Here is a 144,179-nt window from a genome sequence, read left to right as displayed (position 1 = left end):
GTGAGCTGGCATTACTGGCAAGAGCAGGTGTGATCAGCTCTGACCACGAGCCAAACACCATTCTGCCCACTTTCTCTGTATCCTTGTCTTTAACCCTCAGGGCGACCCCCAGAGGTGGGAACTGTTCTTATTACCTTTTCACCAGGAGAAAACTGAAGCCCAGAGAATGCAATTGCTGTTAAGACCCCAGGCCGTCTGGCTCCCAGCCCTCTACTGAACCCTCTTGTCACTCTGCCTCTCCAGCCGGAAGCTGTGGAACCGTAATAGGTTCATTGCCTGACATGGGCAGGAAGTCAACACGCGAGATGCCGCATTGCAACAGAGACAGGTTTAATCAGTGTAGGGCCACCAAGTGAGGAGATGGGAGGAAACCCCCAATCCATCATCTGCCCAAGCAGTTCGGGGCTCGAATTTTTAAGGGTTTTGAAGTGGGTCAAAGTGTGGAGGTTCTTGATTGGTGGAAGAGTGCAGTTACAGGACAGGGAGATGAAGAAACCGTACTCTCACGCGGATTCCGTTCCTCCGTGGGGGTCTTCAGGCTGGTTGGCATCGGCTATTCTGATGGAATTCAGGATCTGCTTAAGCAACTCTTAAACAAAATTCCTATGATTCTAAGGTCAGAGATCCTATCAATTGGAACCATGGGGATGTGAACTGTCCGTACCTAGGGCTACGTGACTTTAGGTTACAAGGAAGTAGGTCAAAGCACAGCCCGATGAACGCTTAATTATAGCTACATGACTGTCCACAATTCTTGTTAACCCTGTGAGAATGGCTTCAGCTGGGGCTGCACTAGGTTAAAGAGAGAAGAAGGGTGGGGACCTCAGCCCTTCCTTCCTGCCCAGACCACAGCCTGCAAACCTCCTCGGGTCCCCTCTGTCCAGGGCTCTGGCTGCAGACAGATCAGAAAGGACCCGGGGTCTGTCCCACCCCAGCCAGGCAGCCTAGAGCCCTCAGAGCAGGTGCTGCCCAAATGTTCCTGGACGTGGTGGGACCTTCTGCTAGGCAGGCTCTTACTCATAGATTTGGGGGCTGCTTGTTTTAAAACACCCTGTTAGGTTTAAAACAACCTGAGCTTCCCCCAGCCAGGTCCCTATCTCATTGTGTTGTCTGTTTCCTTGTCTGTCTTGTCCTCTAAACTTTGCACTCTCAGAAACGGCGCGGTGTTCCCTCCTCCCTAGGTCTCCAGCTCAGCGTCCGGCACACAGTGGGTACTGAACTGACTTGCTCCTAGTTTCCCCTTTAGAAGTGCTGGGATGCAGTGACAACGCGCTTCCGGATTTTGCCACCAGAGGGCAGGCGCGCACAGCAGCCGAGTGTGAGCAGCGCGGAAGAGGGCAGGTGGGGCTGGGAGGGTCCCTGGACATCCAGCAGGCAGGGCAGGGAAGGGCCAGGCGCAGAGGGTAAATGAGGACAGGGCCTTAGGGGAGTCTCTTCAATTCTCGTGCCGATTCCAGAGACTCCTTTTCTCTTCCTTCCCCTCCATTCCCCTGCCATCTCTTTTCCACTCCCTCCCTCCCCTTCAATGTTGACCAGGGTCCAGTTTTGACTTTGTGTGACTCTGGGCCAGAAATCTCTGCTAAGTTGTAGTTTCCTCATCTATAAAATGAGGAAGTAGTGCTAATACCCAATTCGGTGCATTTCCCTATCTTTCCTTCCTCGGGCTTTGGGACCCTTTGTAGGGCCACGTTTCTCAGCTCTCCGTGGGGAGCTCCAAGACTGTGACCCAGGCAAAGCCAGGGGCCCTTTGGAGTGAGCTGCCTCCTCCTTAAGTCTCCTCTGCCCCCCACCTGGGAGAGGACACCTGCAGGCCCGCCCGGTGGGGCTGAGTGGGGCTGGCAGGGTGGATGGGCTGGGAGCTGTGACAGCCATGCTGGGTACACGCAGGACATCAGCTGGGCCTGTTCCACTCAAGCATAAATGAGCAGGCAGGCATGAATGAATGAATGAATGAGAATGAGAGAAACTCTGGCTTCAGAGTACTTGTAGCAAAGGGATTTTCATACCCACTGCCAGTGGAACCCGGAAACCTCCTAAGCCTCTTGGAGCTCAGCTCGAGTGGAGTCCACTGAGGGCTTGTCCTCTTTTTGAAGCCTCGTGTCCCTTTTGGACTCCTCACCGGCAAAGGCCTGAGAGGACCCTTGGTCTAAGCTTTCTGGGGGTGAGGGGAGGAGTCTGCTAACTGGGAGGGTTTACCCAACGTCATGTATTTATTCCTCATCAAACACACAACCTAGCCACCCCTCCGGGACTGTGCTGTGTCTGGGCTGTGAGCATCCCGAGGGACTGTGCAGCGGGAGGGGGTGGAGGAGCCGGAGTGCTCTGAGGGGAGCCGGGGAAGGCCTCTCCGAGGAGGGGGCTTTTGAGCAGGAGGCCTGTGCTTTGAGCAGAGATCCCACAGAGGGTCCCAGGTCAGCTGGACCGGCACTTCGGAGAAGTCACTGACCAAGGAATCAGAGGCAGGGGGCCTCATGAGCTGAGCCAGTCCCGGCCCTAGGGAATGAGGGCAAAGCGGCAGCCTGTGGTCGGACAGCAGTGCTGGGTCCAGGGGCTTCTAGCTCCCACGCCCACTCACAGCGCACTGTCTCCAGGGGAAGGGTTTCTGGGCGGGCCCAGGAAATGGGGATGTGTCATCGAGTGGGTGCTCAGTCCCCAGCAGAGCTCACGGCTGACAGCCAGGCCCAGTCTCTCCTGTCACTGGATCCCACCTGCAGGGACTTGCCCGGAGCTGACCTAAATTTCCTGGCCACTCTGTCGACACCTCCAGGGCGGGGCAAGGCATGGCTTCGCAGAAGCTCAAACAGAATTCGTGACCAACAGCGCAGAGACTCAACCACCACCTGGCCTGGGGAGCCCAGCTCCACCTGGGGCTCAAAGGGCTGCTGCGGTGGCTTCCTGGGCCCTGCCTGACCCTGACCTCCCCCGGAAGCTGGCCTCGCAGTGGGTGGGGGCAGACGGCACCGGGGAGGATTTAGAAACATGGCGGGCGTGGGGATCCAGGGCAGGGGGCACCGTGTGTGTTCCAGGCTCGCTTCCTCTTTGTGAGTCTTCCAGTTTGCTTTTCAGGGAAGTAGACTCATTTCAGACCCAGGAGAAACGGTGGGCTTCGGCAGGGCCGCCCCGGGCCCACCTCCCAGAGTCTCGCTCCCTGCTCCATCCAGGCTCCCGGCTCTCCGGCTGCTCTGGGGAAGTCAGAGCCTCCCATCTTGGCAGCAGCGCCCACCCCCAACCTCCGCACACTCAGTTCTCTTGCCACACAGCCTAGAAAATTCTCCCTCTGGCTTGGGGCTCCATTTGCTGAGCCAAGATGAGGCATGAATCACAGGGTTGCGAACTGCCTGAGGCTGTCTGGAACCTGCAGACCTCAGAGCCTGCAGAACTGCAGCCCCTTCCCCCACCGCGTCCCTGGGCCCTGTCGTCGCTGGCTTCTCAGCTCTTCTCTCACTGAGCCTGCCGTAGTTAAAACAGTTCCAACCTCGAGGCAGGTCAGGTCTTGGGAGCCCAGACGGCTCCTGGGCACAGGGGTTTGTCGGCCTGATCAGAATAAGCAAATAGTATTCTTTTTAGATTCTTTTTTCTTGGATTACAAACTCACAATTAAGTCTTTCTAGGCTGGGCGCGGTGACTCATGCCTGTAATCCCAGCACTTTGGGAGGCCAAGGCGGGCGGATCACTTGGGGTCAGGAGTTGGAAAGCAGCCTGGCCAACATAGTGAAACCCTGTCTCACTGAAAATACAAAAATTAGCTGGGTATGGTGGTACATGCCTCTAATCCCAGCTACTCGGGAGGCTGAGGCAGGAGAATTACATGAATCCAGGAGGCAGAGGTTGCAGTGAGCCGAGATCACACCACTGCACTCCAGGCTGGGTGACAGAGCGACTTCGTCTCAAAAAAAAAAAAAAAAAAAAGGCTTTCTAAATAATTCTGGACTCCCAAATGCCCCCCAAACAGATCCAGGGCGACTCCAGTTTGAGCCCTGTTGAGAGAACAGGGAGTTGGTGTGGGATCAGCCTGGGGCTGGCTGTGCAACATTTGAGGGGCCACCTTCTCTGAGCCAGCTATCTGAGGAGCTGCCTTCTCTGAGCCTTGGTTCTGAATCCAAGGCTCCTCATGCTCTGGCATCCTTGCCTCTGATTTCTCGGAAATGCCCCGGGCCCTGTGGCTGGTCAGACGCTGGGCTCCAGGCAAGGCTCGTGGCTGAGTCCAGAGGGGCTGTGGCCTCTTGGCATTGGTAGGTCAGCAGCCCAGGAAAGCTCCGTGTTGCCCATCAAGGAGGGGACAGGGGTCTGGGCAGCACAGGGTGCTGTCCCTAGGAGGAATGCCAGCCACCTCCTCTAGGGCCCTGGGAGAGAAATCCTGAGAGCCCAGTACTTCCTCCTCCATGGCCCACCTGAAACCTGGCCTCAGTTCTTCTCCTGAAGCTAGGAAAGGGTGCTGCCTTAGTTTCTTACAAGAGGATTGGGAAAAAGAAATGTGAGAGCTGGAGAAACGGCTCCAGGGACCAAGCCCAGAGCTTTCTCTGCACACATAGCCACTGTAGACATTTGGACCGGAAGGTCTTCAGCGCACACTTGGCCGATTGCTCCACATAAGAGGGCGGGCCCAGGTTCAAGGTGCACTGTCAGGGACACCTGGGCTTCTTGGCTCCCAGCCAGACGTTGGGCAACAGCTCCAATACCTGTGTGCCTCAGCATCCACATCTGCCGGTGGATGAATTAGGAGAATTAGGCCATGGAATCAACACCTAAGCATCCAGGCAGAGGTGGGAGAGTCGCTTGAGAAGCAGGGCTGGCCACATTGGCTACCTGCCTCCATTTCCTCTTCCTAACAGTATCCCAGGGTGCAAAATTGGAATGACCTCTTCCACACAGGAGAACATCTGGTGGGACCAGCATTCAAGGCCCTCCGTCCCCACCTGCCCACTGCCCCTGCCGCCCTCTTGCAGGTAAGGGACAGGCTCCTGCACAGCCTGGTCAGTCACTGCTCCCTTCTGCAGTCTGGCTCTTGAAAAGAGGGACAAAGAAACTGGCTGGGGTGCCTCACTCCTCTTGAGGGGCTAAGAGATAGCTGCCTGCCCTGATTGCTGGGCTCTGAGTCAGAGGTGGTGATTCCTGCTCCAAAGCCTCTGGAAATGTCCTGGGTGTTGGCCATGCCCAAGCCTGAGTTCCACCCTCCTCTGAACTTGGTTTCTGTTATTATTTGAATTATGTTCCGTTATGGTTTTTTGTTTTTTGTTTTTTGTTTTGAGATGGAGTTTCGCTCTTTTTGTCCAGGCTGGAGTGCAATGGCGTGATCTCAGCTCACTGCAAACTCTGCCTCCTGGGTTCAAGTGATTCTTCTGCCTCAGCCTTCTGAGTAGCTGGGATTACAGGTGCGCACCACCACACCCAGCTAATTTTTTTTTTTTTTTAGATGGAGTTTCGCTCTTGTCATCCAGGCTGGAGTGCAATGGTGCGATCTCGGCTCACTGCAACCTCCACCTCCCGAGTTCAAGCAATTCTCCTGTCTCAGCCTCCCAAGTAGCTGGGATGACAGGCGCCTGCCACTATGCCCAGATACTTTTTGTATTTTTAGTAGAGACAGAGTTTCACCATATTGGCCCGGCTGGTCCCGAACTCCTGATCTCTGATGATCTGCCTGCCTTGGTCTCCCAAAGTGCAGGGTTACAGGCGTGAACCACCACACCTGGGCCCCTTATGGTTTAATTTGTCTTGCTGTGCTCTGAATGTTTATGTCCCCCCAAAATTAATATGTTGAAATCTTATCCTCCAATGTGATGGTATTAGGGGGTGGGGCCTTCAGGAGGTGATTAGGTCAAGAGGGTGGAGCCCTTGTGAATGGGGTTAGTGCCCTTATCAAAGAGGGCCAAGGGAGCTCCTCCATGCCCCCTTCCGCTAAGTGTGGACACAGGTAGAAGGTGCCACGTATGAGCCAGAAAGCAGACCCTCACCAGCCATATCCGCCAGCACCTTGTTCTTGGACTTCCCAGCCTCCGGAACTGCAAGAAATAATTGTCTGCTATTTATAAGCTACTCAATTTATGATGTCTTATTATAGCAGCCTGAACAAACTAAGATGGTTCCCTCGAAACTCATATGTGGAAGTTCTAACCCCAGTACCTCAGAATGTGACCTTGTTTAGAACTAGGATCATTGCAGATGTAATTAGTTAACAGTAAGTGGGCTCCTGATCCAATATGGCCAGTGTTCTTATAGAAAGGGGAAATGTGGACACACGCACATATACAGGGAAAATGCCACATAAAGGTGAAGATTGCCGTCTGCAAGCCAAGGAGAGGGGGCCTGGAACAGACCCTTCCCTCAGAGCCCTTGGAAGGAACCAACCCTGTTGACACCTTGATTTCAGACTTCCAGCCTCCAGGACTTAAATTGGAGAGGAAATAGATAAATCGAAGAAGGAATTCTTGAAACTGCAACACAGAAGTCCTGCCTGAGTTTCCAACCTGCCGTCCTGTGGAGTTTGGACTCAAGCTGCAACATCAGCTCGCCTGAATGTTCAGCCTGCTGGCCAAATTTCAGACTTGCCAGCCCCCACAATTGTGTGAGATCATTGTTAAAGTTGGTCTCTCTCTCTGCCTCAGTCTCTGTTTCTCTTGAGAACCCTAGTACAATCTCCCACATATCCTTCCAATAAATTATTTTTTGCTTAAGTTCATTTAAGTTTTATTGGTTTGCAATTAAAAAAAACCCCGATATGACAGAATGAGAGATTCTTCTATTTTAATTGAACTTATTAACACAGCTTTTAAAAATGCTAATCAGAACAGCCAAGTGCTTATTTAAGCTTGGAAATAGAAAAAGGAGACCCACAAGGCTGGAGCTGGCAAGCTCCCTCCCACACAGAGCAAGGAGCTCGGTCAGCAACACTTCACACATCTGTCCAGTTGGCAGAGCCCCTCTGTCCAGGAGTATCAGCTACACCGGTCTGACGCCATTGAATATCCCAGTGGCCCAATTCCCAGGTTCCGATTCCAAGTTTACCAAGCAAACTTCTGCTTCCTAGAAAGAAAAATGCTCTGGTCACGCCTATGCAAAAAGTCAGTTATTCTAACATTCATGCCCAGCATAAATTGTCTACGTTACTCACAAACGCTTATTCTGTGTGGGTCCTCTCCCAAGAGACAGACAGATTCATCTTGGCAAGCTGACAATTCTGGTTCTGAGCCTGAAAGACTCTGAGCATCTGGAGGCTGTGTTGGGTAAACCTTTTAAGGTTCAGAGTGCTGAGCCCTGCAGCAGCCTTTCTGGGAGGGAGCGTGCCATCCGTTCCCCGCTGGGCATAGCCCCTCCCTGACCTGCCTGTGTTGGCCCCAAGCTGGGCGCTCCTTCCCACCATAGGCTATGGTTAAGAATGGCCACGCAATTAGGCGGGCGCGGTGGTGGGCGCTGGTAATCCCAGCTACTCTGGAGGCTGAGGCAGAAGAATCACTTGAATTCGGGAGGTGGAGGTTGCAGTGAGCTGAGATCGCACTACTGCGCTCCAGCCTGAGCGACAGAGTGAGACCCTGTCTCAAAAATAAAAAAAATAAAGAACGGGGCATGATATGTTTGAATGGCTCCCCTCCGACATTCAGGTGTGGCCAATGTGATGGCTTGAAGAGCATGGCCTCTAACAGGTGATTAGGCCAAAAGGGTCTCTCCCTTGTTAATGAGATCAATCAAGGCCCTAGTAGAAGTGACTTCACATGGCCTCTGGCTCATTTGCCTCCCAGCCTCCCACTCTCCACCAAATGAGGACACAGTGCTCCTCCACTCTGGAGGGTGCAGCCCTCTCTGGATGACTGAGCCTACTGGAGCCTTGATTTTGGACTTCCCAACCCCCAGCACTGTGAGAAGTAAATTTCTCTTCTTTATAAGTCACCCAGCATCAGGTATTCTAAATGGCAGCATGAAACAGACTAAGGCCATGATGTTGCCCTTGAGTGCTTTGTAAAGGGTAAAGCATCATCCAGGCACGGGCTGTGCCTTCACCCCCGTGGGGCAGTCACAGGTGAATTTTTATTTTTAATTTTTTTTTTTTTAGACAGAGTCTTGCCCTGTTGCCCAGGCTGGAGAGTAATGGCACGATCTCGGCTCACTGCAACCTCCACCTCCTCGATTCAAGCGATTCTCCTGCCTCAGCCTCCCGAGTAGCTGGGATTACAGGCACGTGCTACCACACCCAGCTAACTTTTTGTATCTTTAGCAGAAACAGGGTTTCACCATGTTGGCCAGGCTGGTCTCAAACTCCTGACCTTGTGATCAGCCCGTCTCGGGCTCCAAAGTGCTGAGATTACAGGCATGAGCCACTGCACCCGGCCCAGAGATGATATTAATGGAAGTCTGAATACATCAGCTCTCCTCCTCTGAGAGCCTCCCACAAGTGGCAGAGCCCCCTTGTCTCTGGGCTTCCCCAGGAAAGGCTACCATGTTATTACTCCATTTACCATTGAGTGGCTTCCTTCAGAGTGACACTCAAGTCCTTGCAGTGTCTGTCTTCGTTTTTCTCCCATTCTGTGACTCTGCCCACAGGCCTTGCCTCCCCACAGGCCTCAGTGCTAATGGCCCACCTTGACCTGGTGCCATGATGGAAGGCCCAGGACAAACCAGCTCTGCTTGAAAGCAGAGTTCACCCTCAGCCCCAATCACAGGAGGTGCTGCTTCTAAACACCTGCTCACTGGCCTTCCCTGACCACCAGGTCCTGCACACCTCCCTCTCCTATCTTCTCTGCCTCCCAGCATTTAGCTCCTGGGCTGCTGGCTCTTCACAGTTTACCATCTCCCTCAGCCTCCTTAGGGCCCACCCACCTCGGACACCTGCTGGCGCTGCAGTCAAGTTCTTGCCTTTGAGGCCAGCCTGGACTGGTCACCCTGCCCTTGTCAAAGCCCCAGCCTCTGTGCACTCCACTCTGGACAGCCTGACACACCTACTTCTGAGGTGAGCCTGGCAGAGACCTGGAGCCTCTGCCCTCCACCTTGACTTATTCTCCCAAGCCCTGTCTCTGCGTGAGTCAGAACCCAACTCCAGTCCTGCCTCTGACCCCGGAGCTGACCTCAGTCCTAGGCAGGCAGATGGGAAAACAGAAAGAGCATTGGTTTCAGTGGAGATGGCAGACTGGCTTATGTGTTTATTACCTATGGTTTCCCAAGCCCTGCAGGAGGACAGGGCACAGAGACGAGGAGACAAGAGCGGGTGAGAGTTCACCCACTCTGCAAGATGGGAAACCAAGGGAACCACGGCAGCCCATTCAGCAGCACATGGTCAGGGCCAGCTTTGCCCTGCAGAACCACTGAGATTCCCAAAGCACCTGCAGCAGAGGGGACCCCAGAAGCCTGGCATGGAAAAGAGAGGTGTGGTGACAAGTCTTTAAGAGAGAGCCCATCCCTCGGTCGGCATCCCATTCCATGCAGCAGGAAGGCTGTCCTGTCCCCACCCTATGGGAGGCCATCGGTAGTCTCTAGCGAAACTGAACCCAAAAGGCTTTAGGCATGGTGACAGGCTCAGAAATGGGATAAAGTCAGCGTGGGAGTAAGCCGAAGTCTCCACATCCACTGGAAGGCCCTCGGCGCCTGCCTCAGCTTTGCCCCCTGGAGTAGACGCTGTCCAGGCTCCACCCAGATGGCCTTGGATCCCTGGACTCTCTTGGGGTGCCCGTCCCTCAGCGTCTGCCTCTGGGGCTTCCCACGGCTTGCCCCTCAGCTCACCCTGGAAACTGGCCGTGGGCCCTGCATCCACTTGGCCTGCACTAGCTCCACCCCCCAGGGTGGTCCTCAGACAATGACTGGGGGTTGTGCCGCCTTCGTTATCCATCTAGAAGCTTCCATTTGAGCAACCTACCTGGAGCGAGTGCAGCGCTGTCACTGCAGCTTGGATCTCACCATGCTGGTGTGGCTGCCTTCTCCCCACTAGTTTAAGAGCTGTGGCCACCAAGGCCATTGTCCCTGCCCCCACATCCCTACCTCTTTATAAATGTCGTTTCCTTTTCTAAGAAGTTCACCTTCTTTTTAAAACTTTGGTTGTTTACAACTGCAGCCAGAGCCTAGCACCAGGTTATCTGTGCCCCCTGCCCCAGCAAAGCCGTCTCCACCCCTTCTGGTGCTGGGGACTCTTCTCATCTCCTCCCTCCGCATGTCCAGAGGGCACTTCTTCTTCGCTCTGCCTAGTCTGGAAAGCCCGGAGTGGATGCCCCTGTGCCTTCCTTTGCCCCAGCCTGGGCTCCCCAGCAAGAGGGGCCTAGAGACAAGCTGGTGGTGCTTGGCCAAGCAGCTGTTCCGGAAACGGGTGTCAGGTGCACAGATAGGTGGATGTCTGGAGGAAACGGGTGTCAGGTGCACAGATAGGTGGATGTCTGGAGGAAACGGGTGTCAGGTGCACAGATAGGTGGATGTCTGGAGATACATCTGAGGTTCTGTGAGAGCCACATCTTGTGCTCAGTGCCCTCACAGCCATTGCCCAGGTCAGGGCTGAGGTGGCACAGTCACTAAGGTCGCTCTGATGGCAAACCTCCCCAGGGCCACCCAAGGGACCACTAGGGTCCCTCTCTCCACGTGGGCCAGCTCCATGTACTCCTCTCCCCCCATAGCCCCTTCCTTCTCCTCTACTCTCACTCATAAGGGACGGCTCAGCCCCCTTTTGGGGTTTTGGTTGTGAGGACGGAGTGACTGGGGGAGTGGCAGCTCCATGCAAGGGGACCCACATCTATTTCTGGCCTGGCACTGCCACCCCTCACTGCTGCCTCCAGTACAACCTCCTCCCCATACAGATAATTGCATTTCAAAACACAAGTTTCCAATCACACAGCAACCTTCCTGACAGCCAGTGGTGCTACTGAAAAGCCTTGGAGCCCAGGAGGAAGGCTCTAGCTCTCCCCACCCACCCGGAACTCTCTGGGCCTCGGTTCCTGCATGCCCAGTGCTGGACACAGCCGCCGCATGAAGGGGTCCTTGGGAGTGGCCATGGGTATTCATGGTGCTACGTCTGCTTGCCATGAAGAGATGCCATGATCTTGCAGGGACCTTCCTGGATGTGGACAACCAACCCCAGGCTTGGCATGCCAGGGTATCTCCTTTTCTGCAGCCCTCTCATCACCCTGTGTCCACTTCAACATCACCTCTTTCCCTTCGGTGTGACCCTGGGCAATTCCGGGTGTCCTTGGGGCCTCGGTTTCTCCTCTGGAACATGGAGGATGTAGTAGTGAGGACACCAAGACGCCCTGAGACACTGTTTACACCCCGCACAGGCCTGGCCACCGTGGGGGTCTCTGTTCTGCTGGTGCTGGAGGGCAATGGGTAGGCTTCCCTAGGACACAGGCAGAGTGAGTGATGCAGCCCCCCTGTCCCCCACCGGGAAGACATCCAGGTCGAGCAGGTTCGGGCGCCCGGCAAGACAGCGGGAGAGTTTCAGGCCTGTGGCCCTCCAGTTTCCTCCTGGCCTTTCTCACCGACACAGCACTGGCTGATTCCAGGAGACCCCTCTGCCCTTCGTGCTGAGACCCTCTCCCAGACGGGGACTGAAAGGCCGAGATTGACGAGAGACCACTGGGTGCAGCCCGCAGCCCTGCTCCACTTCAGCCTGGCTGTGTGATGCTGGCCAAGAAACTCAACCTGTGCGCGAGAAAACAGGCAAACCCTGCCAGGCCCTTCCCGCTGAGAGGATGCACTCTCGTGTCTGTGATGAGCCCACACGGTGCTGAGCACAGAGATGCCCCGACAGAGTGGCCGACGTGCCCTCCCCCTCAGGGAGGGCCGAGCTGAATGCCTAAAGCCTCCCAAGCAGACCTGGGATTCACTCTCGTCCAACCAACATGGGTGTTAGGCGCCCTAATTGTCTCTTTCCTCTGCCTTGAGAACCCTTGGAATCTGTGGGTGAAAACCAGCGGGCCTCACATAGCCCCCAAGCGGGACGCACCCAGCCCCCAAGCGGGACGCACCCAGCCTCTGGAGCAAACAGAGATACAGGCTGCCTGGGCCCAGCCCAGCTAAGGGAGATGGGACTCGCTGCCCTGACCCCTGGGGCAGGGGCTAGGGGGTCTCGGGTGTCCCAATACGATGTTCCTGAGTCATGGCCTGGATTACCCCAGGGGGTGGGCTTGGAACATGCACAGGACACGGCGCAGCAACCAGGCAGGTGCTCGCAGCTGGCAACAGGTGTCCTGGCTTCACCCAGCCCGGGAGGGGGGTCACAGGGCGTGGCCAGGTGACAGGCGAAACTCTGAGCAGACAGGTGGGGCTGATGGGTGGGTGTGTGTGCTTACACCCGCTTGCACTCTCAGTCTCTGTCTCTCTCGCACACACACACACACGCTGCACACCCACACAAGCAAACACACACGCAAACACACAGACATGCACCCAAGAACATGCATGCACGCTGTGGACAGGGCGGTTTCCGCAGCCTTCCCTTGTTCTCCAAGTGTTCTCTAGGACCCAGGTCACCTGCTGTGGCCACTGCTTCTCCCTGTATGAGCTTCTGATGGGCAGTGACCGTCTCCTGGCACAGGTGCCCAGTAAGGTCTGCAGTAAGGATGGGTGGATGGGTGAAAAGATGATGTGGGGGTGGATGAAGGCAGTCATGGGTGCCCCTCTCCTTAGTCCTCATGATTTCATTTAGATGGGCTCATAGCAGTGGCTGGAAACAACTCTGTTAACAACAACAACAAAAAAACCCACTTAAATGACCTTTAAAATAACTTCCAAATAACAAGCAGAACTAAAATGTAAAAGTGCTTCCTTCCCTTCTGCATGGAAGCACCGAAGGGCATTTCTGACACGGGCGTGTGGGTAGACAGACAGCACTTGAGTATGGTTGGCCTGAGTGGGTTTACGTTACCACTCCGTGGGAAACTGTCCAACTGTGTTTTTATTTCAGAATTCCCATCCCTGCTTTTCACAACAGGCATACAAATCTCTCTCCCAGGCTAGGGGGTGGTCACAATACTCTCTCTCTCCCCCCGTTTTCTCATCTCCCTCATCATGCACTTAAGGTAAAAAACAAAACAGGCGGGGCGCGGTGGCTCACGCCTGTAATCCCAGCACTTTGGGAGGCCAAGGCGGGCAAATCACAAGGTCAGGAGACCATCCTGGCCAACATGATGAAACCCCGTCTCTACTAAAAATACAAAAATTAGCTGTGCGTGGTGGCGGGCGCCTGTAATCCCAGCTACTCGGGAGGCTGAGGCAGGAGAATCGCTTGAACCCAGAAGACGGGGGTTGCAGTGAGCTGAGATTGTGCCACTGCATTCCAGCCTCGGCGACAGAGCAAGACTCCGTCAAAAAATAATAAATAAATAAATAAATACCTAAACTGACCAAGAAGCCGAAAAAGAACTGAATTCTCACCTGGACCTCTCTACTATACCTATGAGGTATGACCTTAGCAGATTAACCCCTCAGTTTCCTCTTCTGTTAACTATGCATACCTCCCTGGGTTGTTCTGTTTGTGTTTGTTTGTTTGTTTTTATGAGATGGGGTCTCAGTCTGTTGCAGTGGTCTCCGCTGGGGTTTCACTGTGTTGACCAAGCTGCTCTGGAACTCCTGACCTCAGGTGATCCGCCCGCCTCAGCCTCCCAAAGTGCTAGGATTACAGGCCTGGCCTCCCTAATCCCATCCTGTCCAGGCTCTGCTAAGAGGCAGCCAGGGAGGCTCACGGGTGAATGTGCGGCTATGAGCAGGTGTTGTGCATGCAGACAGCCCTGCTTGGTGACGCTGAGCATTTTAACAGGAGCCCTTGGCAATCAATCTCTTAGTCAAGGGAGTGACCCCTAGTGACATTTCAAGCTTTGGGGGTGACCAAATCTGGAAGTCTTCTGAAGTCCCTGAAATCAGAGAAATGGGATCATTCTAATAACCAGAAAAATCAGCTTCCTTTGACCCTAGGCGTCTTCTCGGGTCCCCAAGGACCTCTCCTGCTTAATGCACATGACATCATGTTGACCCTCTGGCCCAGGGTTAGCCTTCAGCTCTGCCCCACCCTGGATCCCTACTGTAGCTGGAAGGTGGCAACCATTTGAACCTGGGGCAAGGGACCGTTTCTCCCCAGCAAGATGAAGTCACTTACTCAAGCCTTTGTGACAAGTCTGCATCAGAGCCAGCCCAGAGCTGCATCTCTTCCAGCGCTAACACTGATGAGATAGATAGAGAGATATTTGCCTTCAGAAAAGGAAGCCTTTTTGTTAATGACTTGCCATAATAGTTTCAGGGAGAGGAGCAGAGGAGCTCAGTCCAGTATGATTGGCATTTGGTGAAACCTAGTGGCGCAAGTGTTCTGACTGGGATGTAACTAACACTCAGCCATCTAACCCCTCTCATGTAATCCAGAGGCAATGCACCGTCTCGAGTCTCCCTCTGTCTTCAACACCCCACCTACCTCGCGTCAATATGGAAATACCTTCATTAAGGATAATTACCGAAGGAACAAGTGCCCTGAAGAGTACAACCATGAGGATAACATGCAAAAAGGGAAGCTTAAAACTCTCTATGAAAATTTACTAAGCTAAGGCAACAGAACCTTCTAACGGGTCCAGGTGCGGGCACCATGAGGTCTGTATGAGGAAGTCTGGTGACCCCTAAAAAGGGCAGCTGTGGAAGAGGCTCAGGCAGGAATGGCGGATCCACTCTCAGCCTTGCCCAGGAATCCGTTTTCATCTTGTCCCTTCTCATGAAGCTGTCTGTTGCCAGGCTGGCTGTGGGGCTGCCTTATCCACACAGGAAGCTCACTTTTTGAGAAGGCAACTGACCTCCTGAGCCACGTGATGTCAGACGCAGCAGGGACTTCTGTTTTTCAGTGTCAACCGCCTGGGAGCCAAAGCTGTTTCCACAACCACAAGAACCGGTTGCGATATTTAACTTGGATCTCCGGGCATTGCACACATCTGCGTTCCAGCAAGTGACCTCCATGCATGGAGGCAGCAGAGAGGGAGGGAGTCGGCTCCAGGAACCACAAAGCTCAGCACATTGACCACGACACAGCCAGCTAATGACTCTAACGCCAAGAAGGGAACTCTAGAAGGGAGGAGATCATGGTTTATGACTCTCTGTGTCCTCCACACAGACAGCAAAGCACCAACAAAGCCTAAAAAACAAAAACACCAAAGAGGCCGGGTGTGTAATACCAGCACTTTGGGAGGCCAAGGCTAACATGGTGAAACCCTGTCTCTACTAAAAATACCAAAAAAAATGAGCCAGGCGTGGTGGCGGGCACCTGTAGTCCCAGCTACTTGGGAGGCTGAGGCAGGAGAATGGCATGAATCCGGGAGGCGGAGCTTGCAGTGAGCCAAGATCGAGCCACTGCACTCCAGCCTGGGTGACAGAGTGAGACTCTGTCTCACAAAAAAAAAAAAAAAAGAAAGAAAGAAAAGAAAAATATAACATTGATGAATTACAACTCCTTAACATACTCTGTATCCTGTGAGAGAAGTTAGTATTCTCCCATTCTCACCGATGAAAATCAGAGGCAGGAAGAGGCCCGGAGGTTTAACCACCCTGGAATGTTTTTGTGTATGTGTATGTGTGTGAGACAGACTCTCGCTCTGTCACTCGGCTCACCGCAACCTCTGCCTCCTGGGTTCAAGCAATTCTCCTGCCTCAGCCTCTCAAGTACCTGGGATTACAGGCATATGCCACCATACCTGGCTATTTTTTTTTTTTTTTTTTTGCATTTTTAGTAGAGATGGGGTTTCACCATGTTGGCCAGGCTGGTCTCCAACTCCTGACCTCAAGTGATGTGCTTACCTCGGCCGCCCAAAGTGCTGGGATTACAGGCCTGAGTCACCGTGCCTGGCCAGATGTTTCTTAAGGACAGCTTGCTGATGTCCAATCTGCAGGGGCCTACAGTTCCGCACACTAGTCTGGACTATTCCGAAAATCCACCAGGCACTTTCTGGCCTGCAGATCTTGCCCGTGGACTCCCTCTCCCCGGCATTTCTTTTCCTTTTCTCCCCCAGTACAGTCCTGGTCCTGATCATTGTTTATAGGTTTTTATTTTTATTTTTGAAACGGGGTCTCACTCTGTTGCCCAGGCTGCAATGCAGTGGCGCAGTCACAACTCACTGTACCTCCTGGACTCAAGCAATCCTCCCACCTCAGCCTCCCAAGTAGCTAGGACTACAGGCACACGTCGTCGTGCCTGGCTAATTTTTAAATGTTTTATGTAGCTGGGGATCTCACTAGGTTGCCCAGGCTGGTCTTGAACTCCTGACCTGAAGTGATTCTCTTGCCTCGGCCTCCCAAAGTGCTGGGATTATAAGCATGAGCCACTGTGCCTGGCCTATGTATGGTCTTTTTAAGGGCACCTTCTCAAGAACCTTCTGTAATTCCTCTGGTCAGAGTTAAAAAAAATGATAGCCAAGCATGGTGGTTCACGCCTGTAATCCCAGCACTTCGGGAGGCCGAGGTAGGCAGATCACCTGAGGTCAGGAGTTCGAGACCAGCCTGGCCAACATGGTGAAACCCCATCTCTACTAAAAAATCAAAAAAATTAGCCAGGCATAGTGGTGGGCGCCTGTAATCCCAGCTACTCAGGAGGCTGAGAAAGGAGAATTGCTTGAACCTGGGAGGCAGAGGTTGCAGTGAGGCGAGATTGTGCCATTACACTCTAGCCTGGGCAACAAGATCAAAACTCCGTCTCAAAAAAAAAAAAAAAAAGATTGGCAGTGTCTACTAAATTGAATATCTGCATACCCTATGAGCCAGCAAGTCCAATTCTAGGTTTATAGCCAACAGAAATGCATGCAGATATGCCAAGAAACAAGTACAGTACTCAGCAGCCATTGCTCTTCCCATATGTCCATCAACAAGAGAATGGATAAATATATGTTTATAAAATGGAGTGCTATATGACCAGGAAGGGAAGCAAACTATTAATACCACTATGCACAATGACATGAACCTGGAGTCCAAGAAACCAGACCCGAATGTGCATAAACTATGACGACATTTATATAAAGTTCAAATGCAAACAAAACTAATGTATGGTAGTCAGGAGACTGGCTACCTTCGGCAGGTAAGGACTGGATGATGATAATATTATAATGTGCTGTTACTTAACATGGGTAGTGATTTACATGATGCATTCACTTTGTTCAAGTTTAACAAGTTATATACTTATGACTTGTGCACTTTTTTTATTTTTATTTTTATTTTTATTTTTCGAGACAGAGTCTGGCTCTGTCGCCCAGGCTGGAGTGCAGTGGTGCTATCTCGGCTCACTGCAAGCTCTGCCTCCGGGGTTTACGCCATTCTCCTGCCTCAGCCTCCCGAGTAGCTGGGACTACAGGCGCCCACCACATCACCCGGCTAGTTTTTTGTATTTTTTTTTAGTAGAGACGGGGTTTCAACGTGTTAGCCAGGATGGTCTCGATATCCTGACCTCGTGATCCGCCCATCTCGGCCTCCCAAAGTGCTGGGATTACAGGCTTGAGCCACCGCGCCCGGCCGACTTGTGCACTTTTTGTATATGATTTGTACACTTTGACTTTTTTAGCTAGAAAGTAAGGTGTGAGTGTGCTTTCTTCACAAACCCTCTTCTCCCAGCTGCTTGCAGATGATGATGAGACCATAGGGGATGGTGGAGCAAGAGGCTGGGAGAACTTCAATCCTTGAGTCACTCGGTGGAGGAAAGCTGCCCATACCCAGGAATAGCTACCTTGACCAAGACCTGGCAAGTAGTAGACTTCTACTATGTGTGTTTAAGCTAGAAAAAAAAAGGAAGGAAAGGAAAGGAAAGGAAGGGAAAGGAAGGGAAAGGAAGGGAAAGGAAGGGAAAGGAAGGGAAAGGAAAGGAAAGGAAAGGAAAGGAAAGGAAAGGAAAGGAAAGGAAAGGAAAGGAAAGGAAAGGAGGGAGGGAAAGAGACAGTGCTTAATATTTCAATAACAATGATTAGGAAAAGAAGAACATTAGGGTTTTGTTGTTACAAAGGTGGCAAACTCGCACTGACTTTCTGCCTCCATTACCCTAAAGCAACCCTAGTGAATTAAGAAGGCAGCTGAAAAAGGAATAAGAGCTCTATTAATTGTTATGGAATTATTTTCAGAATATGTTAGTAGGTAGAAAAAGTAAAATCCACATGTGGTACATTACTTTTTGTGTAAGAAAGAGAAATACACAAATCTGTTTATTTTTCAAAAACACAAGAAAGGTAAACTAGACACTAATGAAATTAATTAGTTTACAGAGGTGGGAAGGAATGGAGTAGAAAAGGGGAAAGAAGGATATTTCTCTCACTATACCTTTTTTGCATAGTTTCAACAAACTTTTGTAACATTGTTAACATGTTACATATTCAATAAATAAAATTCAGTCAGATGGTATGGGGAGGGGTGATCCCTAAAACAGAGTAAAACCAAAACAAAGAAACTGAACTAAACATCAACCATAGGGGAAAAAAGAAAGCATCCCCTGCATCTGTGTTTATCTTCACATGGCATTTTCCTGTGTGTTTCTATGTCCAAATTGCATGCCCCCCACCCCTGATTTTTTTTTTTTTTAAAGAGACAAGGTCTCACTCTGGTGCCAACCCAGGCTGGAGTGCAGTGGTGTGATTATAGCTCACTGCAGCCTCGATCTCCTGGGTTCAAGCTGTCTACCTGCCTTAGCCTCCCAAGTGTGAGAAATATTGAAAAGGGCTTCCTGGAGGTGGGGAAAGAGGATGTTTGCCTTTCAGGACCCGAGGCCCCTAGGTGGTTCCTGCCTTCAGAGAACTCCCTGCTCGGAGTCCCTGTTCCACAGGAACCATCCTGGGAGCTGCCATACTCGGCAATGTGTCATCCGTTGGGTGGCTGGGGCACAGAGCCAGGGAATTGAGTGATGTCAGAACCAGGCTTGACCATACCTCGGTGCAGCCATGGGTCCCCAGGCCTCCTCTGCAGCAACGCTGGGCCCACTAAAGATCCCAGGGTCCCTCCAGCGTTCTCGGCTCAAGCGTTTGGCATTCATGGTGAGGAGACATTAATGCTCTGCTGGTATGTGCGGATCTGGGGTTGTATATGCTTCTAGAACACAGGCCTGTGGGTTCCCAAGGGCCTGCTTGACACAGGGCCAACCTGGAGCCTGCTCTTCACACAGGGTTTGGTCTCAGGGAGACCCACAAACCCACACAGGAGCCCTGGATATCAACCTGCCAGGTGTCAGCAGCCATCGTGGGCCTCTCTTCTCCCTTCATACACCAGGAACCAACCCAGTGAGATTAAAGGACTTGCCCAAGGTCATGCAGAGGAGAGCCGGTTGGTGCCAAGTGGTTAGGAGAGAAAGGGTGAGATCATGAGAGCAAACCTAAGAGGGCTGCTACCGACTCCCAGGATGAAATCACAGATGAAGTCACAGAACAGGAATGCTGGCTTTGGGAGAGACCGCCCTGCTCCTTCAGGAAGCTGGGGGTGGAGGTGGGGGTGGGGAGCAGGTGCAGGGGAAGGGCTAAGAGCTCAGACTCTGGACTTAGAAGGATCCGATTAATGATTCCAGATCCCAGTGGCTTCATGAATATGGTTGAGTTACACAACTTCTCTGTCTCTTGGTTTTCTCCTTAGTAAAACAGCCCATGCCCCGTGGAGGTGCCGTAAAGACCGAATGACTCTGCAGACAGCGTTAAGCACGATGCCAGGCACCTTAGAGGTGCACAGTAAATACGGTTCATGGCATTTCAGGGAGAGGCCGGGCCAGTTGCTGCCACCCCGCCCGATGACTATGTCTGAGGTGGGATCTGGAAACCTCTCTGAGCCTCCATCTCCCCCACTGTCCCCTCGGGGTGGGGGAGCCCACTCTATAAGGAGACGATGCGTGTGGAAGCACCTTGGAAAGTGCGCATGGGCCGGGACCTAGGGCAGTGGCCCTCCTTATCCATGGATTCAACGAACTGCAGATGGAAAACATTTGAAAAAGATGTTTGAAAATAAAAAAATAACAATTTATTAACTTTTCTTTTTTCTTTTTTTTTTTTGAGATGGAGTTTCGCTCTTGTTGCCTAGGTTGGAGTGCAATGGTGCGATCTCGGCTCAGTGCAACCTCTGCCTCCCGGGTTCAAGGGATTCTCCTGCCTCAGCCTCCCGAGTAGCTGGGATTACAGGTGCCCCACCACCACGCCCGGCTAATTTTTTGTATTTTTAGTAGAGACAGGGTTTCACCATGTTGGCCATGCTGGTCTCAAACTCCTGACTTCAGGTAATCCACCTGCCTCAGCCTCCCAAAGGGCTAGGATTGCAGGTGTGAGCCACCGCACAATTTAACAATTAAAAAAAATATATAAATGGCTGAGCGCGGTGGCTCAGGCCTGTAATCCCAGCTTTTTGGGAGGCCGAGGTGGGCGGATCACTTGAGGCCAAGAGGATAGCACGAGACCAGCCTGGCCAACATGGCAAAACCCCATCTCTATTTAAAATACAAAAAATTAGCCAGAAGTGGGGCATGTGCCCATAATCCCAGCTGTTTGGGGTAAGGTCCAAGAATCGCTTGAACCCAGGAGGCAGAGGTTGCAGTGAGCCGAGATCAAGCCAATGCAATCCTGCCTGGGTGACAGAAGGAGACTCTATCTCAAAACGAACAAACAACCCAAAAAGACATGGATACAGGATAACAGCAATTTACACAGCGCTTACATTGTACTAGGTATCATAAGTCATCTTGAGAAGATTTAAAGTATACAGAAGACATGAGTAGGTTGTATGCAAATGCTACACCATTTCCTATCGGTGACTTGAGCATCCTTGGATGTTGGTATCCACAGAAGGTCCTGGGACCAATCCCCCGTGGACAGTGAGGAATGACTTTTCGGTGATTACTCCTATCGGTGATCTGGTTCTAAGTACAGACCTGCGTGGCTGTGATTTGTACGTTTGTCCCTTCTGAAACTCATGTTGAAACTTAATCCCCATTGTTAACGTATTAAGAGGTGGGGCCTTTAAGAGGTGATTGAGTGAGGGATCCGCCCTCCTGAGTGGGTGAAAGGATTAATGGATTATCCCGGGAGTGGGTTGGTTACCTGGAGAGCGAGCTCTCTCGTGCGTCCTTGCCCTGTGATGCCTCCTGCTGTGTTAGGAGGCAGCACGAGGCCCTCACCAGCAGCCCATCTGTCTGACTTTAATCTGAGAAGTCAATTCTAGCCCAAGGCAGCCCATGTCTGCACTGAGCCCCCACCCCAACTCCTTCAAAGAGTCCCATCACTGGGTCACCTGTGCTTGGGGACAAGGCAGAGGCCTTGGCTGTGATGTGACAGCACCAGCTCATGAGGGCCTGGCTGCCGTGCCAGCCGTCCGTGCAGGCAGAGCCCAGGGCAGGGCACAGGCCGGGCACTGTGAAGAAGCTGAGCTGGTGTGAGTCAGGGCGTGGAAGATTCCAGGCCTTCAGGTTCCTTTCTCTCCTGCCTGCCAGAAATGCCGGAATGGGACCCCGGAGGAGCCCATCTGCATCTGCTGCGTTGGCCCTTTTTAAACAGGGCTGACATGGAGGCTAACATCTGAGAACTTTGGAGCTGGAAGGAGGCTGGTTCAACCGTGTATATTCTTGATGAGAAACTGAGGCCCAGAGAGAGAAGAAAGAACTTACTCTGAGACACATGGCCCTGTGGTGGCAACACTGCGTTCTCTCTCTTCCACATGGTGTCCTTTGTATGAAAATTCTGATATGTGGAGACTGCAATGTGGATGTGGTTCATTCTGAACTCACAAATGCTTATCCCCCCAAAATAGTCTTGTTTTTGTTTTTGTTTTTGTTTTTTTGAGATGGAGTCTCTGGGCTCTGTCACCTAGGCTGGATGGAGTGCAGTGGCGCGATCTTGGTTCATTGCAAACTCCGCTTCCCGGGTTCAAGCGAGTCTCCTGCCTCAGCCTCTCGAGTAGCTGGGATTACAGGCACACGCCCCCATGCCAGGCTAATTTTTGTACTTTTAGTAGAGACAGGGTTTCACCATGTTGGCCAGGCTGGTCTTGAACTCCTGACCTCAAGTGATCCGCCCATCTCGGCCTCCGGAAGCTCTGGGATTATAGGCTTAAGCCACAGCACCCAGCCAGGGTTGTGGATCTTTTTTTTTTTTTTTTTTTTTTTTTTTTTTTTTTTTTGAGACGGAGTCTCGCTCTGTCGCCCAGGCTGGAGTACAGTGGCCGGATCTCAGCTCACTGCAAGCTCCGCCTCCCGGGTTCCTGCCATTCTCCTGCCTCAGCCTCCCGAGTAGCTGGGACTACAGGCGCCCGCCACCTCGCCTGGCTAGTTTTTTGTATTTTTTAGTAGAGACGGGGTTTCACCGTGTTAGCCAGGATGGTCTCGATCTCCTGACCTCGTGATCCACCCGTCTCGGCCTCCCAAAATGCTGGGATTACAGGCTTGAGCCACCGTGCCCGGCCTTTTTATTTATTTATTTATTTATTTATTTATTTATTTATTTTTGAGACAGAGTCTCGCTCTGTCACCCAGGCTGGAGTGCAGTGGCGTGATCTCGGCTCACTGCAAGCTCCGCCTCCCGGGTTCACGCCATTCTCCTGCCTCAGCCTCCTGAGTAGCTGGGACTACAGGCGCCCACCACCGCGCCTGGCTAATTTTTTGTATTTTTAGTAGAGACGGGGTTTCACCGTGGTCTCGATCTCCTGACCTTGTGATCCGCCCGCCTCGGCCTCCCAAAGTGCTGGGATTACAGGCGTGAGCCACCGCGCCCGGCCGGGTTGTGGATCTTAAACCCAGAATCATCTAAACTTAGTGGTTTAAAGATATTACATATTGACATTATTATTTGTATATTAATACTCGGTACATTATTTTACAGTTTCCCCTACATCACCTTGTTTAACCCTCCCAACAGCCCTATAGGGTAGATATTATGGTTTTTGTCTTGCAAATGAGGAGCCTGAGGCTTACGCAGATGAAGCGGGTCCCTCTGTCGGCAGCAATCATTCCCCCACACCCCAGAGGTTTTGCCTCAGTAGTTGGGTGTCAAGAGCCTAGACTCGGCTGCCATCAGTCAGACGGATGTCCATCCTGGAGGTGGCAGACTACTGGACACCATGGTCAGACTTATTTTATTTGGCCTCATACTGTTCTAAAGCATCCTGAAACAGCATGTAAAAGTCCAAGGATGGCTGGGTGCAGTGGCTCACACCTGTAATCCCAGAACCTTGGGAGGCCGAGGCAGGCGGATCACCTGAGGTCAGGAGTTCAAGAACAGCCTGGCCAATATGATGAAATCCTGTCTCTACTAAAAATACAAAAATTAGCCAGGCGTGGTGGTGGGTGCCTGTAATCCCAGCTATTCAGGAGGCTTAGGCAGGAGAATCACTTGAACCTGGGAGGCAAAGGTTGCAGTGAGCCGAGATTGTGCCGTTGCACTCCAGCCTGGGCAACAGAGTAAGACTCCTTCTCAAAAAAAAGAAGTCCAAGGATGTCTTCAAAAGTAAGGACTTCTGTCTTTAAAAGCCTACCCGGGGCCAGGTGGGGTGACTCACACCTGTAATCCCAACAAGGCAGGTGGATCACCTGAGGTCAGGAGTTTGAGAGCAACCTGGCTAATATGATGAAATCCTGTCTCTACTAAAAATACAAAAATTAGCCAGGTGTGGCGGTGGGCCCCTGTAATCCCAGCTACTCAGGAGGCTGAAGCAAGAGAATTGCTTGAACCCCAGAAGGGGAGGTTGCAGTGAGCCGAGATCGCGCCACTGCACTCCAGCCTGGGCGACAAGAGTGAAACTCCGTCTCAAAAAAGATAAGATAAAATAAAAACCAACCTGGGAGCTCCGGCCACGTGGAGTCCAGCCCGGGCTTTCCCTCCCTCTGCTGGGCAGAGTCGTCCTTGTCCTTCAGTCCATCTGCTTTGCTTGATCTCACCGTCGTGATTTTCACTGTTGCTTCTACCTGTAATAGACCATGGTGGCCAATGTTTGTAAATCACTTCATGGCTTACTGAGCCCCACTGCTGGATAGGCAGTGGGGTCTTTCTTAGCCTAGAAAGAATCTCTTCTGGGGGCAGTAGTTGGGTGTCAAGGAAAGTGACATGCTGATGTCTCCTCATGCACAGTTGTGTCCAGCAAAGATTCAGGGGGACCAGCTGTGGTGCTGAGGGTATCAAGCAGAATAGAATCCCTGCTTCCCTAAAGCAATCTCAGCTGAAATGAACAACACTTAGGTAGGCTCTAGTTCCAGTGCCAGTTAGCTGCACTAATTAGCATATGCATTTGGTAAGCTGCTTCCCCACTTGTGGCTTCAGTGCCCCCTCTGAGGAATGGGAGGTGGTGGCCGGCCATCCTCTCGGTGCTCCTGGAGTCTGTTCAGTTGATGAGGGTCATGGGCAGGTGGACTTGCACACAGGTTGTTCTGGGCATCATCTTGCTTAGAGAGGTGGGGAGTGAGTGACTCTGCCCAGGGCTCCGGAGCCATCTTCAGTATACGTGTTTCTCTGGCCTAGAGTTTTCTTTTTTTTTTTTTTTTTGAGACTGAGTCTGGCTCTGTCGCCCAGGCTGGAGTGCAGTGGCCGGATCTCAGCTCACTGCAAGCTCCGCCTCCCGGGTTTACGCCATTCTCCTGCCTCAGCCTCCCGAGTAGCTGGGACCACAGGCGCCCGCCACTTCGCCCGGCTAGTTAGAGTTTTCTATCTTTAATAAGACTGAAGTGCACCCCTGGGCTGTACCAGAGCCCATGGATTACTGGCCTGGGGACTGGATGGCTTATGAAGGCCACAAGTCCTGGGAACAGCAGAGGCAAATCCAATCTTGATGAAAATCCTAGGTCCTCTGGAACACAGACCTTTGTGAAATCCCAGGTCTACTGTGAACATTTCAGGAGGCAAAGGGATTTTTGCTCTATTTTCAGAATTGGTGTAAGATTTAAATCAGCAGCCATGGTTGAGTGGGGCATCGTAGACAATGTGGGGTGACAGAGCCTCAGCCTCAAAGGGGACAGCTTCACACAGCTCACATTTCAAATGTGCAGCTCACATTCCAACATCCTTTTACAGTTTACAGAGCACATTCATGTTCTCTCATTTAATCCTGCAAGGAATCAAAAACTCAGAGGGTAAAGTGATTTACCAAGCCAGATAAATAACCAGAAACCTTATAATCCCAGTATGCAGGGGCCACCACTATACATTATTTACAGCGCTCCTTCCAGTTTTCTCTTTGCATTTTTTTCTTTAACTGGTTAAAGCTATACTCTCTGTGTAGTATACTTGAATATTGTTTACTGCTTTAACTTATTTTATTATATATATTTTGAATGGTTGAATTCCTATAGGAAGTGGTAGTGCGTGATTAGGGAATTCTGGACTAAGAACACAGCCCTTGAAAAGGTGTGGACCAGGGAACACAGGGTGTATTCAGGAAACAGTGAGTAATTCTTTGAGGCCAGAACTCGTGACCCTGATGAATTGAGGCTTAGCAAACTACTCAGCTACTCAGGTCTAGAAAGTCTAGAAAGACATTTTATGTCAGATGATGGAGAGTTTGAGTAACATACTAAGGAATTTTAATTTATTCTGTTTTCATTAGAGAATAATAATACATGCTACATTATACATATTTGGAAAAATACAAATGAGGGCAAACATCTAGAAATAATCCATAAGCCAATTGCACAGAAATAATTGTTATAAATATTCTGATATATGTGTAGCCTTCTGATTGTTTTCTTTTCTTTTTCTTCCTTTTTTTTTTTATTTTTTATTTTTTTATTTGAGACGGAGTCTTGCTCTGTCACCCAGGCTGAAGTGCAGTGGCGCGATCTTGGCTCACTGCAACCTCCGCCTCCCAGATTCAAGTGATTCTCCTGCCTCAGCCTCCTGAGTAGCTGGGACTACAGGTACCCACCACCACGCCTGGCTAATTTTTGTATTTTTAGTAGAGATGAGGTTTCACCATATTGGCCAGGCTGGTCTCGAACTCCTGACCTCGTGATCCACCCGCCTCAGCCTCCCAAAGTGCTGGGATTACAGGCGTGAGCCACTGGGCCCAGCCCTGATTGTTTTCTGTACACATATTTCTTCTTTTTTTCCCCCAAAAGGGACATAAAACACATTCTTTTGTAATCTGCTTATAATTCTATTATCATCTTTCTCAGTCATTAAAAATTCTTTTTCAATAATGATCTTTAAAAATTTTCTTCATTGGCACTCTGTTTGAAATAACATTTTACTAGGGACCTCAAAAGCCAAAATGGGTAAAACTAGAGCTCCTGGGATCAGGGCAGATGCAGGAGCCGTGACGCCTGCCTGACCCGGTGAGACACCCTGACTCCATCTGAAAATCATTGTTGCATAACGTGATTTGTATGACTGCACTGCAAGAATAGAGCATTGCTTAGTTAATCAGCCCGTTCAGTTGTTTCCAATTAGTCCCTTTGTAAATTGATTTTTCCCATTAAAGGTTTTTGAACATGGGGTGTGATATAATTTGAAGGTATTATTGTGAGTACCAAATATGGTAAAATCTTACCTAACTGGAATTCAGCTAACAGCAATCCTTAATTAACCAATTTTCTTTTGCTCAACTTTCAGAACATAAAGGAACCTCTCTCTCTCTCTCTCTCTCTCTCTCTCACACACACACACAGAGTTATGAAATAGGAATAAATTTAACAAATATGTGTAATAGGTATACTCTGAAAACTATAAAACATTACTGAGAGAAATGAAGGAAGGTGAGTGTAAATGGTAAGATATATCACACTCATGGATTGAAAGACTCAATATTCTTTAAATGCCAGGTCTCCCTAAAATTGATTCTCTAGATTCAATACAATAGTATGCAAAATCATATCAGGTCTTTAAAAAAAAAAATTTAGTAAGCAGACCAGGTGTGGTGGCTCACACTTGTAATCCCAGCAACTTTAAGAGGCCAAGATGGAAGGTTGCTTGAGCCCAGAGGTTTGGGACCAGCCTGGCCAACGCAGCAAGACCCCATCTCAATTTTAATAAAAGAAAGAAAGAAATTTAATAAGCAATTTAAAAATTTTTATGCATAGAATAGGCCGGACTTGGTGGCTCACACCTGTAATCCCAGCACTTTGGGAGGCCGAGGTGGGCGGATCACGAGGTCAGGAGATTGAGACCATCCTGGCTAACAAGGTGAAACCCCAACTCTATTAAAAATACAAAAAATTAACCGGGTGTGGTGGCGGGCGCCTGTAGTTCCAGCTACTCTGGAGGCTGAGGTAGGAGAATGGCATGAACCCGGGAGGCGGCGGAGCTTGCAGCGAGCCAAAACTACGCCACTGCACTCCAGCCTGGGCAACAGAGCGAGACTCCGTCTCAAAAAAAAAAAAAAAATTTACACATAGAATAGCCAAAACAATTGTGAAGAGGAACAAAATTGGAAGACTTATGCTCTCTGGTTTCAAAACTTACTATGAAGCTAATAGTAATCAAGATAGTTTGGTATTCAAGTAAACTTTGACATACAGATCAATAAAACAGAATAGAAAGTTCAGAAATAGACCTACACATACGGTCAACTGATTTTCAGCAAAGGTGTCAAGACAATTAAATGGGGGGAAGGACAATCTTTTCAATAAAAGATAATGAAATAGTTGGTTGACTCCGTGTACAAAAATGAATCTTAACCTTACGTCATACCAATTCAAAAATTAACTTGAAGTGGATCATAAACTGTATGTAAGAGCTAAAAATTATAAATCTTCTTTAAAAGAAAAACAGAAGAAAATGTTAGTGATCCCGGGCAAGGCAAATATTTTAAAAATAGGCCACAAAAAGCAAAAACTACAAAAGAATACAAAACTACATCAAATTTGGACTTCATCAAAAATTAAAATGTCTGCTCTTTGAAAGCACCATTAGGAAAATGAAAAGGCGAGTCTCATTGGCTTGTACCAGACTATATACATGACTCGTACCAGAACATATAAAGAATTCTCATGGCTGGGCGCAGTGGCTCACACCCGTAATCCCAGCACTTTGGGAGGCTGAGGTGGGCAGATCACCTGCGGTTAGGAGTTTGAGACCAGCCTAGCCAACATGGTGAAACCCCGTCTCTACTAAAAATACAAAAATTAGCCGGGTGTGGTGGTGCGTGCCTGTAGTCCCAGCTATTTGAGAGGCTGAGGCGGGAGAATCACTTGAACCCAGGAGGCAGAGGTTGCAGTGAGCCAAGATCACACCACTGCACTCCAGCCTAGGCAACAAAGTGACACTGTCTCAAAAAAAAAAAAAAAAAAAAAAAAAAAGAATTCTCACAATGCAGTAATGATAAAAGACAATTAAAATTGTGTAGAAGATTTGAGCAGATATTTTATTTAAAAAACCACAGATGTCAAATAAGCACATGAAAAAGATGCTGAACATCATTAGTCATTAGGGAAATATAAATTTAAACCAAAAGGAGATACCACTACATACACACCGAAATGGATAAAATTTAAAAGATTGATAATGCCAAGCATTAGAATGGAACAACTTGAACTCTCATACACTGCTGAAGAAAACTACAATCATTTTAGAAAACAGTTTAGCCTAGGCTGGCACAAGGCTCACGCCTAAAATCTCAGCATTTGGGAGGCTGAGGCAGGAGGATCGCTTGAGCCCAGGAGTTCAAGACCAGCATAGGCAACATAGGGAGACCCTGTCTCTACAAAAAAAAGTTAAAAAATTAGCTGGGCATGATGGCACATGCCTGTAGTCTTAGCTACTCAGGAGGCTGAGGTAGGAGGATTGCTTGAGGCCAGGAGGCCTAGGCTGCAATGAGCCGTGATTGCACCACTGCACTCCAGCCTGGGTGGACAGAGTGAGACCCTGTCTCAAAAAAAAAAAAAAAAAAAAAGAAAGAAAAAAAAAGAAGAAAAAGAAAAGGAAAGGAGCGGAGGGGAGGGGAGGGGAAGGGAGAGGGGAGGTGAAGTGAGAGGGGAGGGGAGGGAGGAGGGGAAGAGAGGGGAGGGGAGGGGAAGGGAGGAGAGGAGAGAAGTTTAACATTCACTTATAAACTTAACTATTCACTTACCGTATGACTTAGAAATTCTATTCTTTTTTTTTTTTTTTTTTTTTTTTTTGAGATGGAGTCTTGCTCTGTCGCCCAGGCTGGAGTGCAGTGGCCAGATCTCAGCTCGCTGCAAGCTCCACCTCCCGGGTTCACTCCATTCTCCTGCCTCAGCCTCCCGAGTAGCTGGGACCACAGGTGCCGCCACCTCACCCGGCTAATTTTTTGTGTTTTTAGTAGAGACGGGGTTTCGCCGTGTTAGCCAGGATGGTCTCGATCTCCTGACCTTGTGATCCGCCCGTCTCGGCCTCCCAAAGTGCTGGGATTACAGGCTTGAGCCACCGCGCCCGGCCAGAAATTCTATTCTTAAATATTTGCTCAAGTGTAGTGAAAACATGTCTACACAAAGATTTGTGCCTGAGTTTTCACAGCAGCTTTGTTCAGAGTAGCCGCTGGAAGTGATCCAAATGTCCATCAGTTGGTAAATAGATAAAGAAAAGTTACTAAATGGAATACTACTCAGCAATTAATAAGTATGAGCTGACACATGCAGCAAAATAGATGAATTGCAAAGCATTACTAAGGCAAAAAAGGCAACTCCCTGTATGCACCCCTATATGAAGTTCTAGAAAAGGCAAACCTATAGTGATAGCAGATCAGTAATTGCTAGCAGTGAGGGGATTTGGGGATAGAATTTAAAATTACATTTTTGGTACTGGTTGCACTGCTGTATACAGATGTCAAAACTCATCATTGTACACTTAACATCGGTCAATGTTGTTGTGTATAAATTCTTCTGCTGACATTTGAATTCCTCTTTGTCTACTTTTTTGTCATTCTTCTAGCCACTTAGTCGCTTCACATTTAATGGTTCAGGACTGCCATGTCTGCTGTTTCAAGGATAGAGTTTGTGTTTCTGTTTAGCTACTTTTCTTATTTTGGGGTAATTTTTCAGAGAAAAAATAAGTGGGAAGTTTTTTCCCTCACCATCTCAAACTTGGAAGTCCTATAGATGTCAGTTAAAGTCATGGGGCTGGAGTTATCCCTATTCCTTTGTGTATTAATGTACATTTTGAGACACTACGAACGAGTTCCCAAAATGATGAATAAGGTCTCCAATCTCCCCTATCTCCCCACTTCCTCTGCACCATCCCCCCAATATAGTTACAAAACAGTGTTAGTTATATCAGTAGTTAGGATATACTTTATTATGACTGTGCAAATGTCATTCACTAGAAAACCAGTAACTTAATGCCCATGACACTTTTTTTTTCAGTTCTTCATTTTTACTAGAGTTGTTCATTCCCCACCTTTTTTTTCGTTTGTCTGATTTTCTACACACCCACCACTAATTTTTCCTAATGCCCCAACAAGTCAGCCTCAACTCCATCGGTAATGTTTTCCATAATCTCAAACATCGCATATTCCTCTAATTCCTGGAGACCTCTTTCTCAGAATCAGCCTTCCTTCCATGGATTCCGTTGAGACTGGATGCTGGGTGGATGTCATCCTGGTTTCTAGTCCCCATCATCCTGAGGGTTCACATTGCCTTGTACATTTTGGATCCCTTGCTTCCTGATATCTTGTTCCATGTGTTCTTTTCTTGGTTACTCCCTTGTTTTTGGTTTGTTTTTTGTTTCATTTGTTTGTTTGTTTGTTTGAGATGGAGTCGTGCTCTGTCACCAGACTGGAGTACAGAGGCGCGATCTTGGCTCACTGCACCCTCCGCCTCCTAGGTTCAAGCAATTCTCCTGCCTCAGCCTCCCGAGTAGCTGGGACTACAGGCATGCACCACCACGCCCAGCTAATTTTTTTGTATTTTTAGTAGAGATGGGGTTTCACCATGTTGGCCAGGATGATCTCGATCTCTTGACCTCATGATCCGCCCACCTCAGCCTCCCAAAGTGCTGTGATTACAGGCGTGAGCCACCACACCCTGCCAGTTACTCCCTTGTTTTGTTGGATCATTACCTCCAGTAGGTCACTAGGTAAGGGAACAAGAGAAGTAGATTATTTCAATTATTGCATGCCTGAAAATACCTTATGCTACCTGATTGGACTGATGGCTTGGCTAAATATAAAAGTGTAGGATGTAAATTAGAGTATTGAAGGAATTGGTCCCTTATCTACTAGATTCCAGGGTTGTTAAGAGGCCTGTTGACTTCTGATTTTCTTCTTTTATCTCTGCAAATTTATAGCCTCTTTTCTGTATCTTGGATATTTTAAAATTTCCCAGTGGTGTACCTGACACTGGATCTTTTTCATTCCCTGTGCTAACCCTTTTGATTTGGAAAATCATGCTTTAGTTCTGGGAAATTTCCTTTGCTCTCCTTCTAGCTTTTTAGTTGTTGGCTTTCAACTTTCCAGACTTACCCTCTTGCTTTACTTTATCTCTTTGCTGCTATTTTTCATCTTTTGGTCTTTTTGCTCTGTCTTCTGGAAGTTTCTCTGGATTAATTTTTTATACTAAGTTTTAATTTTGGTTCTTATATCTTTAACTGTGTAGAAATTTCCCTTGTTTTTAGGATTTTTTTTAAGCTTTCTGGTTCTTGTTTCATGGATACAATATCATCTCTACCCGTTTTGTGGAAATTATTAGTTTGAAGTCGTTTCCGGTTTCTCCTGATTATTTTCCGTATTCTTTTGTTTGTTGTGTTTTCTGTCTTTCAAGTCAGAAGCTCTTCCTGGGTATCTGCAGGTGCTCAGCCATCTGCTCTCATTTTTTACTTGAGCCTAGAAGCTCTTTGCACGTCGCCAGTCTTGGGCCCTAGTGGGCTTTAGCCTCATAGGAAGAAGGAGCTTCAAACAGGCTTGTCATTGTGAAGAATCCCAAATGGCAGTCTCTGCCATCTACTTTAGAGAAGAGTAACTTCCTGCCTGGGGGGATGTAAAACTTGCTACAGGGATTCTAGAAAGGTAGATGGGGCAGCATTCAGATTTCCACTCAATTCCCATTTTCAATCCGGGGTTTCTCCTTCGGCACCTGCCGCCACTGCAAACTCCTCTACAATGACCATGCCTCCTCTTCCATTGTTTTGGTCCTTGTGGACATAATCCTCCTTATTTTACTGCTATTTTAGTGGGGGTGGGGAGAAAAAAAGAAAGAATGCATCTATTCAGCCTGGCCTCCCCTGTTTCTGTCATAAGGAGCTTGAATGGGATTCAGAGAAGGTTGGCTTCTCCAGGACTCCCCCCCTACTCCTAAGTCACCACTTCAATCTGGGTCTCGATTTCCTCATCCATAAAATGGAAGAATAGTGCCGCAAACACACTTCAGAGATACTGCAGGTTCCTTTCCAGATCACCGCAATAAAATAAATAATGCAATAAATGCGAGTCACACAAATATTTTGGTTTCTCAGCACATATAAAAATTATCTTTACACTATGCTATCGTCTATTATTTGTGCGATAGCATTATGTCTAAAAAATACGTATCTTAATTTTAAAACACTGTACTACTAAACAATGCCAACGATCCAATCAACGATCCAACCAGCAGGCTCCAATCCTTTTGCTGGTGGAGGGTCTTGCCTCAGTTTTGATGGCTGCCAACTGGTCAGGGTGGTGGCTGCTGAAGGTTGCAGAGGCTGTGGCAATGTCATAAAATAAGACAACAATGAAGCTTGCTGCATTGACTGGTGCTTCCTTTCATGGAAGATTTCCCTGTAGTATACCATGCCGTTTGGTAGCATTTTACCCACAGTAGAACGCTTTCGAATTTAGAGTCACTCCTCTCAAACCCTGCCACTGCTTTATCAACTAAGCTTACGGAATATTCCAAATCCTTTGTTGTCATTTCAACAATGTTCACGGCATCTTCACTAGGAGCAGGCTCCATCTCAAGAAACCACTTTCTCTGCTCATCCATAAGAAGCAACGCCTCATCCATTTACCATGAGATTACAGCAAATCAGTCACATCTGCAGGCTCCACTTCTAATTCTAGTTCTCTTGTTGTTGCCATCACATCTGCAGTTACTTCCTCCACTGAGTCGCTGAGTCTTGAACCCCTCAAAGTCATCCATGGGAGGAGGAATCAGCTTCTTCCAAACTCCTGTTAAAATGGATGTTTTGTCCTCCTCCCATGAATCACAAATGTTCTTAATGGCATTTAGAATGGTGACACCCTTCCAGCAAGTTTTCCATTTACTTTGCCCAGATCCATCAGAGGAATCACTATCTATGGCAGCTATAGCTTTACAGAGTGAATTTCTTAAATAATAAGACTTGAAATTTGAAATTACTCCTTGATCCATGGGCTGCAGAATGGATGTTGTATTAATAGGTAGGAAAACAGCACTAATCTTGTACATCTCCATCAGAGCTCTCAGGTGACCAGGTGCTGCATTGTCAATGAGCAGTTATTGTTTGAAAGACATCTTTTTTTTTTTTTTTTCCTGAGCAGTAGATCTCAACAATAGGCCTTAAATATTCAGTAAATCATGGCATAAACAAAGGTGCTGTCATCCAGGCTTGGTCGTTCCATTTGGACAGCCCGGGCAGAATAGATTAAGCCTAATTCTTAAGGACCCTGGGATTTTCAAAATAGCAAATGAACATTGGCTTCAACTTAAAGTCACCAGCTTGTCTTAGCCTATAACAAGAGAGACAGTCTGTCCATTGAAGCTTTAAAACCAGACATTGACTTCTCTTTAGCTATGAGAGTCAGAGATGGCATCTTCTTCCAATATAAGGCTGTTTCATCTACATAGAAAATCTGCTGCTGTTTTGTTTTTGTTTTTGAGACAGGTCTCACTCTGTCACCTGGCTGGAGTGCAGTGGTGTGATCTCGGCTCACTGCAAACTCCACCTCCCAGATTCGAGCGATTCTCCCACCTCAGCCTCCCAAGTAGCTGGGACTATAGGTACTCACCACCACGCCCAGCTAATTTTGTGTGTGTGTGTGGTAGAGATGAGGTTTCACCCTGTTGGCCAGGCTCGTCTCAAACTCCTGACCTCAAACGATCCACTTGCCTTGACCTCCCAAAGTGCTGGGATTATAGGCGTGCGCCACCATGCCTGATCAACATAGAAAAACTGTTGTTTCGTGTAGCCACCTTCATCCATGATCTTAGCTGGATCTTCTAGACGACTTGCTGCAGCTTCTCCACCAGCACTTGCTGCTTCTCTTTGTACTTTATGTTCTGGAGGTGACTTCTTTCTTTCAACCTCATAAACCAACCTCTGCTAGCTTCAGGCTTTTCTTCTGCAGCTTCCTCACCTCTCTCAGCCTTCATAAAACTGAGAGTTAAAGCCCTGCTCTGGATGAGACTTTAGTTTAAGGGAATGTTGTGGCTGCTCCCATCTATCCAGACCACCAAAAGTTTTCTCCACATCAGCAATAAAACTGTTTTGTTTTCTTAAAATTTGTGTGTTCACTGAAGTAGTACTTTCAATTTCCTTCAAGAACTTTCTCTTTGCATTCATAACTTCTGTGTTTGATGCAAGAGGGCTAGCTTTTGGGTTAGCTCAGCTTTCAACATGCCCTTCTCACTAAGCTTGATCATTTCTAGCTTTTTATTTTATTTATTTTTTAATTTAATTTTTTTTCCTGAGGCGGGGTCTTGCTCTGTTGCCCAGGCTGGAGTGCAGTGGTGCAATCTCAGCTCAATGCCACCTCTGCCTCCCGGATTCAAGCAATTCTCCTGCCTCAGCCTCCCAAGTAGCTGGGATTACAGGTTTGTGCCACCACGCGCAGCTAATTTTTGTATTTTTATTAGAGATGGGGTTTCACCACGTTGGCCAGGCTGGTCTCAAACTTCTGTGATCCACCCACCTCCATCTCCCAAAGTGCTGGGATTACAGGTGTGAGATTTTTATGTTCTGGAGGTGGCGTCAGCCCTAGATTTTTATTTAAAATGAGAGACCTGCAACTCTTCCTTTCACTTGAACACTTAGAGGCCATTGTAGGGTTATTAATTGGCTTAATTTCAATATTCTTGTGTCTCAAGAGATAGGGAGGCCTGAGGAGAGGGAGAGACATAAGGGAATGGCCGGCTGGTGGAGCTGTCAGAACATGCATCACATTTATCCATGACGTTTGCCATCTTACATGGGTGGGGTTTGTGGCACCCTCAAAAGTTACAGCAGTGACATCAAAGATCACTGATCACCATAACAGATATAATAACAATGGAAATGGCTGAAATAGTGTGAGAATTATTAACATGTGACACAGACACGGAGCGAGCACGTGTTATCAGGAACGCGGCGCTGGAAAACCTGCTCAGCACGGTCGCCACAAACCTTCGAGTTTTGTTTTTTTTAATGTAGTATCTCTGAAGTTCAATAAAGTGAAGCACAATACGAGGTATGTCTATAGATAAATTTTATTTTATTTTATTTTACTATTGTTATTTTTTGACACGGAGTCTCACTCTGTCACCCAGGCTGGAGTGCAATGGCAAGATCTCATCTCACTGCAACCTCCGCCCCCAGGTTGAAGCAATTCTCCTGCCTCAGCCTCCTGAGTAGGTGGGACTGACTACAGGTGCCTGCCACCACACCTGGCTAATTTTTGTGTTTTTAGTAGAGATGGGGTTTTGCCATGTTGGCCAGGCTGGTCTCCAACTCCTAGCCTCAAGTTATCCGCCTGCCTCAGCCTCCCAAAGCACTGGGATTACAGGTGTGAGCCACCAGGCCTGGCCGATACATTTTATTTTATTTTATTTTTTAGAGATGAGGGAGGGGGTCTCACTATGCTTTCCAGGCTGGTCTTGAACTCCTGGCTCAAGCAATCTTCCCATCTCAGCCTACTAAATTGTTGGGATTATAGGCGAGAGCCACTGCACCCAGCCAAATTTCAGGAACTCTTTCTATTCTGAAATTGCATGTTTCAGGAAACCAGACCTGGTCTCCATGGGTATTTTATTTGTTTGTCATATTTTTGGTGTTCCCAAAATGTGCCGCCAGCCTCCTTTTCTGGATTTCTTCTACCTTTCTCCAGAATCAATGGATCCTTGAGCAGAGCTGGCTCCATGGGTTTTGTAAAGGCTACAGAGTCCCAGGACCTCGTATTCAGGAGGGCCTCGTGCTTGGTTTAATCTTCCGCTCTCACTGTCTTGAAATTCTTACTAACTTTTGAGCAACGGGCTACATATTTTCATCTTGTGTTGGTTCCCACAAATTAGGTAGCCAGTCCTGGCCATGGGACAGTCACAAGCCAGAAGTCACCTTTCAAAGATCTTAAGGCTCATGGCCAGAGACAGAACTTCTGTGGCTCTGTTACCCTGCTTCCTGGAAGGGAGGGAGGAGCAAGACCAGTTTGCCCCAAGCCTATAAATGGATAAACCAGTCCCCAACAGGTTCTGCAACTTGCCTGAGATCTTATCGCTCATGAGTTTGGGAAACTCTTGAGTTATTTAAGCCACACTCTTAGAAGGTTGTTTTGCTTCTGTTTAACTGGTGCTGTGCCTTCTGGCTATTGAGCTCCTATGACAAAGTGATTTTGCATCCAGAGTACTTTATTCATTCATCCATTCATTCACTAAAGAAACCTTTATTAAGCACTTGGTCTGTTAGCAGAAAAAGTAGGCTCTTTAACAGGCAGAATGGAGTTAAGTTCCCTCTTGGCCTCTTGCTGGTTGAGTGACCTGATTACACCTCCTGAGCCTCAGTTTCCTTTACTGTTTAATGACAACAGTTAAGAGATCATTTGGGTAATGGGCCTGGTACAATGCCTGACAGAGTCTGTGCCTAGCAAATACCCACTCCTTAGCCTTCCTCAGGGCTATGCAACCTGCAGGTGGTTGCAGTTTTAGTTATGGGCAGACCAGGCTACCAGCAGGCCTTGGAGCTCCTGGAGGAGCCATTCAGAGGGCAAGTGCTGGATACTCTCTTCTCTCTAGCAGGAACATGGAGGGTGGATGAGAAGCAGCAAGGATGATGTTTGCCTTCTGGATCATGCCTGTGTCTTGTGATTAGCATTTAATAGGCTCCCAGAAAGCTTTGAAGATAATCATATGTCTACCCCTCCCTTTTGACTGATGATCTTGACGTGATATACACTTATGTCAGTGAGGAAATTGGGACGCCCTTGCAATGAGCCAAGAGTTGCTCTTTAGCTTTCAAAAACTTAAAGTCTAGTGAAAATTCAGCCCACAATAGAGTGGCACAGGAATTTGTCTTCAGAAATGCCTCCTCCACAAAGCTGTTTTGTGGGATGAATGGGGGACGATATGGTAAAATAAGCTTAATGACAATTTATGGTATTCGTACCTCACTTTTCCGTGTACAAAGTTTTGACAAAGTCCTTGTATATCCATCATCCCATTCGTGCCTTCAAGCCCCATAAGGTGGTCTGATAAAGTTATCACTCCCAGACTGCAGATGAGAAAACTGAGACTCATTGAAGTGATTCGTCCAGGCCATATAGCTAGCAGGGAAGTAGCAGGGCCAGGACTTAAATCTACTACTCTCTTGAGTCCAGAGACCCTCCTCTGTTGCCTCAAGGTAGTATTTAGCGATTGCCACACCTCTTTAGCTAAACTTTTAGCTGACTTGTTCTGAGTTCTAAGCCCTGGGATGTTGGCAGTATCAGGGGGTGAGGAGGAGGCGGTGGGACCAGCTCCAATGGGGCCACACCCTGAATATCAGGGCTGCAGCCCAGTTGAGTTGTGGCCACATTCCTTGAATTCCCATGACCTGGTCACATAAGAATAATGCAGCCCCTGGGGTGGTCTCATCAGAGCCAGATCTGTCCCTCTCACCACTCAAGGGCTCACTCCTGTAATTCTGCCTCTCTCCTATGTAACCCACGCTTGATTTCCATTAGCATACAAAATGCTGCAGTCCTTCAAATTCTCTTCAACTCCCTTCAGCTCTTGCCCAAGTCTTGCTCCCCCTTTCAGGGAGTTGTCACCACTTGTGTCCCCTTTCCCTCCTCTCATTCTGCCTTAAACCTGCTCCAATTAAACTTTCATCCTTATCACTTTCCTGAAATCACCGTGTCAATGCTGTGTATCTTGCTAAGTCCTATGCTGAACTCACTCAAACTCTTAATAGCATTTGACATTTCTTTCTTCTTGAAACTTGCTTCATGTAGCTTACGGTCACCACACTCCTCTGGTTCTCCTCCTTCTCCATCATCTTTGCTGGATGTTTCTGCTGTCCCTGACTTCTAATGCTATGGTGTCCTGCGACTTAGCCCTGGGCTCCCCTCTCCCACCTGCCATCTACCCTCACTTCCTAGGTGTCTTCACTTTGTCCATGGCTTTATAGCCCCCATAGACACTGATGACTTCCAAATTCATATCTCCAGCCAGAATATCTCCTTGGAATTCCAAACTCATGTGTTGACTTCCTCCTCAATATTTTCTCTTGTATTACCGATAGACATGTCAAATTTTGTCCCAAATCTTGAGTTTTCACCCCAACATCTGCTCACAATCATCTCGTAGTCTCCTCCACTCACTACAGTATGGCATCCTTGATTCCTCTCTTTTGCTCACAACTACATCCAGTCCATTGTTGGCTCCACCTTCAAAACACATCTGTTTCTCATTGCCCTTCTCTAGTGCCCTACACCAGGCACCACATACATCTTTAGGCTGGATTCCTGGTACAGCCTCCCAATTAGTCATCTCCATTGTGCCCTTATCCTTTATAGTCAGCCTGAGTAAGACTTCAAGGCATAAATCAGACTGCATTTATTCCTCTGTTCAAAATCCTTCAATGACTTCTCCACTGACTTAGAATTAGATCAAAATACCTAACCATGGTCCCAGACAGAATATTCAAAATACCCATATTTAACATCTGGTAGAGGAATGCATAGTCATATATAAGTTTCTATATAAATCAAACATTTTAAATATATTATCTTCTATTTTCCAAATGAACCAAACTATATTTATCTATATAATAAAGCTGCTGGCTGGGTGTGGTGGCTCACACCTGTAATCCCAGCACTGTGGGAAGCCGAGGTGGGAGGATCACTTGAGGTCAGGAGATCAAGGCCAGCCTGGCCAACATGGGGAAACCCCATCTCTACCAAAAATACAAAAATTAACTGGGCATGGTGGCACAAACCTGTAATCCCAGCTACTTGGGAGGCTGAGGCAGAAGAATCGTTGGAACTCAGGAGGCAGAGGTTGCAGCAAGCCGAGATTGTGCCACTGCACTCTAGCATGGGCGACAGAGTGAGACTCCATCTCAAAAAAAAAAAAAAAAAAAAGCTTAAAAAATGATATTAATATAACACAGAGCATGCATCAAATCAGCCTAATACTCTAAGTCATTTATTGGTTTTCAGAAATAATTGGTGTGAACAGTGAACAATCTGAAAAAGAAATTAAAAAACTAATCCCATTTACAATAGCCAAAGAAAATGAAATACCTAGGAATTAACCAAAGAAGTAAAAGATCTCTATAATGTAAACTACAAAACAGTGATGAAAGGAATTGAAGAGGACACCAAAAAATGGAGAGATATTCTATGTCCATGGATTGGAATAATCAATGTTGTTAAAATGTCCATACTACCCAAAGCAATCTACAGATTCAATGGATTCCCTATCAAAATACCGATGACATTCTTCACAGAAAGGCAAATAACTGCCGTAAAATTTATGTGGAACCACAAAAGACCCCGAATGCCAAAGTTATCCTAAGCAAAAAGAACAAAGCTGGAGGTATCACATTAACTGACTTCAAATTATACTCAGAGCTATAGTAATCAAAATAGTATGCTATTAGCATAAAAACAGACACATAGCCCAACAGAACAGAATAGAGAACACAGAAACAAATCCACACACTTACAGTAAACTAATTTTTGACAAAGGGGCCAAGAACATACACTGAGGAAAAGAGTCTCTTCAATAAATGGTGCTGGGAAAACTAAATATCCATAAGCAAAATACAAAACTAGACCCCTATATCTCACCACATACAAAAATCAAATTGAAATGGATTAAAGACTTAAATCTAAGACCTCAAAATATGAAACTACTAAAAGAAAACATTGGGGAAATTCTCCAGGACATTGGTCTGGGCAAAAATTTCTTGATTAATACCCCACAAGCACAGGCAACCAAAGCAAAAATGGACAAATTAGATCACATCAAATTAAAAAGCTTCTGCACAGCAGAGGAAACAATCAACAAAGTGAAGAGACAACCCGCAGAATGGGAGAAAATATTTGCTAGCTATCCATCTGACAAGTGATTATTAGCCAGAATATATAAGGAGCTCAAACAAGTCTACAGGAAAAAAATTCTAATAATCCAATAAAGAAATCAGCAAAATATTTTAATAGACATTTCTCAAAAGAAGACATACAAATGGCAAACAGGTATATGAAAAGGTGCTCAACATCATCGATCATCAGAGAAATGAAAATCAAAACTACAATCTCGGCTGGGCATGGTGGCTCACGCCTGTAATCTCAGCACTTTGGTAGGCCGAGGCAGGTAAATCACGAGGTCAAGAGATAGAGACCATCTTGGCCAACATGGTGAAACCCCGTCTCTACTAAAAAAATACAAAAATTAGCTGGGTGTGGTGGCACGTGCCTATAGTCCCGGCTACTCGGGAGGCTGAGGCATGAGAATCGCTTGAACCTGGGGGGCGGAGGTTGTAGTGAGCTGAGATTGTGTCACTGCACTCCAGCCTGGGCAAGAGCAAGACTCTGTTTCAAAACAAACAAACAACAACAACAACAACAAAACCCTACAATCTCATCCCAGTTAAAATAGTTTATATCCAAAAGACAGGCAATAACAAACACTGGTGAGGATGTAGAGAAATCAGAACCCTCAAACACTGTTGGTGGGGATGCAAATTAGTACAAGCATTAGGGAGAACAGTTTGGAGGTTCCTCAAAAAACTAAAAATAGAGTTACCATATGATCCAGCAATCCCACTGCTGGATATATACTCAAAGGAAAGGAAATCAATATATTGAAGAGATACCTGCACTCCCATGTTTATTGCAGCACTGTTTACAATAGCCAAGGTTTAGAAGCCACCTAAGTGTCTGTCACAAGATGAATGGATAAAGAAAGTGTGGTACATATTCACAATGGAGTACTATTCAGCCATGCAAAAGAGTGAAATCCTGTCATTTGTAATAACATGAATGGAACTGGAAGTCATTATGTTAAGTGAAGTAAGCCAGGCACAGAAAGACAAACGTCACATGTTCTCACTTATTTGTGGGATCTAAAAATCAAAACAATTCACTTTATGGAGATAGAGAGTAGAAGATTGGTTATCAAGAGGCTGGGCCAGGTAGTTGGTCAGAGGCAGGGAATGGTGAAGAGGGAGGTGGGGATGGTTAATGAATACAAAAGTAATAGAAAGAATGAATAAGACCTAGTATTTGCTAGCACAACAGGGTGACTATAGTCAATAATAATTTACTTGTGCTTTTAAAAATAACTAAGAGCGTATATGGCCAGGCGCGGTGGCTCACACCTGTAATCTCAGCACTTTGGGAGGCCGAGGCGGGCAGATCATGAGGTCAGGAGATTGAGACCATCCTGGCTAACACGGTGAAACCCCATCTCTACTAAAAATACAAAAAAAGTTAGCCAGGCATGGTGGCGGGCGCCTGTAGTCCCAGCTACTTGGGAAGCTGAGGCAGGAGAATGGCATGAATCCAGGAGCAGAGGTTGCAGTGAGCCAAGATCTTGCCACTGCACTCCAGCCTCGATTACTGTATGATTTATTTTTTCTCTTTTATTTATTTTTTAAATCTTTATTCTTTTTTCTCTACTTTTTCTTTTAACATTTTTTAATTTTGAGAAAAGGTCTTGCTTTGTCACCTAGGCTAGAATGCAGTGGCATGACCACAGCTCACTGCAGCCTTAACCGATCCTCCCACCTCAGTCTCCCTAGTACCTGAGAGTATGGGACTGTGCCACCACACCCAGCTAATTTTTTTAATTTTTTGCAGAAATGAGGTCTCATTATATTGCCCAGGCTGATCTCAAACTCCTGGGCTTAAGTGTTCTGTCCACCATGGCCTCCCAAAATGCTGAGATTACAGGCTTGATGTTAAACTAACCTTGCATTCCTAGAATAAACCTAACTTGGCTATGATTTATTATCCTATTTATATATTGCTGAATACAACAGGATGTACATTCAATTTACTGATGTTTTGTTTGGAACTTTTGCATGTATGTTTATAAGAGGAATTGATCTTTAATTTTGACTTTTCTTGAAATATCCTTGTCAAGTTTTGGTGTCAACGTCATGCTTGTCTCCTAAAATGTGTTGGTAAATGCTCCTCTTTTTTCATTATTTGGAAGCATCTGTATAAGATGGGTGTTCTTTCTTTCTTTTTACAATTATTATTATTATTATTGAGACAGAGTCTCACTCTGTCAACCAGGCTGGAGTGCAATGGCACGATCTTGGCCCACTGCAACCTCCGCCTCCCAGGTTCAAGCAATTCTTGTGCCTCAGCCTCCCAAGTAGCTGGGATTACAGGCATGCAACACCACGCCCGGATAATTTTTGTACTTTTAATACAGATGAGGTTTTGTCATGTTGGTCAGGTTGGTCTCGAACTCCTGGCCTCAAATGTTCTCCTGCCCCAGCCTCCTAAAGTTCTAGATTACAGGCACGAGCCACCATGACTGGCCTATTTCTTTCTTAAAAATTTGGTAGAATTTGGCCAGGCGTGGTGGCTCATGCCTGCCAGTACTTTGGGAGGCCGAGGTGGGCAGATCACAAGGTCAGGAGTTCGAGATCAGCCTGGCCAGTATGGTGAAACTCCATCTCTACTAAAAATACAAAAATTAGCCAGGCATGGTGGCAGGTGCCTGTAGTCCCAGCTATTCAGGAGGCTGAGGCAGGAGAATTGCTTGAATCCGGGAAGCAGAGGTTGCAGTGAGCTGAGACTGCACCACTGCACTCCAGCCTGGGCAAATGAGCGAGACTCTGTCTTAAAAAAAAAAAAAAAAAAAAAAATTGGTTGAATTTTCACATTTATTGGCCTAGAGTTGTTCAGAATATCCCCTTATGATCTTTTTAATGTCTGTGGTATTTGTAGTGATGCCCCTACATATTGGTTAGTGATGCCACCGTTATCAGTTACTTTGATTTTCTTTGCTCCATTGCTCAGACTGAAGCACAGTGGCCTGATTATAGCTCACGGCAGCCTTGAGCTCCTGGGCTCAAGCAAACCTCCTGTCTCATCCTCCCAAGTAGCTAGGACTGCAGGTGTGCACCACCAAGCTGGGCTCTTCTTTTCTTTTCGATCAATCTTTCCAGAGTTTATCGAATGTATTAGTCTTTTCAAAGAGTTAATGTTAGTTTGTCGAGACTCTTTTCTTAAAAAATATCTTTTAAGCTGGGCGCGGTGGCTCACGCCTGTAATCCTAGCACTTTGGAAGGCCGAGGCGGGCAGATCACTTGAGGTGAGGAGTTCGATATCAGCCTGGACAACATGGTGAAACCCCGTCTCTACTAAAAATACAAAAATTAGCTGGGCGTGGTGGCACGTGCCTGTAATCCCAGGTACTTGGGATGCTGAGGCAGAAAAGAGAATTGCTTGAACCTGGGAGGTGGAGGTTGCAGTGAGCTGAGTTAGTGCCATTGAACTCCAGCCTATAGAGATGAGGACTCAATATGTTGGGCAGGCTGGTCTCCAACTCCTGCCCTCCAGCAATCCTCTGGCCTTCACCTCCCAAAGTGATGGGATTACAGGCACCAGCCACCACAGCCTCTGTGGAGCCTCTCTATCGAAGCTTGCTTTCTCTTTTTTAAACATTTCCTTCATCCCATTATTTTTCAGTTTAACCTTTTTTCTAACTTCTTGAGATATATGATTATATCAAAAGATCTTTCTTGAACATCCCATTTCAGACTGAAACCACTCTCCTCTTTTTCTCCTTGGCACTCACCACCATTTAACATACCACATATTTTCCTCATTTATTTTTGTCTCTCCCCATCAGAATGGAATCTCCACGAAGGCAAGGACTTTTGTTTACTGCTGAATCCCCCGGACCGAAACCAGTTCCTGTTTAATAAATAAAACAAGGAATGAATGTGTTAAATGAAGAAACAATAAGAGCTAAATTTATTGAGCAGTTACTGAGACTCAATTATATTCACTCATGCATTTATTTATTCAGTTATTTACTTATTTAGAGAAGGGGTCTCGCTTTGTTGCCCCGCAGGTCTCCAACTCCTGGCCTCAAGCAATCCTCCCAGCTCAGCCTCCCCAGGATTACAGGCGTGAACCACCACGCCTGGCGGAGACTCAATTATAAGGGGCTCACAGATAACATCTAATTCTTACAGAGGAGGAAACTGAGGCACAAGTAAGCAGGAGAGCCGTGATTGGAAACCTAGGTCTAACTCACGGCCCGTGAGCTTTCCTCCAAGTCCCGAGGCTTCCCCTTAAAAAAGCCAGCGAGGGATGAGACCCGGAGGGCAGAACCCACGGAGGGCGGAGCCCACGGAGGACAGAAACCGCGCTCGCGAGCTCGGCCTTGCGCGGCTCCTAGCAGCCAGACGAGCAAGCCGGCCTTGGAATGAATGACCTTCGGAACGGAGCTTGATCGAATCACTCAGCAGTAGGCGTCGCCCACTTTCTTATTGGTTGGTTTTGGTTCTCAAGAGTAGGAAACGAAGATAGTCCGCGAGGGGGCTGCGGGTTTCGCGGAGCCTCGCCCCCGGGCGCGCTGGTTCCCTGCCGCGCAGGCGCACGGAATCCTCGGCTCGGATCTCGCGTTTCCGGCCGTAGGGCTTCTCCCGCCTCTCCCGGAAGCTGCGCTCGCTACCCGGGTAACGGGTCCCGGCTGTGAAGCTTCCGCGACGCCCCGATGGACCTCGAGGAGGCGGTAAGGAGGCGGTGCGCCTGGCGGGCCCCTACTGCCGGGGCCGGAGGGGAGAAAAGCTGAGGAGGAGCGGCGGAGAACGCCTCGGGTTGGGGCGGCCACCGGTTGGAGGAAGGCGGGGCGGAGGGCTGCGGGGCGGGGTGACGACTGGGCGCTGGCCGGCCGCATGCGCGGGCGGCGTTGGTAAAGAGGTTGGAGTTTCTGGCTCGGCGAGGTTGTGGGCGGGGGAGGGTGTGGGGTTTGTCGTTATGGATGTTTGTGTTTAAGGATGAAGTTGTGGGTTTTGTGGGGTGGCCACCCACAGGGCTCATCCTCTAGACTGGACCACCCACAAGTTCCCTTTAATGCTGGGGTGGGTGAAGGGGGAGCAGGGTTTGGAACCTGAGATGCCCCCGGGTAACCCCTGTCGGTCTCTCCGGGAATCCTCGCCGCTGTCTCCTGCAGGGATTCTGAATTCGGGTTTGGGAACTCCCCAAATTTTCCAGCTGTCATTTATCGTAGTGTTAGTACGGGGTCATTGAACACTTTACCAAGTTGCCAAAATTAATTTGGCATGCATTTTTTTTTTGTTTTAGGTGCTACGTAAAATGGCACATTTTTGTTTTTTTCTTTTTGAGACAAGGTCTCACTTTGTCCCCCAGGCTGGAGTGCAGTGGCACATCACGATCACGGTTCACTGCAGCCTCGACCTCCTGGGCTCGAGAGATCCTCCCGCCTCAGCCTTCCAATTAGCTAGTACTGCAGACGTGCGCCACCACTCCCGGCTAAATTTTTTTTTTTTTGGTAGGGGCAGGGGTCTCGCTATGTTGTCCAGACTGGTATTGAACTCCTGGGCTCAGGCGATCTTCCTGCCTCAGCCTTTGCAAAGTGCTGGGATTACAGGGGTGAGCCCCCGCACCCGGCCAAATGGCAAATGGCACACACTTTGATGGTATTAAATGGTACTTGATAATTAGATCAACGCTAACAACAAGTCAAACTCCAAAGAGTTGGGAATCAGAGAATTAGGCCTGTATATACGGAAGCAGTACGGCCTTATAATACGGGCTTAAAAAATGTTTATTGAATGATGGTTGGCTAACTTCTGTAGATGCTAGGCTGATGAAATTAATCATTGTAACTCACCGTTAGCTAGTGTATCCCCAGACTAGGGACCATGTCTGGTCTGTTCTGCTCACCATTGAATCCCCAGCACTTAGTAAAAAGCCTAGTACACCCAGAGTTGATACTCTTTATGCTCCCGAGTGGATAAATCGAAACTGGAAACCAGTACAAATCTAGTTCCTCTGTGGTATGCGCTTTTAGTGTCCTGGAGGAGTTCCAAATGGTATTTGCATTTTTAAAGTCTTCTCTATACTTATTTGTCATCTTCTTTCTCACAGAATTTTCAAGGAGCTTTGTTTACTCATCTTTGGTTCCAGTTTACCCCTACTACCTCCTTTTCTTTATTTTTCCTCTCACATTGCATATTTCAATAAATTTTCTCCAGCAGTTTAATTCGATTTCATACCACTCCTCTCCTTGTTTGCAGATAATCTCTCTGATATATTTTCTATTGTGTATGATTTTTTGTTTATAAAGTTGCAAGGAACACACTAAGTAGAGCTGCAGGGTTTAGGTACGATGTATTGAATGTGGCTTGATGGGAACACCTTTTCTGTCCTCTTCTCCCATAGGAAGAGTTTAAAGAACGCTGCAGTCAGTGTGCTGCTGTCTCATGGGGCCTTACTGATGAAGGCAAATATTATTGCACTTCTTGCCACAATGTTACAGAGGTAAGTAACAAATACCATTTATGAGTTTGCTTATGTTTTAAATATTACTATTTCAGCCTGCTATGTAGTCTAAGTCCCAAAGAATTTGGTTAATTTTTGTCACTCATGCAATGCCAACATTCCAAGGATGTGAGTGGTCTTGGGTACTTACACATAGGTTAAGGGATTTGTGAATTAGATTGAGGATGAGTTTTTGAAATTATGTTGGGCCACATTTATAAATGATTTCTTATTCAGAGTATATGGTTGAGGGAAATAATTAAAATTGTACTTAGAAGATGATGCATTTCTTTTTATTAGTACTTATTTACATTTTTAAAATGTGTCATGGTGGCTTAGAGGTTTGGAAGATGGAATGTTAGAAAACTTGAGGACTGGGCTGGGCGCGGTGGCTTATGCCTATAATCCCAGCACTTTGGGAGGCTGAGGCAGGTGGATCACCTGAGGTCAGGAGTTGGAGACCAGCCTGGCCAACATGGGAAAACCCCGTCTCCACTAAAAATACAAAAATTAGTCGGGCGTGGTAGCATGCGCCTGTAGTCCCAGCTACTCAGGAGGCTGAGGCAGGAGAATTGCTTGAACCTGGGGGCAGAGGTTGCAGTGAGATGAGATCACGCCACTGTACTTCAGCCTGGGCAACAGAGCAAGACTCCATCTAAAAAAAAAAAAAAGCTTAAGGACTGTTGGGAATATTGGAACTACACTTCATTATCCTTTTATCTTTGTATAGTACCGTACAGATTACAAAGTGTTTTTGGATTCATTATCTCATTTCCTCCTCATCACCAATGTGAGAGCCTATTGATAGGGCTCACAATTTGAGTGAGTTTGCCAAAGTTACCCAAGTTCCAGGACTTGAATATGAGTCTTCTGACTTCAGCGTTCATTTTACCCATCTTGTCATACTGTCCTGTGTAACCTTGGTAAACGAGGCTACCTTCACGTTGTGAGGGCTAGGTCCTATTGTGGTGAACACACCTGCAGGCCAGCATCACCAAAATAATCAAGGGTGTAGAGAGTCTGCTAGTAGACGGGCTAAATGTGGCCAGGACTCTCCTCTGTGGAAAAGGATTTCCTCAAATCTACAGAGCCAGGAAGGGACAAATGTTACCTTCACCGTACGGGCTTAAGAAAGGCAAATTTGGGACGATAAAAGTAACTGTAGACTTCTGCTTCTGGCTGAGATGGAGTAGCAGAGACCAGACTTAACTTTGTCCGCTAAACAACGAAAAACCTGGACAAAATATATGAAACGAGTAAAAGGAAAAAAATTTTCCCTTGAAAAAACTGGTGAATTGAGCTTGCAAGTCTGTCACACAAGTGCTTTTCCTTGAGACAGTGTTCTTGAGTCTGCAGCTGGAATGCTTATCTCTGCTTCCTATTTAGTCACACAGAATATTAAAAAGATATGTGCTCACTTGATGAAATTGTTGGGGTGATGGAGATATTTATTATCTTGATTATAGTGATGGTTTCGTGGAGATATATTTTGTGTGTGTGTCTGTGTATGTCAGATTGTGCACCTGACAGATATGCACTTTGGTCCTCACCCTCAGTGTGTAGTAAGGAGCTAGCAGTTTTACTCACTGTTGCTTTTGTACTATAGTGCAGGTGTAAACACAGTGAAGAAAGATTGTGTCTAATGGAGTATTTGCCGTTAGTAGATGAAGTCCACATACTATTTTTATAGGAGTTGAACTACATTAACTAATTGCTTTTCTATTTCTGGTTTTGATAGTTTCCGTTTGGTTCTGTTTGATCAAATCTGCTGCAGTCATTTTTTAGTTTGAAAGATCCTAATACCACTACCTAGCTCCACATTTGAAAGACTGTCAACTCCTGTGAAGTAATTTGTCAAGAATGTAGAGTTCATGAAGATGGACAACATCTTTATAAAGACCAAGAACCTAGCTCAGTGCCTTCCTTTCAGACAACAGGCTTAAAGGAAAAAAAAGTTATGCGTTGCACAACTTCAGTAGTTATTCTCGGCTTTATGGTGATCCAGGCATGTTCTTCACATGGACTGTGAGAATATGATGTGGTTGGGGCTCCCTGGAGCTGAGCAGTGTGGTGATGGTGATGCTGAAATACAGTGGGCGGAGAATGACGAGTGAGACAGTTGCAGCTATGAAGAATGGAAGTCATGGTGCAACTTGCCTTATTTTTCTGCCCCTTTTACTGCCCCCTCTTCCTCAGCATGTAACTCTCAAGTTCCAGACACGCTCTGCAATCTGGGAAAGGACTTCCGAATTGATAAAGGAACCAAAATGTTATCCTGATATATTTTATCCAGAAAAAAATATATATAAGGTCATAAATCTGTTCAATTTAGACAATAGATATTTTTGCAAGAGTTTCACGGATATTTAAAAAGATGTAGGCTAGACTTGTGTGAGTTTAATAGATTTTTATGATTATAAGAGCAATGCATGTTTACTATAGAAAATTTGGAAATTATGAAGATGAAAGCTAAAATCACCAGTAATCTCTACATTTGTCTCTTTTTTCCTGTGTATGAAATGGAGAAAGGGATGTGTGAGTACTGTTTAATCTGTTGCCATAACAATTTGGAAAACTACTTTATCTAAACATTTGCAGACATTTTTTATAGACTGTAAATATTCTGTAATAGCCATTCGGTAATTTAATTAATTATAGCTCTAGTTTTGGATGTTTTACTTTTTCACGTTTTTTGCTCTTTCACATTTTGTCTAGTACAGATTTTAAGTCTTTTTTTCCTGGCTACCCTTTGTAAGTTTTATTGTCTTTGCTAGATAATGGCTTTTGTATTTATTTTGACGTGTCTTACGTTCTCAGTGTGGCCAACCCAGTATACCAAAATTGCTTTGAATATGGTTTCTGTGATTAGAGAGGTTACATTTCAGAACTCCTGTTGGTAGAGACATATCTTTTATTCTTATGGAGAGTTAAAGATAAATTTCATTCCAAATCTCTAAATTTAGAAAAGCAGTAATGTCCTCTGTTGGTTAAAAATCCTCACCTTTCTTCTGGCATTAAGACTCAATAATGGGGGCTGGGCGCGGTGGCTCACTCCTATAAGCCCAGCACTTTGGGAGACCAATGTGGGTGGATCACCTGAGGTCGGGAGTTTGAGACCAGCCTGACCAACATGGAGAAACCCCGTCTCTACTAAAAATACAAAATTAGCCAGGCATGGTGGCGCATGCCTGTGATCCCAGCTACTCGGGAGGCTGAGGCAGGAGAATTGCTTGAACCTGGGAGGCAGAGGTTGCAGTGAGCTGAGATAGTGTCATTGCACTCCAGCCTGGGCGACAAGAGCGAAATTCCCTCTCAAAAAAAAACAAAAAAAAAAAAAAAACTCAATAATGGGAACATTTATTCTACTTTATGGAATAAAGTGTGGCCTCATTTTAAAAAAAAGACTCAACACTTTATTTTTAGTTGTGGGAGAGCCAGAATCTTTGATACTTGCCCTTGAGAGCAGTTAGGATTGAAGACTCTGGTATGAATTATACCAACCATTTTAGTCATTCTAAAATTCTGTAAGTTTGATTAAAAATAAAAGGTAATATGTACTTTTATAATTTCAGAAATGAAAGCAGTTTTAGAGTATTATTCAAAGACATGGAAAAGTAGGCCAGAAGTAATCTGTCTGTAGTTTAGGCATTACCACTTACAATAAATACATAAACTGTTTTAATACCAAAGTGTATTTTGCGTGGAGAAAAAAGTGAGTAAATTTAACTTTTGGTTTGGCTTGGTTTGTAAAAGTTAAAAAGTGATTTAAAATAAAAGTTTATTCATTTTACAAACACTTTATGGTTGCTGTATTCCAGGCACTGTTTTAGTTACTGAGAAATTTTGAATGAAAAAACAACATCAACATTAACTAGAATGTTAAATGTTTATAATTTTCCCAAGATTTTACCATCCTTCGTCCTGGTACTCACAATTTGGTTCATTATACGTTCCAGAAAATACCTGGAAATATGCTTGGGGAGATGTAAAACTATCTTTTTAATGGTCTTTTTCTGTTCCTGCAGAGATCTCAGGAAGTTATAAACACTGATCTTATTCCTAATACCCAAATAAAAGCCCTCAACCGGGGACTTAAAAAAAAAAACAACTCTGGTAAGTTCTTTCTTCACATGTGCTTAACATTCTTTATTCACATCTTCACCTTCATGGTGAGGACATGGAATGGAATTTTAAGTAGATTCTAGAGAAAATGCCAGATTTTATCTACTGGCATACGTTCTTCTGGCCTATGTTTGTTATTCATTGTGGTGAATATGATTTCCTGTACTTTTATAGAAAAAATGCTTATTTTCTGAAATAATTCAACCATGGAATTGTTAGGTGAGTTAAATACAATATTCAACTTCTAGAAATCCATTTCTCGTATTGAATTTTGAACACATCCTTTTAAAAATTGGGAAAATTATTTTCCCTTAAAATGGCCTCAGCATGAGTGTGCTTTGAAAGGTAAAGTCTTTCATTAATCCAGTGAGTACATATAATTAACCATTATTGAGAAGGATCGTAGGTAAAGTCTAACTGATGGTTTTTATTTTTGACTAAGTACCGAGGACCAAATCCCCAAGTTTGAAACCCGGGTAATGATAATGGGGACTCTTCTACATGAGATAGCTTTAAGGATACACACACATTTAAAAAAATGTGTATATTTATTTGTGTGTGTGTGTTTATGAAATATATGAAATACGTTAACATTCTTAGATGAATAACAGTGAATGCCTAAATGCTATCTCATGTTTCTGTTTAGCCTTTAGTAGTAACTTTTTATTAGGCTAAAACCTGATTAACTTTTATTAAATTTTATTGGAGTAAAACCCGATTAATTTTGCCTTGACCTACTTAAATAGTTAAAATGTGTAGTTTAAACATGCATTTCTTAAGGAACTTCAGGTGCTTTATATTAGGTGTTAGGTGTCTTATAGTCAACCTCGTCACCCTTAGTTTCTTCATTGGTAAAATGAGAATAAAATGCCATCTGTTATGGAAAATAAGAACACAGACTCAAAATTTAAAATACAACTTTATCAGTTTCTAGGAACAGTATGCAAGAAGAAGAGGGAGTATATATGCATGTAGCTTGAAGAGTTTAAACTTCCTCAGCTTATGGACCATTCAGAATTATTGGGTTTTCTGTTTTACTCTTACAACTTGAGACCCTTTCTGGGAAGGAATTGGGTTAGTCAGCAGAGGTGGGGAGACTTTGTGACATTTAGGTAAGGGAGAAGAGTTGAAGTCGTCTGGCATTCTGCGGAGAAGAGATCTTGAAGTCAGTAACTGACCTCAAGCTCTGTGTAAAAAGTACGGATAACAAGCTTTTGGAAGAGTTACAGTATTTGTCCAGCGGTGAGGGGCAAAACGTAAGGGTCTTCATAGACTTTTCCTTCAGCTCGTAGTTGTCATTAAACACGTAGCTCTGTCTATTGTGGTGGCAGATTTCTTCACAGTCTCTTAGGGTGGTTTTGAGTATTCAAGAAAATAACCCACTTAAAATACCCAGCACACACTTGGCACCTAGGTTGAAATCAGTATTAGTACCTTGCTTTCATTTTCTCCCTATAACCTAGAACCATGTCAGGAAAAGCAGAATGCCATTGAGCATTTTATTTTCTTTGAATGTTCTTACTGCCCTTTTCTGTACTCCTGTATCACAAGATCTTGACATTCGTCTATTCATTCACTAGAAGTTCACCGTTCCCTTGTGAGTTGGAACAGAAAAGCGGTGGAAGCGGTAACTTAGTACTTTCATTTAGGATTCCGCTGGGCATCGTTGGTCATTTAGGATTCTGCCGGGCATCGTTCGGGAAAACAGACATTTTAAAAACTTGTTTCACTTTTTTTTTTAACGTGGTGACTATTCATTTTTCTGCCTCTTAGGTTAGTATTTTCAGAAAAATACAGATAATGGAAAACATTTGAAATCTGAAATTATACAAAATATTTGGTTTCAGCATTTGTATACACATTTGCCAGGTTGGAAACAAGAATATAAGAATGGAAACCCTCTTCAGTGGTACAAAAACATTCAAGTTGCTAAGCTGCTAAGTTCTGGGTTAATTTAAAAAAAAAAAAAAAAAAAGAAAACTTCAAGTCGCAATATGTAAAACACAAATTGTAACTGTAGTAGCATTAAAGTTTGTAAATTAGAAATGTAAATGCTAAAACATGCTATTTGTCATTTAGAAAAAGGCTGGGATTGGTATGTGTGTGAAGGTTTCCAGAACATTCTTTGTCAACAAGCAGAAGCCTTAAAGAACCTTGGAATAGGCCCAGAGTTAAAGGTGAGTACATTTGTGACTAGATGTTAGCTTTACATATTGTTGTTTAAAGAACAGTAAGACTTAAGAGTGGAACTAAGGAGAAATCAGTAATAACACTAGGGCTACTGGAAGAATAATTTTTCTGATGTTTTTGCTTTAACCTTTTAGTAGGTTAGCAGTTCTGGAAGTGTATTCTACAGGATGTAAATAAGCAATACATCCAAAAGAAAAATTTAAAGGTTTTAGTCTTCAGATACTTTGGAAACAACAGGTTAAACAAAGTAAAACTCAAATAACTTTGGGAGTTTATTAGTACCATTTATGTGTTAATGTGCTTGTTTAATTTCCAGGGAATGTCCTGTGTGGTATTCACAATTTGAGAACAGAGTCATTTGGTGTATGTACATAACGTCTTTCAGGACTTGAGTTCCACAGAATGCATTTTGGACAGTGATATGCTCAACCAGTCGTTCACCTGAGTGTGCATCAGAATCACCTGGAGGGCTTGATAAAACACCAATCACTGGACCTTAACCCCTGAATTTCTGAGTTAGTATGTCTGAGTAGGGCCCAAGAATGTGCATTTCTAACAAGTTCTTATGGGACACCGATGCTTCTGGTCCGGGGACCACACTTTGACTTTCCTGCCTTCCTGGAGCAACGTAGTATTTCTGCAATTATTTGAATTTCACATTCGTTCATCTAGTAAAAGCCATTTAAAGAATCCTTTAAAAAGCCAGTTATGGCTGGGCGCGGTGGCTCAAGCCTGTAATCCCAGCACTTTGGGAGGCCGAGACAGGCGGATCACAAGGTCAGGAGATCGAGACCATCCTGGCGAACACGGTGAAACCCCGTCTCTAAAAAAATACAAAAAACTAGCCGGGCGAGGTGGCGGGCGCCTGTAGTCCCAGCTACTCGTGAGGCTGAGGCAGGAGAATGGCGTAAACCCGGGAGGCAGAGCTTGCAGTGAGCTGAGATCCGGCCACTGCACTCCAGCCTGGGCAACAGAGCGAGACTCCATCTCAAAAAAAAAAAAAAGCGAGTTATTTAGCAACAAGTTGTTCCCTTGCTTCATATGCTTCATTGGAAACCAAGTGTTGAGAGGTCCAGCCTAGTTGGGGAGAGGCATTTGGGCGTATGTGAAATGAATAGACATGAATTTATATGGTGATATACTCATAAGGGAATTTTTTTTTTTTTTTTAAGAGAGGTAGTCTTGCTCTCGTTGCCTAGGCTGGAGTGCAGTGGCACAATCTTGGCTCGCTGCAACCTCCACCTCCCGTGTTCAAGCAATTCTCCTGTCTCAGCCTCCCGAGTAGTTGGGACTACGGGCGCACGCTGCTACACCTGGCTAATTTTTTATGTTTTAGTAGGGATGGGGTTTCACCATGTTGCGCAGGGTGGGCTCAAACTCCTGAGCTCAGGCAATCCACCCACCTCGGCCTGTCAAAGTGCTAGGATTACAGGCGTGAGCCACTGCACCTGACCCTCATAAGTGATATTAAAGGCAAAAAGAGAACAGATAAAGATCAACGTGGGCTGCAGTCACCAAGGAAAGATTTGTAGAGGAGCCTTTGCTGTTCAAACTGGTGGCTGGGGCAAGCCCAAACAGAACAACTACACTTCCAATGCATGGCCTAAATGGATGCTGGGCCTACCCTGAAAGGCGTTAAGTATTAAAAATTCAGAAGCATGAAGCAACAGAGGCTTACCCATAATAGTGTTTGCATTAGGTATGATAGCTGATAGTGGGGGTTTGTGATCTGGTTTCTGCTCACGTAGTCATTCTGTGTATACATGTTTAGAAACAATTTTATATAATTACACTGTATAGCTGTAGCAGGGTTTATTCCTATGTAACTTTATGCTCAACCTCATTAGGGGTTAATTCTGAAAACAATTTTTCTGAAATTAGCCAATGAGCATAACTGTTCAGACCTCATCAGTTGAGTGGCATTATGCCATGTACGCAGGCTCCAGAATCAAAACTGACTCCACATCCTATTGATAGTTTTTCTACTTACCGGCTGGGTAATCTTGGACAAGTTACTCATTTTCTTCAATGGTAAAATGAAGCTAATAGCTGTCTTACAGTATTGTGTTGGAGCTAAGGGATGCCTGGTACCTAGTAGATGATGAATAAATGGAAGAGTCTTTTTGTTTGTTTTTTTTTTCTTTGTGAGACAGGGTCTTGCTCTGTTGCCCAGACTGGAGTGCAGTGACCTGATCATGGGTCACTGCAGCCCCAACCTCCCAGACTCGAGCGATCCTCCCACCTCAGCCTCCCAAGTAGCTGGGACTACAGGTGTGTGCCACCATACCTGGCTAACTTTTTGATTTTTTGTAGCGATGAGGTCTCACCATGTTGCCCAGGCTGGTTTTGAACTCCTGGGCTCAAGCAGTTTCTCCTGCCTCAGCCTCCCAAAGTCTGGGGATTACAGTAGTGAGCCACTGCCCGGCCGGAAAAGTTTTTTGTTTAGTTTTACTTTCACCTGGGACTGGTTAGTAAACCTGGTAACAACTTTGCCCCTAACTAAAAGTGTAGTCATGTATCAGTTGCTTTCCTACTCTGATCCTTAATTTACTAATATGCAAAAGAAAAGGACTCAACTAGGTTATTTTAATGTCTTTCTCTAAAATCTAAAATTAAGAAGGATTTTTTCAACATTTCTCATGTACCTGATACTATGATGATATTATAATTCTTTTTAAGGAAAAGCAGGTAAGAATACATGTAGATGGAAGACTTAACCAGCCCTCCAGGTGATTCTGATGCACACTTAAGCTTGAGAACCACTGGTTCAACATATTAATCCCCAATGTGCATTTTGTGGAACTCATGTTCTGATAGATGCTACATACAGACACCAACGATTTTGTTCTCAAATTGTGAATACCACGTAAAACATATACTGGAAATTTATATGTAATATGTAAAATACAAGAGAGCTGTGGTATAGATGTGCCTGTACATTTGTCGTCATAACCTGAATCACCCCCCACTCATTTCCCTTCCTCCTTAGAATGACGTTTTACATAATTTTTGGAAGCGCTACCTTCAGAAGAGCAAGCAGGCATATTGTAAGAACCCAGTTTATACCACTGGAAGGAAACCTACAGTAAGTCACAAGTCTGAAAGTTGGATTAAAAAACATGTCTGTTGAGATGTAGAGATGAAGATGGGTTCCTGACCAGTTTGAGTATCTGAGATTATGATGCTTGTCAGAGGATTTTCAGTTAAGAGGCTTCTGTTACAGTCCAGAAGGACAGGGTCACTGACATATAAATATTTTGGGGTTAACTTAAGATTTTTTTTAAAAAAGGTTTTGCTAGAGTTGAGTAATTTCTTGTGTAAAGCAATATTAGCATCTCGCTAAAATCTTAGTGAATAAGTAAGCAATAAGTAAAATATTAAGCTGATACGTGAATTGGTAAGATAATTTCTACTTCAATTTTGAAAGGAAATGGGAACAATTACTTTTAATTAGAAGCATAGTTTTCTCAGGTATATCCATTAAATATTTCCTTAGTGCTTTGGATATAACTGTTTTGAGAACAGTAAGAGGCCTGCTTCTGAATCCTGGTCCCTACTTTTGAGCTGTATCATCTTTCATGAGGTAAATTACTGAAAATATGCAGAAGCAGCAAATTAACAAGCAAACATAGAGAGCGGGACAGTGGGGAAGGGTGCTATTTAATAAAAGGTGGTCATGGAGGCTCTTGCTGATGAGGGAGCTGAAGTGATGAAGAAAGTGAGAGAGTAAACCATGGGATATCTAGAGTAAGAAATGCAGAATTTCAGGTCTTACCAAGACCAGTTGAATGCAGGTATGCATTTTAAGAAGTCCCTGGGTGCTTCCTATACACTACACTGAAGTTTGAGAAGCACTGGTGTAGATGAGAAGTGATGGTGGCTGGGACCAGGAGGTAGAACTGGAGGTGTTAAGTGATAGGATTCTATATAAAGTCTGAAGATAGAGCCAACAGAATTTCCTGATGGATTGGATGTGGGGTGTGGGAGAAAGAGAGGAATAGGAGTCAATGATGACTCTAAGGTTTTTGACCTGAGCAGCTGGAAGGAAGGAGTTGCCATCAACTGAAGGGTAAGTGGGCCAGGAACATCAAGGGTTCCGTTTTAGACATGTTAAGTTTGAGACAGCTGTTAGCATCTGTGTTAGTCCATTTTCACACTGCTATAAAAATACTACCTGAGACAGGGCAATTTCTAAACAAAAGAAGTTTAATTGACTCACAGTTCCACATGGTTGGGGAGGCCCTAGAAAACATGTAATCATGGCCCAAGGATAGGGGAAGTAAGGCATGTCTTACATGGCAGCAGGAGAGAGAGAGGGAGAGAGACAGAGAGAGAATGCGTGTGTGTGAGAAAGCGCATGCAGAGGGAAACTGCCACTTTTAAAACCATTAGATTGCATGAGAACTCCCTCACTATCATGAGAACAGCATGGGGGAAACCACCCCCGTGATCCAGTCGCCTCTCACCAGGTCCCTCTCACAACATGTGGAGATTACAATTCGAGATGAGAAATTTGGTTGGGGACAGAGCCAAACCATATCATTCCATCCCTGGCCCCTGCCAAATCTCATGTCCTTCTCACATTGCAAAATCAATCTTGCCTTCCCAACAGTCTACCAAAGTCTTAACTTGTTCCAGCATATTAACTCATTAACTCAAAAGTTCAAGTCCAAAGTCTCATCTGAGACAAGGCAAGTCCTTTCCACCTATAAGCCTATAAAATCAAAAACAAGTTAGTTACTTCCAAGATGAAATGAGGTTACAGGCATTGCGTAAATGTTCCCAATCCCCATGGAATAAATTGGCCAAAACAAAGGGACCACAGGCCCCATACAAGTCTGAAACCCAGCAGGGCATTCACTAAACCTTAAAGCTCCAAAATAAGCTTTGACTCCATGTCTCACATCCAGGCATGCTGATGCAAGGAGTGGTCTCACAAGGTCTTGGGCAGCTCTGCTCCTTTGGCTCTGCAGGAGCCACGTGGTCCAGAGTTTCATGGACTAGAGTTGACTGTCTGCGGCTTTCCAAGCGCATGGTGCAAGATGTCAGTGGATCTACCATTCTGGGGTCTGCAGGACGGTGGCCCTCTTCTCACAGCTCCACTAGGCAGAGCCCCAGTGGGGACTCTGTGTTGGGGCTCCAATCCCACATTTCCCTAGAAGAGGTTCCCCATAAGGGCTCTGCCCCTGCAGCAGTCTTCTGCCTGGACATCCAGGCATTTCCCTTCATCCTCTGTAATCTAGGCAGAGGTTCCCAAACCTCAGCTCTTGTCTTCTATGCACCCACAGGCCCATCACCACATGGAAGCTGCCAAAGCCTGAGGCTTGTGCCCTCTGAAGCCATGGCCTGAGCTATACTTTGGTGCCTTTTAGCCATGGCTGAAGCTGGAGTGGCTGGGATGCAGGGTGCCATATCCTGAGGCTACACAAAGTAGCTGCGCCCTGGACCTGGCCTGCAAAACCATTTTTCCCTCTTAGGCCTCTGGGCCTGTGATGGGAGGGGCTGTCTCAAAGATCTCTGACATGTTCTGGAGACATTTTCCCCATTGTCTTGAGTGTTAACATTCACTCCTCATTACTTACGCAAATTTCTATAGCCGGCTTGAATTTTCTCCCCAGAAAATGGGTTTTTCTTTTCTACCTGGTGGTCTGGCTGCAAATATTCCAAACTTTTATGCTCTGGTTCCCTTTTAAATAAAAGTTCCAGTTTCAGATAATCTCTTTGTGAATGCACATGACTGAATGCTTTCAGAATCAGCCAGGTCACCTCTTGAATGCTTTGCTGCTCAGAAATTTCTTCCGCCAGATACCCTGAATCATCTTTCTCAGCTTCAAAGTTCTACAGATCTTTAGGGCAGGGGCAAAATGCCACCAGTCTCTTTGCTAAAGCGTAGCAAGAGTAACCTTTACTCCAGTTCCCAATAAGTTCCTCATCTCCATCTGAAACCACCTCAGCCTGGACTTCATTGTCCATATCACTATCAGCATTTTTTTTTTTTTTTTTTTTGAGATGGAGTGTTGCTTTGTTGCCCAGGCTGGAGTGCAGTGGCACCACCTTGGCTCACTGCAACCTCCGCCTTCTGGGTTCAAGTGATTTTTGTGGCTTAGCCTCCTGAGTAGCTGGGACTGCAGACGCATGCCACCATGTCCAGCTACTTTTTTGTGTTTTTAGTAGAGATGGGGTTTCACCATGTTGGTCAGGCTGGTCTTGAACTCCTGACCTCAGGTCAGGCCCACCTCCACCTCTCAAAGTGCTGAGATTACAGGCGTGAGCCATCACACCTGGCCACTAACAGCATTTTGATCACAATCATTCAACAAGTTTCTAGGAAGTTTCAAACCTTCTTTGATCTTCCTGTCTTCTTCTGAGCCCTCCAAACTGTTCCAACCCCTGCTTGTTACCCAGTTCCAAAGTTGCTTCCACATTTTCAAGTATCTTTATGGTGGTATTCCACTTCTGGTACCAATTTCCTGTATTAGTCTGTTTCCACACTCCTATAAAGATACTACCTGAGACTGGGTAATTTATAAACAAAAGAGGTTTAATGGGCTCAGAGTTCTGCATGGCAGGGGCCTCAGGAAACTTTTTAAATCATGGTGGAAAGCAAAGGTGAAGCAAGGCATGTCTTCCAGCAGGGGAGAGAGAGCGTGCAGGGGAAACTGCCACTTTTAAAATGATCAGATCTCATGAGAACTCCCTCACTATCACAAGAACAGCCTGGGGGAACCTTCCCCCATGATCCAGTCACTTCCCTCTAGGTCCCTCCCTCCAGATGTGGGGATTACAATTCAAGAGATTTGGGTGGGAACACAGAGCCAAACCATAGCAGCATCCAAGAGGAAATTTCAAGTATGCAGTTAGATATAAAAGTCTGCAGTTCGGGAGAGAGGTCTGGGCTGGAGACATAAATTTTGAAGCTGTTAGTTTATATTATAATCATGAAATCTTAACATGCCATTGTTTGTAAGATACACCATTATTTTAAGTACTGCTAAGAAAGAAAAGAGTGCTGCAAATTCAATTGTGACATGCCAGTGATTGTAAGATAAATCTCAATTTCTAGGATGTTAAAACGTGGTATGGGGGGTACATTTTACGATTTGAAGATAGTAGCTAGTATTTAAAACCATAAGACCAGATGACATCACCAAGGTGTGAAGACAGAGAGAGGACCAATAACTTAGCTCTAGGTTATTCTAGGGTTAAGATGTTTGGGATAAAAAAGGAACCGGCAAAAAAATTCTTAGGAACAATGTGAAGTAAGAGGACAGCTGAGAGAATGAGCACTCTGGAGACCAAGGGAACAAAGTGTTTCAAGAAGAGAACAGTGATCCAGCTGTGATAAATGCTGTCACTAGGTCAAGAAGGAAGAGGGCTGCAAAGTGGTTAGTGGAGCAGTGGGATCAAAACCTTAATTGGAATGGAATATAAGGTAGACTGAAAGGAGAGAAATTGGAGACAACAAATCTGGACTTTTTCAAGGCATTTTGCTGCAACAAGTACAAAGAAATTCCATGGTTGCTAGGGTCAAGGGAGAGCTTTTAAAAAGTGGGATAAATGGTAGCATATTTGTGTAGTGATAGGAATGATGCAGGAGAGAAGAAAAATTTACGATGGAGAGAAAGAGTTGATGTGAATCTTTGAACAGATATCTTTGAATATACAGAGAGGTGGGATCATGTGTGCAAATAGAGAAACTGGCTTTAGACAGGAGTTTGAATCATCCAGAAGAATCAGGCGGAGGCAGAGTATGTGGTAGAGTTGCTGGCAGTGGTTACCTGTGGGAACCTGTGGAAGTTTTCTCAGTGTGTTCATGCTCATCAGCCAGCTTCCTGGTGTAGCCTCCTTCTCATGGGTCTTCCCTGTGGGGAGGGGATATGTTTGCCAGAGGACACAAGCATCTTATTTCATTCTGAGTGTTTTTTTTTGTTTTGTTTTGTTTTTTTTGCTTCATTGTCTTGTGAGCCTCTTTACCAGGAGTCTTATCTTCCTGTAATAAGATCAAGTTTATTGGCCTGCAGGGTTGAAAATCATGGCTTTTTGACTGCGATCGGTTTACCTAGGTAATGTCAGCTGATGAGGTATTTAGGTAGCTGACCTTTTTAGGGACACTCATTTCAACAGTACATGTGTGAACAGTTAAACAGTAGTATAAGATAGTATATCCTTGTTGATTACATGTTACAAATCATATGTGCTATAGAAGTTCAAGGAAAGGAGAAATCACTGAAGAGTGGGTTGGAAAGATGGCATGATGAGTAAGTAATGAGTTAGAGGGAGGAAAAGGGATGATAGTTCAGGCAGGAGAACCAGAGTTAACAAAGATACCAAGCAAAAATTTCCCAGGTAGGTTTGGTAAAAAGGAGCCAGCCAGCGTGTGTGGAGTCATTGATGTGCAGTGTTTTCAGTGGTGAAGATACTAGTGCTGTAAGAGAGATGTTCATGGAAGAAGGAGACCTGATGGCAGGGCTGGCAGCCGGTTTCCTTGCTCATCCTTGTCTGTGACTCTTCTCCAAGAAGCACTGCTGGGAGCTGTCAGGAACATGTTTCAGAAGTAAAGGGACTTGGCAGACAGTTGCACTTCTCTAGGAGTGGTTTCTTTTAGGGTGTTTGTGATAGTCTGGAGTTGTTTTAAGTTCACAGAAATTAACTGTTTAAAACTGTTATGCAATGATTTTATTTATATTATTTTGCAAACAGGTATTAGAAGATAATCTAAGTCATTCAGACTGGGCTAGTGAGCCTGAGCTGCTAAGCGATGTCAGCTGTCCTCCTTTTCTTGAAAGTGGAGCGGAGTCTCAGTCTGACATCCACACTCGAAAACCTTTCCCCATCAGCAAAGCATCACAATCAGGTAAAAATGAGAACCAAACCATTTAGAATTTTAAAACTGGTATGCTCCTTAAAAATAATTTAGTCTGATCTTCTGATAATCCAAGGAAAGGGAACTTGGTCTAGCAAGGAAGAATGACTTGCTGAATCATGTGGCTAAGACAAACTAAGTGAAATCTTAGTGCAGTTTTTTAAAAGACACATTGTCTCCATGTGAGTTTTTTGTGTGTGACTTTAAAGGGACATAAAGTTCAAGTGGATCCAGAAAGAAAGAGGCTACTTCAAAAAGATCATATATGTGTGGGCTCAGAGTTTTCAAAGAAAAGTTGTAGCAGAAGAATTTTATCATGTATCTGTATAGTAAAATAGACAAAGATGATATGTCCAATTTCTAAGCATAGACTAAAGCAAGCTGAGTAAAATTTACCTTGCTACATGTGTGTTTTACTTTCTGATGTAATCCCATAACTTGAAATAAATAAGGAATATATTTAGGATTAAAATATTAGGCCTTCTTCCTAAAGAATTCATTCATTTTAGTTTTTCCTTCACTACATTTTTTTTTTTTAGATGATGGAAAACAGACCAGGCTTTCCAAACCCTCTGGTATTAGGAATTGTTTATTGCTATCTGGGTTAAGTGTAGTTATATAAAATTTTCAACAAACATTCCTTGCCCTTCAAAGATTAAGAATTCCTTTATCAATTTATCCACATCTCTTGCTGGACTGCACAGTGACATGGATATCAAGTAAGTTACTTTTTGTGTAAAGTGTTAGGATCATCGACTAATTGGGCAACAAGGAATTTCTAGAGTTTTCTTCACCTTTTCAGAGAGGCCTGAGCTCAAATAGTCCCAGAAGACCGTGACTGTAAAACGATCGAACCTTTTTTAAAAAAGATATCATCTCCCTTTAAAGCATCATGATTGTTTTGTTTACCTGTGTTTAACGGTTTTGTTTGCTTATTTGTTTCTGGTTTTGTTTTTGGTTTCTGGAGACAGAGTCTGGTTCTGTCACCCAGGCTGGAGTGCAGTGGTGCAATTTTGACTCACTGCAACCTCCGCCTCCCAGTTTCACGCAATTCTCCTGCCTCAGCCTCCTGAGTAGCTGGGATTACAAGCGTGCGCCACAACACCTGGCTAATTTTTGTATTTTTAGTAGAGACGGGGGTTTCACCATGTTGGTCAGGTTGGTCTCGAGCTCCTGACCTCGTGATCGGCCCGCCTCGGCCTCCCAAAGTACTAGGATTACAGGCGTGAGCCACCGCGCCTGGCCTGCTTATTTGTTTTTTTGTAAATGATGATCCCTAGAGCTTTCTTTTAGTTTTTACTTTAAAAGTAATCATTGACCGGGCGCGATGGCTCACACCTATAATCCCAGGACTGTGGGAGGCTGAGGTGAGCAGATCACTTGAGGTCAGGAGTTCAAGACCAGCCTGGCCAACATGGTGAAACCCCCATCTCTACTAAAAATACAAAAATTAACTAGGCATGGTGGTGCGCACCTGTAGTCCCAGCTTCTTGGGAGGCTGAGGCAGAATTGCTTGAATCGGGAGGCAGAGGTTTTAGTGAGCCAAGAATACACCACTGCACTCCAGTGTAGGCAACAGAGCAAGACTCCATCTCAAAAAAAAAAAAAGTAATTATTAATGAAACTCAATATAAAACTAAAATGCAGATAGTCACAAAGAAAATAAAATCACCAGTTATTGTACCCGCCAGAAATTACCGCTACTGCTATTATAGATCATTCCAGAAAGTTTTTCTTCATGTATGTATAGGGAGTTTATTTGGTTTTTGTAAAAATTTGAATTATTTCTTCATTCTTTAAATTTTTAAATCAAAATTCTACAAATCATTCTGTAAATCTTGTTATAAAAAATTGCAAAAATAAAAAATTGGTTAAAGTTTTAGTCCACTAGTCATGGCCATGGACTACACCTATCGTAATCCCAGCATTTTGGGAGACCAAAGAGGAAGGATCAGTTGAACCCAGGAGTTCAAGACCAGCCTGGGCAACATAGTGAGACCTCCATCCCTCAAAAAATAAAAAAATTAGCTAGGCATGGTGGTGCATGCCTATGGTCCCAGCTACTCAGGTAGCTGAGGTTGCAGGAGTGCTTGAGCCAGGAGGTCGAGGCTGCAGTGCGCCATGATCATGCCACTGCACTCTAGCCTGGCCAACAGAGCAAGACCCTGTCTTAAAAAATAATAATAAAATTTGTAGTCTACCTTCAGCTAATGTCCTATTCCCAAGAGGCATTCATTTTCAACTCTTTTGTAACTTCCATATTTCTGTATCACACGCTTCTAGTATTACATCTTGATTTCTGGTTTGGGACATTAGCTATTGGATTCCATTTTAGCTCTTTCACACATTCCTCACTGTCCCTTATCTTCACGTAGTCACCAGTACATGAGTGTACATTTCTCATTCTCTCTCTTCCCAATATAATTACTGTAATCTTTTACTAGATCAGTATTTACTGCTTAAATTATTATAAATGTATAAACATTATTTAGACTGAGCCATATAGCTTACTATGATTACTTTTTCTGTATATCCTGTGGTTTTCTTAGAGTTGATCATTGTTATTTACTTAGTTTTCTGTTACTAAGAACAGATTACTTATCACTAATCTATAATTTATTACTAATGTATCTCCACACTTCCTCCCAGTTCTTATAATCTCTTAATACCTTACGTATTCTATCAATTTCATCTTCTGGAAGAAGTCTGCCTGGAGCCTCTGATCTGCTCTGATCTAGAGTGATGTCTCTAGACCTGTGGCCTGGCTGACTCAGGATCTCTCTGGTTTTTTTTGTTTTGTATTGTTTTTTTGAGATGACATCTTGCTCTGTTGCCCAGGCTGGAGTGCAGTGGTGTGATCTTGGCTCACTGCAAGCTCCGCCTCCCAGGTTCACACCATTCTCCTATCTCAGCCTCCTGAGTAGCTGGGACTACAGGCGCCCACTACCACGCCCAGCTAATTTTTTTTGTATTTTTAGTAGAGACGGGGTTTCACCGTGTCAGTCAGGATGGTCTTGATCTCTGGACCTTGTGATACGCCCGCCTTGGTCTCCCCAAGGGCTGGGATTAGAGGCATGAGCTACCGCCGCCCAGCCAGGATCTCTCTTTACCACCATCCTGAGATTCTATCATTTTTCTTTTGTTGGAATTTTTTATTTTCCACATCCCATTTCTTCTTTCCTGGATTACCCTCTCATTTTTGTGGAACATGTTTTATTTCACAGAGAATATTAATGATATTTCACCCCTGACTTGATTGTTTTGGCCTCTGCTTTTTGTATGAAAGGCTTTAAATGTTTAGTGAGCCTAAGATAGCTATTCTTACTCAACCATGGAGACTAAAAAGTTGATAGAAGGCTTTGTTTCCACGGTGAGACTTGTCAGCTCTGCTCTGTATGCAAGGTTATTTTCTCAGTGAACCCCAGCATTATCATCTTTAAATCTTTTCCCCCCGGAGCTGATCAGATTCCTCAGAGAAATCTCTTTGAGTCTTCTGTTTGGCAGGTTTGTAATCCTGGCTGTCACTGTTCTGGGAACTGGTTAGGAAGAAGAAGGCCTGAGGGGAATGGAGGATTGTTTTAGTATTCAGTATGTAAACTTTCACTTAAGCCTCCTGTTTTCACTTCTCAACGGTGCATGTGACTGGCGTGCCTTATTCTAGAGACCCTTCTCTCTGGAGAAGAAATTTCCAGTTTTTGGCCAAGACTAGGGAGGGGCATCACTTGGCTGCATGGGTTTGGGATAAGAATCTGGATGTCTGGCTGGGCGTGGTGGCTCACGCCTATAATCCCAGCACTTTGGGAGGCCGAGGCAGGTGAATCACGAGGGCAGGAGATTGAGACCGTCCTGGCCAACATGGTGAAACTCCGTCTCTACTAAAATACAAAAAATTATAGATGGGCATGGTGGCGCCTGCCTGTAGTCCCAGCTACTCAGGAGGCTGAGGCAGGAGAGTGGCTTGAACCCGGGAGTTGGAGGTTGTGGTGAGCTGAGATCACACCACTGCACTCCAGCCTGGGCAACAGCGAGACTCCGTCTAAAAAAAAGAGAGAATCTGGATGTCTTAACTGCTTCTTAATTTGGATTTTAAGCAGTCATCCTGGTGTTAGGCCTGGCTTCATCCAGTTTCTAGGGGTATGAGCGTCTCCAATTCCTGAGCCTTCTTTAGGGGTCCCCAGTGAAAACTGCTTTGTGGCATTCCCTACTGCTGGCTTTGGATCTAGCTTTCTCAGGACTGCTAAGCCAGTAACACCTATCTGTATGCTTTCTGACTTCTAAAATTTTATTGTTCTTGTCACCTTTTTCATGTTGTCCTCAGGTTTACGTGTTTAAAAAATTCTCTTTATAGTTGTTGTAGCGGGAGAGAGCAGAGGCTAACATGTGTTTTCAATTTGCCACCTTAACTGGAAGTCCTTACATATTATAAGGAATATACAAAAAATTGTGTATGTGTACGCACACACATTTGTTTTATGGAAATCTGTGACTTTATATATTCATTTAAAACTGATAGTCCTTAAACTTCAGCATCCATTGGAATCAACGGAAGAGCTTGTTAAACCTCAGTAATTTGCATTTCCATTAGGTTCTCAGGTGATATTAATACTGCTGGTCCAGGAGTATACTTTGAGAACCACTGATCTAAAAGTATTATGGACATTGTTTTGTAGTATACCATTGCATGGAATTACTTAATTAAACTTCTATTCCTGGCATTTAGGTTGTTCTAAATTTTTTTTATATTATAAACAGTGCTGCGACAACATTTCTTGATCCTAAACCTTTGCATGGCTTTCAAATCATTTCACTGGGATGAAATCTTCAAAGTAGAACTGTTGGGCCTATTTGCACATCGGGTTTCTACTCTGTGCTAGAGACTGTTCTGGGCACTGGGACGTAATATGGTGGCAAGACCGTCCGCCTTCAAGGTGTTTAGGAGAAGATAGGCAATAAATGACCAAATAAAGAACATTTTAGTTGCTGATAAGTGCCGTGAAGCAAGGACTTACAGAATTTGGAGAAAGAGGTTTTGAGGAGTGATTTTGAGAGTTTATGTTTAAGAAAGCATAGATTCTCAGGGTCATTCCTAGTCCTGCTTCTTTATCTACCCTTACACCTTATGTGACTTCACCTAATACCGTAGCTTCAACCAACCACCAACTATATGCTGAAACTAAAATTCGTATCTTTAGTCCCACCTCTCCTCCGAAGTATAGATTCTTACATTCAGCTGCTGACTCAACATTTCTATTGATGTATTTAATAAGATTCATACTTAACACATGTAATTCTTTTTTGTTTGTTTGTTTGTTTGTTTGTTGTTGAGAGGGAGTCTCGCTTTTTGCCCAGGCTGGACTGCAGTGGTGCTGTCTCACCTCACTGCAAGCTCCGCCTCTTGGGTTCACGCCGTTCTCCTGCCTCAGCCTCCCAAGTAGCTGGGACTACAGGCACCTGCCACCACGTCTGGCTAACTTTTTATATTTTTAGTAGAGACGGGGTTTCACCATGTTAGCCAGGATGGTCTTGATCTCTTGACCTCGTGATCTGCCCACCTCGGCCTCCCAAAGTGCTGGGATTACAGGCATAAGCCACCGCGCCTGGCCAGCACATACAATTCTGACATTGTGATTTTGCTCATCAAACCTGATTTTGTTTTTTTGTTTTTTTTGCCATCTTCCTTGTCGTGGTAAATGACAGTGCATGCTACTTGTTGCTCAGGCCAACAACCTCAGAATCATACTTGTTTTCTCCTTTTCTCTCATGCTTCACATCCAATCTAGGAGCAAATCCTTTGACTCGGCCTTTAAAATCTGTCTAGAATCCAACCATTTCTCACTAGCTGCAATGCTACCACTCCAGTCCAAGTACCAGTCATGGGTTTCCTGGAAGAGTGGTCTTGTGTTTCTACTCCTGTCCTCCCATAACTCCATTCTTCCCACAGCAGCTAGAGTGACCTCATACATAAATGAGGTCCTGTTGCTTCCATGTTTTAAAACTCTCCCGAAATTTCTTATACTTAGAATAAAATCCAAAGTACAAATCATGACCTACAAAATTCTACATAATATAGTTCTTACTCTCTCTTCAGTATCATTCCTGCTACTTTCTCTCAGAAATTTCTGTTCTTATAAAGAAAAAGAGGTTTAATGGACTCACAGTTCCACATGGCTGGGGAAGCCACACAATCGTGGCAGATTTATGTAGAAACTGTATTTTGTAGCATCCCATGATGCTGTCACTACACTGGCCTTTTTCTGTTCCTGCAGTTCACTCCTGCTAATATACTTGGTATTCTTCCCAACATCCTTAAGACTTACTTTCTGAATTAATTCAGGTCTCTGCTCAAATGTCACCTTCTCAATGAGGTTTCTCTGACACCCATGTAAAATAGCACATCTCTCTTCCCTTCCCATCACTTTATATGACTCTACATTGCTATCTTTCTATGTAGCATCACTATCTGTCAATTGTAATTTTTTTTTTTTTTTTTTGAGTTAGGGTCTCTCTGTGTTGCCCAGGCTAGTCTCGCATTCTTGGGCTCAAGTGATCCTCCTGTCTCATCTTCCCTAGTAGCTGGGATTACAGGATTACAGATGCACACCATGGCACTTGGCTCTGCCAGTTGTATTTCTTGTTTGTTTGTTTATTGGTTTGTCTCCCATTACTAGAATATAGGTTCTAAGAGAGATGAGACATGGTTCACTTGTCATTTCCTGAGACATAGAAGAGTGGCACAAAGAATGAGATGAATAAGCATCCGGTGAATGAATGAAGATACCATAATGTCATATGGTAGAGGATACCTGGAGGATGGGGATAGGAGGAGGTGCTGCTCTAGCTAAGTTTTGGAGTTTTGGAGAGGCCTTGTAGAGAAGGGGACATGGGAGTTGAGGCAGTTACACATCTGTTGCTGTGCATTGTAATTGCATATCCTTTCCTTTATTTAAAAAATTGTTTATGTTCACTATTAAAAAGATCAAACAGTTCAAATCCTTTATTTTTTATTTTTTTATTTTTTTTATTTTTGAGACGGGAGTCTCGCTCCATTACCCAGGCTGGAGTGCAATGGCGCGATCTTGACTCACTGCAACCTCCACCTCCCGGATTCAAGCGGTTCTCCTGTCTCAGCCTCCTGAGTAGCTGGGATTATAGGCATCCACCACCACACCCGGCTAATTTTTTGTATTTTTAGTAGAGACGAGGTTTCATCATGTTGACCAGGCTGGTTTCGAACTCCTGACCTCAAGTGATCTGCCCACCTTGGCCTCCCAAAGTGCCAGGATTACAGGTGTGAGCCACTGTGCCTGGCTCAAATCCCTCTTTAGAATCCTGTCCCATCCCACTCCCACAGGTATCCCATGATTACATTTTTGGCTGATTTTATTCTAGTCCTTCATTACTCTTTATTGCCAAATTGCTCTTTGTAAAGGTTTTATAACTAGTTTTAAGATATTTGCATTACTCTGTTTTCTTACTGCTATGAAGAAATACCCGAGACTGGGTCGTTTATACAGAAAAATAAGTTTAATGGACTCACAGTTCCACATGACTGGAGGTGCCTCACAATCATGGTAGAAGGTGAAGAAGGAGCAAAGGCACATCTTACGTGGTGGCAGGAAAGATGAGCGTGTGCAGGGGAACTACCCTTTATAAAACTATCAGATTTCGTGAGATTTATTCACTCTGATGAGAACAGCGTGGAAAAAACCCGCCCCCGTGATTCAGTTACTTCCCACCGGGTCCCTCCCATGACGTGGGAATTATGAGGACTACAGTTCAAGATGAGATTTGGGTGGGGACACAGCCAAACCGTGTCAATATTTAAAATGTCTGTTTAGATTTTTTGTTGTTTTTCTTTTGTTATCCAAATAGTTACGTGGATTTTTTAAAATCTCCATTTATCTCCTAAGAAACGTCTGTCTGCTCTGGATCTCTGGATGGAGTTGAATACTCACAACGAAAGGAGAAAGGAATTGTGAAGATGACCGTGCCACAGACACTCGCCTTCTGTTACTTGTCCTTACTTTGGCAGAGAGAAGCAATAACACTTTCAGATCTTTTGAGGTTAGCTAGACCTCTTGTGTGATAATATTTTTGCTGGTTACTACATGAACTAAGTAGACAAACTTTGGATATTTTGATTTTTATAAGAAGGCCTAACTTGAGGAAAGAACTGGAAAGGTGGAGTAGCCTGAATTCTAATTTGGAAATGTAATCCCCCCGGGCTAGTAATTCATCTTCTTGATTTTCTTATTTATGTAGTAGAAATTATAGTACTTATAACACATGGGCTATTGAAAAATTAAGTATCTAATCTTTTGAAGAGAAAAGTGACATTTAAGTACTTGAGTAATATTAGTCAATATTTTTCATTTCTAAGAAAAGATAAACAGGTGATCTTTACATTAGCAAAATGGTTATTCATAGTTACACAAAACCATATGTTGGCGTTAAGAGCTAAAATATAGGTGGTCTGTGTTTATAAGGAAAAGTCGAAGACAAAACTGTTGAAAGGATGTGTTATCCAGATAGTAAGCGTTTATATTTTTCAGGGTAATCTACAGAGTGTTTTGGTTAATGTAAGAATTTCTTATGTAATAGATGTGCCAAACTTGTTAATGTGCTGATTTTTTTCCTCCTTGCTTTATATGTGTTCTGAATAGTAACATTTGGGTTTAATCAATGTGTAGAGTGCCTTTAAGAGCACAAATTATGAACCGAACTGCTGGGTTTGAATCCTGGCTCTGCCACTTATTTATTATATGACCTTGAGTAAGTCATTTAATTTCTCTCTGCTTTTGTTTCCTCATTGGTAAAATGGGGCTAATAATAATAACTACCTCATAGGGTTGTAACTACTTTCAATAATTAGTGCTACATGGAAAGCACTTAGAGCAGTGTCTGGCACATAATAAGAGCTCAATGCTAGTCATTATTGTTTTTGTTTTCATCATCATCACCATCATCATGATTATTGGCACAACCCCTTTGATTAAATATAATGCCTCCAGTAAATGATGATAGTGCCTTTGAATTTGGCCACATCAACCAAATAAAAATGCTTTCCTCAGGTCTGATTAACTCTGCAAGCAGATAGCCCATGATTCAGTGAATTTTACTATTAATTTAAAAACCTGGTCTTGCTTTGTATGCCCCCATTGGGTGATCTCATCTTTTCCCAAGGCTTTAATTACCACTATATGCTGATGACTCTCAAATTTATATCTCTAGCCCAGACTTGTCTACTGAGGGCCAGACCCGTAGATTCATATATACAGCTGCCTGCTGGACATGGCTACTTAGATGTCTTTATGGTATCTCAGAATCAGCATGATTAGAGGTTCATCATCTGTCTCCTTGATCCAGCTCCTTCTCCAGTGTTCTCTTTCTTAGTAAATGCCATCCACCCTGTTGCATCCTATCCAGAAGCCTAGGGATCATCCTTGACTCTTTCCCTTCTATGTACACTGTTGGTCTTTATGTCCACTCAATTATATGTCCAAAAACTCAAAAAACCATTCTTCTCTGCATTCCCTCTCTCTCTGTCCTCTCTACCCTCATTTGGATTGCTTAACAGTCTGCCAGCTGAGCTCTGTGTCTGTAATCTTGTGTCATTTCTATCCATTTTCCTCCTGATAACCAGAAGGATCTTACAAAAACATAAATCTAATGATGTCATTAGAGCTGGATAAAGGGGCTAGCCATCCTACCCAGGACAATCTGTAAGGGGCTAACAGAACTCTCCTAGAAATCTAACAAGATGGAGAAAGTCATATTTACCTGGAATTCTTCTCAGGGAGAATATTATGTGTGGTTGAAAGAATAGGGGTAAGATGCTACCCACCCGTCTTCTCTCCCTCCCTCTTTTCTCTTCTCTCTCTCTTTCCATCTCCTCCCTCACCAGGGGGAATTCTGAAATGCCTTCAAGGAGATTAAATCTAGTTAGCTTGAGGGCTTTTGTTTTGCCCTGTGGAATATACAAGTTTGGGAACAGAGCTTAGTTGCTTGGGGCAATAGGAGAAGAGACTGTCACCATATTCTTTCTTTGCTTTTCTCCCAGAAAGAGCTCTAAGTCATAAGGTCTCAAAATGTGGCCTTCTGACTTACAGCTTCAGTATCATCTGGGAACTGGTTAGAAATGCGAATTCTTAGACCTATCCTACACCTTCTGAATCAGGAACCCTGGGGTAGGACCTGGTAATCTCTGCTTTAAAATAAGCCCTTCAGATGATTTTTTTTTAATTGTTTATTTTTATTTTTTTGTAGAGATGGGGTTTTGTGATGTTGCCCAAGTTGGTCTCAAACTTCTGGCCTCAAGCAAGCCTCCTACCTTGGCCTCCCAAAATGTTGGGATTGTGGCATGAGCCACCGTGCCTGGCCCAGGGGATTCTTATGGATGGTAAAGTTTAAGAACCACTGCCAAACTTTGAAAAAATATTTAAAGAACACTGGTTTTAAGGGAGTACGTTATTAGCCTGGCCAAAGTACCCACATACCTTAACACTGTGCATGTCACTCCTTTTTTAAGTACTCTAGCAGCATCCATAGTCCTTAGCATAAATTCATTACCCTGCAAATAGCCTGTAAAGGACCCTGCCTACCTAGCAATAATGGCATTAATAAATAAAAATAGCCGGGCGCGGTGGCTCACGCCTGTAATCCCAGCACTTTGGGAGGCCGAGGCGGGCGGATCACAAGGTCAGGAGATCGAGACCACGGTGAAACCCCATCTCTACTAAAAATACAAAAAATTAGCCGGGCGCGGTTGTGGGCACCTGTAGTCCCAGCTACTCGGGAGCTACTCAGGAGAATGGCGTGAACCCGGGAGGCGGAGCTTGCAGTGAGCCGAGATCGCGCCACTGCACTCCAGCCTGGGCGACAGAGTGAGACTCCGTCTCAAAAAAAATAAATAAATAAAATAAAATAAATAAATAAATAAATAAATAAATAAAAATAGCCAGCATTTATTCATTCTGTGAATTTGTGTTGAATATCTACTATATGCAGGTGGTGTTCTGGCATCTAGACCCTTGTGATACAGTTGTGAATCATGTAGGTCCAGTCCTTGCTCTCATGAATTTCAAGACCAGAGGAGGACACAGATAAACAAACACATAAGTATGGTTGGTGCAAAGATCATTGAGGTTAATGGCAAAAACCACAATTACTTTTGCATCAACCTGATAAGTAAGAAAAGCATCAGACAGGGAAAGGCTATTCAGGAAATTGAAATAGGATGGTATGATAGAAAATGACTAGATGGCTACTCTAGATTGGTCATTTGGGAAGGCCTCACCAAGAAGGTGGCATTTACTCTGCACCTTAAATGAAAATAGAGCCAGTGTGAATATCAAGAGTACGATAGACCTCACTTACCACAGAGGATATATTCCAAGACATTGGATGCCTGAGAATGTAGATAGCACGGAACCCTATATACACTGTGTTTTTTCCTGTGCATACATTCCTGTGATAAAGTTTAATTTGTAAGTTAGGCATAGTAAGAGATTAATAATAAAATAGAATAATTATTACGGTGTACTGGTACTCCTACTCTTGAGCTTTGAGTCTGTTATTAAGTAAAATATAAGGGGTACTTGAACACAAGCACTGCAACACTCTGACAGTAGATCTGAGAATGAGCCAACAAACTACGAGTAACTCATGGCTGGGTGGCGCCTACAGCTTGGCTGTGCTGAACAAAGAGAAGATTCGCGTCTCACACGGGTCAGAGAGAGATGGCGTGATATTTCATCATGCTCTTTAGAATGGCGTACAGTTTAACACTTAGGAAACCATGCAGCACAAAAAAGAGGATGAGTGGGGACTGCTGTACTGGCATTCCAGGTAGAGGGAGGTTGCTTTTGCCAAGCCCTAAAGCAAGAGCTGTGTGATGAAGGAGCAGAGGAGAGCTAGTGTGACTGGAGTCAGAATTCTAAGGCAGAGTAGGAGGATGAGAGTGAACAGATCATCAGGGGCAGATATCTGTCTTTGTAAAACAAGTTAGGAATTTGGATTTTTAAAAATTGAGGTATCATTTATATATAATAAAATTCACTGTTTAACAATATACAGTTCAGGCCGGGCACGGTGGCTCACGCCTGTAATCCCAGCACTTTCGGAGGCCGAGGCGGGCGGATCACGAGGTCAGGAGATCGAGACCATCCTGGCAAACACGGTGAAACCCCATCTCTACTAAAAATACAAAAAAAAAAATTAGCCGGGCGTGGTGGCGGGCGCCTGTAGTCCCAGCTTCTCGGGAGGCTGAGGCAGGAGAATGGCGTGAACCCAGGAGGCGGAGCTTGCAGTGAGCGGATCGCGCCACTGCACTCCAGCCTGGGCAACAGAGCGAGACTCCGTCTCAAAAAAAAAAAAATATATATATATATATATATATACACACACACACACACACACACACACAATTCAGTGGTTTTCAATACGTTTTCAAAGTTTACAAAGCTGTGCAGTCTGCTGTTTTCAGGACACATCACTCCGGAAGGAAACCTCATAACCAGGTGGACTCCGGGTTTTAAGTGTGAGAGTAAGCCCCTGGAAGGTTGCAGCAGGAGAGATACAATCCGATTGATGTTTTTTAAAGATCATTCAGGCAGCTGTGGAAAATGAGTTCTAGGAAGGGAAGAGTGGAAGCATGGAGACCAGGTGGTCTTTTGCTATCCTCCAGGCAAGAGATGGTAACTTGGATTATGGCAGTGATAATGGTGACTGGGTTCAGGATCTGTTTTACAGGTAGACACGACTTAACTCTAATTCAGTGCTTTTTCAGTGATCTTAGATGAAGAATGAGTTTATTAAATTTCTAACCCTTCATAGGTTGAAACTTGGGAAAATTACATAATTATAAGTAAGGACAGTGTTTCCAGGGGACAGGGCTAAAGTCTGTTCGTCAGGAGAGGCATATGAGATGCTTTTAGTCTATGCCAATTTTTCTATCAACTTCCAGAACCAGTTGTTAACACCTAGGAAGGGAAATAGATTGTTCAGAACTTTGAGTAAGCAGCTTTTTTTTGTTTTGTTTTTGTTTTTGTTTGGCAGGGAGGGAAATAAATACTTTTCTAAAAGGAAATTCAAAGTTAAAAAGAAAAAAAACTTTGAATGAGGCTAAGAGCAGAACTATTTATAAATGGTGAAAAAAACTGTTAGAACTCCAGATGCCAAAGACCTGCTCTTTGCGGACATTTCTGCTTCCCCTAGGCAGGTCTCATTTCTTCTGCTCCTATGGATCTGACTGTTCCTCTGTTGTGCTGCTTGAGACAGTACCTCTGCTGACTCATGTGCAGGCTGTTTGTCCCCGACCTATTAGGGTGGGAGTGCGGAGGACCCTTCATCTCTTACTTCTCTCTGCAGACTCCTAACACTCCACACAGTCCTGGCATGTGTTATCACATAGTGAAGACTACATAAATAATGAGCACATTAACATAATAGAGTACTAGGTAGTTTAAAAAGTGACAGGTACACATTACATCTTGTATATAAAATGATATTAAACCAAAAATATAATTGCAAAATAATACAAATACTGATTACTGCACATAAATACTTTTATATAAACTGAATATACTAATAAAAACTTACCTGGGGAAGCTTTAACACCATTTTTATATAAATATTTAATTCTCAACTTTCAGTAGACTAAAAATTAAAGCACATTTTTAATTTGAAATTAAAGTTGAGGCTGGGACTGGTGGCCCACTTCTGTAATTCCAGCACTATGGGAGGCTTATCAGGCAGATCACCGACCTGGTGAAACCATGTCTCTACTAAAAATACAAAAATTAGCCAGGCATGGTGGTGGGTGCCTATAACTAATTATAGCTAATCGAGAGGATGAGGCAGGAAAATCACTTGAACCCGGGAGGTGGAGGCTGCAGTGAGCTGAGATCATGCCACCGCATTCCAGCCTGGGCGACAGAGTGAGACTCCGTCTTAAAAAAAAAAAAAAAAGTTGAGTCAGTTTTATCCTTTAAGTGCTACAAAGCTGAAAGCCAAATGTCAGCCCAGCTCTAGCAACAGCAAAGTCCTCAAGGCAATGCAGTTTGTATACTTATTCCTGTCTTTAGCTCACTTTCCTTAATTTTCTTATTTTAAATATCTTGTATATAGATATATGTGTATATTTGACATGGTCGCAAGACCCCCATTTCTCATTCTCAGTTCTCCTTGTTTTTCTCCTTAACATTTCACTCTACCTAACATACTATAGATTTTACTTATCTGTTTTGTATCTTTCTTTTCTCACTAGAATGTAAACTCCATAGGAACAAGAATGTTTTTCTGTTTTGTTCACTGCCATTTCTCTGCAGTCTAGAATAGTACTGGATATATAGTATTCAATAAATTGTTGTTAAATTAATGAATTGTAAATAAATATATTTGTGTATTTATGTATATGTGTTATTTTCTTCAAACTCAATAATCGACTCAAAATATTTGATCCACTGTGTACCAGGCATTGGGGTGGAGTAGTGAGCAAACAGGCAAGGTCCCTACCCTTAATGGTTCTTTCAGCAACAAACATCTAACATGCACTGTTGTAGGTATTGGAGACAGAAGGGTAGACAAGGGAGGTAGGCTTTCACAGAAAATGGGGATCAAGGTAAACCTCCTTGCAGGAGTGATTTATGAGTAGGAGCCTGTCATGTAAGGGGAGCTAGGGATACACGGAATGCCATGTTGGAAAGCCTGGTGGTGAACTAACAAGTAGGATACACACTTCTTGCACACTTTTTTTATTTTGAGACTGAGTCTCGCTCTGTCACCCAGGCTGGAGTGCAGTAGTGTTATCTTAGCTCACTGCAACCTCCGCCTCCCGGTTTCAAGCGATTCTTCTGCCTCAGCCTCCGGAGTAGCTGGGACTACAGGCATACGCCACCACACCTAGCTAATTTTTGTATTTTTAATAGAGACGAGGTTTCACCATATTGGCCAGGCTGGTCTTGAACTCCTGACTTTGTGATCCACCTGCCTTGGCCTCCCAAAGTGCTGGGATTACAGGCATGAGCCACTGCGCCTGGCCGGACACTTTTTTTTTTTTAATTTTTTTTTTTTTTGAGACGGAGTCTCGCTCTATCACCCAGGCTGGAGTGCTGTGGCCCGACCTCAGCTCACTGCAATCTCCGCCTCCCGGGTTTAAGCCATTCTCCTGCCTCAGCCTCCCGAGTAGCTGGGACTACAGACACCCGCCCCCTCGCCCGGCTAATTTTTTGTATTTTTTAGTAGAGACGGGGTTTCACTGGGTTAGCCAGGATGGTCTCGATCTCCTGACGTTGTCATCCGCCCGTCTCGGCCTCCCAAAGTGCTGGGATTACAGGCTTGAGCCACCGCGCCCGGCCCTTTTTTTAAAATTTTTAACACAGGATCTCACTCTTGCCCAGGCTGGAGTGCGGTGGTGTGATCATGGCTCACTGTAGCCTCAAACTCCAGGGCTCAAGCAGTCTTACTGCTACCCCTCCCAAATAGCTGGGGGTAGAAGCATGTGCCACTGTGCCCAGTCCTTCTTAGACATATTTATTTAGTCAGGAACTTAAGAGAATCATTCAGTAATTGGCTGAATAGGCCAACATATGGGTAAAGAGAATAATAGATATGATCAGATTTATTATCCTTAAAAACGTGGGAAATAGAATATGCTTAACTAATTCTTACCATGTCTGTGAATTTTAAGAGATTTTCTTAAAGCATTTACTTTGCTATATCAGTATGTAGCTCTCGTTAAACCTTTTTCTTTTTAAAAATACAGATTTGTTGAAGAAGACCATATTCCTTACATAAATGCTTTTCAGCATTTTCCAGAACAGATGAAATTGTATGGGCGTGACAGAGGAATCTTTGGTATAGAGGTAAGTTATTTCCTTTTTGACTTTCTAGTCTGTGATAAAGACAAAAGAGTGATATGATAATTTCTATTTCTTGCTTGACTTGTTATTTGTTGTTCTGTGTTCTATCCAAATATGGAACATAAGTCATAATTTAATGAAGAGTAGAGTTTTTATTTTTTATTTTGCTTATGTGGATTCCTCTAATCCTTTAGGTTATCCTCAAAATATAGCTGTAATGTGATGTGTGTGCATGGCAGATAGGTATATTGTTGAGACTAAACTTGAGAACTTTTATCTAGAGACCTTCAGGTAATTTCAATTTTTTTTTTAAATAAAAGATGTGTTTTGTTGTTGTTATTTGCACACTATATTGCTGTGGAGGAAAGAGAAGAAAGTTATTGTCATGTTTCTAAAGGTACTATTTTAAGTTCTTCACTTACGTTAGTTTATCTTTTTCTAGATCTGTTTTCAGATGTCTCCAATGGAAGGGTTTCTGTCCTTTGATTATGAGTTTGCGTCACTATTGGTGGTACTCAAAGGTTATTTCCCCTTGGTTCTCATCAGAAGTTTTTTTTGGTGTACTAAATGTTAAATATTTTCCTCCATTCACCTATTTAAGGAATTATTTTCATAGAACTTCATGAGCCTGACATTGTTGGCGGTGTAAGAGTCATTTGTTGAGTGCTGTTTAATAGTGGCCTGACTTTGATGCAAGATAACCTCTATTCAGATATCCTTTGATGTTCAACTTAATGTTGAGGTTTATCGCTTTCCAGCCTGTCAGTGTTAATATAATGCAGACATAAAGTGAAATTGCAAATTTTATGGAAGTTTCAGCATTTCATGTTATCTTTGAAATTAATGCAGGAGAATTGCTAGCAAATCGGTTGACAAACACAGAGCTGACAGAATTAGATAATTTAAAATTGAAAAAGAGAAAATCAATAATGAGGATGGCACGATAGTGCTTCCAAAGGGAAAATTTGAATGTCAAAGGATTAAGAATACTCCTGGCAAAGCTGATAGAGCCCCTGAATAGTTTGTAAAATAATTCTCTTTGTAGTTATGCTATAATATCAAAGGCAATAGGAAGGATGTCATATTGTTGCAGGATCTTTGGGGTGCCGTTTTTCTGGCTGGAAACCTTTGTGGCCAGTGGCATCTTTGCCTGAGTTTTGCACTAGGCTTATTTCACCCACTCCACTTGGCAGACTGTGCTTGGCTCACGCTACTGGCCTGGGTCTCATGCCAGCCAAGGGCAAGTCGGGCATGGAATGGTGATGGGTGTGTGAGCAAGCATGGGGTCTGGCCACTGCACACAGTCAGATATGCCACCTGCTGCAGCGGGGCAGACAGCTCCAGGTGCCAGCATGATTGCCAGCTCTCTGCAAGGCTGCAGCCGGACCAGTCACGCTGCAAGCAGTTTCCACAGCTGGCACTGGGGAACATGGTGGTGCCTGGGAGCTTGGAGATGCCAGGAGCCACAGGGCCTCAAAGAGGGAGTCACAGCCCTGGCTCAGGGAGCTCCCACGTCTGGAATCCCCGAAGGCCTTCGGCTCTTCTTTCCTTCTCTTTGCCCACAACATGGCGAGCAAGGGGCATGTCTCAACCCTGTTTATGTTACGGATGTTTTAGCCTTGCCATTCTGTGGGTCCTGAGTTCATGGCCTGCAACCAGGAAGAATGAGGTACACAGATAAGTGGAGGGTGAGCGAGATGAAGAGGAGCTTTATTGAGTGATCGAATAGCTCAGTCTCCCACAGCGGGCAGCTCCTTTCCGCAGCCAGGGTGTCCTGATGAGTGTTCAGCTCCTAGCAGAAAGGAGACTCTGGAATGGGAAGCTCCTTCTGCAGGCAGGTCGTCCTATTATCTCTGCAGCTCTCCCAGCGGAGAGGAGGCCCTGAGTGGGTTATTCCCCTCTACATCCCATCGTCTTCCCAGCTCTCAGCAGAGAGGAGGCCCTGGAGTGGGTTGCTTCTCTCTAAGGTTGGTCATCCCTTCTCAGTTGAGGTGGGCGCTCCCTGGGTGCTGCTGCAGCCACCCAAGCCACAGCTATGGACCTGCGCTTCCTTGTGCTCTCAGGACGACCTGCCCACAGAGGAGCTTCCCACTCTGAATCACTCATAATGACCCACATTCTAACTCAATGCAAATTCTGCCAATATTTAATAACCTGAGATATAAAATGTTATGGTATGTTCCATGCATATTCAGCTGTATCTCTAGTCATCCATTTCCTTCTGGCTCAATGCTCCAAAATTAGTACTTTATAGAAGTATAGTGTAACAAATCCTTACTATATCTTCATAGAACCTGTTTAAGTGTTTTGAAGAACAAGGATAGTGACAAGGACAGAAAAGTAGGCAAACAGGCTGAAAGATGGTACAATGAATAAAAAGCCTAAATACTGTAGTTCCAAGTCAGACTACCATCTGTGTGACCTTGGCGAGGCATTCTGTCTTTCCGAGATGTCTGCTTTGTATGTAAAATTGGGATATCAGCTGAACTATTTATCTTACAGAGGTTTAGCAGGGATCACATGAGATCACAGGTGTGAAAGAACTTTGTAAACTATACATGACACAAATAGAAGGTGACACTGGTACAGAAAGAATAATTGATCCTCCACATGAAAAACATTATATAAATTTAATTAATTCATGGTTTATTTTGAATGTGGGTCATTATGAGTGATTTGCAGAAACATTAGATTTTTAAAGCAAAACTGGTTTCACCCTTAGAACAAGTTGAGTGGGAGCAATTCCAATAGATTTGGAGAGCAGAAAGCAAGCTTGGGCGTTTGGGTCCCTCATTCTAGGTGTGTATCTTTCATAGTTACTCAGTTTTCCTAGAGTGACGAGTGGAACTAAGTTACTACTTTTGCATTAGCTATAAGCTTTGTCTTGGTGAATAAAAATGTTTTCTGTATGTCTCCCTTCTTTCTCCCCACCCTCCTTCCTTCCCTCCACTTTCTCCTTCTCTCCCTTAATCTCCAACAATTCTCAGAGCTATTCACTACTCAAGTTATATTGATAGTTTTTGCTTAGTTAAGGTTATTTGAATGTTTTGCTAGTGCCTGAAATCATCATGTTGTTATCTTTAACTCACTAACCAAATTATAAGCTTCTCAGGAACAGACACCAGAATATTTTATGTAGAATCATGGATTATTAAAGCTGGAGGGAAATTTGGAAATCATTTAGTCCGCTTTTCTTATTTTTCCAATAAGGAAACAAACCTAAGAAGAAATATGACTTGGGAATAAGTAAACCTGTTCTTCATTAGGATTTTTCATGAGGATTATTTGAGACAGTATATTCAAAATGCAGACATATTGCAGATATTCAAATGGCAGTAGGCTCCCTTCCAGACGGGAAAAACTTTTCTCCCAAGATAGGGATTAAGAGGGTAATTAAGCTGTTTGGATAAAAAAATATATATATATACCATTTTGGAAAATAACGTTTCCATTTTAAGATTCTGTTAATTTTTTAATGTGTTCATTTCTAGGTTTTCTCTTGATCTGCCATCCAATGCTCTACTTCTGAGCTATAACCCCTCCTTCATTTCTAGGTTTTCTCAAATTAGGTTCCAGGAAGCCCATGGATATGGGAAAGGATAATGTATCTTGTTTCTCATGATGGTATTTTATAATTTCAGTTACCATATATTCAACTTTTTGCAGAGGATATTGCTTCCTGTGCTGAGTTTGTATGCTTGGAAATGGTATCTAACCAGGAATTTCCTTTTTAAGAAGTTTAGTTTCATTTTAAATATACTCACATAGACACTCAAATTTCACTATTTAAAAGTAATTATTTTCAAAAATTTATTCTATGTGTTCTTTCAAATAGTAATAGATCCCATTATTACTAAATGTTTAGGGGACTGCGAGAGAGAGATATAATACACCAAATTAAGAGACCGTTTCTGTGATAGCCATCATGGCTTATATTTCCCAGAAGCCTAGCTCATGCCTTTAGTTAAGATTTACATTGCCGGCCAGGCGCAGTGGCTTATGCCTGTAATCCCAGCACTTTGGGAGGCTGAGGCATATCACGAGGTCAGGAGATCGAGATCATCCTTGCCAACATAGTGAAACCCTGTCTCTACTAAAAGTACAAAAATTAGCTGGGTATGGTGGTGCACACCTTTAGTCCCAGCTACTGGGGAGGCTGAGGCAGGAGAATCGCTTGAACCTGGGAGGCGGAGGTTGCAGTGAGCCGAGATCGTGCCACTGCACTCCAACCAGGCAACAAAAAAAAAGATTTACATTGCCCACCTATGGGCACTGTGGTCAGAAGTACCTACAACTATAATAGCTGCATTTATTTCTGACAGCAATTCAGAGTTTCAACCTAAAATATTATTTTCTCAGTATTGTATCACATCTAAACTGTTTCCTTCCTCTTTTAAGTTTTAACAATTTGCGACAAGTTTTGTAAATTAAGAGGTTAAATGAGTTATGTTTACTTGCTGTTTGATCTGAAACCATTCAAATACTAATTTTTACTCATCTGTTACTGAGAGAAGAGTTTTGAAATCTCCAACTATGATTGCAACTTTTTTTTCACATCCTATCAGTTTTTGCTTCTGTTACTGGAACTCTGTTACTAGGTGTGTAACATTTGTAGTATTTTGTCTTCTAGATGAATTGACTCCTTTATCTTTATCTAATGTCATTTTTTTCTCTTGGTGCTATTTCTACTTGTCTGATACTAATATAGCCACTCCAGGTTTTTTTTAATTGATGTTTGCACAGCATATCTTTTTCCAATCTTTTATTTTTGACCTATCTGTGTCTTTATATTTAAAGTGGTTTTCTGTAGTTAGTATGTCATTGGGTGTTGATTTTTAAACATCTAAGTGATAATCTCTGCCTTTTAATTTGTGTGTTTAAGCCATTTACATTTGATGAAATTATCAATATAGTTGGGTTTGAATCCACCATTTTGCTATTACTTGTCTCATCTCTTTTTTTCTTTTTTTCTTCTTTTCCTACCTTCTTTTGGATTAAGAATTTTTTTGTTTTGTTTTTTGTTTTATGTATTTATTTTTTTTTTTTAAGGGATAGGGTCTTATTCTGTCGCCCAGGCTGGAGTACAGTGGCATGATCATAGCTTACTGTAACCTCAAACTCCTAGGCTTAAGCAGTCCTTTTGCCTCAGCCTCCCTAGTAGCTAGGACTACAAGCACATACCACCATGGCCAACTAATTAAAAAAATTTTTTTTAGAGACATGGTCTTGCAATGATGCCCAGGCTTAATTAAGAATTTTTTTATAATTTCATTTTATCTCCACTGTTAATTTATTAACTATACCTCTTTGTTTTTTTTTTTTTTATGTGGTTGCTCTAGGGTTTACAGTGTTCATCTTTACCTTTTCTCAGTCTACCTCAACTAATAACATACCATTACTTGTATAGGGTAAGACCTTACAACAGAATACTTCCACTTCCCTCTTCCCGTCCTTGAGTGTCAAACATTTCACTTCTACCTTACTGTAAGTCCCATAATGCATTGGGATTTTTTTTTTTCTGTAAGCAATCATTTATCTTTTCAAGAGATTTAAAATGAGAAAAATTGTTTTATGTTTACCTGTGTATTTACCATTTCTGGTAATCTTTTTATTTAGATTCCAATTTCTGTCTAAAAAACATCGTTTAACATTTCTTGAGTACAAATCTGCTGGCAGTGAATTATTGTGGCTTTTCTTGTTCTAAAAAAGTCCTAACTTTGCCTTAACTTTTGAAAGACATTTTCAGTAGGTATAGATCTGGTCTCATACCTTTTTTTCAGTACTTTAAAGATATCATTCCATTATCTTCAGGCCTGCCTAATTTCTGATGTCAATCTGCTATAATTCTTATCTTTACTGTTCTCTATATAATGTGCCTTTTATCCTTTAGCTGCTTTTTAAGATTTTCTCTTTATCATTGGATTTCACCAATTGGATTATTATGTCCCTTGTCACAGTTTTCTTTATTTTATGTTTCTTCTGCTTGGGTTTGTTTTTTTATTTTTTTATTTTTTTTAAGACAGAGTTTTGCTCTTGTCACCCAGGCTGGAGTGCAGTGGCATGATCTCGGCTCACTGCAACCTTCGCCTCCTGGGTTCAAGTGATTCTCTTACCTCAGCCTCCCGAGTACCTGGGATTACAGGCATGCGCCACCACACCCGGCTAATTTGGTATTGTTAGTAGAGATGGGGTTTCACCGTGTGGGCCAGGCTGGTCTTGAACTCCTGACCTCAGGTGATCCACCTGCCTCAGCCTCCCAAAGTGCTGGGATTACAGGTGGGGAGCCACTGCACCCAGCCTTCCGCTTGGGTTTTATTTACCTTAGATTTATGGGTGTGCAGTTTTCATCAAACTTGGATGTTTTTCATCCATTATTTGTTTAAATTTTTTGGCCTCCACTTGCATTTTTCTGGGACACTAATTACATGCTAGACCACTTGATATGGTACCATAGCTCCCTGAGCTTTTCCTTCTTTTTATTTTTCCAGCCTTTCTGCTTAGTATGTTTTGTTTTGATAATTTCTATTGTTATGTCTCCAAATTCAGTGATCTTTACTTGAGTATCTTCTAATGTGTCGTTAAACCCATTCAATATGTTTTTCATTTCAGATACTACATTTTTCATTTCTGGAACTTCCATTTTAGTCTTATTTCTTCTCTTTCTCTTCTCATTATGTTGTTTTCTTTTATATTCTTGACTATATTGACAATATTTGTAATAGGTGTTTTAAAACCCTTGTCTACCAATTCCATTGTCTTTGTTATGTCTGGGTCTGTTTTTTTGTTTTTTTTTTTTTTTTGAGATGGAATCTCACTCTGTTGCCCAGGCTAGAGTGCAGTGGTGCGATCTCCGCTCACTGCAAGCTCTGCCTCCTGGGTTCACGCCATTCTCCTGGCTCAGCCTCCCAAGTAGCTGGGACTACAGGTGCTCACCACCACACCTGGCTAATTTTTTGTATTTTTAATAGAGACGGGGTTTCACCGTGTTTTGCCAGGATGGTCCTGACCTCGTGATCCGCCCGCCTCAGCCTCCCAAAGTGCTGGGATTACAGGCATGAGCCACTGCGCCCGGCCTGTTTTTATTGATTGGTTATGTATCATATTTTCCTGCCTCTTTGCATGACTGGTAATTTTTTATTAGATGCAGTCATTGTAATTTTTACGTTGTTGAGTGCTAGATTTTTTTGTTCTGGTATATAATTAAGTAACCTGAAGAACAGTTTAATCTTTTAGAAGCTTGTTTTTAAGTTTTTTGTGGTTTGTTATTAATAGTCCCTTTTTTCTGGGACTATTTTAGCCTTACTACTAAGGTATATCCATACTAAAGACTCTACTCAGTGCCCCTGATATTACGAGGTCTCTGCAGTTTGACTGTTTGCCTTCTGTGAGCTTTGGAAATTGTTTGCTCTACTGCTTTTCTGTTATTTTTTTTGCTGGCCTCAGATATTTTCTCATACATGCACATATTGATACCCAGCCAAACATGTGAGAGGGCTCCTTTGCAGGTCTCTGGATCTCTGTCTATGCAATTTTGTCCTTTCTGGTACTAAGCTTGCAAATTTTAGTCACCTCAGCTTCCAGAAACTCCAGTCTCTGTCTCCTCAGCCCATCAAGACCACCTAGCTCTGTTTCACTTCCCACCCTTGCACTGCACTGCAGTTTGGAAACTGCCTCCAGGCAGTAAGCTGGGGCCATTTGTTTCTCTTCTCTTAGGATTAGTGTCCCATGCTGTCTGTTGTCCAATGCTTGAACCTGTTCTTTCATATATATTTTCCAATTCTCTGTTGGATACGGTGGAAGGTCAATTCCCATAGTCGATAATCCTTCATGGGCAGAAACAGAAGTGTTCCAAATACTGATTTTTAGACATTTAGAAATAGAGTCAGTATTCAGATGCTTTTTAGGTATTACCCAAACAGTTCTTTCTCAAATGCCTAAAAGCATCCTGTTGCTCATTCATTCTTAGATTTTTTTAAATTGTAGTCTCTATTCATGAATATTGTCACTAATCTGATCTTTACTTAAATCTTTTCCCCTAAATATCTGCCCTAGTAATAATCCCTTTTGTTGATCTATTTTTTCTTTTTTGAAGTAATATTGTTTTTAATTGACAAATTATAATTATATGCATGTACGGAGTACAGTGATATTTTGAGATATATATACCATGTGAAATGATTACATCAAGCTAATTAACATATCTGTCACCTCACCTATCACACCTATCATTTTTATGGTGAGACATTTGAAATTTACTCTCTTATTTTATTTTTTATTTTATTTTTTTTCGAGACGGAGTTTTACTCTTGTTGCCCAGGCTGGAGTGCAATGGCACGATCTGTGTTCACCACAACCTCCACCTCCCAGGTTCAAGCGTTATCTCCTGCCTCAGCCTCCTGAGTACCTGGGATTACAGGCATGCACCACCGCGGCAGACTAATTTTTTGTAGTTTTAGTAGAGACAGGGTTTCTCCATGTTGGTCAGGCTGGTCTCGAACTCCCAACCTCAGGTGATCCGCCCACCTCGGCCTCCCCAAGTGCTGGGATTACAAGCGTGAGCTACTGCACCTGGCCTACTCTCTTACTTTAAATTATACAATACAGTCATGTGCTGTATAACTGTTTCAGTCAACAATGGATCACATATACAGCGGTGGTCTAATAAGATTGTAATGGAGCTGAAAAATTCCTGTCACCTAATGACTTCATAACCTCTTAGCACAACACATTACTTGTGTGTTTGTGGTGATGCTGCTATAAACAGACCTGTACTGCCAGTGGTAGAAAAGTATAGCATATATAATTATGTATGATACAGAATACCTTTTTAAGATTACTGTCCTGTTTCTTTTATTCCCCAACTTTATTTCCTTCTAAGGTGTAAGAATTTTTTTTGGTATGCTTAATTTTTTTAATTAAAGATTAAAAATGATGCCTGATATATCTCCCTGTTTCTGGGGTACATGTGATAATTTAATACATTTATATAATTTGGAGTACATAATACTTGATAATAACTGTGTTACTGTTACTGGTTTATGTATTTACTGTACTTGTAATCATTACTTTAGAGTGTACTTCTTCTACTTATTAAAAAAAAAAGTTAACAGCCTCAGGCAGGTTCCTTAGGAGATATTCCAGAAGAAGGCATTGTTACCACAGGAGATGACAGCTCCATGCGTGTTACTGCCCCTAACCCCATATAGGCCTGGGCTCATGTGTGTGTTTGTGTTTTAGTTTTTAACAAAAAAGTTTAAAGAGTAAAAAATAAAAATAAAAATTTTTTAAATAGCAAAAAGTGTATTACGGAATAAGGATATAAAGAAAAAAACATTTTTGTATAGCTGTACAGGATGTCTGTGTTTTAAACTAAGTTTTATTACAAGAGTCAAAAAGTTAAACTTTTTTTTAAGTTTATATAGAAAAGATACAGTAAGCTAAGATTCATTTATTACTGAAGAAAGAAGCATATTTTTTATAAATTTTGTGCAGCCTAAGTATACAGCATTTATGTAGTGTGCAATAATATTGTAAGTCTTCACATTCACTCACCACTCACTCACTGGCTCATCCAGAGCAACTTTCAGTCTTAAAGGCTTCATTCGTGGTTAGTGCCCTGTAGAAGTGTACAGTTCGTTTATGCTGTATTTTTACTGTACCTTTTCTGTGTGTAGATACATAAATACTTACCATTGTGTTACAGTTGCCTACAGCATTCAGCAGTATATAACATGCAATACATGTTTGTAGCCTGGGAGTAATAGGCTATCTCATATAGCCTAGGTGTATAGTGGGCTGTACCATAAGCACACTCTTCACACAATGAAATTGCCAATGATGCATTTCTCAGAAAGTATCTCTGTCATTAAGCTACGCATGACTATACATTATTATTGACTGTAGTCACTCTGCTGTGCAGTAGATCTCAAAACTTGTTCCTTCTGTCTTCTGAAGCTTTGTACCCTTTGACCAGCAACTCCCCATTCCCTCCCTCCTCAGCTTCACCCAGGCCTGGATTCTTCATATAAGTGAGATCGTGCGGTATTTGCCTTTCTATGCCTGGCTAATTTTACTTATGGGCCTTCCAGGTTCACCCATGTTGTTGCAAATGACAGAATTTCCCTCTGAATTTAAGGCTGAATAGTTTCCCATTCGATATCAGTACTATGTTTTCTTACATTCATCCATCGATGGACACTTAGGTTGAGTCCATATCTTGGCTTTTGTTAATTATGCTGCAGTGAACCCCTTCAACATACTGATTTTGATTTTTTTGGATATATATCCAGCAGTAGGATTGCTGGGTCATATGGTGGTTCTGTTTTAAGTTTTTCCGTGATGGCTACAGTAATTTACATTCCCACCAACAACGTACAAGAGTTCTCTTTTCTTTGCATCCTTACCAGCGGTTACCTTTCATCTTCTTAAATTCATTTTGAGTGAAGGGACAGGGTAAAAAGGTAGAGAGACTTCTTAGAGATTTTGGTGGAAGATACAAGCAAAGAAAATAATACGAGATTATGTCTTGGTAGCAACCATTGCACTTTGCTTTTTTCCGCTTACATCTTGGAGAGCACTTTAAAAACATTATTTTGGAATAATTTTAGATTTATAGAAAAGTTGCAAAACTAAGAATAGTACAAAGAATACCCATGTATCCTGTACCCAGATTTAACTGTTGTTAGCATTTTATACCATTGTTTGATCATTTGTGCCATTTTCCCTGTCTACTTACCTACGTGTGTACCTGTATAATTTTATTTCTGAATCATTGATTATAAGTTATATCCATCCTGACCTGATTATAAGTTATAATCATTGATTATAAGTTATATTACTCCTGAGTACTTTAAAAGACTAAAACAAGGTAGCTAAGTAATGAAAAAATAAGCCAAACCAGAAACAATCTTAATGTCTATCAACAGGAAAATGGATAAAATGTGATATAGTCATATAATGATACATTAAACCACTATGAAAATTAATGAACTGCAACTACAAGCAAAGTGAATGAACCTAAGAAACATTATATAGAGTGTGAAAGGCAAAGCTCAGGCTGGACGTGGTGGCTCGCCCTGTTGTCTCAGCTACTAGGGAGGCTGAAGTGGGAAGATTGGTTGAGCCTTGGGAGGTCAAGGCTGCAGTGAGCTATGATCATGCCACTGCACTCCAGCCTGGACGACAGAGCAAGACCCTGTCTCAAATAATAATCATAACTTAAAAAAAAAGGCAAAGCTCAGAAAACTACATACTATGGTATAATACTGTCTTTTTAAAAGGCAAGTTAACAATGAGCAAAATTCAGTAAAGTAGTTACCTCTGGAGGGGGAGACAGAGGGATGGGACAGGGAAGAAGTACGCTGATAGATACAACAATATTGATAATGTTTTAGTTCTTAAGTTGGGTAGTGGATTCATAGGCGTTTATTATTATCATGCTTAGTAGCGTACAGATATAGTGTATGTATTATTTTGCATTTTTCAAAATTTCAAAGGCAGCAAAGGATGTTGTCTAAATAGAATTTATAAAAGAGAGGAGTAAAAGAGAGCACGTCATGCATGGTTTGATTGTGTATGTCTTACATCCCTAACTAAAAGTGTAAATTAATTGAGCATAAAGACCATATTTAATGCTTCTATTTTATTATCTATATTATAGATTCTATAAAACCTGTAATTCCGTCTACAAAATAAGGATAGTCTGTGTTTATTGATTATGTGATTTGAAATAGCTATAAAACAGTATGTTTAAACACTTTATTTTCAGTAAAATTCACATTGTTCTGTTGGGGAGTTTTTCTCACACAGGTAGGAAATTTCCAAACTGCTTCTGATGTATTTATTACACAATATATCAGAAGGCCACTAAATAGTAGCATTTGGTTAAGAAAAATTTAAAGAAAAAACATTCTGTTAAATTTTAGTGGTAAATATATAAGTATATAAGGGATATAACTTCTGCTTGTAAGCAAGGACATTTAAAAATAAGAGTTATGGGTGTGTCAGTATCATTCATATGAAAAAGTTACCAGTTCAGATTCTTACCGATATGCTGAAACCAATAGTGAGTTACTCAGGCTAGAAAATATATCTGAGACTACATTTATATTTCTTTTAGAATCATACCTCATTGTTTGCTAAGTGAAGCTGATGATTTTGTGTGGATTACCTGTGATTTTGTTTCATCCTGGGCCAGTATGCCCCAGTACCCAGTATGCCTGGGGTTCCCTCACCTCTCCCTCCCAGGAGGAGAGAATGGGAACTTGGTTTTACACTAGCCTAAACTAAACCGAGTAATGGCAGAGGTAAATCTGCTGCAACAGTAATCATATAACCCTTCCAAAATCAAATAGAAATTATTTTGAGATTATCTACTCTTCTCGATACCATCTTTTAAACTTCATTGCTACAGATATGTGAAATTGGAACATGGCTGTGCAACAATCAGCAGAGTGTTTGGAGAACAGACACATATTAAGGAGGACTCCAGTAGGTTTTTACCAGCGCTGATCCTGGGGCCAAAACAAATTATTATCTCCTGTTCAGTTGGCAAATCCTCATTGGTCAGCAGTTCATAATTTTGTATTTGTTTATAAGGTTTGTGTTTGCCTGTGCAAGTTGACAACACGTTTCTAAAAAGGCCTCGTCCTCAGGGCCAAGACTATATTTCACATAAAGCAATATGTTCACCACAAATCCCCAGAAGACTAGATTTTGAACATAAAAAAAATATTTTTTGTGGTTGGGCATGGTGGCTTACGCCTGTAATCCCAGCACTTTGGGAGGGTGAGGTGGGAGTATCCGTTAAGCCCTGGAGTTTGAGACCAGCCTGGGCAACATGGTGAAACCCTGGCTCTACAAAAAATACAAACATTAGCTGGATGTGGCGGCACCTGCCTGTGGTCCCAGCTACTCAGGAGGCTGAGGTGAGAGGATCACCTGAGCCCAGAAAGTGGAGGCTGCAGTGAGCTGTGATTGTGCCACTGCACTACAGCCTAGGCAACAGAGTGAGACCCTGTCTCAAAAAAAAAAAAAAAAAACGTATTTTTTTCTACTACATAGTAGGTTTACTGTCCTTAAGAAAAGTCTAGCAGATTAAAAATGCAGGGTGAACTATTTATGCATCATGATACATGTGGAATTCATTTTATTCTTTTTCCATAAATATAGTGCTTTGTCATTACTTCTGGTAGTTTTATTCCTCGTTAATTTTCCTTTGTTATGGAGAGTCTTGATATCTGTTTGGATTAACAGGTGCACTTAGCATTAGCTTTTTCTCTGCTGAATCTTTGCCTCAAAACAACAATAAGAGTAAGTAAGGGTGAGGCACTGCACTCTTTTTTTTTTTTTTTTTTTTTTTTTTTTTTTTAAATAGCTGAGCAGGAAGTTTGCCTCTGACAGGGTATTGTAATCAGGTTTATCACAGGAGCCTGCTGTTGTGTAACAGAAACTCTAGCCTGTCCTTACCTGTCTTAAAGTATTGCTTCATGAAGGAAAATAAACTCGCTGTAAATTTGTGAAATTCAATAAAATGCTTTCCCAAGCACTCTGTTTTTAATGCGTGCTGGAACAATTTATTGTAGCTTTGTGGTCTTTTAAAAAAAGTATTAAACTTGTAATTTCTTACTATTGTAATGAAATGGACCTGTATCACTCTAGAAGCCCTGTATGTCACATTTATTATACCTTTTAGACACATCCTCAGCCAAGTGTAGTAAATGTCCACACTCCCTCCTTTCTTCCCTCCCTTCCTTCCCTCTTTTTTCAAGAAGAGATGGTTTGTGTTGCCTTCAGATGACTGTTGATTTAATTGACAGGCAGCTTTTCTTCATTGTGTGCTTTTTGCTTTTGCTCACAAAAGTGCATTCACTATTCTATAGTATGTTGAAACTTTTAAATGGAAACGGCTTTTCATTAACAAAGGACGCCTTTTCTTCCCTGCTTCCATGCCTTAGCTTTCTCCACTAAGTCTTGGCTTCTTCAGCAGCTGTACCTCCACCAGAAATGACAAAAGGTGCAATTGTGCTAGGAGATGGCGATGAAGATATGCCAGTGGAGTTTTGTGTGTGGGCTGCTGGGAACTGTTTTCCTTCTGTGTTTGGTTTTGTTTTATTTTTGTTATTCCAGAAAGTTGAGAGCACATCTAAAAACCAAAAAAAAAAAAAAAAAAAAAAACAACAAAAAACAAAAAAACCCTTTTCAAACCTTTATCCCAGGTGAGCTGTTTCTTTCCATTAAGTTGTTGTGTTAGTATTTCAGTGGCCCCTCTGTCTTAATTACAACAAAATCTGGCAAACCTCACTTAAAGCAGAGGGACATGGCATACAGAGAGAGTTGATGTGGTTTGTTTTCTTTTTCCAAGCAGCGTGAGAGTCTCAGTCTTCCTGCCATTACCCTGACTTAGGAGCAGAGCTCAGGAGAGGTGTGCAAATTAAATTTTAGTCTTTCCAGCCATCTCCTTTTTCTTAGTTGTGATTCGTGAGCCCAGGTAGATAGCCAGTTCATTTCATTTACTTAAATTAATTTGGAGGTAACCCTCTTCTCCTTTTTCTGCCTCTGCCTCTTCTGCTGCTCCATTTGTGACTCAACTTTCTGGAGTGTGGTGCTGACTTGAAGCCCTATTTACTTCTAGCAAAAATCTTTCAGTTTACCTCGTAGAATAAACTGAAAATCTAGTTATCTTTCAGGGGCACCATCTCTTCACAGCATACCAAATAATCAGATCATTGATTGAACCGAAGTATTTGGTCTAGACATACTTGTCTGTATTAGATACAATTTATTCTGTCAGTGACTTACAATAGGTCTACTTCTATCTTTTCAGCCTTGATTTTCTTTATATATTTTAAACCTACAGATGAGTTTAAAAATAGATAATATGTAACATAGATACTGTTCTACCACAGTCCTTGGCAGTGTTTCTCAATCCTCTCAAGAGTTAGTCATTTCATCATCCCTCGCTAGACTCAGCAAGAAGGGATAAAGAGGAAACTGGAAATTTATTCTGAAGTACATCTCCAATATTTTGAATGTTGATCAACAGCATTCTGATCTTCTCCCTGAATGAGTAAAAAGAAAAGATGTAATACTGGGTCAGCCAAACCCACTGCGTGGCACTTAGCCAGGATGATTCATTTTGCCTTGGAGCAATCTTACACCCTTTGTGAAACTGGGTTTCTTTTGGTGGAAGGAAGAAAAAGTCTCCTCCAGAGCTGTCAGTCACTTCTTAAGCACCTTCAAATGAAGGCCTTATTGGATTGTTTTGATCTGCCCGGAGTCTTCAAACCTGACTCTGGATTTATTCACCTTCTTACTCTGCAGGCCACATGTAGTGCTTGGGATTGTTTGTGCAATCTTTATTAGCATAATAATCTGACAGGTTTCAAGTCTACTTGAGGGAAATTGAGGTGAGCATGATGATCGGGTTCCCTCATTTCTACTCTTCCCTCCCAGACAGCATGAGGGAGACAAGCCAGCTGGTGTTTTCTTGTGTTCCTGGCCCACTTCCCCGTGCCCCCGCCCCCCACCCCCCTGCCGCCCCTGGCTACCATCATCTCGGCCTCACTGGAATGTGTATATGTGCCTCTCTTTCCAAACTTGGAGAGTTAAACTATCTGAGCACTCCCTCCTGTCTACAAGAAAAATAGCCTCTGCATTTTATTTTTTGTTTCCTGAAACTGGCATATTCTGTTTTCTGGGGATCCATAGCAATTTCATTAATCTCTGGACACTCTCAGGCTTTAGTGTGCTTAAGAATATCCTGGAGAGCTTGTTTAAACTGCAGATTCTTAGACCCAGTGTCAGAAATGGATTCAGTAAGTATAGTGTGGGCTCTAAGAAGATGTTTTATGGAAGCATCTTGCAAGGGATTCTGATGGAGATTGTGCTTTGAGCAGTGCACATAAGCCTTATCTGTATCTCTGTCTGTCTTTTGTTATTTCACCTTGTCCCACAGAAGAGTTGAGGTAGAATTAGCAGATAACCAACGGGTCAGTATAAAACAAAATGCTGTTATACCTTATTAAGTATGTGTTGTTTTAAACAGGATTCTGTTTAAAACTGTTTGGGAACTATGTCTATGTAGAGACTGGTCTATGAGTTTAACATATATGAAAATAGTGAAAATCAAGGCTAAAAAGATAGCAGTATCCCTACTCTCTGTGTAAGTCATTGACAGAGTACATTGTATCTGATGGATAAGATTCTGGCAGGCTTCTTATTCTGGGAAATGCAGACACATCTCTTGGTGTTACATTTTTAATAATTATAGTTTAATAACTCCGTATTTCCCCCAAAGGTATATTTCTATTTCTAAGAGGTTTTGTGTAAGATAAAAGTAGATATTAGCAAATGGTATAAATTTTGAATGTCTGTATATTTCATATATGCTGAATTTTTAAAATTTTTCAGCTTTATTACACTTCTAATTATGACCTCTTTAACATGTTGTGTGTGTGTGTTTTTCCTTTAGACAGACATTACTTAGATTCCTTTTTTCTTTTTTTTTTCTCCTGCCACCTTGTCTGAGAACTTAGGTTCCATTTTATACTTTTTTTGGTGGCAATATATACGTAAAAGTTACCATTTTAGCCATTCGTAAGTGTGCAGCTCAGTGGTATTGAGTGTATTTACATTTTTGTGCATCCATCACCACCATCCATCGCTAGAATTTTTTCATCTTCCCACATTGAAACTCATAGGCATTAGACACCAACTTCCCATTCCCCACTTGTTCCATCCTCTGGTAACCCCCGTTCTGCTTTCTGTTTCTAGGAATTTGACTTCTTTAGGTATCTCATTAATGTGGACTCATACAACATTTGTCCGTTTGTGTCTGGCATCTGGCTTATTTCACTTAGCATAATATCTTTAAGGATCACCTATAGTGTAGCTCGTGTTGGAATTTCATTCCTTTTCAGGCTGGATAATATTCTGTGATATATATAAAACATTCAAAATCTATACTACTTGCTAATATCCAGCTTTATCTTATATAAAATATATATACATTTATGTACATACATACCACATTTTGTTCATCCATTCATTGGTGTACATTTGGGTCATTTCTACCTTTTGGCTATTGTGAGCAATGCCAACAGGAACATTGGTATACAAATATTTGTTCGTGTCCCTGCTTTCAATTCCAGAAGTGCTATTATTGGATCATATAGTAAGGCTATGTTTAATTTTTTAGACAACCATAATATATTTTTGAATGTTATTTTTTTCTTATTATAAAAGTAATGTATTCAGAATTAGAAGAAATGTAGAAAATAATGAGAAGTATAAAAAAGGAGATGAAAATTACAGTCTGATTTCTCATGAATGCCATTAACATTTGCTATTTTTGATTGTCTTATTTAATGTGCATAAACATATTTGCAAAATTAGGATTGAAGCGTATATACAAATTTGTCTCCTGCATTTTAAAAATTGAGTATTGTACTATGAATATTTTCCTAAGTCATGAAACAGCCTATCAAAGCACGTTTTCTTAGCTGCTTAATATGATGCATGATATGTATATCTAACATAAATATCCAGTAATAAGGAAATGATGGATTCATAAAGAAGAATATTTTACAGTCACTCAAAATGATGTTCTCACAGGTTATCTCGTGGCATTAGAAAATTCTCACAAAACATAATGTTAGGTCATAATTCAGGAGATGAAACTATATTCTTAATCTAGTTTGTACAAAAGCTCTCAAACAGGCAGGAGCTTGGCCTAAGAGCAATGTAAACTATTAGAGGGATTTTAGTATGGGAAAGACATACCCGATTTTCATTTTATAATCTTACCCTGGGCTGGGTGCAGTGGCTCATGCCTGTAATCCCAACACTTTGGGAGGCCAAGGCAGGCGGATTGCATGACCCTAGGAGTTCAAGACCAGCCTGGGCAACATGGCAAAACTCCATCTCTACAAAAAATAGAAAAAAATTAGCTGGGTGTGGTGGCGCATGCCTGTAGTCGCAGCCTACCCAGAAGGCTGAGGCAGGAGGATCACTTGAGCCCAGGAGGTCAAGGCTGTAGTGAGTGTGATCATGCCACAGCACTCCAGCCTGGGCAATAGAGTGAGACCCTGTCTCAAAAAAATAAAATAATAAAATAAAATCTTACCCTGGCTCCCAGTTGCAAAGAGGTAGAAGCAGATATAGGGCTGTCAGGAGGTTTTTGATAGTTCGGGTCTGGGGTAGAGTTGTGATGAGAAGGACTATCACTGAAGACCAAGCTTGCAGGTGGAGTGAAGTCTGTGGAATGGAATGAATGTGGTGTGTGAGGGAAGGGAGGTGTCAAGGATGTTCCTAAATGTTTGCTTTTTGTGACTGGGTAAGGAACACTGCTGGAGGGATTAAAATTTAGGGATGTGGAAGATGTTGGGATATATAAGTTTGACATACTAGAGAGATAATCCAAGTAGAGATGTCAAATAGGCTGTTGAATTTAAATCCCAATGTTATAAATATGGATGTGCCCAAATGAACTGAGAGGAAAGTCCACCCAGATCCTAACAGAGGGTTTCTCCAAGTTGTCAGAGATTTTTATTATCTTTTAGTATAGAATTTTATATTTCCTAAATTTTCTATAATGTTGATGTGTTATTTTTATAATCAAATTTAAATGTTGCTAACATACATTCATCATGGCTTTATTTATACTGGTTTAAAAATGGGAAATAACCTAAATGCATAACAATGAGACAAGATTGGTTAAAAGAAAATGGGATGGGATTGAAAACCCTTTAGCCACCTTTAAAAAAATATTTTCAGTGTTACTCAAAAAGGAAAAGTTAGTTCTGTTTAAAAATAAAAGAAATTTTTAAAAATGAAATCTATAATACTGAATTGAGACTAGTAGAATGTGGAATCTAATCTATAGGATAAATAGATAAGCACACTTGATAATTATTTTCTCCTCAATTCATATTGGAAAGAATAGTGGCCTCTTTGTCACCAGATGTTGAGTTTGATGTATCAGCTTTTAGTGTGGAAGTTCTGAAAATATGCTAAATCCTTTTAACCTACCAGGTTGCTTTTCATTAATGACCTTACACATACTTGTCATGAATTTATCATCCATTAAATCATTTTTTAGATGATTTTTTTTCTAAGGGGAACATTTACCGCTCTAGTGTTTTGTTTGCAGATAAAAGTACTTAATTGCATCTCTTACCTGCATTATTTAAAAGGATTAAGATTGCCATAAATCTTATTAGTAATGTTAAATTGTCTCAGCTTGAAAAGATGTTTCAAATTCTGTGCAGAATGAACCAGAGGTCTAAATTAATTAATTTTATAAATAAAAAAGAGGTCACGTTCTTTTCAAAGGTCACTGAGAACTTATTTTTCTTTTCTCTTTTTAAAATTCACAGATTAAAATACAATCAATAGTATTTTAGTGTACAAGTAGATTAACTGTATCCCAACGTTAAAGAAAATCTTAAAATGCCACATTGCTACTTTGGATTAACAGAAAATTACTTTGTATTCTTTAGCTACAGATCAATCATATGTTGATAATATAACATAAACTGAAGGCATTTTTCCTAAGGAAATGTAAGAGTTTAGCTATTGAAGTAGTTGTACCAAAATAAATATAATACAGAGAAGATTTTAACTTCAGACAAAGGGAAATCACGCATAGTTATAAATTCTAAAAACTCACAGTATGCTTGTTTCTGTATAAGCACATACCCCTGCACCATTAAGGTCTTTCCACCTTTGTATTTGAACGATGATTTCTCTCACAAAGGTGATGCATGAAGCTTTTTTTTTTTTTTTTTACTTTTTATTGAGGTAAAATAGACACATAGGAAAGTCTACACATCATAAATGTATATACAGTGTGATGAATTTTCACAACCTGAACACAGTCACATCCCCAGCACCCAGCTTCATGGAGAAGCATTACTAGCACCCCAGGAGCTCTGCTGCGTGCTCCCTTCCAGTCCTGTCCTACCCACCCTTAGAGTAATCAGATCCTGACTTCTAACAGTACAGAAGCTGGGGACAGAGTTACTGAGTTTTATACTTTATATAAATGGAATTGTTCTCTTTTGCATCTGGCTTTTTTCTTTGAACATTATGTTTTGAAGATTGACTCATTGTTGCATGTAGCACATTCACTTACTGAATACTGTTCCATTGTGAGATTATATCACAATTTACTGATCTATTGTAGATAAGTAATTTACGGACATTTGAGTAATTTCCAGCCTAGAATTGTCACAAATAGTGTTGTTATGAACATCCTAGTACATGTCTTTTATGGTCATGCATACACATTTCTGCTGGGTATACATAGCTAGGAGTAGAATTCCCTTGACCTAGGGGGTACATATGCTCAACTTTAATAGATACTGCAAAATGGATTTTCAAAATTTTTATATTAGACTCAATTTTAATAGTGTTCTACCATATCAGAAATGTTAGTTTTTTGAAATCTCGCAAGCACATGTGTGTTATAACCCGATAATTTCTATTTTGTACTATAGTTACTTATCCAAGCCTTATCTCCTTTCTCGATTGTCAACTCTTTAAAGAAATTGTCTTATTCATCTTTTTATTTCTGATATTATCTTATTCATATTTTTATTTCCCAAAGTACTTTGCACAATTCCTTGCATATAATAGGCTCTAAACTAATTTTTTTTTTTTTTTTTTTGAGACAGAGTCTCGCTCTGTGCCCAGGCTGGAGTGCAGTGGTACGATCTCGGCGTACTGCAAGCTCCGCCTCCCGGGTTTACGCCATTCTCCTGCCTCAGCCTCCCGAGTAACTAGGACTACAGGTGCCCGCCACCACACCTGGCTAATTTTTTGTATTTTTAGTAGAGATGGGGTTTCACCGTGTTAGCCGGGATGGTCTTGATCTTCTGACCTCGTGATCCACCCACCTCGGCCTCCCAAAGTGCTGGGATTACAGGCATGAGCCACCACGCCTGGCTGCTCTAAACTAAATTTTTTTTTTTTTTTTTTTTTTTTTTTTTTTTTTTGAGACGGAGTCTCGCTTTGTCGCCCAGGCTGGAGTGCAGTGGCCGGATCTCAGCTCACTGCAAGCTCCGCCTCCCGGGTTTACACCATTCTCCTGCCTCAGCCTCCTGAGTAGCTGGGACTACAGGCGCCCACCACCTCGCCCGGCTAGTTTTTTGTATTTTTAGTAGAGACGGGGTTTCACCATATTGGCCAGGATGGTCTCGATCTCCTGACCTCGTGATCCGCCCGTCTCGGCCTCCCAAAGTGCTGGGATTACAGGCTTGAGCCACCGCGCCCGGCTAAACTAAATTTTTTATGAGAATAGATGAGTAAATGAAAAATTACATGCAGTATTAATATTAGGAATGTTTATAAATTGCAAAAATACAAATGGTATATGCAAAAAACTGAGTTCTTAAAGTAAGTGCTAGACAGAATTAATATATTAATATTTGTTCATAGCTTTCCTGAACTTTTATATACTTTTTATATGCTTTTATGTGGGCCAGTTTAGTATAAAGTTGAATTGTGGATTTTTAACTACTAGACTTAAAGCCTGGCGTTACTCCCATATAGAAAAGCACGTGAATATTATGTAACAGTGATCTGCATTTGTTAGCTCTGAATTTGAAGAGCAATGAGAGAGTGCAGGTGAGAAAGGTGAGAGGGAAGTTGTGTATCAGAGCAGTCATGAAAACATTTTAACTGTGATCGGGTTGTATGAGCCAAATGTTATTTTAGTGGCTTTTAACATTTAGTATGTATCATTTAAAATTGCTGAGTTAAAATATTAAGGATTTATGGGGGTTTTCTCCCTTCATACTTTTCTCCAAATTCCAGATTTTTTTCCGTGAATGCATGTTAGTTTTATCTGTTCCTTTTTCTTTTCTTAAGCATTCTAAATACTCTGGCTTGGAACATATTACTTGCTAAATCAGAAAATTTTTTTTTCTTTCTGACTTTGAGTTTAGGTTCAAGGGGCACATGTGCAGGTTTGTTACATGGGTAAATTGCATGTCGTGGGGGTTTGATGTATAGATTATTTTGTCACCCAGGTAATAAGCGCAGTAAAGGTAGTTTTTTGATCCTCACCCTCCACCCTCAAGTAGGCCCTTGTGTCTGCTGTTCCCTTCTTTGTGTCCATGTGTACTCAATGTTTAGCTCCCACTTATAAGTGAGAAATGCAGTATTTGGGTTTTTGTTACTGAATTAATTTGCTTAGGATAATGGCCTCCAGCTCCATCCATGTCGCTGCAAAGGACATGATCTTGTTCTTAGGGCTGTGTAGTATTCCATGGTGTATGTGGATCATAATTTCTTCATCTGGTCTGCTGTTGGTAGGCATTTAGGTTGATATTATGTCTTTGCTATTGTAAATAGTGCTGTGATGAACACACATGTGCATATATCAATGACTTATATTCCTTTGGGTATATATCCAGTAATGGGATTGCTAGCTTGAATAGCAGGTCTGTTTTAAGTTCTTTGAGAAATCTCCAAATTGCTTTCTACAGTGGCTGAACTAATTTACATTCCCACCAACAGTGCATAAGTGTTCCTTTTTATGCACAACTTCACCAGCATCTGTTATTTTTTGACTTTTTAATAATAGCCATTCTAAATCAGAACATATTTTTTAAAATAATTTTTGTTGCAAAAATTGCGACTATGATGATCTCTCTTTTATTTCAGTCTTGGCCTGACTACGAGGATATCTATAAAAAAACAATTGAAGTTGGCACATTTTTAGATTTGCCTCGTTTTCCAGACATAACTGAAGACTGCTATCTTCATCCCAACATACTGTGTATGAAATACTTGATGGAAGTCAACCTCCCTGGTAAGTGTGTGGCATATATTGTGGGGACACTTTAACTATTCGAGTTACGGTAAGCAGACTTTTCAAATCACAGAGTATTAGAACCACCTGAAAAGGTCCATGGTAACATGAAACTTAATTTCAAAATTCTTTCTTAAAATAATTCAGACCCTTTAAAATCGTTAAAGGGACAATATTCAGAAATAGAGTTTTCAGAAATAGAGTTCTGTTTTGGTGTGAGGGATTTATGCTTGAAAGAAGATGTTTGATTTTTATAGTAAGTTTGCTAAGTGCAAGTAAAGTACCAAATGTTTCAGTGTATGTTTTTAATGACCTGTCCCCCATCCCAAAATGGTACTTTTTAATTTGCATGAAGCATTATTATTACGTAATGAATTCTAATTTTTAAAAAATCCTAGAAGCTAATCTCTGTAACATTTTTATTGTTTGATAATATATTCAGTCCATAAAACAAATGGAGATCAAAGTCTGGTCAGATCATATTGAGCTCTTTAAGGCAGTGAAACATAAAATGTAAAAAGAGCCTCACTATACCTGGTTCATAGTATACCAACACACAGGTAACCTCAATGGAATCTGCTGGTGGAATCCAGTCCTGAATTTCTTGTTAGACTAGAAATATGAGAAATTTTGGACTTATATTCTTAAGAGAAAATAAACATGGTGTGACTATACCATTGCTGAAGCAATGTAAAAAATGTAATTGAATGTGTTGTTAATAGGAGAGTAAAATACGTGTGTTATGTGGAAAAAGCAATATACAAAATTGTATGCACAGTAACTATAAATATGAATATAAATATGTAGTAACATGTATATAAATGTAAGTATTGTAATAATTTAAAATTTTTTTAAAAACAGGAGCAAAAATAATTTAAATTTTTCAAATGTAACATTTCTAAAGCTAAGGAATATGGCTCTTATTGACATTCCAGAAATCAGTAATTATTTAAGATTCTAGAATTTAGAAGATTTTATTTCTGCATTTGGACATGTTGTATATCAGAATTACTATTTTGGATTTTTTTTTTCTTTCTGCTGCTTTGATGGGTCTCTCAAGTACGGAAAGTTCTTGTATGCTGTCTTATATTCTAAATCCTGAGTTTATAGAGCGAATACTGGTCTATGGAAGGAACACCAGGGATTATCAAAATATAACTGATGCAGCCTGGTTAATAGCAAACAAGCATCTATCTCAAGTGTTTGTTGTTGGACAGAGAGGGGATGGTAGGTTTTCTGGCCGATATCTATAGTTTAACTATTTTTCTTGCCTAACGTTTCCTGTAAGGAGTAGAAATAAATCCATTATAATATGCAGAGAGACGTTATTGTCATTTGATATTTATTAAGTGACTTTTTGGAGGCAGTATTATAAAAAATGGAGGTAGAAAAATTTCACTTCTCACAGTCTGTTCAATAGAAATAATTTGAAATATAGAAAAAAATTACACATAAATGTTATTAGTCTCTTTATAATATTGAAAAATCAGAAACAACTTAAATATCCAAAAGAAAGGGAAGGGTTATGTAAACAGTGGTGTGTGCATTCAGTGGAACATTAGGTATGTAGCTTTTAAAATAATGTTTATGAAGAGTTCATAAAAGCATGGAAAATGTTTATGTTATAATAAAAAGTCAAGCCAAATTACAAAATTAACGTATAACATAACCACAGCTACATAAAATGAAGACATTCATGAAAAGATTAGAAGTAAATATACCAAAATGTTAAAGTGGCTGTTTCTAAGTTAGGGTAACACATGTTATTTTTTTTTCTCCTACCTTTTTGTGTCTTATAAATATCCTATATTGAGTTGTATTACTTATTAGTGGGCACGGGGAGTGCAATAAGCTTTTTCTTTTTTTTTAAAGACAAAGTCTTTCTCGGTTGACCAGGCTGAAGTGCAGTGGCGTGATGGTAGCTTATTACAACCTTGAACTCCTGGGCTCCAGTGATCCTCCCACGTAGCTGAGACTACAGGCACGCACCACCATACCTGGCTAGCTTTTTTTGTTATTATTTTTAGTAGAGACGAGGTCTTGCCATGTTCCCCAGGCTGGTCTTGAACCTCCAGGCTCAAGCCATCTTGCTGCCTTGACCTCCCGAAGTGCTGGGATTACAGGCATACGCCACCAAGCCTGGCCTATTTTTTTTAAAACAAAAAATAGATCTACAAATTAAGTTATGATACTCCCTATATCTTAGGATTTAGATTCTAAAATGTTTACAGTTGGTATGCAAACCACCCATACGTAAGATTATAAGAGTATTGGCCGGGCGCGGTTGCTCAAGCCTGTAATCCCAGCACTTTGGGAGGCTGAGATGGGTGGATCACGAGGTCAGGAGATCGAGACCATCCTGGCGAACGTGGTGAAACCCCGTCTCTACTAAAAAATACAAAAAACTAGCCGGGCGATGTGGCGGGCACCTGTAGTCCCAGCTACTCGGGAGGCTGAGGCAGGAGAATGGCGTAAACCCGGGAGGTGGAGCTTGCAGTGAGCTGAGATCCAGCCACTGCACTCCAGCCTGGGCGACAGAGCGAGACTCTGTCTCAAAAAAAAAAAAAAAAAAAAAAAATTATAAGAGTATTTCCAGAATGTGCCATTTGTAATTACAAATATTGCTCTCGGTAATGCCATCAGTTGTGCGGTGCCATTGATCAAAAAGAAAAGATCTGTGTATGTGGTACTTTTACAAAGATAGGGTTTAGTGTTCCCAGAAAGCTAAAAGTGGTTTTAAACATGCTGGGGCAATAGCCGCCTCTCCTCAATGCCTTTAAAGGTGACCAGGTAGCCTCTGGGGCTCGGGGAAAGGTTTCGGCAAGTATGTCACACACGCCCTGCCTGAGTAAGCGCTACCCCTTTGATGGCCATCAGTGAGCTCAGATGCACTCTCCACCCTCTGGTATAGTTCCTCCCATTGTCACCCACAAGCCTGCTGGAGAGAGTTTCTGACGGTGTTCGTGATCATTTATGTAATTTCTGTTTCATGTATGTAATTTCTGAAGTTTCCAAAGTGCCCATGTATAAATTCTCTCCTTTGTGAAGGTGGGAAGGGAGGACAGGCAGGCTTCCCCTTGACAGATGAGACTTAGGGCGGTTCAGGGACACCCAGCTGGTAGATGGCAGAGTAGATTCCTACAACCCAGTCTTACCCTTCCAAGGCCTGTGCTCTTCCCACGCTCTGCTCCCTTCCAAGACCCTATACTGTCTTTGCTACCATTCTCATCATTTCTTCCAGTTGCTTTTTAGTTAGTCTGTACTTTTGGCATAAGGGGAGCAGTTCAAGATCTTAATTCTTTTTTTTTTTTTTTGAGACAAAGTCTCACTCTGTCACCCAGGCTGGGGTGCAGTGGCATGATCTCGACTCACTGCAACCTCCACCTCCCGGGTTCAAGTGATTCTCCTGCCTTAGCCTCCCAAGTAGCTGGGATTACAGGTGCCCATCACCATGCCCACCTAATTTTTGTAATTTTTTTTTTTTTTTTCTGGGACGGAGTCTTGCTCTATCACCTAGGCTGGAGTGCAGTGGCGTGATGTCCACTCACTGCATGCTCTGCCTCCCGGTTCATGCCATTCTCCTGCCTCAGCCTCCCGAGTAGCTGGGACTACAGGCGCCCGCCGCCACACTCAGCTAATTTTTTGTGTCTTTAGTAGAGACGGGGTTTCACTGTGTTAGCCAGGATGGTCTCGATCTCCTGACCTTAGGTGATCTGCCCACCTTGGCCTCCCAAAGTGCTGGGATTACAGGCGTGAGCCACCACACCTGGCCAAGATATTAATTTTAAAAGAAGAGAAATATTTCAAGAAATGTCATTTTTTAGAATAACAATACTAATATGGTTTTGATTTTTAAATTATCTGAGAAGAGACTATAGCTTCTACAACCCAATATAAATAATGTTTAAAATTTTAGTACATGTATTTTAAAATTAATTCTTTCCCATGTTTGAAGTGTGCATGTTTGAGTGTAAGAGTCCTGTCTATCACTCATTTCTCTAATTTCCTTCATTATATTAATGCACAGTGTCTTGTACCTAGTAGACACTCAGTAAATGCTTGTTGAATTGAGCTTTATTTTCTATCTCCTCATCTTTTTGCATCTGAATGAAGCCCGGGAGTAAATTCAGGTGAAGCCTGTAAATTGAAATTATCTTGATAGTATAATAGTCCAAATTCTCTGCCTCACAAAGACCTGTACTGTCTGGCCTTGCCAACCTCTTCACATTCAGTACTAAAGCCTTGTTGGACTGTTCGCATTTCCTGAAAGCACCTTCCCATCTTTGTCATAGCCTGTACCGTACTGCATTCTCATTAGGAAAAGGACTTGAGGAAAAGGACTGTGTCTGTATCTTAAGTACCCAGAACACAGTAGTTGCTCAGTAAATGGTTGCTGGAAGAATAAAAGCCAAGTGAAAACTTTAGCCAAGCTATCAGAATCTGGTAGACATAAAAATTCTTTGATGCTGTATTTTGAATTATCATTGTTATATGTGTTCTGTTTCTATGTTAACAAAGCATTTTTTAATCAGCAAAAATTGTTTTTACTTAAATGTTTCAAGAAAGAAATTAATTTTGTGTTTTATTTATTCTTTATCATAAACATGTAATTAGTACCAATTATGTGTGGGTCGTAGCAGTTAGGAAGACAAATAAAACAAGATTGAGTCACCCTCAAGTTTAAGAGGGAAACAGAAAGATAAACCCTTAACTGAGTGCAGTAGAAGGGTACATGCCAGGAGATCTGCTTTAGCACTCAGAAGAGGGCCAGTCACAGGAGGCTGTGGTATCATGTCTGTTCTTAGAGGAAGTCACTGGTATAACCAAGTTCTCTAAGATGAGTGAGCTTCAGCCAGGCAAAGCCTGAGATGAGGAATGCGGGGAAAGAAACTGGCTTTCTAGGCAACGGGGCAAAAGTAGCTGTGCAAAGCCGAGAGGCAAGTGACAATATGGCTTGTTTGGGGGAACTATGGAGATTAGGCTGGGAGCTAAAGGCTTTAGTGAGTTCATGAGAGCAGGGGAATACGATCTTTGGGCCACAGGAGAGTAAGACTAGAGAAAGGGAGAGCAGTTCTAAGGGTGGCCCAAGGAGCAACAGTGAAGGGAAGAAAGGGGATGGATTGGAAAGCAGTCAGCACTGATCCAAGTGCCTTAGGTGTATTCATTAATTCAGTCTTCACAATCGTTATGAAGCACATACTATTCTTATTCCTATTTTAGATAGATTGTTTAAAAACTGAGGCACAGAAAGGTTATATAACATGTCCAAGGTCACAGAGCTAGTAAGTGATGGAGCAGGGACTCTAGTCCAGGCAGTTTGGTTCCATAGTCTCTTCTCAACCATGGTACTGTATGCCACCTTGAGAGAATGGAAGTAACGGGACATGGTGGCTGAATGCATGTAGGAGATTTAGTTCAGTTCCATACAAGCTCATTATCTCTTATAAATAATGGCTATCATACTTGAAATTGATTAGAGTAGGCTGTGGTCACATCTTACATACTTAGATTGGGAAGTACAGAAATTCTTTGTTTAGTAACTTTAAGAGTTTTCAAAGTCTATTCGCTTGAGCATAACTTCAATTTATTCTCATTATAACCCATTTTAGAAGTGAAGAAACTGATGCTAAGTGACTCTGATCCAAGAGTCACAAAGCTAATGATTGGAAAGCTTAAATATAGGTCCTAGGTTTTCTGGTTCCAAGTCCCATGTTATTCAGTCTTGAGTAATAGGTGTAGTCTATGCTTAAGATATAATTTCTTTAGGAAAGTAATATATCTAGTTAAACACTTGTTGAGGGCTTCCAGTGTGCCAGCCAGGATGCCAGCCAGTGCACATACATTGCTAGAGAAGCTTTTGATCTTATAAGGGAGTGGAGTTAGTTTTAGGTGAGCACACACTGCTGTAGAAACACAGACAAGAGATGTGGATGAAACAACTGGTATGTGGCTGCCAGATGCCAGGATGTGTCCTAGAAATAGTAGATGTTTTAGGAAGTCGGAATAGGGAATGATACGCCATTTTAAGATTCTACCATTCATTTTTCTATACGGATGCCATGTTTTGTTGTTTTATTCACAGAATGTGTGTCTCTGAGTTCTTGTATAGTGTTGTGTTTTAAGATAAAGGGTTTTTTATGGATATATACATTGGGGATGATCTAGTTGCCAGATAATTTAATTTACATTTTACTGTTTTGTTCTTCAGATGAAATGCATAACTTAACTTGCCACGTGGTGAAAATGACTGGAATGGGAGAAGTGGATTTTCTGACATTTGATCCTATAGCTAAAATGGCAAAAACTGTTAAGTACGATGTACAAGCTGTAGCTATCATTGTGGTGGTATTGAAACTGCTTTTTCTGTTGGATGATAATTTAGAGTGGTAAGTGTATGTCAATTTTATGACAAGTAACGTTTTATGGTGCTGATCTTAGTTTTTTAAGAAAGCTTTAAATGTCATGAAAACACTTTAAAAAAAGAGATAAAGAAAAAATGTGTACTGTATTTACCTAATTATATGTTATCTCAAAAAATGGAGACTCTCAATTGTTATAGAACATTGACTAGTAGTCACAATTACTTCTTACACAGTACTTTGACTCAGCTGGTTGTCAGTTGTTTGATCATGTTTTATACCTGTTATTCTTTAGGTAGCAATGTTCCTCATTGCTCCACTGATTTCCTAGTTTTAAAGTATCTTCATAAATCTCTGTCTGTATCCCTTTAGGCTCCTGGCAATATGTGTTCTCAAAGATTATTTTAGAAAGTAAAGGAATCTTAATATGTCGCCCCTCCCAAATGCCAACAAAGAGTGACAGTATAATTTATAGTGTCTCCTTCTCTGTTTCAGTGATAGCTTCTCCATGAAAACTTGGTATCAGTTTCAAATACTATTCTATACTTTTCTCTCAGAAGAATTCAGAATGTATCTTTCCAAATACATGACTTCTAAATAAATTGATTTGTTTATTGTTATCTCCAGGTCCTTGTCTAATCTTGCTGAAAAACATAATGAAAAGAACAAAAAAGGTATTTTAATTTTTTATCATTCAAATTCAAAGTGGTCATAGATGATAGATTAAAAGATGGAATAACTGTAGGCAAACAACTTTGAAAAATATACACATACACATGCACATACACATGTATACAAACTAAATATTGTACCAGTATTGTTTTTTCATATAATTACCTACTTGTATCTCTAGGGTACTAAAAAATACCAGTGAGTCCCTATTATATGTAAGACCAGCCAGCTTTGTATTCCCAACTTCTACTCACCAGCCATGCTAGATCATGAATTTACAGGTAGCTTTGTGACCATCCTGTCTATTCTGATGCTTTCAGCCTTTGCTCTTGTTGGTCCCTCTATCTGAAATGTTCTTTCCTTCTTACCCCAACTCCTGTTCAGTCCCTGGCAAATCCTCCTTTATGCTTCAAGATGCAGCATAAACACCACTCTTCTGTCTCGTCTTCACACCTATCCACTTCACAATGCTTCACCTCTTCCCAAATCAGAACTAATAACCCCTGCCACAGTCACTCTTGTTCAGACTTCTGCTAGATGTTTAGTACCTTGAGGTCTAACTAATGGCCTAAGTACATCTGTCCCTATTAGATTGCCAATATTTGTAAAGTGCTTAGAAGAGCATCTGGCATCTATAAGTACTTTATAAGTGATAGACAGACAAGTGAAGTGTGAGCTTCTGGAAGGAGGGATCATATCTTTTTTTTCTTTTTTTCTTTTAATGTATTTTTAGTGCCTAACATAGTGACTAGCCTAAGAGCAGCTCAGTGAAGTATGGTGAATATGTGAATTATTAAATTCAATTCCAGTTTCTTAATGTTCTCATTAGGATTTATGTTCATTGGTTTTAGAGGCTTGAATTTATTGGTAGCAATCAGTTTGTGTGTTCTTTCCAGAATACGTGCAAAATAAAATACTACTTTCTGTACGTTGCTCATGTTGGCTTCTATGTAGAGTGAAAGGTTGAACTAGCTGTCTTCTAATATCCCCGCTAATGCTAAAAGGTGGTAATTTACTATGTAGACATATAGAATAAACAGAGTACTTTGACCTGTCTCCCTTGTAAGCCTCAAAATAAATCCATGCTGTCAGCAGGGCGAAGATCACTGTCGTTTCTCTCTGCTCTTCCTGCTAATTACCATCCCCTGCCCCTAGCATTGTTGATGGGGAGACTGAGATTTAGAAAAGTTGTGACTTACTCCAGGTCAAAGAACCATGAGTTCTATCGATTACTATAGTTTTCCTCTATTCTTATAATTCTTTTGGTAGTTTTCTCTCCTCTGTGGCTGTATGATCTACAAGATCATATTGGATTAAACAATTATTATATTGGCAAGTTGAAAAGATTTTTAGTTAGACATGGAAAGAGACTACCTTCCCAGAGAATAATGGAAAATAATCCCTATATGGAGTGAAAGAGTGAGGAGTGAGTTTTTATACTTTACTACATTCAGTTCTGTTGTCTCTCTGACGTCTACATCTTAATCACACACTCACACCAACTGTCTGATGCAGTCCACTTTCTTACATGTCTCTAGATTCTTTGAATTAAAATTAGGAGGAATGGGAATAGGAGCTGATGAAACTGGAAGTCTGGGTTCAGCTACTATAGTATCATTTTACACATTTATCAGTAATTTTTTCCATAATACACATATTCATCATATTGGAACACCACTGTGTGCCAGGCACTGTGCTAGGTGTTGGCTTTCAGGGGAGTAGCAGGCCTTCTTTGTAGTGGCAAACAAAATATGTGTTCTGTTCTCAAGGAGGTAATAGTCAAGTCTAGGAGAAGCAGACATGTAAGAAGATGATTTCAGTATAATTTAATTGGGGCTACAATATAGGTAGGAACTTAGAGGAGGGAGTGACAGATTTCTCAGGAGAGTCCTGTTAGAGGAGAGAGACAATGACTCCATCCGTAGATTCCAAGAGCTAGTATATAAATGTTTAGCTATGTCAATGAATGAAAACTCAAATGAACAGTGTATATTATAGTGTGATTTATTTGGTTAATAATCTTGGATTTTATTTCTTTCAGATAAACCATGGTTTGATTTCAGAAAGTGGTACCAAATTATGAAGAAAGCTTTTGATGAGAAAAAACAAAAGTGGGAAGAAGCAAGGGCCAAGTATGTTCTCTTTCCTGGTTTAGATGCACCTGCTTTACTTCTGTGTCTGTTACTTTACATTTGAAAGCTGAAGCTTCATCAGTATACACTGATCTGCATTGTGACTTTTTTTTCTGGAAATATTAGCCCTACACTCTTAACTTTTCTCTTTTTTATATTACTATTAACCAAACTTTAGATTTGATGTGAATTTCACCAGTGTTTTTATTAATGTCCTCTTTCTGTTCCATGATCCAATGCAGGATACCACAGTATACTTTTTATAATTTAACTTTTTGTAATTTACGTGAGACTTGCCTATATTTCTAATACTCCTCCCTCTTCCCCTTTCTCAAATATTTAGTCGTTTCTCGTCTATGCTTCCCAATATTAAAAAGATTACAAATGTTACCTTGCAACACGTGTAATTGGAATGTTCCCCCAAAATAAAGACCCCTGTGAAAGTTAAAACAAAGCAGACAGCAAGTCCATTTGATTCAGCCAGTGTCACTGCCTTTCTTTGAACTGTCATTCTGATGTGGGCTCGTTGTGGTAGAGTAGAGAGAGCATAAGCAGTGCTAGGTTTGAATCCTGTCTGCATTACAAGCTAGCTGTGTGCCCATGGGCGTTACTTAACCTTTTGTTGAGTCTGGGTCTCTATGAGGCTTTGAAGAAAAAGGTAACATCTCTGTATTTAATGTAAATTTACAGTAATACTAATTCGACTCAGTAATTTTATATCCTTTGAGAAAAATCAAGGTTCCCCAAATTAGTTGAAATGAGAATTCGTTCAGCTCCTATTTCTTCAGTAAAAAAAACATAATAATGCCCAGTTATATACCGTAATTAAGACTCAATTTTCCAGGATGAGAGTAGAACTAGATTATTTGTCCTCTGAATTCCAGAGGGCTTTTAAATAGAAAAACAGACTCTTGGAATGGAAAAGGCACTGTGGAGATGATCCTTTCCAAAGCAGGGAAGTGTGACAGGTTCCCTGTTAGTAGGCAGGATCGATGCACAATGAAGAAGAGGGGTGGAGGTGAATTTATCCCAACAGCCCATGGATTTCCAGGAAACCGGGCCCCCTCCTCCTCATCAGAGGAGTGGCTCTTCAGTCAGTGGCTCTCAGTGGGCACAAGAATAGCAGCAGGAATGAGAGTTTGTTATGTGTCTTAGGTCATTTTGGAGAATCGGCCTTCCTTTCTGTGGTGCTAGCTGGGGTTAGTCCTGACAGATCCTGAGGACTGGGTGTTTAGGGGCCATTCCACCCTGGTGTCTCAGTGGTGACAGGGCTTTCCTTACCCCAAGCCAGACACCAGCCTACACTTTAAAACATAGCTCTTGGAGGCCCAGTTCATTATTGCAGCGTTATATCAGTTGCACATTTAAGACTTCCTGGCTTTTAGCTACTTTAGGGAATAATTTATCGGCCAAAGAAAGTAAGTCTGGTTATAAAATGGCACTTTCCAGGGAGGTACCAGGCCCCACGGTGGAGGCTGTCGAGGGGACCCCTTTCCAAGGTCCTTCTTCCTAGAGTATGTGCTGAAGGCTGACACACACGTGCAGTGTGAGTTACTGCTGAGTAACATGTGAAGCACTACCAACTGCTGCTCAGGCACAGAGCTCTGGTGCATGATGGTCACCTGTCGGTTTCACCCTTCCCCACCCCCATGTTGACATAAATTTCCAGTTTTTCTCTGTTTCTCTGAATATTATCATTCATATTGTCAGATGAAAATTATTAAAACATTTTCTATATCTAAGCATGGGTTCCTATGCATGACATTATGAAAAACACTAATAAACAATAGTTGAAAGCCTGAAACAGCATAAGAGGCTGCTTTGATGACTTCTAGCTGTTATAGAAGATGTTGAGAAGAACATGGAGAAAAATTAAGCCTGTGCAGAAAATCTCTATGCCCTAATTGGTGTATAGTGATATCTCATTGTGGTTTTAATTTACATTCACCTGCTAATTTTTGCCTTACCTTTTGGATTAGGCAGAAATTTCTTAGATGTGACACCAAAAGCATGATCTATAAAAGAAAAAAAATTGGTAAATTGGACTTCATCAGAAGTAAGAACCTCTGCTCCACAAAAGACACTTAAAAGAATAAGAAGCTACAGACCAGGAGAAATTAAATGTAAATCACATATCCAATAAAATATTTGTATCTAGAGTATGTAAAGAATTATTAGGCAATAAGAAAAAAACTCCATTTTTTTAAATGGGCAAAATATTTGAAAAGACGTTTTACCAAAGATGATATCAAGATGACATGTGAAAAGATGTTTAACATCATTAATAGGGAAATGCAAATTAAAATGACAATGATATATCATTATATACCAATTAGAATGGTTCAAAACAAAACAAAAACAAAAACTGATCATTCCAAGTGTGGGAATTCAAAATGGTACAGCTATTTTGAAAAGTTGGCAGTTTCTCAGAGTTAAACATACATTTATTATGTTATCCAGTGTTTTTCACTCCTAGGTATTTACCCTAGTGAAATGAAAACAAGCTCACACAAAAATCTGCGTAGGAATGTTTCTAATGGTTTCGTTCATAATTGCCAAAAACTGGCAACAAACCACGTGTTCTTCAACTGGTGACTGGATAAACTGTGTTCTATCCATACAGTGGAATACCATTTAGCAGTACAGACTTCTGATGCATCCAGCAATATGAGTGAATCTTAAATGCATTATGCTACGTGAAAGACTCAAAAGGTTACTTATGCTGATTCCATTTATATAACATTCTGGAAAAGGCTAAACTATAGGGACAGAAAAACAGACCAGTAGTTGCCTGAGATCAAGGATTGACTGTCAAGGGATGTGGGAGGTATTTTGGAGTGATGGAATTGTTCTGCATAGTAATTGTAGCGAATACACACGTGCAACTGTATGTGTTTGTCAATGCTAGCAGAACTACACTGAAAAGAGTAAATTTTACTGAATGTAAATTATACCTTAATTTTTAAAAATGAGGAAACATGACATGCAGACAGATGAGAGAAGTATATGGATAACATCTAGCTGGAAAACATGGTTTGTGGTGTGTCTCTTTTTGTAGTTTTATGTAATGAGAAAAGGCAGGCAAGGTAAAGTCAATTTTGGAAGAAGCTTTCATTTCAGGTCTCTAAACACTTAGCGTAGTTTTATTTTAGATCACCCTTCCCATTCTTGGAGCATGCCCTCCAAGGACATAATAGTGCTCTCTTGATTTACGGCATGATTGCCACTTGTATAGGCATTTACTGTAAACACATGAGAAACTTCTATTTAGATTAGGTATTCACAAGGAATGTTTAGCAGTGAGTGTGCCCAGGGATTGGGATTAGACTGTTTAGGGAAATTCTTTATCCTTTGAGATTTTATTATTTAAGAAAATTAATAGCAAAAAATATATTTTAAAGATTCGCTGACTCATTTACCATAACGTTAAATGACAAACTCTCTGATATATTTTAAATGTGGTGTGGTTCACTAAAGTTTAATTTCACATAATTTTCAGGAAACCATCTCCTGTATAACATTAATTACATCTCTACTGCTACCTAATGATTAGAAAAATTACCTTTCTGTCCTTTTTTTTTTTTTTTTTTTTTGTGAGACGGAGTTTCACTCTTACTCTTGTTGCCCAGTCTGGAGTGCAATGACACGATCTCAGCTCACCGCAACCTCCGCCTCCCGGGTTCAGGCGATTCTTCTGCCTCAGCCTCCCAAGTAGCTGAGATTACAGGCATGCGCCACCACACCCTGCTAATTTTGTATTTACTACAGAGATGGGGTTTCTCCATGTTGGACAGGCTGCTCTCAAACTCTCAACCTCAGGCGATCCTCCCGCCTCAGCCTGCCAAAGTGCTGGGATTACAGGCATGAACCACCGCACCCGACTCCTTTCTGTTCTTAACATTTAATATCATTGCAGAAATTCAAAATAAAAAGTCAACATCTGTTTTATATATAGTCATGATTTTACTGACTTGATCAAGTATTTTTAAAAATTATTGAAAAAAATCAGTTCTTAAATTGGTTAAAATGATTATTTGCTAAATGATATTACTAAAATATTGTTAAAAATGTGTGCTTTTATATACGTATTACTTCCTAGTATTAAAAATAAATGGTGAGAAATTATTACAGATACTACAGATGTTTAAAATATTTGTATTTCTGGCTTCCTATTTTTAATCTTTTTTTCTGGAAAGTTCACAGATATTTCTTGAGTATCTGCTAGCCAGGCACTTTGTCAAGTACTAAATAATAATTCTAATTATTGTATAGGATTTAAAGAACCCATATATACATTATCTTATTCCTCAGAATAACCCTGTGAAAGTAGAGGATGAGTTTAGAGATGCTAAATTCATTTCTTTGTTCATTTATTCATCCAGTTATTCTTCAACAAATGTTTAAATGAGTTCCTACTATCTGCCATTCCCTGACAACGCTAGGGGCATAAGGATGGCTGAGACAGTCTCTGCCTTTGAGAGCCTCCATAATTTGTCGTTCAGATTATGCTAGCTCTACCACTAGAAAGTGGTGGGCCAGGTCTTCTGATTCAGTACTCTTTCTTGTTGCCACAGTGTCTTTCAAAATAAGAAAATGGCCTGGGATCAAGAAGAAGGTGGATTTTTTTTTATTATTATTATAAGTTATGAAAGTCCTCTGCACTAGGGAACACAGAAATAATGAAAATAAGACTAAGAATGAACATTGTTATCTTTGTTGCAGAGCTGCAGTGTCTCCTTGGCAAAGTTTAGCAACAACCACTAGAACCAGAAATAGAACATGTCACTTCCTTTTGGAGTCTAGAACTGATCACCCTAATCTGTAGGAACCTTAGGTGGCTCTTAGTGTTTGTCCTGGAGGGAACCCCAAGAGCCAGAGCAATCCAGGATCCCCATTTTACAGTGGAAACTCCCTGGCTGCCCTTCCCTTGGCAAGAATAGGCTGAGTCAGGACAGGGACTGTTGGGACTGTGTCATCCTGGAATCCAGTCTCTTCCTCTCCTTTACGCCAGGAGTAGAATAGATTTCCTGGCATCAGGTGCCAGAGAGATGCATTTACTGTTCACTCCGTGTAAGTTATTCAGAAGTACTACTAACAACTCTCAGCAAAAAGGCATTGGGGCAAAGGCAATGAGGAACAGTTGTTTCGAGGTGGCTTCACTTTATGAGAACGAGCAGCAAGGGAAATTTATGGTGGAGGAAACTGTTTCTGTGTTTTGTGTGTAATTAATAGCTTCTTCAAGATGTCACGGCATCTGGGCAGCTTTTAAGAGGAGCATACCATTCTCTTGGCCTGGGCTCTCGGTCAGTGCTTCCTTCTAGGGCCTAAGTTCAGTAGACAATATAGACATGTGCCAATAAGCCATTCTAAGCCAGAACTGTAATGAAATATCGGAAATCTCAGATAGTGCTTCAGACAATGTGTTTATGTCCGTTTCATCTCCATCCTGCTCCAGCTGTTTCTTTACCATGTACAGGTACCTGTGGAAAAGTGAAAAGCCACTCTACTACTCGTTTGTCGACAAACCAGTAGCATATAAAAAAAGAGGTGAGTCCAGTTTTGTCTTAATACCAAGTAGCAACACAACTGTAGAAAAATTAAATATCTGGACTTGAAATGTTGAATGCTTAAGTTTTTTACTTTTTTTAAACAAATGTTCCGGGGCACGTATACATCCAAAGGAGCATCATGCTCTTCAAGCAATCTCTGCAGGAATCTACTTCAGGAACATGCCGTTCTTCAAAACAGAGCCTCAGTTCCTGCCAAAATCTAAAATCCTAAATCATTCTGATTTTGGGAATTCTTTGCTTATAGAATTCTTTTTGGATTGTACATTCTTTTTGAAGTAGTTTTCCACATGCACCTCATCCAGTTTCATTTTCTCTTAAAGTTATCCTGTTACATTACGGTGGTACATTTGCCAAAACTAAGGAACCAATATTGGTACATTCTTATCAAGTAAATTCCAGGCTTTATTTGTGATTTAATATAACTTGTTATTTTGTTTCCTTTTTTTCTCCATTTCCAGAAATGGTGGTGAATCTACAGAAACAATTTAGCACACTGGTTGATTCAACAGCAACTGCTGGAAAAAAAAGCCCTTCAAGTTTTCAGTTCAACTGGACTGAGGAAGACACTGATAGAACATGTTTCCATGGACACAGCCTTCAGGGAGTCCTGAAAGAGAAAGGCCAATCACTGCTAACTAAGAATTCATTATATTGGCTTAGTACACAGAAATTCTGCAGATGGTAATCAATGCTTTTAGAAAAAGTCACATATAATTGAAACAGTTGCCTATATAAGAGCCAGATAGGTTTTCTGTTGGAATTAGAAGCTGGTGAGCTTAAAGTCATGAAAATCAGAATTATACATTGAGTCTTGTGTAAGAGTTCTAGGAAAGCTGGTAAAAATCAAGAAAGAGGATACAAGGCAATTAGCACAACTGTTGCCTCTAAATTAACCTGCAGTGCAGCAGGCAGGCAATAGAAGTGGCTGTAACTGCTGATCAGGAGAATGCGCTGTATTTTTTAGTACATATCACTTCTCTGAGTCAGTTACCTTTTTCATGTCTTTCTACCTCTTAATACTTCCTTAAGTATTTCCTAAAAATAAGGATATTCTCTTAAGTGACCACCGTACAGTTATCAAACTCAGAAAACTTAATATTGATACGATACTTTTATCTCACCCACAGTCCATATTCCAGTTTTCTCATTAGATCCCCAGTGTCCTTTTATAGCAGGATCAAGTTCAGGAGTAGGTATAGCATTGATTGATTTTATCTCTTCAGTCTCCTTTAATCAGATTGTCCCTCAGCCTTTCTTTGTCTTTCATGACATTGACCTGTATTTTTCAGAAATGTCAGTGGTGTTATACAATGTTTCTGAGTATGGTTGTGATGGTTCCTCATATTTAGATTCAGGTTCTGCATCCATGGCAGCTTATGTCGTGATCCGTACCTTTGTGCTTTTTCACAGGGCATGAGGGTGGATTGTGGATGATCTCAGATTTAATACTGCAGTATAACGCAGTGAGTGACACATAGAGCTTAGTATAGTCAGTGATGAAAATGCTGAGATTTTTTTCTCTGCATGAAGCATAAAACTAAATTCTGATTGTATGAAGTTTCAGTGATACCATGACTTTAGACACCAAACTTATCTGTCAACCTTCCCTGTTCTAGACCAGAGCCTAGAACTGCAGAGCAAGCAAAAAAGGCTTCAGCTGGGCAGTAAAAATGCCACAGAGACCGTAACTAAAACTCAGCCTCTTTCCTTAGAGAGCCCCTTAGCCCCTCGCTCAGAGCCCCTGACTCTGCCCTTAGGCTGAGTTGTCTGATTTCCAAACTCCTCATCATCAAAGAAACAAAACCAGAGGTCCGAGAAGCACTCTGCTGATAGACATCTTGACGGTAAACATAAATGACACCCTTTGACAACAATAGGGGAGCCAGCCTCAGAATCCAAAGCAGACAGAGCTCCAGTCGCAGAGCCTGAAGTTCATGGCTCCGTGCCACTAAATAAGGGGACCACATCCCTGCTTCAGCACAGCGCATGTCCCAAGATGCTGTGTGCCTTCGTGGTGGGTTTTAATAGCATGTTTTCTACTGTTTCTACAATAAAAACAGGCAACTGTAAAGGCTAAAATACGCTGAATATGCTCTAAGACAACCATCAAAAATGGTTACAATGAAAAGCGATGCTTTTGAGAGCAGATATTTAGCTATGTAGAGAATTTCATTAGGCAGAAGGACTCATTTCTGAGGGTTCAGAAGAAACAAAACATTTGCTGTAAAATTGTGAAAACACTCAGAGCTTGGGAACTAAGCAGAGAAAGGCCACAAGAGTACTTCAGGTATGGGAGGCTGTTGATTCTTCCTAGCTGAGGCAGAGTTAACAATTTCAATGAATTGAAATGCCCTTTCTATTCCCAGTTGTTATAATAGTTGGCTGGGTCAGAAGACCTGACTTCTTGTAGGTGGCCATGACCTCCCTGGGAGTTCCATAGACGAGGCAGAGCAGTGGTCTTTAGTTGTATTCCACAGGAAATGGAGGTGCTTTGGCTGCCCCACAAAAATTTGATTTGAATTTGTAAAATATATTTTTTTTTTTTTTGAGACGGAGTCTCGCTGTGTCACCCAGGCTGGAGTGCAGTGGTGCGATCTCGGCTCACTGCAAGCTCCGCCTCCCAGGTTCACGCCATTCTCCTGCCTCAGCCTCCGAGTAGCTGGGACTACAGGCGCCCGCCACCACGCCCGGCTAGTTTTTTGTATTTTTAGTAGAGACGGGGTTTCACCATGTTAGCCAGGATGGTCTCGATCTCCTGACCTCGTGATCCACCCGCCTCGGCCTCCCAAAGTGCTGGGATTACAGGCTTGAGCCACCGCGCCCGGCCTGAATTTGTAAAATATTATTTTTAACTATTTTTTTAAACTATAGTGAAAAAACAGTACTCAGGCCGGGCAGGGTGGCTCATATCTGTAATCCCGGCGCTTTGGGAGGCCGAGGCAGGCGGATCACGAAGTCAGGAGATTGAGACCATCCTGGCCAACATGGTGAAACCCCGTCTCTACTAAAATACAAAAAATTAGCCGGGCGTGGTGGTGCATGCCTGTAGTCCCAGCTACTCAGAAGGCTGAGGCAGGGTAATCACTTGAACTCGGGAGTTGGAGGTTGCCGTGGGCCAAGACTGTACCACTGCACTCCAGCCTGGTGACAGAGCGAGACTTAGTCTCAAAAAAAAAAGTACTCAAATATGTCATATGCTTAGCTTAGGCAGGTGTGGTGGCACATGTCTGTAGTCCCGGCGACTTGAAAGGCTGAGGTGGGACAATCACTTGAGGCCAGGAGTTTGAGGCTGTGATGTGCAATGATTGTGACTGTGTGTAGCCACTGCACTCCAGCCTGGGCATAGTGAGACCCTGTCTCTTAAAAATATATATCTCTAAGCCGGGTGTGGTGGGTGGCTCATGCCTGTAATCCCAGCACTTTGAGAGGCCAATGCAGGTGGATCGGAATTCAAGACCAGCCTGGCCAACATGGTGAATCACCATCTCTACTAAAAATACAAAAATCAGCCAGGTATGGAGGGGCACGCCTGTAATCCCAGCTACTTGGGAGACTGAGGCATAAGAATCGCTTGAACCTGGGAGATGGAAGTTGCAGTGAGCTGAGATCTCACCACTGCACTCCAGCCTGGGTGACAGAGTGAGACTCCATCTCGAAAAAAAAAAAATATATATATATATATAAAAAAAGCAAGAGGCCAACATTTTTGTGAGAATTACTGTAAATGGCTTATTTTTTATCTTTATTAAACCAATCAATGAACAAACATTTGAGGCCTTTATATTTCCTACTAGTAATAAAGCATTTGGTTTACTGTATAGTATTAAAATAGCCTTAAGATTCTGAGTAAATACAAAAAAAAATTAATTTTAAAGGACTGTAGAGGAAGTGAACATTTTTGAGCCCTTGCTGTGTGCCAAGAATTGGGTTAAGTGTTTAATATACATTCTTATTTAATCTTGTCTACTCTGTCAAGTGTAAGTACTGTTGGCCGGGCGCAATGGCTCACACCTGTAATCCCAGCACTTTGGAAAGCCGAGGCAGGCAGATTACGAGGTCAGGAGATCGAGACCATCCTGGCTAACATGGTGAAACCCCGTCTCTACTAAAAATACAAAATATTAGCCGGGCATAGTAGCGGGCGCCTGTAGTCCCAGCTACTCGGGAGGCTGAAGCAGGAGAATGGCGTGAACCCAGGAGGCAGAGCTTGCAGTGAGCCGAGATTGTGCCACTGCACTCCAACCTGGGTGACAGAGTGAGACTCCGTCTCAAAAAAAAAAAAAAAAAAAGTATAAGTACTGTTATTTTTTTCCTGTTTTACAGATGAGAGAACCAAGAGTAGTTATCCATAGTCACAGCTGATGGGTGGCAGAGGGTTTTGTTTGGTTGGTTGATTGGTTTTGGGGTTTTTTGTTTTGGGGTGTTTGTTTTTTTGAGACAGAAGCTTGTTCTGTCACCCATGCTGGAGTGCAGTGACACAGTCTTGGCTCACTGCAGCCTCCCCGGTTCAAACAATTCTTGTGCCTCAGCCTCCCAACTGCCTGCTACTACAGACATGCGCTACCACCCTGGCTAATTTTTGTATTTTTAGTAGAGAAGGGTTTCATCATGTTGGTCAGACTGGTCTCAAACTCCTGATCTTGTGATCTGCCCACCTTGGCCTTCCAACGTGCTGGGATTACAGGCATGAGCCACTGTTCCTAGACAAGTGGCAGAGTTTTGCAGTGCAAACACAGACATTAAGGAATTTAGGGCCATATATGTTATGTAAGTCATAATATCTCAATGTTTATAGCTTCTATATGTTATTTCTTTACTTGCTTTCTAAAGTTGATAATGGGGAATTTCTGGTATACTCAGAAGTAGAGTAGTATAAAGAACCCCCCTGTCTCTGTCACCCAACCTCAGCAACTGTGACATGGCAAGACTTGCTTCACCCAGGCTCCAGCTTACTCTACCCCTCTACCCCCCATTATTTGGAAGCAGATCTCAAACATCATATTTTTTAAAGTAAAACCGTAATACCATTAATCAGATATAAAAAATTAATAGTAATTTCTTAATATTATCCACCATGCAGTCAGTGGTTAGATTTTCCTAATTGTCATATAATTATTTATTTATTTATTTATTTATTTTTTGAGACGGAGTCTCGCTCTGCCGCCCAGGCTGGAGTGCAGTGGCCGGATCTCAGCTCACTGCAAGCTCCGCCTCCCGGGTTCACGCCATTCTCCTGCCTCAGCCTCCCGAGTAGTTGGGACTACAGGCGCCCGCCACCGCGCCCGGCTAGTTTTTTGTATTTTTTAGTAGAGACGGGGTTTCACCGTGTTAGCCAGGATGGTCTCGATCTCCTGACCTCGTGATCCGCCCGTCTCGGCCTCCCAAAGTGCTGGGATTACAGGCTTGAGCCACCGCACCCGGCCGATAATTTTTTAAATGAGTTTAACTCAGAATCCAAACCAGGCCCATATATTGCAAGTGGTTGACATGGCTTGTAAGTGTTTCAGTTCTTCAGAACCCCCCTCTTTATCTCTCTTTTTTCTTCTTACAATGTACTTATTGAGTAATCCTGGTCATGTGTCCCATACAATTTCTCATAGTCCGAATTTTGCATATAGACAGTGCCATGTGATGCCATTTAACCTCTTCCTCTGTCCCTGGATAGCCTATATGTTGGTGTAGTTAGAGTTTGAGATTGGCAGTTATGGCCGGGTGCGGTGGTTCATGCCTGTGATCTCAACACTTTGGGAGGCCAAGGTGGGTAGATCACCTGAGGTCAGGAGTTTGAGACCAGACTGGCCAACATGGTGAAACCCCGTTTCTACTAAAAATACAAAAATTAGCCAGGCATGGTGGTGCATGCCTATAGTCCCAGCTACTTGGGAGGCTGAGGCAGGAGAATCGCTTGAATCCGGAAGGCAGAGGTTGCAGTCAGCAGGGTGAGACTCTGTCTCAAAAAAAAAAAAAAGAGATTGGCAATTAGCATTAGAGATTTGATCAGATTCAGGTTTAACTTTTTTTTTTTTTTTAATACTTTAAGTTTTAGGGTACATGTGCACAATGTACAGGTTTGTTACATAGGTATCCGTGTGCCATGTTGGTTTGCTGCACCCATCAACTGGTCATTTACATTAGGTATTTCTCCTAATGTTATCCCTCCCTCTGTGCCCCACCCCATGACAGGCCCTAGTGTGTGATGTTCCCCGCCCTGTGTCCATGTGTTCTCATTGTTCAATTCCCGCTTATGAGTGAGAACATGTGGTGTATGGTTTTCTGTCCTTGTGGTAGTTTGCTGTTTCAGCTTCATCCATGTCCCTACAAAGGACATGAACTCATCCTTTTTTATGGCTGCATAGTATTCCATGGTGTATATGTGCCACATTTTCTTAATCCAGTCTAACATTGGAGGACATTTGGGTTGGTTCCAAGTTTTTGCTATTGTGAATAGTGCCACAGCAAACATATGTGTGCATGTGTCTTTATAGTAGCATGATTTATAATCCTTTGGGTATATTCCCAGTAATGGGATCACTAGCTCAAATGGTATTTCTAGTTCTAGATCCTTGAGGAATTGCCACATTGTTTTCCACAATGGTTGAACTAGTTTACACTCCCACCAACAGTGTAAAAGCATTCCTGTTTCTCCACATCCTCTCCAGCATCTGTTGTTTCCTGACTTTAATGATCGCCATTCTAGCTGGTGTGAGATGGTATCTCATTGTGGTTTTGATTTGCATTTCTCTGATGACCAGTGAGTTTCTTGTGTCTGTTGGCTGCATAAATGTCTTCTTTTGAGAAGTGTCTGTTCATATCATTTGCTCACTTTTTGATGGGGTTGTTTGTTTTTTTTCTTGTAAATTTGTTTAAGTTCTTTGTAGATTCAAGATATTAGCACTTTGTCAGATGGGTAGATTGAAAACAGTTTCTCCCATTATGCGGGTTGTTCATTCTGATGGTAGTTTCTTTTGCTGTGTAGAAGCCCTTTAGTTTAATTAGATCCCATTTGTCTATTGGCTTTTGTTGCCATTGCTTTTGGTGTTTTAGACATGAAGTCCTTGCCCGTGCCTATGTCCTGAATGGTATTGCCTAGGTTTTCTTCTAGGGTTTTTATGGTTTTAGGTCTAACATTTAAGTTTTTAACCCATCTTGAAATAATTTTTGTGTAAGGTGTAAGCAAGGAATCCAGTTTCAGCTTTCTACATATGGCTATCCAGTTTTCCCAGCACCGTTTATTAAATAGGGAATCTTTTCCCCATTTCTTGTTTTTGTCAGTTTTGTCAAAGATGAGATGGTTGTAGATGTGTGGTATTATTTCTGAGGCCTCTGTTCTGTTCCATTGGTCTATATCTCTGTTTTGGCACCAGTACCATGTTGTTTTGGTTATTGTAGCCTTGTAGTATAGTTTGAAGTCAGGTAGCGTAATGCCCCCAGCTTTGTTCTTTTTGCTTAGGATTGTTTTGGCACTGCAGGCTCTTTTTTGATTCCATATGAACTTCAGTTTTTTCTAATTCTGTGAAGAAAATCATTGGTAGCTTGATGGGGATGGCATTGAATCTATAAATTACCTTAAGCAGTATGGCCATTTTCACGATACTGATTCTTCCTATCCATGAGTGTGGAATGTTCTTCTGTTTGTTTGTGTCCTCTTTTATTTCGTTGAGCAGTGGTTTGTAGTTCTCCTTGAAGAGGTCCTTCACATCCTTCACATCCCTTGTAAGTTGGATTTCTAGGTATTTTATTCTTTTTGTAGCAATTGTGAATGGGAGTTCACTCATGATTTGGCTGTTTGTATGTTATTGGTGTATAGGAATGCTTGTGATTTTTGCCCATTGATTTTGTATCCTGAGACTTTGCTGAAGTTGCTTATCAGCTTAAGGAGATTTTGGGCTGAGACGATGGGGTTTTCTGAGTATACAATCATGTCATCTGCAAACAGGGATAATATGACTTCCTCTTTTCCTAATTGAATACCTTCTATTGCTTTCTCTTGCCTGATTGCCCTGGCCAGAACTTCCAACACTATGTTGAATAGGAGTGGTGAGAGAGGGCATCCCTGTCTTGTGCCAGTTTTCAAAGGGAATGCTTCCAGTTTTTGCCCATTCAATATTATATTGGCTGTGGGTTTCTCATAAATAGCTCTTACTGTTTTGAGATACATTCCATCAGTACCTAGTTTACTGAGAGTTTTTTGCATGAAGAGCTGTTGAATTTTGTTGAAGGCCTTTTCCGCATCTGTTGAGATAATCATATGGTTTTGTCGTTGGTTCTGTTTATGTGATGGATTACGTTTATTGATTTGCGTATGTTGAACCAGCCTTGCATCCCAGGCATGAAGCCAACTTGAACGCGGCAGATAAGCTTTTTGATGTGCTGCTGGATTCAGTTTTCCAGTATTTTATTGAGGATTTTTGCATCGATGTTAATCAAGGATATTGATCTAAAATTCTCTTTTTTTTTGTTGTGTCTCTGCCAGGCTTTGGTATCATGATGATGCTGGCCTCATAAAATGAGTTAGGAAGGATTCCCTCTTTTTTCTATTGATTGGAATAGTTTCAGAAGGAATGGTACCAGCTCCTCTTTGTACCTCTGGTAGAATTCAGCTGTAAATCCATCTGGTCCTGGACTTTTTTTGGTTGGTAGCCTATTAATTATTGCCTCAGTTTCAGAGCCTGTTATTGGTCTATTCAGAGATTCAACTTCTTCCTGGTTTAGTCTTGGAAGGGTGTATGTGTCCGGGAATTTATCCATTTCTTCTAGATGTTCTAGTTTATCTGCATAAAGGTGTTTATATTATTCTCTGATGGTAGTTTGTATTTCTGTGGAATAGGTGGTGATACCCCTTTATCATTGCATCTGTTTTATTCTTTTCTCTTTTCTTATTTATTAGTCTTGCTAGTGGTCTATCAATTTTGGTGATCTTTTCAAAAAACCAGCTCCTGGATTCATTGATTTTTTTTTTTTAAGGGTGTTTTGGTTTTTGTGTCTCTATCTCCTTCAGTTCTGCTCTGATCTTAGTTATCTTCTGCCAGCTTTTGAATGTGTTTTCTCGTGCTTCTGTAGTTCTTTTAATTGTGATGTTAGGGTGTCAATTTTAGATCTCTCCTGCTTCCTCTTGTGGGCATTTAGTGCTATAAATTTCCCTCTACACACTGCTTTAAATGTGTCCCAGAGATTCTGGTACGTTGTGTCTTTGTTCTCATTGGTTTTAAAGAACATCTTTATTTCTGCCTTCATTTCGTTATTTACCCAGTAGTAACTCAGGAGCAGGTTGTTCAATTTCCAAGTAGTTGTGCGGTTTTGAGTGAGTTTCTTAATCCTGAGTTCTAATTTGATTGCACTGTGGTCTGAGAGACAGTTTGTTGTGATTTCTGTTCTTTTACATTTGCTGAGGAGTGCTTTACTTCCAACTATGTGGTCAATTTTGGAGTAAGTGCAATGTGGTGCTGAGAAGAATGTATATTCTGTTGATTTGCGGTGGAGAGTTGTGTAGATGTCTATTAGGTCCACTTGGTGCAGAGCTGAGTTCAAGTCCTGGATATCCTTGTCAACTTTCTGTCTCGTTGATCTGTCTAATATTGACAGTGGAGTGTTAAAGTCTCCCATTATTACTGTATGGGAGTCTAAGTCTCTTTGTAGGTCTCTAAGGACTTGCTTTATAAATCTGGGTGCTCCTGTATTGGGTGCATATATATTTAGGATAGTTAGCTCTTCTTGTTGAATCTATCCCTTTACCGTTATGTAATGGCCTTCTTTGTCTCTCTTGGTCTTTGTTGTTTTAAAGCCTGTTTTAACAGAGAATAGGATTGCAACCCATGCTATTTTTGCTTTTCATTTGCTTGGTAGATCTTCCTCCATCCGTTTATTTGAGCCTATGTGTGTCTCTGCACATGAGATGGGTCTCCCGAATACAGCACACTGATGGGTCTTGACTCTATCCAATTTGCCAGTCTGTGTCTTTTAATTGGGGCACTTAGTCCATTTACATTTAAGGTTAATATTGTTATGTGTGAATTTGATCCTGTCATTATGATGTTAGCTGGTTATTTTGCCTGTTAGTTGATGCAGTTTCTCCCTAGCATCGATGGTCTTTACATTTTGGCATGTTTTTGCAGTGGCTGGTACCGGTTGTTCCTTTCCGTGTTTAGTGCTTCCTTCAGGAGTTCTTGTAAGGCAGGCCTGGTGGTGACAAAATCTCTCAGCATTTGCTTGTCTGTAAAGGATTTTATTTCTCCTTCACTTGTGAAGCTTAGTTTGGCTGGATATGAAATTCTGGGTTGAAAATTCTTTTCTTTAAGAATGTTGAATATTGGCCCCCACTCTTTTCTGGCTTGTAGAGTTTCTGCTGAGAGATTCGCTGTTAGTCTGATGGGCTTCCCTTTTTGGGTAACCTGACCTTTCTCTCTGGCTGCCCTTAACGTTTTTTCCTTCATTTCAGCCTTGGTGAATCTGACAATTATGTGTCTTGGAGTTGCTCTTCTCAAGGGGTGGTGTTCTCTGTATTTCCTGAATTCTCCCTGTCACTTTCAGGCACACTAATCAAACGTAGACTTTTCACATAGTCCCATATTTCTTGGAGGCTTTGTTTGTTTCTTTTTACTCTTTTTTTCTCTAAACTTCTCTTCTCACTTTATTTCATTAATTTGATCTTCGATCACTGATACTCTTTCTTCCACTTGATCGAATCGGCTACTGAAGCTTGTGCATGCATCACATAGTTCTCGTGCCGTGGTTTTCAGCTCCATCAGGTCTTTTAAGGTCTTCTCTGCACTGTTTATTCTAGTTAACCATTTGTCTAATCTTTTTTCAAGGTTTTTAGCTTCCTTGCGATGGGTTCGAACATCCTCCTTTAGCTCAGAGAAGTTTGTTATTACCGACCTTCTGAAGCCTACTTCTGTCAGCTCGTCAAAGTCATTCTCCGTCCAGCTTTGTTCCGTTGCTGGCGAGGAGCTGCAATCCTTTGAAGGAGAGGAGGTGCTCTGGTTTTTAGAATTTTCAGCTTTTCTGCTCTGGTTTCTCCCCATCTTTGTGGTTTTATCTACCTTTGGTCTTTGATGTTGGTGACCTACAGATGGGGTTTTGGTGTGGATGTCCTTTTTGTTGATGTTGATGCTATTCCTTTCTGTTAGTTTTCCTTCTAACAGTCTGGTCCCTCAGCTGCAGGTCTGTTGGATTTTGCTGGAGGTCCTCTCCAGACCCTGTTTGCCTGGGTATCACCAGTGGAGGCTGCAGAACAGCAAATACTGCTGCCTGATCCTTCCTCTGGAAGCTTTGTCCCAGAGGGGCACCCACCTGTATGAGGTGTCAGTTGGCCCCTGCTGGGAGGTGTCTCACAGTTAGGCTACATGGGGGTCAGGGACCCACTTGAGGAGGCAGTCTGTCTGTCCTGAGCTCAAATGCTATGCTGGGAGAACCACTGCTTTCTTCAGAGCTGTCGGACAGGGACGTTTAAGTCTGCAGAAGTTTCTGCTGTCTTTTGTTCAGCTACGCACTGCCCCCAGAGGTGGAGTTTACAGAGGCAGCAAGTCTTGCTGAGCTGCGGTGGGCTCTGCCCAGTTCAAGCTTCCTAGCTGCTTTGTTTACCTACTTAAGCCTCAGCAATAGCAGACGCCCCTCCAGCTGCCAGGCTGCTGCCTCACAGGTTGATCTCAGACTGCTGCACGAGCAGTGAGCAAGGCTCTATGGGCGAGGGACCAGCTGAGCCAGGCTCAGGATATAATCTCCTGGTGTGCTGTTTGGTAAGACCGTTGGAAAAGTGCAGTATTTGGGCGGGAGTGTCCTTATTTTACAGGTGTAGTCTGTCACAGCTTCCCCTGGCTAGGAAAGGGAAATCCCTTCCCAGGTGAGACGATGCCCCACCCTGATTCGGCTTGCCCTCCGTGGGCTGCACCCACTGTCCAACCAGTCCCAATGAGATGAACTAGGTACCTCAGTTGGAAATGCAAATATCACCTGTCTCTGCATCGATCATGCTGGGAGCTGCAGACCAGAGCTGTTCCTGTTTGGCCATTTTGGAATGGAAGGCTTTACTATTTTAAAATAAGGGAAATTGCTTGGTAAACTCTTCTCCTACAGTACATATAGTATTGCAAGCTACATTATAAAGTCTAGTGTCTTATGTTGGGTGGAAGTCGGGGATTATTTGTTTTCTTTAGTTTGTTTTAGAAATATGTTCAGAGCTGGGCGCGGTGGCTCAAGCCTGTAATCCCAGCACTTTGGGAGGCCGAGACGGGCAGATCACGAGGTCAGGAGATCAAGACCATCCTGGCTAACACAGTGAAACCCCATCTGTACTAAAAAATACAAAAAACTAGCCGGGCGAGGTGGCGGGCGCCTGTAGTCCCAGCTGCTCGGGAGGCTGAGGCAGGAGAATGGCGTAAACCCGGGAGGCGGAGCTTGCAGTGAGCTGAGATCGGGCCACTGCACTCCAGCCTGGGCAACAGAGCGAAACTCTGTCTCAAAAAAAAAAAAAAAAAAAAAAAAGAAATATGTTCAGAATATCTCCTTGTATGCTTTTGTTTGCCTTGACCATGGTAAGAAGGTGGAGTGGTGCCCCATCTGGAGTGAAGAAACTTCGAGCAGAGAGTTGAAGGACCAGCTCCTAGCACCACCTGTGGCCCTTGTGTGGTGGCCGTGGACAGTGTGAACATGTTTTCCTTTGTGCAGTTAAGGAGTTACCAAATTCTTCTAGGTTTCCTTCCAGCTCAGGGTCCTGTTTTAAGCCTAACCATATATATTTGTTATTTGGGGAGATGTTCAGGGGTTAGTGTGTGCCTTTCTTGGTTACCATCTAAAGAGAAATTCTTTTTTCTTTTTCCCTTCTAGCTATTGTACACACGTGACAACCTATGAAGAATCAAATTATTCTCTGAGTTATCAGTTTATACTAAATCTCTTCTCCTTCCTGCTCAGAATAAAGACTTCCCTTCTCCATGAAGAAGTGAGCTTAGTTGAGAAGAAACTTTTCGAGAAAAAATATAGTGTAACAAAAAAGAAATCAAGATCCAAGAAAGCGAGACGACATTGAGAAAATGAAATAGAAACTTTCTGGAAAAATATTTTAGTATTGATATAACATCAGATTTTAATATAACATTCCAGAGAATTGTGGAAAATACTGCATATATATGTATATGCTCTGACACATATTTACATATATGTCAAGTGTGCTTAGAAAATTGTATATTATAAAGCAGGTGAGCTTTGTTTGATTTTATTTTTCAGAGTATGAATATTCTAAGAGAAAGTTAAAACAACAGTAAATTATATGATTGTATTTATTTTATTTTATTTTTTTTGAGACAGAGTCTTGCTCTGTCGCCCAGGCTGGAGTACAGTGACATGATCTTGGCTTACTGCAAGCTCCACTTCCCAGGTTCATGCCATTCTCCTGCCTTAGCCTCCCAAGTAGCTGGGACTACAGGTGCCCGCCACCACGCTAATTTTTTTGTTTGTTTTTAGTAGAGATGGGGTTTCACCATGTTAGCCAGGATGGTCTTGATTTCCTGACCTCGTGATCCATCCACCTCGGCCTCCCAAAGTGCTGGGATTATAGGTGTGAGCCACCGTGCCCGGCCAGTAAATTGTATAGTTGTATCCAGAAATGTATACTCGTTGTATTTTAAAGCTAAATTTATTTTTTAAAGTAGATCTCTTCCTTATTCTTTACACCCCAGAGTAAATCCCAGATGGATCAAAGATCTAAACATAATCTTTCATATTTAAAAATATAAAAGTATTAGTAGAAAACAAATATGAATGTTTTGCTCTTGGAATGGCATAGTCAATTTTTGCAGCATATGATGGACAAAGGAATAATTTCTTTAATGTGTCAATAGCTCTTGCAAAGCAAAAGGAAAAAAGCAAACTGAATAAGGGATATGAAAAATTAGTTTTCTGAAAGTCAAGCCAAAAAACATGATAGGATACTCTACCTCACTCATACTCAAGAAATACAAATTGAAGCGAATACTGTTTCCCACATATTGGATTGGCAAAGATTATAAAGATGTATAAAACCTGGTAAGGACATTGGAAAATCAGGCATTCTTGTTCTGAGTTCATTTATGCATGCAACAGATAGCAACTCCTGTGTTCCAGACACGTTCTAAGCACTGGGAATACAGCACTGAACAAGACCCCCACCTTTAAAGATCGTAGGTTCCAACTGGGTGGAGGCTGATAGTAAAAAATATATATAATGTTTTGGGGAACTCAGTACAATGAAGAAAAAGCAAGAAAAGAGATAAATGATAAGGTAGGCCATTTTATAAAGGGCGGCTGAGGGAGGATCCTCTGGGGCAGTGGCATTAGAGCAGAGACCAACTTGCATGGAACACAGTAGCGTGAGCAGCCATGCAGCCCATCCAGGGGGAGATCAGCACAGGCAGAGGAAAGATGTGCAGAGGCTGTGAGCAGGGGCATGCTGGGTGCAGTCAAGGACTGGCAAGCTGTCCAGAGTGGCTGGAGCAGTGTGGTTGAAGGGGAGGAGAGCAGATGGGCAGATGGGATGGTAGAGGTTGCTCTGAGGTCATGGGAAGGATGACCTTACCGTGGTTGGCTTTTATCTCAAATGTTACAGGAAACCATTCGAAATTTTTAAACAAAAGAATGATGTGATCCAACCTATATCATAAAAGTATCACTGACTATCTGATGAGTACACTGTAGTGGGGATGTGAGCAGTGGTTAGAGAGTTCATTTTGAATTGAATATATTTTGTTACTCTCTACCTGTTTCACTTATTGTAAGGTTTTCTTTTTTCTTTTCTTTTTTTTTTTTTTGAGACAGGGTCTTGCTGTGTCACCCAGGCTGGAGTGCAGTGGTGTGACCTTGGCTCACTGCAGCTTTGACTCCCCGGCTCAAATGCTCCTCCTGAGCCTGAGTAGCTGAGACCACAGGCATGTGCCACCACATCCAGCTAAATTTTTTGTTTTTCGTAGAGACAGAGGTCTCACTATGTTGCCTAGGCTAGTCTTGAACTTCTCGGCTCAAGTGATCCTCCTGCCTCAGCCTCCCAAAGTGCTGGGATTACAGGTGTGAGCCACCACACCTGGCTGACTACAACTTTTAATATTTTTTAATTTTTGCAACTTTTTTTTTTTTTTTAAATGGAGTCTCGCCCTGTCGCCCAGCGTACAGTGCAGTGGCGCGATCTCAGCTCACTGCAAGTTCCGTCTCCTGGCTTCACGCCATTCTCCTGCCTCAGCCTCCCGAGTAGCTGGGACTACAGGCACCTGCCACCACCCCTGGCTAATTTTTGAATTTTTAGTAGAGACGGGGTTTCACTGCGTTAGCCAGGATGGTCTCCATCTTCTGACCTCGTGATCCACCCGCCTCAGCCTCCCAAAGTGCTGGAATTACAGGCGTGAACCACCACACCCAGCCTAATTTTTGCAACTTTTTATAGTGAGACTTATACAGTGATTTAAATTATATACAGGGTGCTCAGCCAGCACAAAGCTGTGGTGAGATTTGGGTCCAGGTCTCAGGCTCCAGATTCCAAACCACATTTAAAAAAAAAAAAAAAAATCACCTGCAGACTGCCTGTAGCTTTAACAGTCTCTGTCTCCCCTTCATTCACATCCTTCGGGTGGAGAAAGGTTTGTGAATATTTTAGTAAATTTGATTCAATAGACATTTCTTGATTATCACATTGATTCTCAAAGTGTGGTCCCTGGACCAGCGACATCAGCATTACTTGGGCACTCATTAGAAATGCACATGTAGAATTTTGATTTAAGGCCGGGCGCGGTGGCTCAAGCCTGTAATCCCAGCACTTTGGGAGGCCGAGACGGGCGGATCACAAGGTCAGGAGATCGAGACCATCCTGGCTAACACGGTGAAACCCCGTCTCTAATAAAAAATACAAAAAAATACTAGCCGGGCGAGGTGGCGGGTGCCTGTAGTCCCAGCTACTCGGGAGGCTGAGGCAGGAGAATGGCGTGAACCCGGGAGGTGGAGCTTGCAGTGAGCCGAGATCTGGCCATTGCACTCCAGCCTGGGTGACACAGCAAGACTCCGTCTCAAAAAAAAAAAAAAAAAAATTTTGATTTAAAGAATTAATAAATAGTTCAAGTTTTTACAAAAAATAATAAAACTCTTTCCCTTTATATATACATGAAAAAAACTTTCTGGAGTGGTATAGCAATAGTGGTAATTTCTGGTTGGTACGATAACTATAGTGATTTTATTTTCTTGGTGACTCTGCATTTTATAGTTGTGTATTAAGAGTTGTATTAATTTTTTTTTTTTTTTTTTTGAGGTCTTTTTCGCTCAGTCTGGAGAGCAATGGTGCATTTATGGCTTGCTGCAACCTCCACCTCCTGGGCTCAAGTAATCCTCCTACCTCAGCCTCCAGAGTAGCTGGGACTGCAGGCCCATGCCACCATGCCTGGCTAATTGTTTATTTTTTTGTAAAGCTGATGGGGTCTCGCTATGCTGCTCAGGCTGGTCTTGAACTCCTGACCTCAAGCGATCCTCCCACCTCTGTCTCCCAAAGTGCTGGAATTACAGATGTGAGCCACTGTGCCTAGCCTGGTTTGGTAGTTTCTTAAAAGTGAAAATTAGACCTAGCATGTGATGCAGCCATTCCACTACTGGGTATCTACCCAAGAAAAATAAAAGCATGCTTCCACACAAAGACTTGTATACAAATATTCACAGCAGCTTTATTTGGAATAGCAAAAAAAGGAAAACAACCCAAACAGCCCTCACCGGGTGAATGGATAAACACATGGTTGATACATCCATACAGTGAAACACTCAGCTGTGAAAAAGGAACAAACTATTGAAACAACAATAGCCCTGCTCAGGAGCAGGATTTGGAGGAGAATATAAGAAGCATATCTTTTATAATTTAAAAACTTGCTTTCTAAGATTAGAACTGAAAGATCTTTTCTGAAGATGAGTGTCATGGAATTGACATGATTTGAAGTGTTACGGCACTTCATTTGAATAAAAAATCGAAGTTGATAACAAGTTCCATGTACTTAAAAATATTGGGACAGAGAGTTCAAAGCTATGAAAACTTTTGGGCCACCCATGAATATGAAATAAGATTAATAAGAGAGGAGAAGATTAATAAGAGAGGAGAAGTCAGTGAAAAATCTGGCTTTCCATGCATTTCAAATTTTATGAATTACCATTGAAGGCTAGTGATGAAATGTTGCACTCTAGGCATCAGTGTTTTCACATCTAACATAGTATCAGTCATAGAAAAAGCTTATCTGTCTACTGCCAAAAAGGGAAGAGGGTAATAGCACGTATCGAGCACCTACTATATATTCAGATGAGGTCCTGCCATACGAAATTCAGTCTCCGCTGCTCTGAGGGCCATGCAGTCGGTCATCCTTGGATAATAGGCATGGAGCTAGGGGTTGCGCTGTGAAGTAGCCATCCTTCCCAGGGTGCTCAGCCAGCACAAAGCTGTGGCAAGATTTGGGTCCAGGCCTCGGACTCCAGATTCCAAACCACATTTTTTTTAAAAAATCACCACCTGCAGACTGGCCTATAGCTTTAACAGTCTCTATGTCTCCCTTTCATTTGCATCCTTCGGGTGGAGAAAGGTTTGTGAATAGTACATTTGATTCAAAAGACATTTCTTGATTATTTATCACATTGGTTCTCAAAGTGTGGTCCCTGGACCAGCGACATCAGCATTACCTGGGCACTCGTTAGAAATGCACATTCTCAGGCCTACTCCTGACTCCCAATCGGGAAACGCAGTGTGGGTCCAACAATCTGTTTTAACAAGTCCTTCGTTCGCTCCAGGCTCCAAGGTGGGACAGTCACTGGTGCTGCTTCTGGCTGGGACAACAGGGCCCCACTGTGGAACTTGCAGCCCTTGATCCCCTCCTAACGGCTCTCTCAGTTCCCATGGTCCCAAAAGTCCTCCATCCCCTGCAGGGCTGCCCCACAGTGGCCTTCCACATCCTCCTGGGAGCAGAGGTCCCCGCCACCCCCAGGGCCGCCTCTGCAGCTGCGCTGCAGCTTCTCTGCCCAGGCACCTGCACTGGCACGGAGCACCCTGTAGGTTGTCTGCTTGAGGCCTCTACGTAAATGCTTGCCTCAGCTGTTTCTAAACTACAAAAGCACACAATCATGAAATGAGGCAGAGGTGGGCTGGGTGCCACAATGGATGCCAAGAGGAAGAGAAATGGACATGGTGCTGGGAGGCTCTCGGAGGGAGGCACTCAGTTCCCAGGCTCCCCCGGCTGGGAGAGGAGTCGAGTCTTAATCTCCTTTCAGGGGACATAATAAATAAACTACTTTGCCACTAGAGTGATTTGTGTGTTGATTTGGGTGGAATCTGTTTCATGAACAAATTTTATGTTTAAAAAAAAAAAAAATTAGATTATTCCTTGGCCAGGTGTGGGCACAGGGTGGCTCACGCCTGTAATCCCAGCACTTTGAGAGGCCAAGGTGGGTGCATCACTTGAGGTCAGGAGTTCAAGATCAGCCTGGCCAACATGGTGAAACCCCATCTCTACTAAAAATACAAAAATTAGCTGGGTGTTGTGGCAGGTGCCTGTAATTCCAGCTACTTGGGAGGCTAAGGCAGGAGAATCGCTTGAACCGGGGAGGCGGAGGTTGCAGTGAGCCAAGATCACGCCACTGCACTCTATCCTGGGCAACAGAATGAGACTCTATCTCATAAATAAATAAATAAATTAGATTTCTTACCCCTACAGTGAAGCATAATTTTATGATTTAGGCAACTACCCTAAAGGGAAATAAAACCAAGTGAGATTGCACATGGTCTCAGATTTAGTAACTACTGTAATATCTGTAGTTCAAAACCAAATGCTTATAGTGAGTGAAACAGAATGCAGCCCATACCTGTGGAAAAGAGTGCTTCAATTGTCTTAGGTCTATGACCAGCCTAAGCTTACAGCCATACAAATATATATATACACCATACATGTGCTGAAACTAAATTTCTTGTTTTTAATTGTCTTAAGTATCAAGCTTGGATCCTCAGAACATGTTGGAAAAACACGGCTCTGAAACCCACTTATTAAGTGCTTGTGCTGTATCGAACATTTTACATTTGTTCATTTAACATATCTAGATAAATCTATGTATTTATAGCTATAGTGGTCCAAGATTTGGTCACAGCAGATTAAAACAAAACCTTTAAGTTAAAAATAATGTTAAAATCAGTGAGTATTTTAATACTATGCGAGTCTTTGCCTATGAGAATACAGAACGTTGGCCCAAATATTTCATTAATCTACAGGGTTATATACATTTGGAGCACAGTGTTGTTGTTTGTGTGTTTGTTTGTTTTTAATCCTCTTCCCAAAAATGGGTTTCTTCAGGCAGCTGGAGACTCCTGTGTTAGACTTAAGAGGAAAAGGAGTGGGTGCCTCTCGCCTGGAACCAGTGGACATTATTAGGGGAATATACCAATGGTGGCAGGTTGATGACCTTATCTCCCTGCAGGGTGGCATTTCTCTCTGGGCTCTCAGCAGGTCTGCCTGTCATTGTCACCCAGAAGTGGAGCCACCTTCTGAAGCCCAAACTGAGGAGGGAGAGCCCAGGGTCCTCAGGCACCTCGCAGCCGGAGGCCGGGAGTTCACCCGCAGTGGCTAGTTCTTTGTTATCTTTTATTTTGCCGTCTATTGGCGCAAAGCCACCTAGAAAAAAAAAAGGAGTATTAATTCATCCCTCTATTCACACGAAAAGACAAATTGTTTAAATAAGAAAGGAGCATGATTTCCCAAATCTTCAGCAAGACCTTGAATAGAGTTTCCAAAGTATGGCTGCCGTAAAAGTTCTGTGTATTATTATAAAACTGCAGATAGTTAAGAATGTGTGTTTTTATCTTGAGTATATAGCTGGTGACTTTTTAAAAAATTTTAAATGCCTTTTGTTCCTGAAAGCTGAGTAAATTCACACAGTATTAAGTCTCTCACAAAACGAATTCAAGAAGCTCTAAGTGTATGTTCCCTTGTTTTGTGCCCTTGTGAAGTATTTAAGCATAAAGGGCTTTAGTGCCAGACTTACCTGATAATATGCTATGACTTCAGAAGAGCTTACAAAAGAGTGCTTTTATTGACTTTATAAATTAAGAACCTGGTATTTCAGCTCACTTGGCCTTCTGCCCTTCTGAAACAATCATTCCCTTCTGGGACAATTAGTACATGTTTTATGGATATTTGCGTTGAACTGGGTGACTTGCAGACACTCCCAAAGGAATTTTTAGTTAGAATAACGCTTCAACGCAGTTGCCTTTTGTCACCATTGTTGTCCACATTAATTTAAATTAAGTTAGTTAAACATTACCTACAATGAAGAAGGTGGTCTCGGAATTTTAAAACTCCCCCCAAGGTTTAAAGTAGGAAAAAAAAATATGTTCTTTGCCATGTTCGAGGATAAGAAAATGTTGTAAAACATGATTACTTATTTTTACCTTTCTCTCCTTAGCAATTGACACCAGAATAAAAATCTCCCTGGAAAGATAAAAATCTCCTCCGGTCCCAAGCAGTCACCCTGCTCAGGCCGCAGAGCCCCCGGGGGTAGGGAGGTGGGCTCTGTGCCTCTCCCCTCCACGTCCATCCTGCCACAGCAGTTTGCAGGGTCAGCTGCTCCACTCCAAAACTGGTTTTGTTTTTTGTTGTTGTTTTGTTTTGTTGCAATTGCCCCATGGTCTCTTAAGTGCAGCCCACGGCGCTCATGTGGAATGGGAATCAGGTAGTCAAGTCAGGAATGTTGGTTTCACCTGCCCCTCCTCACCACAGCCCAAGGGTCAGAGCTGTGGGATGGCCTGTAAGAACCCAGCTCTATCACACCCTCCTATCTCCTGCTGCTGCCCAGGAAGGGTAGGGACCCAGGCTCCTGCACCCCTCGGATCATTCTGTCTCCACTCACTTTCTTCAATTCCTCCGTACCTACAGCACAGCCTATTTTTTACATTATCATAGCCTGCTTATGTGTGTCCTGGTTTACTAACTAGACAGGCTTTCATGAGACATGGCTTCTACAGAACCCTAAATCCAACAGATGTTGAGTAAATGCCTTGATGAAAGTAGTGATGAGAAAGGGGAAAATTACAAAAAGCTTCCCACTTTCTGATTAGCTACTGCTGTGCTGTTTTCATTATTCAGTGATTTCACCATTCCGTGAATGGGCTCAGTTGTCTGCCTACAAATGTTGGTTTTGAGTCAAACTGAAGTTATTTTAAGACAGAAGGAGGAAATGGGCCTAAGTTTCGCCCCTGGCGTTCCTGTGGCCATATCAAATATTTATATAGTGCTTAGAGTGGGCCAGGCACTTCACATGTATGGACACTTTTATCCATACTTTCAGCAGCCCTACGGTCCTGTAATATTGTACAAAGGAGGACGTGGAGACACAGAGAGGTTCAATGACATGCCCAGGGCTGTGTTGGTAAGCATGGAGCCGGGCTCTGATTCCAGGCTGTTGGCTGAAGTCTGTGGGCTTGACCAGCCTACCGCGCTGCCTCACCAAGACTCAACCTCGGTGATGTCAGTTTGGAATCTAAGGAGCCCAAAAGCTGCTCAGAAGAAAACTAGAGCATTTACAACTAGCATATATCCTCACCACCCCTCCTCCATACCTCCACCCCAAACCTGTTCTTCCTCTGCCTTCCCTGACTCTCAGTGACAGCCCCATCCACCTAATTGCACCAAGTCATAAATCTCCAGCCCCTCCCTCCCTGTCACCTCCAAATCTCATCCTCACTTCGCTGACTTTCTACCAGCAAGCACCTGTGGACTCCGCCCTCCTTCGGCAGTCACTGCCTAGCTCTGATGCTCCGCGTGTTCTCCCTGGGGCTGCACAGCTCACTGCCCTCCAACACACATTGCCGCTCTGCCAGTCTTCCCAAATCGGGTCTAAAACCCCTCAAGATGCAGCATCCTCCCACGGCTCCTGTTGCCTAGAAGCCAGACAGTGTGTTGTGGTTAAGCCATCAGAGCGTGGCCCCAACACTTTGCCCGTCCCCTGCCGTGCCTTGCGCCCTTGATCTCAGGCAAGCCAGGGTCCCTCCCACCCCGAGGCCTTTGCCTGTGCTGTCTGCTCTCTCAGAAATGTCCTTCTCTCTCTTCTTCCTTTAGGACCCTTGCTCAATGCCATCTCCATTCAACCTTCCCCACCTCAGCTCCCCAAGCAGAGTTCATGGTTTCCAAGCACAGAGCTCAGACCTCCGTAAGGGCATGAACCATCTGTGTCACGTGCCCAGGTCTGTAGATGGGGCCTCCTCGTGCTGGCCCATGAGCTTGCTGTGCATACAGACGCCAGTACCGCCAGGGCAGGCAGGCACTCAGGTTAGCGCTCCCTCCCCAACCTGATGGCTTGGTAGATTTTAAGATTAAGAAACTTGAGATCTTACAGGAAAAACATCACAACGATAATAGAGGCCACATGCCAAAGAAGCATATCTAGGAAATGTTACACATCTAGTTTCTAATTACGAGTTCTTTGTTTTGTTTTGTTTTGGTTTTTTTGACACGGAGTCTCGCTCTGTCGCCCAGGCTGGAGTGCAGTGGCCGGATCTTGGCTCACTGCAAGCTCCGCCTCCCGGGTTTACGCCATTCTCCTGCCTCAGCCTCCCCAGTAGCTGGGACTACAGGCACCCGCCACCTCGCCTGGCTAGTTTTTTTGTATTTTTTAGTAGAGACGGGGTTTCACCGGGTTAGCCAGGATGGTCTCGATCTCCTGACCTCGTGATCCGCCTGTCTTGGCCTCCCAAAGTGCTGGGATTACAGGCTTGAGCCACCACGCCCGGCCAATTACGAGTTTTATACAATTAATTTCCACTTACCAGCTCATCAGAAACTTCAGGTTTGCTCTTCTCTGCATTTTCAATGCAATGACTACATTTATTTAGGTTTATTAAGAATCCTATGCATACTAAGATTTGGCTTTTGTATTTTGGTCCTCCATCTACATGAACAGCCCTCTAATTTCATGTCAGAGTTAGTGCCTGCCGTCTGCTGATCCCCATAATGGCCCCAGAGCAGAGTAACTTGAGGTTTTATGATGCCTTGAGGAACTTTTATTAAAAGGACCACAATACCTAAGTAAATAATGCTCAAGGAGCTCCCCAGTTCCAAACCAGGAAAGCATGGTTGTGCCCATGATAATTTCAGGCCAAACACGCACATGTCTCTGCCACTCCTGAAGAGCAATCCCAAGACTCCAAGACCTGCTTCCCTTCTTGTCCCTCACCTGATGCTTCTCACAAAATTCTCCTGATTTGCCTTGGCACAGTGGTTCACACTTGTAATCCCAGCAACTTTGGGAGGTCAAGGCCGGCAGAACACCTGAGGTCAGGAGTTCAAAGAGCCTGGCCAACACAGTGAAACCCCGTCTCTACTAAAAATAAAAAATTAGATGGGCATGGCAGCAGGCTCCTGTACTCCCAGCTACTCGGGAGGCTGAGGCAGGAGAACTGCTTGAACCCAGGAGGCGAGTTGCAGTGATCCAAGATTGTGCCACTGTCCTCCAGCCTGGGCGACAGAGCTAGACTCCATTTCGGGGGAAAAAAAAAATTCTCCTGATTTTTCCTTTACCTTTTTTCAACCTCTAGCTCTTCCTTTTTCTAATCATCACCAACAGTGATGCCCACTTATTTGAAAGCTCCTGTGCTGTATTGAACGTTTTACATTTGTTCATTTAACATACTAGATAAATCTACTTATTTACAGCTATCGTGATTCAAGATATGGTCACAGCAGATTAAAACAAAACCTTTAAGTTAAAATTAATGTTAAAATCAGTGACTATGTTAATACTATGAGAATCGACTCAAAAGTACAGATATTGAAATCCTGTACATGATATTGTAGTATCATGGTTTAGAAAAGACATATCAATGTGGGTTGCAAAAGGCTCAGACTTCAAGTAAGGGAGCTGGCAGCTGGGGATGGATTACTGTAAAAACACAGTTAATAAAATGTCAATTTTGGCCGGATGAATTAATCCCTCTTTGCTTTTTCCCTACCTATAAAGCAAAGATAAATCTCTCTTGTACTAAAATGTGGTGAGATGCTCCAACAATTTTTTTTTTAAGATGGAGTTTCACTCTTGTCACCTGGGCTGGAGCGCAATGGTGTGATCTTGGCTCACTGCAACCTCCGCTTCCCAGGTTCAAGTAATTTTCCTGCCTCAGCCTCCCAAGTAGCTGGGATTACAGGCATGCACCACCACGCCCGGCTAATTTTTGTATTTTTGGTAGACATGGGGTTTCACTATGTTGTTCAGGCTGGATGGTCTTGAACTCCTGAGCTCGAGTGATCCACCCGCCTTGGCTTCCCTAAGTACTGGGATTACAGACGTGAGCCACCACACCCAGCCGCTCCAACAATTTTAAATGGACACTATTTTATAATAGAGATGTTTGATCACGAATAACCATTTCTTCAAAGAGTGAAATATGCACCTGTGAGCCAGCAAGCCTCACCACGACCTCTCAGCTCCCCTGTCTGGGGTGTTTGCTTGAAATGGCATTGAGCCTAATGGTTCTGCCCTGCTCGGTGTCAGTCAGAGGCAAGAGAGGTTCACTGGAGGTTAAGGCCAGGGCCCTTGAGCCCAGGGCTTTTTGGTAACTGTGTTGCAACTATTGAGCCTTCCTTGGAACGATCAATCTACAGTGAAGCCACAGGAGAAGAATGTGAGAGACCGAGGTTCTTCTAGCTGCCAACAAGTGGGTGACACTCAACATAACATAGCTGCTTCTGGCTATGTTCTGAAACGGGGACAGCTGGCTGCTGGCTTCTTGGCGACTGGGTCTGGGTCAAGTCCCAAGTATTTGACAAGACTCACCTTAGACTCCAGTCATCCTGGCAGTGGCAGGCAGGTATGGTGGGGACAGGCGTCAAACCTTCATAAGCAAGCATGCTCAGGACAGCGTCACAGAAGACACAGGAAAACAGAGCCTGTGGATACCAAACAACCGAGAGCTAATCCGCAGAGCCAGTGTGTTCTCCAAGAATCAACTTAGGGAGTGATCAAATGCCATCTTCCAAGCCAGACACTGTCACTAGCACCTGCCATGGCTGCCACATGCATCCAGGTGCTCTATAATGAGTGCTGTGGGCTGAACCCAAACTCCCATGCAGAAACACCCACTCACTGGCAGTGCCACCACTAGAAGGAAAATACGGGGTTTGGAAACAAGATATCTGGGTTCTAGTCCCAAACTTATTGACTACGAGACTTACATGCATTATTTGATCTCTCTGGACCTTGTTTCTCCATCTACAAGTTGGGTAGAACTCTGCCTACTTTCAAAGGGTTGTTTTAAGAATCAAATGAGCTCAGGTATATGATCACATTGAACACTGAATTCTGCCAGAAGAAGGTACATGTCATCATCCTGAATAACAACAGTGATTGTTGATCATCTACCATGTGCTTGTGTCTATGCCAGATGATGAGGGCTTTTTAAAAATATGAGATATAGTTTTTGTTCCTTAAGCAGCTTATGCTACAGTGAGGGAAAATGGGGAAATGGAAAGTTTCATACTGATTGAGTTCCTAAAATGTGCCTGGCATTGTCTGAGATACTTTTCTTAAACCAAAACAAACACAACCTTTGGTGATAGGAATGATTATCCCAATCCCACAGCTGAGGAAAGTGAGGCTCAGAGGGTAAGAAAGTCTCCTTGTCACAGAGCTGGTGGTGAGGGTGGAGATTTTACACTCCCTGCCTCCCACACCAGTTTCTCCAGAGCAGAAAGACTTTCATCTCGCACTGGCACGACCATGAGACCCCGGGTTCTGGTGAACTGGGGGGACAGGTGCTTGGATGTCAGGATGAAGGTTCTGCCATCATCTTTCAGCCCCCTGAGATGTCCCTTCTCAATATGGACTGTTTCATCAGGGAATCCCACAAATGGATTAGGTAACATGTCCAACCAACAAGGATGTGGAGGAATTGGACAGGGTTCCTGCCGCCTAGTCTTTAAAGAAGATGAACGCTATCTGCCAGTGTCTCTCTGCCAGGCATTGTGTGAGTCTTTAAGTACTGTATTCATAGTTAACTCCACATCTCTTGATGTATTTTCCATGTTTTACAGATAAGAAAAGCAAGGGCTGGCAGTGAAGTAGACTAAAGATAAAAATCAGAGGCAGCCCTGGCATGCGAATCTGTATCTGCCTCAGTTCCCTCCGAATCGTGCAGAACCGAGTCAAGTAAAGGCAGAGCCACTTGTGATAAGTGGCTTCATGAAGGACAGCGGGGAGGTGCTCGGGGAGTCCTCCTACCGGGATGGGAAGGGTTCCTAGAAGAGCTGGCATTTGAAGTTGGTCACTAAAGATGTAACTTGGGTAGCAAGGGAGAGAAGAAAAGCACAAGTAATGCCAGGGGCCTGAGATTCAGGACGTGCTCAGAGAACTCTGTGACAGGGGCACAGTGACTCTACTGAGATCACCCTGCTGGTCAATAGAAGAACCTGAACTAGAACCCAGGTCTTGTAACTCTAAATCTACTATCCACCTCCCGACACCATTCAATGCACCCATGAGCCTGTTAGTACTGTACCATATGGTCTCCAATGGGAGTGGGGGTCCCAAATTAGTTCTCTACTCTGAAACTCATGACTTGGGAAGGTACCTTCAAAGATCCTCTTTCTTTGAAAAAACACTAGCTTGGAGCTTAAAAAGTTTATTGCCAAACAAATAAAAAGATGGAAAAGCGTCACTCATAACTTTAAAAAAAAGCAAATCAAAACAATGAGATCCCATTTTTCAACTAATAGGCTAGCCAAGCAAACTTCGATGGTTCCCATGGTTGTCTAGGGTGTGGCATGGTAGGCAGTCTGATACTCTGTGGTAGGAGTCTAAATGAGAGCAGCCTTTTGGAAAACAACTGGCAAGAACCAGTAAAATGGCAGCTGTAGGCCAGGCGCGGTGGCAGTGGCTCATGCCTGTAATCCCAGCACTTTGGGAGGCTGAGATGGGTGGATCACCTGAGGTCAGGAGTGCAAGACCAGCCTGGCTAACATAGCAAAACTCCATCTCTACTAATAATACAAAAATTAGCTGGGTGTGGTGGCAGGTGCCTGTAATCCCAGCTATTCTGGAGACTGAGGCCTGAGAATCACTTGAACCCAGGGCATGGAGGTTGCAGTAAGCCAAGATCGCACCACCGCATTCTAGCCTGGGCAACAAGAGACAAACTCCATCTCAAAAAACAAACAAACAAAAAACCAAATGGCAGCCGTGCATTCCCTTTTCTCAGTAACTCCGATTCTAGGAATTTATCCTATGGCAATACCTGATCAAGTGGGCAAAAATGTAGTTAGAGGAATGTGTTATTGTGAATGTTTGTAATTAACAAAAGCTAGGGGAAAAAATCCTAATTGTTCACCAATACATTCTAGTTATTATATGGCCATTCAAAGAAACACTAGACAGCCATTTTTTAAAAGTGTACTGGATTTCTATGTGCTGATCTGGAAAATGTTAAACCATAGAAAGGAAAAACAAGCAAGCTGTGGAAGATTGTGCAGTCCGAATCCCATTTGTCTAAGAAAATAAAGCATGTGAGTGCTTGTGCAGACAGAAGATATCTGGAAAGATAAACACAAATTGTTCATAGTGGTTATCTCGAGGACGAGGAGCGAGGGATGGGGGAGGCCAGGGACTGTATTCTGTATCTTTCTGCAGGGCTTCAATTTCTTCCTTTCTCCCTTTCTTTGTCCCTTTCCTAATCCCTTTCTATCTTTTTTTCTTTTTGAGATGGGGTCTTATTCTGTCGCCTAGGCTGGAGTGCAATGGCACGATCTTGGCTCACTGCAACCTCTGCCTCCTGGGTTCAAGTGATTCTCCTGCCTCAGCCTCTCGAGTAGCTGGGAATACAGGTCCCCACCACCATGCCCAGCTAAGTTTTGTATTTTTGTTAGAGATAGGGTTTCACCATGTTGGCCAGGCTGGTCTCAAACCCCTGACCTCAGGTGATCCACCTGCATCAGCCTCCCAAAGCTCTGGGATTACAGGCATGAGCCACCACACCCGGCCTTTTTTTTTTTTCCCTTAAAAAACTATATGCACATATTGCTTTTATAATTTAAACAAATAGTAAAGAAATTAAAAATGAAGAGGATAGGCCAGGTGTGATGGCTCACACCTATAATCCCAGCACTTTGGGAGGCTGAGGTGGGAGGATCGTTTGAGCCCAGGAGTTCGAGACCAGCCAGGGCAATATGGTGAGACCCTGTCTCTACAAAACACACACAAACACACACACACACACTAGCCGGGTGTGGTGTGCACGTGTAGCCCCAGCTACTCAGGAGGCTGAGGTGGGAGAATCACTTGAGCCTGGGAATTCAAGGCTGCAGCGAGCTGTGATGGTGCCACTGTACTCCAGCCTAGGCAACAGAGCAAGACCCTGTCTCAGATAAAATAAAATGAAATAAACAGGGTTAATGGCAACAGGTCATAGATAGAGACTTGCATTTCTGTTTTAGAGAGCTATTAGAGACAAACTAAACAATCCCATATTCAAATTGACAAAATAGACCCAATGTTTTTAATTACTACAGCTATGGTTTAATAACCTCAGGCCTTTCCTGTTCTTGTTTTTGGCTTTATGATTTGAAATTTCTTCATTCATCCCCTATTTATTTTGTGCCTACCATGTATTAGGCTCAAGGGCTTTCATCTTCTGCAACGGGAGGGTCATTTAAAAGAGCCCCAGCTACACTACAGAAGGGAGGAGACTGAGGGCAGAATGCATGCCTGCAGAGGACTGGATCCATTCAGTAGACGTTTGCTGGTTATTTTCTATGTATATACCAGGCATCAGGAACATAAAATGAAGGTGGTGCAATCCCTGCCCTCTCTGGAAAAGCTCACACTTGGTGGAGACAGACACAAACAGGAAAGACAAACATGGTGATGGGTAATGCAGAAGGCGCTGTGGATCCCACAGGACACTTTGCCCAGCCTAGAGAGTTGGGAAGGCCACCTGGAGGAAATGAGCCAGTCTGAAAGTTGAGTGGAGTGGGCTAAGCATGGAGGAGAGGAGCAGGGAATGGGGGGACAGTGCTTGGGAGTGAGCAGTAAGGGAAGTGTTGGACCGCCAAGGGGAGGCTGAGCTGAGGAGTGTGGACTTTATGGTGAGTATAACTGAGTGACAAGAAATCTGTGTTTTATAAAG

General features: G+C 42.8%; 1 protein-coding gene across 2 annotated transcripts; it reads left to right on the top strand.

The window, feature by feature from the left end:
* The first annotated feature begins 44,045 nt into the window (after positions 1-44,045).
* Positions 44,046-133,325, top strand: TAF1B (TATA-box binding protein associated factor, RNA polymerase I subunit B). Of its 2 annotated transcripts, none has more exons than XM_050753913.1 (15): positions 44,046-44,692; positions 46,366-46,464; positions 50,490-50,577; positions 52,666-52,763; positions 55,766-55,861; positions 61,477-61,630; positions 69,550-69,703; positions 77,403-77,502; positions 100,168-100,315; positions 106,524-106,701; positions 107,302-107,348; positions 109,388-109,478; positions 114,955-115,025; positions 115,507-115,729; positions 127,871-133,325. In XM_050753913.1, exons 1-15 carry the CDS (start codon positions 44,675-44,677, stop codon positions 128,070-128,072), a joined length of 1,767 nt encoding a protein of 588 aa, XP_050609870.1. In that variant the 5' UTR covers positions 44,046-44,674; the 3' UTR covers positions 128,073-133,325. The 2 variants fall into 2 exon arrangements, with proteins under 2 accessions (XP_050609870.1, XP_050609868.1); XM_050753911.1 differs by having other exon boundaries at positions 114,934-115,025.
* Positions 133,326-144,179: the final 10,854 nt, after the last annotated feature.

Source organism: Macaca thibetana, chromosome 13 (genome assembly GCF_024542745.1).
Source record: "Macaca thibetana thibetana isolate TM-01 chromosome 13, ASM2454274v1, whole genome shotgun sequence".
NCBI classification, from domain to species: Eukaryota; Metazoa; Chordata; class Mammalia; order Primates; family Cercopithecidae; genus Macaca; species Macaca thibetana.
The sequence above is the reverse complement of the archived record's forward strand: the minus strand, read 5'-3'. Positions and strand labels throughout refer to the sequence as shown.

Bases quoted from the DNA above. Each gene is read 5' to 3' on its own strand.
- TAF1B (XM_050753911.1), top strand. The intron at 50,578-52,665 runs GTAAGTTCTTTC...TTTGTCATTTAG, and splicing joins TAAAAAAAAAAACAACTCTG to AAAAAGGCTGGGATTGGTAT. The intron at 61,631-69,549 runs GTAAAAATGAGA...TTATCTCCTAAG, and splicing joins CAGCAAAGCATCACAATCAG to AAACGTCTGTCTGCTCTGGA.